The sequence below is a fragment of the Homo sapiens genome, chromosome 2, assembly GCF_000001405.40.
Source record: "Homo sapiens chromosome 2, GRCh38.p14 Primary Assembly".
NCBI classification, from domain to species: domain Eukaryota; kingdom Metazoa; phylum Chordata; class Mammalia; order Primates; family Hominidae; genus Homo; species Homo sapiens.
The window spans coordinates 185,128,042-185,272,220 of NC_000002.12; the positions used below are offsets into that span (position 1 = coordinate 185,128,042).

The 144,179-nt window shown below is 34.0% G+C and overlaps 2 long non-coding RNA genes across 4 annotated transcripts, besides 1 other annotated feature; one reads left to right on the top strand and one right to left on the bottom strand.

Moving 5' to 3' along the window:
- Positions 1-36,912: 36,912 nt before the first annotated feature.
- LOC105373782 (uncharacterized) lies at positions 36,913-39,031 on the bottom strand. The gene is made up of 3 exons (NR_136319.1): positions 39,008-39,031; positions 38,810-38,895; positions 36,913-37,417 (listed from the first exon to the last, which is right to left on the bottom strand). It is a non-coding gene; the product is annotated as an uncharacterized LOC105373782 (long non-coding RNA).
- LOC105373781 (uncharacterized) lies at positions 38,694-92,351 on the top strand. Of its 3 annotated transcripts, none has more exons than XR_923661.1 (5): positions 38,694-38,785; positions 39,021-39,142; positions 68,576-68,724; positions 91,613-91,690; positions 92,012-92,351. It is a non-coding gene; the product is annotated as an uncharacterized LOC105373781 (long non-coding RNA). The 3 variants fall into 3 exon arrangements; XR_923662.1 differs by having other exon boundaries at positions 38,761-38,822; XR_923663.1 differs by lacking the exon at positions 68,576-68,724.
- Positions 120,788-120,966: a silencer, noted in NCBI's record as "fragment chr2:186113556-186113734 (GRCh37/hg19 assembly coordinates)". NCBI's record gives its function as "represses an EF-1alpha promoter that drives an FKBP-Casp9 reporter gene in an ReSE screen in phorbol 12-myristate 13-acetate-treated (for megakaryocytic differentiation) K562 erythroleukemia cells {active_cell/tissue: K562(+PMA)}" and the evidence as "EXISTENCE:reporter gene assay evidence [ECO:0000049][PMID:32094911]".

The window sequence follows — 144,179 nt, forward strand, 5'->3', positions numbered from 1 at the left end:
AACAGGAACCACACCTGTGGCAAGAGTCCCAATAACAGATAATAAAGAAGCAAAATACCTCAATGAGTTACACAGGAGAATAGCAGAAATACCTAGTAAAAAAGACATTTATTTTTTCTTTTCGGTGTGCACAAGTTCACCTGGGCATTCCTAGATTTTTTTTTTTTTTTTTTTTTTTTATGGCTGGGGTAGAGTTGTGGTGAATTTAGTGGAAACCATAGATTTTATATCAGCATGTTTTGGCTACAGTGAATTTGAGTGATTAAAATTACTCATATTCAAATTGTACACATAGGTGCAAACAGGTTCAGTGTGAGCTGCTTACCAACTTGTCTGAGTTCAGTGAAACAGAACACCTACATACAAGTTACAGGAAACAGATTCATTACTTACAGATGGGCATCAAGGGATACAAGAGGCCTAGGATTTGTGAACAGTTGGTCTCCATGACTCAGAAAAGCCACTCAGGAGAGGAACAGAGCCCCACATGTGCCCCACTTGCACAGCAGCTGAGGGACCCTGGAAACCAGCTGCTCTGGGTTTTATAACCTGGAAAACTTTCCCACTAGGCTAAAGCATTGAAGGACATCCTGTTTCTAGGAGGAAATAGAATAGTTCCAGCCAGTCTCTCCTTGTCTCAGGATGTTGCATTCCCACCACAATCTACAGTTATTCTTGAGAACTACAAAGCAAGAAAGAGGAAAAAACTGGGTTGGTCTAAGGCCACACAGAGAATTTTCCCATGACGGGAAATAAAGTTCTGAGAAGCATGAATTATACTTCATTCCTGAAGAAAAATAATACGCATTCTCTATCATTGAATATGGAATTGGGGCTCTGTGAAATAGGAGAATTGGCATAAACTAAGATTATTTATAAAAGCTCCAAAATGATTGTCTTAAAAAGGACCTAAATGATTGTGGTAATAGTTGGTCTATAGGCAGTTGTCAGCAAAGACCCCAAATAGCATTTTCTCTAATAGTGTACTGAACAAAATACAAATTTATGGTCACAATAGTTTCTTGTATTATTCTGGTTCTATATTTATGTATTACCCAGAAAAGCTCATTTACAAAGATAGTCATATTTTTGGCATAGAAAGTATGTATGAGTTTCATAAGATACTTTGAAATGGCTCCAAGTTGGCTAAAAAGCATCCCAAATTATAAATTATTCTCTCATGCATTTTGAGTTAAAATTACAAAAAAAAAGTAAAAATAACATATGGTGAAATGACTTGCTTTCACAATTAAGCGAAAATGCTATGCTTCATTCTAAATCCATCCATAAAATTATAAGATACTTGCAAGCAATACACATATTTTTTTCATCTTTGTGTTGCTCACAACGCCTAGCATGGTAACTTACTTGAATTAGAGGTTCCTTAAATGTGAGTAAGTTCTTTTTGCTGTCATTGATTTATGTCTTTCTCTCTCTCCATATATATATATGAACATAAGACACTATCAGAGACTTATATATATATATGCAGAAACATATATATCCAGATATTCATATACATATATGTGTATGTATATATAATCATCACACATGTTTATATAATCACCACACATATGTGTATATATATCTCCACACATATATGTATATGAGATATATTACATATATATGTCTATATGTATATATACACACATATGTATAATTACATATATATGCATAATTACATATAGACATATATATGTAACATGTGTATGTATATACATACACATATATGTGTATATATCTCTCTCCACACATGTATATGTATATGTGTATGTATATGTGTGTGTGTATATATATGTGTGTGTGTATAGCCAAAATGCAAATAATATAGAGACCAGAAAGGTGTGGCTTATAATCTATATATTTAAAAATTAAAAATTAAAAAAAACAACTGAGTGAAAAAAATTCTAAAATAACATGAACATTAGCATTGAGACTCAAATGATTTGAATGATTACAAAGCTACAGGTCTGTATCCTGTGTTTTCTTGTCTTCACAAAACATTCATCTGTGATTTTCTTGATAAACCAAGTGCTACATTGTTAAGAAAATAAATGATAAAAGACTGCGATGCTTTCTTATGTTCAAATCAATAATTCCCAAGAAGTGCACCACTGAAAACTAAAGCATCTGGAGCTACTTTTGTATATAGGCTAAAGAAAGGATATACATAGAGGCAAATGTAGAACCCAAGAGAATAGGGATCACTTATTTCCAGTGTTACAGTAAATCAAACTATGTGGGCCAAGCCACTCCCCACAGAGTGTGTTTTAATTGGAATCATGTTAAAAGTGTACTTTGGGGATATTTAACGTCTTAAAGATATGTAGTCTTCCTATTCATGAACAAAAATGTGTCTGGTTTTAATGAAGCCCCTTTATCCCAACTCAATAATATTTTATACATTTTTAATACATACTTTTGGACTTAGTATATTTAATGTAATTTTAAGCATGCTGTCTGTTTCAATAGCACACCTAGCATATTTGACACTTTTCTAGAACCATTTTTAGCACTCCCTTCTATGTTAGAGAAATAATATATTTTAGTAATTTACTATGTTAAAATAATTTTCACGTTTTCCAAATTTAAATAAAAATGTTTTCAAATAAGGATATACTTACAATGTTAAATCTATATTTTAGAAAATTTCATGATGTGGGGAAGATAAAGCTGAGAAATAATTTTAAAACTCTCGTCCAAACATTTAAAGACACTACGAATATTTGAGTTATCCATTTAATTGAACTTGCCTTTATGTATGTGAATCCTGTTTGGAATAAATCATTTTCACCACTCAGTCTCACCACTTAAGAACTATGGAGCTGATACTAAAGCGGAGGAAGTGAAACTGTCATGGGTTTATTTACTTAAGCAGAAATATCTGAGTTGATAGTCTCACATCTCAAAACAAGAGGTCTTTTTAAATAGATCTATATCATAAATGCCCAGGAAGAAAATACACCAGCCCAGATTTTAAGAAAATGATACAAATAATTCCCAGATTAATTTAGAGCTTTATCGCTTGATGAGGTAATTGATGAATCTAGCAAAATAAAGTAGTGTGATATTAATCCTACTGGAAGAAGGCACAATAATGTTAGAATAAATATTTTGAAAAGCACAACAAAAAAAATTTAAACAAACATATTTGAAGCATACGTTTTAATAAAACTCTAGAAGTTCTAATAAAAATTGAAAGCGGCCACGGAGATGTTGGATTATCATCTGAGAGGATGAATCAAATGACATACATAGACTGAGTATTCAGTATCTTATTCTTTTTACTTTTGTATATTTTTGAAAATTTCTAAGCAATAAAAATAAATGCCTATCCCTCTCCATTTGAAAGAAATATAGTTACATTAAATAATGCAACCCCCTCTTAGATTTACCCCTTAAAAGTAAACGTGCAAAATAACTTTTTAGATGTATAAGAGTCATCTGATTGAACTGGAAACTTTTCCAGCATAGAAAGCCCGTGTTTATATATGTAGCTGCTAACTCTTAGCACACATTATTAAAGGAAACTCACCCTCTATGAAACATCTTCTAAAATATGAAGTTACTCGGCCAGGCTTGGTGGCTCACGCCTGTAATTCCAGCACTTTGGGAGCCCCAGGCGGTTGGATCACTTGAGGTCAAGAGTTCCAGACCAGCCTGGCCAACATGGTAAAACCCCGTCTCTACTAAAAAATCAAAAATTAGCTGGGCATGGTGGCACACCTCTGTAATCCCAGCTACTTGGGAGGCTAAAACACGAGAATCGCTTGAACCCAGGAAGCAGAGGTTGCAGTGAGCTGAGATCACACCAGTGTACTCCAGCCTGGGCAACAGAGCAAGACTCCACCTCAAAAAAAAAAAAGGCAAAATGAAATGTGAAGTTACTCTATTGGCATCATAGGAGATTATAAAATGACATCATGAATACAGGGGCTTTATTAAAACAGACATAATTCAAATATTTTTGTTCAAATGTTTTCAGTTGTGTTTTTCCAAAATATTTAATTCATGCAATGTTTTACGAAAAATATGTTGAAATATTCAACATGTACTTGAATGTTGTTATTGTAACAGATTTAAATTTTCTGACTCTTTAAATATTTCTTAACCCTTAGAATTACTTATTAACAATTATTTGTTGCATCATGAGATACTCTTCATTATTGTCATTATGGTTGTCTATATCTGGCTTAATTTGTCTACAATGAAAGTGTTTCATAGTATCAATTTTCTTTAATTTCAGTAGAGAAGTAATTTTTTTCTTATTATTACAGCATTAGTAGTAATTTCTTGAGAATAAAAAGGAAAATGTTTCTTTATAAATAATTTGTATACATAAAAGGTGGGTTTGAAGATAGGACTGAATTTCATTATCCTACCTCTCCTCTTCATAACAGGTGACAGCCTGCTGGCAGCCCTCGCTGGCTCTCGGTGCCTCCTCGGCCTTGGCACCCACTCTGGCCGCGCCTGAGGAGCCCTTCAGCCCACCGCTGCACTGTGGGAGCCCGTTTCTGGGCTGGCTGAGGCCGGAGCCAGCTCCCTCAGCTTGCGGGGAGGTGTGGAGGAAGAGGCGCGGGTGGGAACCGGGGCTGCGTGCGGCCCTTGCAGGTTCCGGGTGGGTGTGGACTCGACGGGCCCCGGACTCGGAGCAGCCGGCCTGCGCCGCTGGCCTCGGGCAGTGAGGGGCTTAGCACCGGCGCCAGCAGCTGCGGAGAGTGCGCCGGGTCCCCCAGCAGTGCCGGCCCCCCCAGCAGTGCCGGCCCGACAGTGCTTGAATTCTCGCGGGGCCTCAGCTGCCTCCCACGGGGCAGGGCTCAGGACCTGCAGCCCGCCATGCCTGAGCCCCCCTCCCCGACCCTGCACCGCCAGAGCCTCCCTGAGCAGCGCCGCCCCTGCTCCACAGCACTAGTCCCATCCACCGCCCAAGGGCTGAGGAGCGCAGGCATAAGGCACAGGACTGGCAGGTAGCTCCACCTGCGGCCCCTGATGTGGGAGCCACTGGATGAAGCCAGCTGGGTTCCTGAGTCTAATGGGGACTTGGAGAACCTTTATGTCTAGCTAAGGGATTGTAAATACACCAATCAGCACTCTGTATCTAGCTCAAGGTTTGTAAACACACCAATCAGCACTCTGTGTCTAGCTCAGGGTTAGTGGATGCACCAATCAGCACTCTGTGTCTAGCTCAGGGTTTGTAAATACACCAATCAGCACTCTATATCTAGCTAATCTAGTGGGGACCTGGAGAACTTTTGTGTCTAGCTCAGGGATAGTAAACGCACCAATCAGCACCCTGTCAAAATGGATCAGTCAGCTCTCTGTAAAATGGACCAATCAGCAGGATGTGGGTGGGGCCAGATAAGGGAATAAAAGCAGGCTGCCCAAGCCAGCAGTGGTAACCCGTTTGGGCGTGCTTCCACCGTGTGGAAGTGTTGTTCTTTCGTTCTTTGCAATAAATTTTGCTGCTGCTCAGTCTTTGGGTCTGCACTGCCTTTATGAGCTGTAACACTCACTGTGAAGGTCTGCAGCTTCACTCCTGAGGCCAGCAAGAGCACGAACCCACCGGGACGAATGAACAACTCTGAACGGGAGGAACGAACAACTCTAGACGCACCGCCTTAAGAGCTGTAACACTCACCGCGAAGGTCTACGGCTTCACTCCTGAAGCCGGCGAGACCATGAACCTACCAGAAGGAAGAAACTCCGAACACATCCGAATATCAGAAGGAACAGACTCTGGACACACCGTCTTTAAGAACTATAACACTCACTGCGAGGGTCCGCAGCTTCATTCTTGAAGTCAGTGACACCAAGAACCCACCAATTCCAGACACATTTACTTCTAAGGCTCAGAATAAAATATAAACACAAATTTATTGATGGCTGGGTAGCACTCTAACACATTTTGAAGGAATGCAGAGCTCAGCTCACGATGCATAAGCAAGACCTCCAGTAGCCTTTCCCTGGAAATCAAGATTGAGAGCTTTGTAGAACAAACTGTAAGTTGAAGTAACCAATCAGCCACACACAGAGATGCTGGAAGAGAGTGACAGAATGTCTGAACTTTCCTCAGATGGCAAATCTTGTTAGTATTTATCACAGAAGGTGGAACAAAAGAGTGTGTTACACACACACACAAAGCAGCATGGAAAAGTCTGGAACATGGATTTCTGCCTTCAAGGCACAGTTAAAGCCACTTCATAAAATGTGCTGCCATTGAAATAACTTAGTTGCAAAATTTCTGTTTCTCTTTGGTAATTTTAATCTTTGATTCTCTATGCAATACCTTTAATTTGCATATACATGCCCATGGAGTTCAAAATCATCTATCTCCCATTGCCTAACCACCCCCCCCATCATAACAGTATTCCACAAGCTTCTCTTGAGCCCTAGTTTCCTGATTAATAATTCAAGTCACACAACAGCATCCTTTCCAAAACACTTTCCCTTCACATGTGCCCTTGTCAACAACAGCAAATCAACAATTCATTGAATGGCTATCAGACCCAGACAAATGTTCTAGGTACCTTGAAGAAGACGCTTAAAAACAAACAACAGCAACAACAAACCAAAACAAACGAAAAAATCAAACATTTGGCCCTCATGGAGTTTATGTCATTGTAGGAGGAGATAAGGAAAAGAGTCACTTTAGCAAAAAAATTAAAGGAAGTGATAAAAGAAATCACTGGAATAGCTAATGATGGGCACCCCAGGCAATTGTTCAAAGTTGTGGCATTACCACAGCAGCAGGGACAATGATGGCTGGGACAAAATGAAGGAGATGGAGAATAGTTGGAGAGAGATAATTAGTAATGTCTACTCAATTGCCATACCCTGTTCTACCTATCTAAATATTTGTTATACATGTCCCCTTTCCTAAATCTGTACAATCGTTCTACATAAACCTTCATCATCTTTTGGTTATTATTACCATTGTGTCTTTGTTCTGAACCCAAGCCTTACTGCAATAAATCTTCCATTGGAAACTTGCTAGAGCCTTTTAAATTTAAAAATTTTAAATCAACATCCATACTTGCTTCTATGGTTCTAGTGTTATTCTCCTAATTGATCTACAAAGATGAAGGTAGAAGACACTTTCAAATAACTATATCTGACTAATAGAAATGTCAGCTCAGAGAAAAACTTCAAGATTGCGTGTTATGGCCTCACCCTCTCTCTGCAGCCCTCTTCTGCTGTTACTCAAGCTGCTCCACCTTTTTCTCAGTATGCTTCAGCCACTCTTTTTTTCAGGGCCTTAGACTTCCTCATCTCTTCTTCCATTCTCAAGCATGAGACATTCTTTTGCATCATTCCCTCTATTGAATGGCTTCTTTGCACTGTATTCTATTTTTTTTTCAAAGCACTGTTTAAAAGGCCACCTACTAAAGATATTTTTTCTGATTTCTTCTTCCTCTGTAATCTAAATTAGGTATATCCTATTTCTTTTCAGAACACATTGTGTTTCTGTCACACAACTCAGCAGAATTTGTAATTTTGCATTCATTTTTATTTGTAGGGTAACTGGCCACTAAAATATATGTATTGAGGACACATCTTGTATATTTTCCTTACCCCTTTTTCTCCTAGCACCTAATATAGTATATACATAAAGTGCTCAATAAAAATTTGTTCAAGAATTACTGAATACTATATCACTAATAACACTTATTTCCTGATTACCTAATATGAGTAAGCAATGACTCACATACGTAGATACAGATATAGAAAACAATTGCACAAATCATATATTACAGTGCCAATTGTTAAATTCGTAAATTGTAAAATTCTGATTTAGAATCTTAAAAATTACCCTAAATCATAAAATTAATAAGATTCAGGTACTATTTGGCCGGGCATGGTGGCTCACGCCTGTGATGCCAGCACTTTGGGAGGCTGAGGCAAGTGGATCATGAGGTCAGGAGTTCGAGACCAGCCTGGCTGAGATGGTGAAACCTCGTCTCTACTAAAACATACAAAAATTATCCAGGCTTGGTGGCAGGTGCCTGTAATCCCATCTACGCAGGAGGCTGAGGCAGGAGAATCCCTTGAACACGAGAGGTGGAGTTTGCAGTGAGCCGAGATCGCGCCACTGCACTCTAGCCTGGGCCCTGGGCGACAGAGCAAGACTCCGTCTCAAAAAAAAAAAAAAAAGATTTAGGTACTATTTGAAAGTAGTAAGTCACACTTCTATACCGTTTCCTCACATTTCTCTCATTTCTCTGTCATTCTCTAAAATCACAATCTTTTTTCTTTTCATGGGATTGTAAGGATTTGTATTGATACCAAAATTAATAGAAAAATTTAAAAACACACCTGTACTGTTTTTAGTATTGTTCATATTTGATTTCATGCTAGTGTATTGTCTTCTTAGTTCTGTTCAAAATTTAAAGTGAGTGAGGTCTCCTGGTTTCTCCCAAGAGACACATGTCACAGAAAACACCAGGAATCTCATGTAAATAATTAAGTTGTCATTAAGATTTATTGGTTTCTTTAGTATCCTACCTATTGCTGACACTGACAACCTAGAGACAGGCTGCTTCTCCTAAAAATAATGACATATTTCTTTGCTTTCAAAACCCTTTTGGCTTATTTGACTGCAAAACTTTCCAAGACTCACTGGATATTGACAGTCCACACTACAGTATCTTCCTAAAATATACACTTTACTTAGTCCATCTTGTTTCCTCTAAGAGATCACTGTGCTTCCTTTTCCAAAAAATAAATAAAAATATTTACATTTATTAAAATTGAAAGTTTATTTTTATGTAATTCTGTTCTTTAAGCACTCTATCTTGTCTGAAAAGCCAATAATAGGCACTTTTGTTCCTTGTAGATTGATATATCCTTGATATTAATGGCGTGGTTTTTTTTTATAGAAAACAAAAGACATTTTAAACCTCCACTTTACGGCCTTCTTTTCTTGAATTTTCAGCTATACCACTACATTAACCTCTTTTACTCTTTATTTATTGAAGCTTTTATCATTTTTAACATTTTACTCATTAATCTTTTAACTATAAAATGATTAGCATTATCAATGAAACCAGTTTATTATCACTTTTTATGTTAGCTGTATTAAATGCCACAGCTTAAAATGTTTTAATATATATGCAGCTTCATAAGTAATATCCAGGTCTGACTTGTATATTTAGGCATCTTTATTAAATTGAGGTGTAGCCTTTGTCCTCATCATGTTTCAGTGGGTTCTGTTTGATGGAAATATACTTACTCTGGGGAAACGGTTTTTCTAAAGAAGTTCCCTGAGAGAAAGCATAATGATAAAAGAGTCATAAAATATGATGTCATTCTACATTACATACTTCTTTTTGCTTGAAATGATTTGTCAGTCTTCAGATGTGGACCAATACTGACTTAGCTCCCAACATTCTTCAGGTATTCAAACCCATCTTCTTCATGTTCGGATGCTTTGCCATGGTGGCAGAGTACCTGGCATAGATTCTTCCATGTGTGTTTAGCACAGACCTAAGAAAAGAATAAGATTAAGGATGGCTAGGAATCAGAAAACACCATTGTATTGTGAACTAAGTATAGGGAACAGAGGCTTTAATCTATGACAGTCACTGTCATCTCTACTTATCCTAGAATGTGCCTTAAGCTGACTGCAAGGAAAGGAGTGAGATATTAATGTTATCTCCCCCCCCAAAAATGTTGATAAAACTTCTTATCTGATTGTCCATCTTGACCACTATAATCTTTAATGCAGTAGTTAGGCAGAATCCAACTAGTTGAAATAGCTATTTGTAAGAAGGCCAAGAATTTAAAGCCAAATATAGCAGTTCTCAAGAGATGCTTAATTACTCACAGGTGATGTTTCTAGGCAACCACTTCACCTTCTGATTCCACTGCTTCACCTAAGTGTGGTGCTCAGTTTGCTCTATTGTTACTGAATGTTAAAAGAGATGGAAAAGTGCAGTATACAAAATTTATTTTAAACCAGTCAAAAATAGAGATTTAGAAAAAGAGACTTTAAAATTCAATTCTGAATTGGAAGATATGCAAGCACATTTTAAAAATCTTTTTCCCCATGGTTTAGGAAATTATTTTTAGTGAACAGAAATTTAGGATAAAATTTTAATAAGAATAGAAAGATTATTTGAAGGAAAGTGTTATGTTTGAAATCATAAATGCTTTAGAGCTGATGCTCCAGAGAGCAGGATCAAAAGGCTGTGCCACTGGACAGACACAGCAGTTCCCACAGTTGCAGGCCTCTGCTATTTCAATAGAATTGTCAAGGACAACGTCTCCTAAAAAATATTACTCAAACTTTCTGAAACAGAATTACTATTCCTACATTGCCTTTAATTTGCAATCATCAGTTCTTGACCTTAGATTTAGAACCTGGAAGTTTTCCTGCTAATAACTTGTTATCTTTTGCTCGAACTATGAATAATTTACCAATGCCCATGCTCCTGATTTGAATTTTATAGGCTACCTAATGTTTCAATACAATCTCTGGGCCGTTTCAGCATGCCCTTTCACACACTAGCTTTCTATATTCTCATATCTGTAAAGGAATTAAAATCCATATTGATACTGTTCTTTGAAGTGGCCTAGATGTAATGGGCTTCCCCACTATTTGATACCAAGGGGAAGGTCCATCCTCATGCTTTGCTGGATTGATAACTGCACTTGAATCCACCTCTAAAGCCCTTCCCTTAGGATAGCTAGCTCAGAGAATATAAAAGTCAGTTTGTTGTTGTTGTTCTTGTTGCTGGGTTTTTTTGTTTTTTGTTTTTTTTTTGGAATGAAGTACTTTAAAAATCTAATTTTTTTTTGAACGAAGTACTTTAAAAATCTAATTTATTTTTTATTTATTTATTTATTTTTTTTGAGACAGAGTCTCGCTCTGTCGCCCAGGCTGGAGTGCAGTAGCACGATCTCGGCTCACTGCACGCTCTGCCTCCCGGGTTCACGCCATTCTCCTGCCTCAGCCTCCCGAGTAGCTGGGACTACAGGCGCCCGCCACCACGCCCAGCTAATTCTGTTTTTGCATTTTTAGTAGAGACAGGGTTTCACCATGTTAGCCAGGATGGTCTCAATCTCCTGATAAAGGTCAGTTTTATACATGATGGGCATCTATCCTTTGTGCTAATAATATTCATATATTGCCAATATTAGTTGATTCATTCACTCATTAAGCCACTCAACAAATACTAATTATCTAGAGAGTGCCAATGGCCATCAGCATTCCACTCAGAGTTTATTATCCTACAAAGGGTACATCTGCCTTTATGTATTATATCCTGGAAGAGAATGTGCCTACTCCTTTATTGTTGATCTTTACATTCTTAGTCTTTAACCATGATGTAACAATATTTTTCTGTGCTAACTAAAGCAACATTGAATTAATGTAAAGGAGACTCTCTTTGAATTTCCAGCTAACTGGCTTGCCAGATATCTAGTGTTTCTATTTTATTGTAAGATATTCCATGCTATGTCCATCTCACACCAAAGGCTTACAGTTATTATTTTACTAGATGTATTCTGTATTTGACAATTCTCACGCAGCTATGAAGAAATACCTAAGACTGGGTAATTGCTAAAGGAAAGAGGTTTAATTGACTCACAGTTCTGTATGGCTGGGAAGGCCTCAGGAAACATACAATTATGGCAAAAGGGTAAACAAACACATCCTTCACATCCAGGTCATGCTTATGCAAAAGGCAGGCTCCCATGGCCTGGGAAAGCTCTGCCCCTGTGGCTTTGCAGGGTACAGCCCCACTCCTGGCTGCTTTCATGGGCTGGCATTGAGTGTCTGTGGCTTTTCCAGGAACATGGTATAAGCTGTCAGTTGATCTACCATTCTAGGGTCTGGAGGACAATGGTCCTCTTCTCACAGCTCTACCAGGCAGTGCTCCAGTGGGGACTCTGTGTGGGGGCTCTGACTCCGTATTTTCCTTCCACACTGCCCTAGCAAAAGTTCTCCATGTGGGCTCAGCCCCTGCAGCAAACTTCTGCCTGGACTTCAGGAGTTTCCATACATCCTTTGAAATCTAGGTAGAGGTTCCCAAACCTCAATTCTTGACTTCTGTGCTCCTGTAGGCCCAACACCAGTTGTAAACCATCAAGGCTTGTGACATGCACACTCTGAAGCAATGGCCTGAGCTGTCCATTGGCCTGTTTTAGCCACAGGTAGAGCTGAAGCAGCTGGGACACAGGGCACCATGTTCCAAAGCTGCATAGAACAGGGGGTGCCTGGCCCAAAATATTATTTTTTCCTTCAAGGCTTCCAGCCCTGTGATGAGAGGTGCTGCCATGAAAGTCTCTGACATGCCCTAGAGACAATTTCGCCATTGTTTTGGTGATTTACTTTGTACTCCTTGTTTCTTATGCAAATATCTGCATCTGGCTTGAATTTCACCCCATAAAATGGGGATTTCTTTTCTATCACATCAGGCTGCAAATTTTCAAAACTTTTATGCTTTGCCTCCTCTTGAATGTTTTACCACTTAGAAATTTCTTCTGCCACATACCCTACATCACCTCTCTCAAGTTCAAACTTCCACAGATCTCTAGGGCATGTGCAAAATGCTGCCAGTCTCTTTGCTAAAGCATAACAAGAGTCACCTTTGCTCCAGTTTCCAACAAGTTCCTCATCTTTATCCGAGACCACGTCAACCTGGACTTCATTGCCCACATCACTATCGGCTTTTTGGTCAAAGCCATTCAACAATTCTCTAGGATGCTCCTAACTTTCCCACCGCTTCCTGTCTTCTGAGCTCTCCAAGTCTCTAGGAAGTTCCAAACTTTCCCACATTTTCCTGTTTTCATCTGAGCCCTACAAACTATTCCAACCTCTGCCTGTTACCCAGTTCCACATTTTTGGGTGTCTTTATAGAAGCATCCCGCTCTCTGCAGTACCAATTTACTGTATTAGTCCATTCTCAAACTTCTGTGGAGAAATACCCAAGACTGGGTAATTTATAAAGAACAGAAGTTTAATTGACTCACAGTTCCACATGGCTGGGAAGGCCTCAGGAAACTTAATCATGGCAGAAGGTGAAGCAAACACATTATTCTTCACAAGGTGGCAGGAGAGAGGAGTGCTGAGCAAAGGTGGAAAGCCCCTTAAAAAACCATCAGAGCTTGTGAGTGCTCACTCACTATCATGAGAACAGCTTGAGGGTAACCGCCCCCATGATCTAATCACCTCTGACTAGGTCCCTCTCATAACATCTGGGGATTATGGGAACTACAGTTCAAGATGAGATTTGGGTGGGGACACATTCAAATCATATGATATATTTACACACATCTACAGCTACTCATTGAGATGTATGTTTACTAAAAATCTGTTTTTATTCATAATCTATTTATATCATTTTGATTTGATATTGAAATTACAGAATAGGATCAAATTTATTTAAAAATAAGAATAAAAAGCATAAAAGCAAGAATATCCTTACCTATGGAAGAAATTTATGATTACGATGTCATGATTTAAGATAAGCCCTATAAATAATTTCACATCTATAAAAGACTAAAACAAATTATCAACATCTTTAAAAAATTATCTTCAGAATTGTTTCTCAAATATTTCTGAATTTAAAACCCACAGTAAAGAAAAACATGCTGCTAATTTAAGACAATAAAATCTTTGTCATTTGTGTGTTTCCTGCAAGTCTTATATTACTGTAATTGAAAGTATAATATTAATTTTTAAATTAGTACATTAAACGTTGAAGTTCAATATCAAGAAAAACTATTTCTACATAATTTTTAATTCATCTCGACTATAAAAATAACATCCCTGGAAGGTACAATAGGTGGAGGAGTATATTTCAGACAATTTTAAGTAGACTTCTTGATCTGGTTAGAAAAGAAGGAAAAATAATGGTCAAATACATTTGAAAAATCTCACATGGGGCATTCTTCTCTTAGCTTTGCACCATACATATTAATTTTAGGAATAGTTCTAAAATAAAAAAACTGTTTAACTGACTTTGTTTATAACTCCGCATTCTCCATTATCTTTGACCATGGTTCCTGGTTCTACTTAGAAACTAATGTCCCATGAACCAGTGACTGTGAAACATAGTTTTAGAAATGCTGAGCTACAAAATACTTTATATAAATCTATAGATTTTAGTAGGCTGCATGAAACTCATCACTGCAGATTTCCATGCCAGTTGCAGATAAAAAATGTGTTACTAAAGTAATAATGTGAGAGTGGACCATATGCAATTTAGAATACTCTTCACAAAATGAGAATTTCCAAACTTCCCAGATTTCTCTATTTATGTTCACAAGTATAGTGCACAGGACACATATTTTATTAAAGCTTGATTTAAAATATTTGGTCTTATTTTTTATTTCTCAATTTTTGGTTTAAAACATATGGTAAATATACAGGTAAGAATAGAGAAAAAAAGATATATATATATATATAAATTCAAAGTATATATACTTTGAATTAATCTTACAAAGTGTAAATTTGGAAAGATTTTATTGTAAAAGGGCATGAAAATGAGTTAGGTTTTTTTCCTCCAGTGGCATAGAATGCCTTAGACAGGATTTAGAATGGAGAGAGTAAAGGTAGATGAGGCTTTAGTGTATAAAGCACTAAGAGAAGTATGTGGTGTAGTGTGTTCAGACAGGGATCAGCCACGTACATCAATCTTTGCACCCTTCTCTGCATGCAAATGTAATTAATAAATGTAATATGCACCAGAATAAAGGCATGTCTTTCACAACTATAAATATTATATTATCAGTATTCAACAAAAAGAATATAAATATGCCAACTCTTATGTCAGGCAGATCCAGGTTGATGTAAAGTGCTTGCCAGAATATGCATCCACATGAACATAACTACAGCTGTTGTCACATAATTCATATTCTTAATGCAGGACTTGGCACAGGTAGAAGTTTTTTTGATGGGAGGGCATATCAGAGCTTGCATTCTAGGCAATAGTTTTTTGATGGGTAGTATAAAATGGAACTACGTTTTGCATTATGGTGAACCATTTACATGTCCAGGAATGGACAGTCACTATCATCAGTATATAGACCACACTGTAGATGTTTTTTACTTATTCGGCAGCAAGCCCAAATAATATGATTAATCATATTGTTACATATATTTTAGGATAAAGCTAATTTTAAATGGAAAATATACACTCCCCTATCTTATTTTATATTATATTATGGTATAACATTAATATACATTCACCATCTTAAATTCTACCTTAAAAATTGGTAAAATAAGTATGCATATATTTATACATATATATGTGCATACATATATACATATATACACGTACGTATACCCACACACATATTCATATGACTCATGCCTTTTGCCTCACATTTAAGACCAATGTTTGAGTAGATATTTTACAAACAATATTCACAATCGCCTACCATAAACTATTAACACAGCTAAATTTAAGTTAAAAGTGATCTATATTGTAAAATCATCTATGTATAGGAAGCAACGGAAAGTCAAAGAACCACAGAGACTCTGAAACAGGAGAGGTGACTTGGATGTAAGGCAGTTGTAGAGGTCTTAGCAGAATGAGTCCATTGATTAAGCTTCAGTTTTGCATCACTGATATTAGTAATGTACTCTACATGTGTACATTTATCCAGTCTTCCTATCAATGATATATTCTCTTCTATGTTTATACACTTTTATTATTCATAGGCTGATATGGTTTGGCTCTGTGTCCTCATCCAAATCTATTCTTGAATTGTAATCTCTATAATCCCTACTTATAAAGGACTGGACCTGGCAGGAGGTGATTGGATCATGTGGGTGGTTTCCCCCGTGCTGTTATCATGATAGTAAGTGAGTTCTCATGAGATCTCATGGTTTAATAAAGGGCTCTTCCCCCTTCCCTCATTTGTTCTCTCTCATCTGCCACCAGGTAAGGCGTGTGTTTGCTTCTCTCTTGCCTTCCACCATGATATTAAGTTTCCTGAGGCCTCCCTAGTTATGCAGAACTGTGAGTCAATTAAACCTCTTTCCTTTATAAATTATCTGGCCTCAGGTATGTCCTTACAGCAGTGTGAGAATGAACTAATACAGTAGGCACTTACTGTTTTACTTAGTTTCTGTTTCTTCATAACTTCAGTTAAAATTGCCACACCATAGCATCTTCTAGCTTATGCATGTTTTAGTTTCAACTTCTGTTAATGCCTGATTAACTTCGTATTTCTCCATTCTTTTTCCTGAGAATAAAAAAGCTATTATATTTCTGTTTATGTGTTCACAAAATACAATACCCTAATGATGGTGGCAGTGACCTGTCTGGAGCAGCTGCTGTGGGGATGCCAGCTCAGCAGGGGAGGCACAGCTGGGGTTGTGCACTCCACTGAGCTGGTAGGAGCCAGCAGGACCTAGGAACACATGGGATCCCTGCCCCCTACAGAGTTGGCAGGGTGGGGGTCCCATGCTCCCAGGCATACCTGCAGCTGCCTAGCTGTGGCTCTGGATCCAGGCATCCCTGAACTCTCAGGGGCCCAGGAAGCCCCTGCCCTCATAGCCCCAGACGTCCCTGCTCCCACTCCTTGGACTCTCCCTGCTCCTAGTGCCTGCTCCGATTTCAGAGCAAAGTTGTGGCCAATCCTGGGCGCTGTTGTGACCCAGCCAGGTGTGCATGTACTCGGTGCAGTACTCACACACCAGCCCCCTGCTGTCTTGGCCGCTTCTGGATTTTGTGTGCCAATGAGCATGAGGGGGAGGCCAGGGGGCCCTGAGGCAGCTTGGCATCGGCCTGCAGGCACCTCTCAACACAAACAGCCTGGATGCCATGGACAGCATGTTGATGGCAGGGGGGAAGACAGGTTCCTGGGTGGAAAGGGCCAGGTCCCCAGTAAAACCTCACATTGAAGCCAGGGATAGCCTGAAGACTGGGGGCTGGGCTGCCAGTTCCAGGTGGATTCTTTAGCCCAAAGTGAGAACTTACGGTGCTTTTTCCAGGGCCACCCATGGCCACCCATGGACCAATCAGCACACACTTTCTCCCTTCTGAAACCATAAAAACCCCAGACTCAGCCAGACTCAGACAGATGTTGGGTTGACCTGCCTGTGGAAGGTCTTGTAGTGGTCTTGTCCCTGCTGAGAGATGGACACCCACTGAGACAACCTGTCTGTGGAAAGGAATTATCCACTTGGGTCTCCTCTCCTGAGAGCTGTTCTGTTGCTCAATGAAGCTCCTCTTCATCTTGCTTACCCTCCAGTTGTCCACATACCTCATGCTTTAGGATGCAAGACAAGAACTTGGGACCTGCCAAATGGCAGGACTGAAACATCTGAAACACAAACAGGGCTGAAACATGCCCCCAAACATGCCCCCAGCTCACTGTGTCATGAGTGACAAAAGGGAGAGAAGAGCTGTGGCCATTCTGGGAGCCTAGACCTCGGGATTCTCTGAGCTAAGGCTGTGACATGCTGTAACACCCTCTTTGGGGCTCTGTGGTTCCTGGCATCACTGAGCTTTTGGACAGTATCATGTTTCCCTAGTCCAGCTGCTGGTGCCTGCAGCAAAAGCCTCTCGTTGTAAGTCTGGTTTAGCTGCAGCATCACACGGAGCCAGCACCTGTGCCAGTGCATGGCGCTATCCACCCCACTGGAGCTGGCACACCTAACTGTGCACAGTGGCTGGACTCCACTATTACTCACTCACACGCCCCTTGCAGCTCTGCACCTGGATCACTTTTGGTAGGCATGGGATCCCAGCCAGTAGCACTGCCTGAACGCAGCCTGCCGGGCCGAGTGGGTAAAACGAGACCAGCAGATGCAAGCAAAACTCAAGAGGAGGCACTGCCTGCCACAGAGGTTTCTAGCAGGTGAAGCAACACTGTCAGGATCCCGTGACACTAATGCAGCTTGGGTCACCTGCATTCCCAATGTTCAGTCATCTTTGATTGTGAAATGGGGTCATGTGGCCTGTACACAATTACTCTAGACGAGGATCAACAATTGCACTGGTATCTCTGAGAAATCTTCATGATGTGTCAGCCTCCATAATTAGCAGGTGAACTATAAAATATAATTATTTTCTGCTATAATTATATTTTGAGTTAAGGTATCTATACAGTATTTACTATCTAAAATGTGATGACTCTGTGTAACTACATATTAGATACTACCTCTGTGAAATACGCATTTCAGTTAAACATTTAAGTCCTTGTAGCACAGACAAAAGAATTTAAGTCTCTGCACATATTTTCTTCTGAGATATTATTTTGCTATTACTACTATAATATTTAAAATTATTCATAGTAAATATGTTCTAGATGGAACAGAATTTTTATAAAATCTGTGTAGATTAAAGGGATTATAAATAAGTGGTACCTGTATATCCACCAACTTTATTTGTGTAAAGAAGGTATATCAATTATATTTGTAAGCTCTTTTGAGCTTTCCCTGCTTTCATTTCCCCTCTCTTACCTATAGAGCGATCAATATTCTGAGTTTTTTATATATAACAAGTATTTTTTCTCGCTTATCTTCACAGCTTTATCACATATTTAATGTACAAATACAATACAAAGTATTTTAGGTTTTTGTTCTTTGTAAAATTGTAACCATATTACACAAATATTTTTAAGCTTGGCTTTTTGCACATAGCATTAGGTGTCTGAAATATATTTATGTTGTTAAATGTAGTTGTAGTTAAATTTCTATTGCTGGTATTCCATGGAACAAATGCACCAAAAATTTATTCATCTATTCTGATGTTGATAGACATTTTAGTAAATTTCTGTACTTTGCTATCACAAAAAGTGCTGCTATAAATAATTTTGTATATATCTTTTCATGGATTTTTTGTAAGTTTTTCTCTAGGGCGTATATCTGTATATATATAACCTGAACTCTTTCAGATTACTTAAGACTTTCACTAGGAGTGGAATTGCTGTCTTAAGATATGAACATTGTGAACTTTACTATATAATGTGAATTTCTTTCCCAAAATGCTATGCTAATTTTTACTCATGCTATAGCCATAAGGCTTCCCATTTTCTACTTTATTGTAAACACTTGATCCTGTTGGGTTTTTATTTATGTATGTATTTATTTTTATGTATGTACATATGTATTTATTTATATTATGTATGTATGTATTTATTTATACTATGTATTTAGTCACCACTAAAATTGGTAAAAATAGTATTTTGTTTATTTTGTTTATGTTATTGTTGCATTTATCTGATTGCCAGCGTGACTGATAACCTTTATTTTTAGTGATTTTGCTGCTAGGTTTTTCTCAGAACTTTTGTTTATTTTTCCAATTTATTTGCCTTTGTTAATATTTGTTTAAAATATTTTCTAACATTTACTTATACCAATCTATTCTCAGCTCTATAACTAATTACTCCTTAGCATCTGTGGTTTGTCCTTTCATGTTTTATGTAATACTTTAATAAACATAATTTCTTAATTTTAGTGAATTAACATGCATCAGCCTTTTTTTGTGATTTGCTCTCTCTGCTTCTTGCTTAACACATGCTTTTTGAGATATCCTCTTACACCTGTCAGAATGGCTGCTATTAGAGTCAGAAAACCACAGACACTGGTGTGGACAGGGAAAAAAGGAAACACTTAGAGACTGTTGATGGGTATGTAAATTAATTCCTTGAGGAACTACAATTTTAAAATATCTCAAAGCTAAAGGGAAATTTCTTATTTCCAATTTTGTTTTTTCTTTCGCTTTTTTGGTAAGAAAATGCATCTTTAGTTGGACATTTAGCCTTGTAATACGAGTACAGTTTAAATTCTGAGCTTTTTAACTACAGAGAAGAATTATTTATAATCAGAAGTTATTAAAATTTGATACTTAAACCTCTGACTAGCTTTAAAATATCTAATATTTTATTTATTAATTAAATCATTCATTACTCTTTGTCAGTTTTTTAATAAATATTTATTAGTATCTACTGTATGCACAAGTTATGTATTTACCAGGGAATCAATAGTAAAACAGATAGATATGTGTCTTTTCTTGTGTAGTTTATATTTCATCAAAAAGGTAGAATTTGAACAACATTTTATTATGAGAATTGTGAAGGAAAAAATACATGGTATTAGTATATAATTTTTTATTTACAAATTGTAAATATGGTCAATTTTTTCTTTTCCCTTATGACTAGGAGAATATTTTGTACATAGTAGTATTTATGTAATTATTTACTTAGACTAGGTTGGACTTACATCTCCCCATTTTATTTTTCTGCAGTAAGGGGTTTGAATATATTTATGGACATTTGATTGAAGACATATATGAGAATCTTATTTTTCTAAATGTTCATTTTTAGTAATTCTTAAGTGATTATCTTAAGGATACATCTTAATGGTTATTTTCACCTGTATTATCAAATGCAAATTTTGTAAATGTGGATGAAATCTTAGTATAAAGTATTATAGTAGATCTACTAAGCTTTAATAGTTTTTCATAAAAACAATTATAAAATTAAAATAATTTGGAAGTTCTACTAACCTGCTAATATTTCATCAACCTTCATTTTGCCCCCCTCCTTATTATATTTTAATATTCTATTTCAATCTCATTTGAGAGAAGATAGGCTAAAATGATAGATGAATAGATTGAGAAATGTAAGTGTTGGGCTGGGCGCGGTGGCTCACGCCTGTAATACCAGCACTTTGGGAGGCTGAGGCGGTTGGATCACGAGGTCAGGAGTTCAAGACCAGCCTGGTCAAGACGGTGAAACCCCGTCTCTACTAAAAATACAAAAATTAGCTGGGTGCAGTGGCAGGCGCCTGCAATCCCAGCTACTTGGGAGGCTGAGGCAGGAGAATTGCTTGAACCCAGGTGACAGAGGTTGCAGTGAGCCGAGATCGTACCACTACACTCCACCCTGGGCGACAGACTGAGACTCCATCTCAAAAAAAAAAAGGTATTTGCTACTCATCATCTTCATCATCTTTATCATCATCCTGTCATCTAGTTTGTATTCAGACACTACCTATTTTGTTTTTCATCTTAAATGTCATCATGGCAGGGACAGAAAAGACCATTGATTGTATAACACACACTAGCTCATATTTATTGATGGATTACTCTGTTCTAAGAGAACATTTCTAGGAACTTTCTCTATATTTATTTTATAATTTTATCTTCTGAGCATTAATATGTCTATGAAGGAACTGAGTTACTAAGACATTATGTAAACTCTCAAGGACACACAAGTAATGAGAAGTGAAACTAGGATGCAAAACCGGACAATATTACCAGGAAGCAATTTTATCCACGTTCCTCTAGCCCATTGATTATTGGAGACATAGATACATTTAGACATAGAAAAACGTTTTGATGTTAGTTTATTTGCGGTCATGTCACACTATAGGCCTATTCCTGGGGAAGAAAATAATCACCTCAATGATGAGATTGCATTTAATAGCAGATTATAAATTATTTCTCAATTAAGAAGATAAAATAAATCTAATGAGCACTGCATAACTACTCTCTGTGTGCCTCATAAATTATTGCCTATTGATTTCCTTAAAAATGTAAAAGCTCACAATCCACTGTCTAATTCTTTACTACAGAAAAGGGATTCATAAAGGTAGGGAAGGCAATGGGTTCACACATATCTAAAATAGAAGACAAAAGTTGTTGCAGAACTAAAGCTGAATAAATAAGGACCCTTAGGTAGCCATTTCCCCCCTTCCTCTAGTTTTCCACCACCACCAATAACCACAAAAAGAACTCAACAGTGACATTAGTAGCTTAAATGTTGAAATAATTCCTGTCCTTTGAGGTTACATCAGTGGTAGAAAATTCAAGAATATCTTTTCAAACCTGTCAGTTAAAAGATAATTTTTCCTTCTTTGATGCCATGCCACTATTGTGACTATTTTTTTAATTGAAAATTATTATATCCTGCCTTGTCCTTTAGTTATCTATGCACATAACTGCCTATTCTAATAGACTTTAAAATGGCTGATATCTGAATGTAACTTGTGAATTTTGGGACCTAAAATTATACACAGAATCTTTAGAAATCCTTAATGAAATGCACTAAATATCATTAAACATTGGGATAATATAGTACAGCTATGTATTACACAAAGATATAATTTCCCTGGAAACTAGGTCAGAAAGGAAGTCTTTACAGGGCTTTTTCATGAAGCCAGCCATTTAAAAATTTCCCTTATAGCAACTACAAAATAGATAACTAAACAGCATGACTTTAAAACGTGAAAAAACAATCTTAGCAAGATTTCCAGAAAATATATGTAATATATACTTCAGAAATGGTAATACATAAGTATGTTGTTTTTTTGTTTGTTTGTTTTATTTTTTCAGTCCTAGGTTTTTAATGCTAAATGGAAAAGATTAAAACAAATGAAAATAGGCACTCTGTTTTTCTTCACTCATTTTTTTTACTGTTGTTTGGTTGATTGATTAAACCATTTTTAACTTCAGCAAATAACACATTCCATACATTTTCATACTTTTAAAATTACTGTGAAATTCTTCCAAATGATTGATGGTAATATGGCTGAGAAAACGGTTTATGTGTATATTTTTAAGTAGGCATTTTTACTTGTTTTTGTTTTCATGAAAAATAAAAGATATAAATGTATGGCAAATTTTAATTTTAGAAATAGTTGTACAAACTATACAAGTATGAGAACATTTACAATGAAATGTAGTATGTATCTTTTTTTTTCTATTGTACTACATAAAGAATCAAAAGTCTGGTTCTACCACTTATTACCTATATTACCCTGCCCCTCAATCTTAATTTATACAATGAAGAAAATAAGAAGATAACAATTTCTTTACATTCTTATACAAACTTAAATGAAAGTGTATCTGACTTTGATGATTCATTTAGGAACAAAATGCACATATAATTATTTAACTTTCATGTTTTCACCGCATTAAACATATATACTCTCCAGGCACCTAACAGGCTAAATTCTACAGTAGCAATACCATCGCTAAGATTTTTGTGAACTCTACATGTATTTAAGTACATCATCTTGCATAAATATTTCACTTTTATTTTCTCAGGGTTTATTATACTTAAAATTATTTTATAAATACTGTATTTATGAACCCTATATCACAATGGCTTGCCAATGGTCTGCCGTTACAACTAAGATACTACTTATTATTCTCCTTTGAAGAATACCTGTTCATCATCTGCAAAAACCTACTTTAAAACTTGTATTCAAACTGTGAGTTCAGGCATCTTATCCATTTAGTAGTCATGCTATTACTGAGTCATCCAGAAAGAATGGGAAATAAATAAGATACAAATATTTTTCTGCTTGCCAGTTTACTGTAGCTATGTATTACAGTACATATATTTATATGTATATTATAATAGTATGAAAAGTACTGTTATAAGAAGGATATATAATAAGCTCTACTTAGTCTCTTTACAAAGCTATAAGGTGTGTTAGTCTGCCTGGGTGTCATAACATATTACCACACACTGAGAAGCTTATACAACAGATATTTATTTGCTCATGGTCCTGGAATCAAGAAGTCCATGAGCAAAGTGTAGCAAATTTGGTTTCTGATACGGTTTGGCTGTGTCCCCACGCAAATTTCATCTTGAATTGTAGCTCCCATAATTCCCACGTATTGCAGGAGGGACCCAGCGGAAGGTAATTGAATCACGTTGGTGGATCTTTCCCGTGTTCTTCTCCTGGTAATGAAAAAGTCTCACAAGATCTGATGGTTTTATAAATGGGAGTTCCCTTGCACAAGCTTTCTTTCCTGCTTCCACGTAAGACACAACTTTGCTCCTCATTCACCTTCTGCCATAATTGTGAGGCCTCCCCAGCCATATGGAACTGTGAGTCAATTAAACCTCTTTCCTTTATAGATTGCCCAATTCGAGTATGCCTTTGTTCGCAACATGAGAACAGACTGATACAATATCCATTGATCTCGGGTAGTAACTGTTTAAGGCAATTGTACTTTTGCTTTTGTATACTGACTTGGTGGATCAAAAAGACACAATTCCCTGGATCTCAAAAAGAGTCAGTAAACATGATAATATTTGATTATTTGTCATTTAGAAAGTCATTAGATGATTCCAATGCATCTAAATGTTACAACCTTGGCATTTTGGCTCAATAGTTCCCATACAAACAATTTGTAGCTTTTTGAAGAAAATGAATCCTGGCAACTGACTATAATAAATTTAGCTTCTAAAGGATTAAATGTAATGGTTACATTCTTGATGTATAAACTGTTTGTATAATTTCTTTTTCTTTTACTTTACTTTTTTTTTTAATTGTTTATACCAGGGAAAACCTAATACGTTATTGTGAATTGTATTATCAGAGGATGATTTGGGCCATCCGGTTTTGTAGCAGATGGTAAATATTTAATAAGGGAATGCCCCACACAGTCTCTAGTTATTAAATATAAGCCATTACATGTTTTCAATATCCTCCATGCTTATTCTCAGTGTTAGTGTCTAGGTAGTGTGCTGTGACACAGACAAAAAAATTCTAATACTGTTATTTTCATGTAAAAGTCAGGAAGACGTATTCCAGGATAAGAAAATTTCATTAGCTAAACAAGATATTAAATTCAGAGTGACTTGACTTAGAAATTGGATTTTTTTTTGCATGTTAAAAACTTGTTCAAATCTGATCCACTATTTAAAATGAATATGGCTGAGTTCCAAATTATTTTTTTCTTTACTGTCAGCTTATCTGGAACATCCTGACAGTGGAGTGACCCAATTTATGAAAGCTCTATCAGTCTGAATAATAACTTAAATTATGATAAAACTTTTCTTAAGAAAAAAGTATATTTTAGCATTTAAATCTTCAGTACAATTAAGGGACACAATGGTTTATCTTGCTTTAAAGTTTTATTCTAATAATGAATTGACAAATGCTGATTAAACAAAACTTGGCCATGCTCCCAGCTGTGCTTGATCACTGGAAATAAGATTTTCCCATGAACAAATATCCATGAAGGGGGCTGACTTCTGTCTACTGTCAAAAGATTTAGCATATACATACATACATATATATATATATATATATATATATATATATATATATATATATATAATTTGGATGCTTTTATACTGCAATCAATACTATTAAAATGTTATTAAAATGTTCTTAACTATCAGAAGCACTACAAGAAATAAACAATGTTTAATAAAAATGATAAGGTGACAAATTGGCTATTTCATAGTATATTGGGCAGAATATTAGAGGATATATGAAGATATCGAGTTAGGGCTTGACCTTACTGAAGACTAGCCTTAGCGTCTCGGTTAATCACTGTATGTGAGTGAATGTTTCCTTAGGTGGAAAATTATGGAGAAGACAAGATGAAATTTTATAATTCCTTTCATTTATTCTATAAGCATTTTTAAACTGATTGTTTCTATCAGGAAGAAGTTATGTGTTTCTAGTACAAACTTATTTAATAAAATGCTATAAAATTGCTTCACTGTGGCCAAAATTAAGGATTTTTTGTTTTTGTTTTTGCTTGAGGAATAATGTGTTTTATGTTAATGTCACTCGCAATATTTCTAACCTCAAAAAATGTGTATCTCTGACTTATTAAAAAATAAGTTTTATTGAAAGTTGCATTCCTGATGTTTAACTGTGGTGCTATGGAAACTGTGGAGTTTTTAAGCACAGCACCTGCAGATTCTCACTTTCATGAATAAAACCTAAAGGAAACTGTGTTCATTCTCGCATAAAGTGTCACTTCTGGGAGTATATACATCACTCTAATTTCACTCCTTAACCTAATAAATAGTACTCAAGAAAATATGTGTCCAGTGAAAGTGTTTACTTTTCATATAATTACAGATTATTCTAAGTAATTTTATTTATTAATAATATAGAGGTAATATTTTATGACTTTCATTAGTATTTCAGAAGTTACCACTTCACATGAATTAAACTCCTCTTTGAGAATAAGGCATACTCATTCTAAAGTCTGAGAATGACGGGTTGTTTGACATATCACAAATTGATCATTCAAACCAACTTTTTAGGTCTTAGGAACTTGATAGTTATAACTTTGTTTTATTATGTATTCATAATTTATTTGCTATAGAAACAAATTAGGTTGGCATCAAAATGTTGTACGAAATGATGGAGATTCTATGTGAATAATACTGTGGAATAAACAATTCTGAGATGTTTACTTAATTACTTTTGCATATCTGCTCATTAAAAAATAAATCTCTTTACATGGTGTTCTTAAATTTTTCACATACCACAACAGGTGAATTCGCACTTTTCTTCCTTTATTTTCTTTGTATGATATGTTGAATATGACTCTAGAGTAACATGTGATAATAGATAAAATGTAATCTGTAGATAACCTGCCTTGAAAAATTTAGCAAGTTTGGCATCAACTCCCAAATCTTAATCATATCAATTAATTGCAATTAAAACTTTCTTTTATTGAGTTTTATTTAAAATACAATAAATCACGGTGGAAATCTCAACACAGTATAATCTGACATAGATACCTTGCAAATTAAAGCAACATAAAACTGGCCTAAAAATTATGATATTTCTCTTGGTCGCTGTGATTGACTATGACTTGGGGACAGTCTGTGGCAAAAGCAATAGAAACATCTCCAAGTGTCTGGTATTTAAATTTGTCCTTGAGATCAACCCTGTTATTTTTTGTAAACAAAAAACAAAATAGAAAATCTAGTCAGTCATGTAAGTAGTTAGTTGTTTTTAGTTCTGTGAAGAAAGATGGTAGTTTGATAGGAGTAACATTAAATCTGTAAATTGCTTTGGGCTGTATGGTCATTTTAATGGTACTAATTTTTCCAATCCATGAGCATGGAATGTTTTTCCATTGATTTGTGTCTCTGATTTCTTGTAGCAGAGTTTTGTAGTTCTCCTTGTAGAGGTATTTTACCTCCTTGGTTAGTTGTATTCCTAGGTATTTTATTTTCTTTGTGGCTGTTGTAAATGGGACTGTGTTCTTCATTTGACTCTCAGCCTGATCATTATTGGCATATAGAAATACTACAGATTTCTGTATATGATTTTGTATCCTGAAACCTTCCTAAAATGGTTTATCAGCTCTGTTAGCATTTTGGCAGTCTTTGGGGCTTTCTAGGTATAGAATCATATCATCAGTTAAGAGAGATATTTTGACTTCTTTTTTTCCTCTTTGGATGCTTTTTATTTTTTCTCTTGACTGATTCCTCTGGTTAGGACTTCCAGGACTATGTTTAATAGGAGTGGTAGACAGGACATCCTAAGTCATACAAGCAGCCATCAAACATATGAAAAATGCTCAACATCATTAATCATCAGACAAATGCAAATCAAATTCACAATGAGATACCATCTCACAACCAGTCAGAATGGCTATTATTAAAAAGTCAAAAAACAACGTGTACTGGAGAGGCTGCATATACACTAGAAATACTAGACAGCCATAAACAAGAATAAAATCATATCCTTTGAAGTAACATGGATGGAGCAAGAGGCCATAATCCTAAGCAAATTATCACAGGAACAGAAAACCAAATACCACATATTCTCACTTATAAGTAAGAGCTAAGCATTGAAGATACATGGACATATAGAAGCAATAGACACTCTGGAATACTAGACAAGGAGGTAGGAAGCGGGGAATGGGTTGAAAGATTATCTATGGTGTACTGTACTCACTATCTGGGTGGAATATACCCATGTAACAAACCTGCATATGTATCCCACTGAATCTAAAATAAAAGTTCAAATTAAAAAAAATAAACAAATAGAAATAAAACACATGCCAATCATTTTAAGACTATGAGTTCTGAAATCTATTGCAAAAAATAAAATTCCAGTGGAATTATTTCCATCATCATAAAAATTGTGAATATATTGCAGTTAGAGTATAAAGTGACGGTAAAAATTGTAAAAACAAAATGAAAATAGGTAGTTAATTAGGTATGTAGCTTCCCATAGCTCATTGTTCTATATTAATTTTCATTCTATCCTGGAGGAAGACCTCATCAATTTTTAATGTTATATGAGACATCCTATTTTTGTGTCTCTCTCTGACTTTTATATATTTAAATTAGATTTTTTTAAAGTTTCAGATATTTAATTTAAAATATTGTCTTTATACAAATTACACTTATAATAAGAAAAGTTGTTTAATTTTACAATATGTTAAAATATTAAACATTTTGAATTTATGCCAAAATTGGTGACCTGATTTCAGTGTGTTGTTTATTAGAACCAAATAGATTTAACCTCTCCTAAAGCATAATATAAAACTTTTGATATTTTATATGCTCAAAATAAGTACAATAGTTTTTTTTTAAGATCTAAAAATACAGAATTAACAAGACAACGGGCCAGAATATCGTGTAAAGTAGCAGTAAGTTTCAGCTTGTTAAAACTCTAATTACAACTTTTTGAGGCAGCAGTAGGTCTTATTTCATTCAGTACATTCAAAGGTGAGTGCTGGATATGCCAAAAAAGAAGACTTATTGTAAAAAGTATAAGCAAAATGTGGGAAACATAATTTTTAAATTTGGAAATAATATAGAAAAGTGATATTCACCTATTCATACATATCTTGCTAATTGTGCTGAGAAAAATAGTAAAGGAAATAACACAATACTGAAAAAAGAAACATGCAAACTGAATTTATTATCTCTTAATCTCTGGTTGGTTTAACTTTGGAATGTTAAAGGGTGGTTGGCATCTAAGAGAGTGTTAGAAAAATGAAAAAATAAGAGTGTAAGATATTTCTAACAAATATATATTGGAAGTAGAGCAGAAAATTCATTTTTTCTTCAGAAATTTAGTCTTCATTTACATGCATGAGTTTCACCATGGGACACATAATGTATTATACAGAATAATAGGGAACTGTAAAGCATGTAGAGAAGAGTTGAACTAAAGGCTACTAAATATAAGTATCTTGAATTATAAATAAAGGAGGAGGAAAAAATAAGAAATTAAAAACTAAAATAGTTCTGTGAAAAAAATCATTTTGCAAAAATCCTGCTAATTGTAAAGGAAAAGAATTAGAAATTTGATTAGGACTGGAAAGAAGATGTAGAGGAAAAAAAAAGAGCTTTAAAATGTTTAATAGTGAGCCTCCCAAGTTTAAAAAGAGAGGTGACATAGTACTCATGGAGTAGACCACTGATTTTAGAACAGAATAATCAAATATGTTTTGCATAGAATTGTATTGACAAGCTAGGAAATAAGTAATGACATGAAGATCTAGCATTAGAAGATTTAATACTAGATCTTCATGTCATTACTTATTTTCTAGCTTGATAGTGGTATCACATGGTAGTGGTATCATGCTGTTGTTTTAATTTTCTCTGATGACATATGATGTGAAACACTTTTCCGTATGCTTATTTTCCCTCTGTGTATCTTCCTTTGTGAAGTGTCTGTTAAGATCTTTGGTCCATTTACCTATTTGGAGTGTTTGTTATCTTATTGTTGAGTTTTAAGAGCTTTTGTATATTTTAAACAACAGTCTTTAAACAGATGTGTCTTTTGTAAATATTTTCTCTCAGCCTATGGCTTTTCTTCTCATTTTCTTAACATTGTCTTATATATTTATTAAATTTGTACCTAGATATTTCATTTTTGGGAGGTGTTAATGCAAATGATACTTTTTTATTTCAAATTACAATATTCTTTGGCGGTGTATAGGGAAGTGATTGACTTTTATATATTAATTTTGTATATTGCAACCTTGTTATAACTGCTTATTTAACCAAGGACTTTTTTGACTCTTGAATTTTCTATACAGACCATTGTAACCTCTACAAACAAAGACAGTTTTTCTTTCTTTCTTTCCAATGTGTATGCCCTTTATTTACTTTTCCTGTCTTATTGCATTAACTTGGAATTCCATTATGATGAAAAGGAATGGTGAGAGGGGACATCCTAGTCTTGTTCCTGATCTTAGTAGGAAAAGTTCAAGTTTATCGCCATTAAGTATGATATTAACTGTAGGTTTGTTGTTGATATTCTTTATCAAGCTGATGAGGTTATCTTCTAGTTTTAGTTTTCTGAGAGGTTTTTTTAGTCATTAATTAATGTTAGATTTTGTGAAATGCTTTTTCTGTATCTATTGATATTGATTTTCACTGTAATGTATCTGTTTGATATTTTTCGTTTTGTATTTTTCTTGCTTGAGATTTGCTGATCTTAAATTTGTGAGTTTATATTTTCATCATCTGTGAAAACTCTTAGCTATTATATTCCAATTTTTTTTTTCTGCTCCATTCTCTCTAACTTCTCCTGGAACTCCAATTGTACGTATGTTATGAGTAATATTTTATTGGTTATATAAATATATAAATTCGATATATATATATGTACACTAAAGGGCTTACTCCAAAACATAATGTGAACTTTTGTACTCAATGATAAGCAAAAGCAATCTAATCAAAAATTGACAAAATATTTGAAACAATATTTCACAAAATGATTAATAAATATTACATAGTATTACATAATTACCAATATAATTATCCTTCAGAAAATGCATATTAAAATTCCATGAGATACTTAGTTCATTAACAAAAACAATTCTGTGTTTTGAGTTGGATATGGAGTTACTAGAACACTCAGATATTGCTGATGGAAATAAAAAATGTACAAGTTTGGGGAGCAATTTAACAGTTTTTCATACAGTTAGACACAAATATATTATAGGACTGAGTTATTCAAGTTCTAGATACTTGCCCAAGGAAAACAGAACATCTACATACACAAAGATCTATACACTAAAGTTCCTAGTAGCTTTATTCATACTAACCCCTAAAACTAGAAACAGCCATAATTTTCAACGCTCAATGGATTACAAATTGTATATGTATAAAATGAAATACACCTCAGAAATAAAAATGTATAAACTACATGAATTAATCTCAAAAACATTATGCTTAACAAAAAAAAACCAGATTCAAAAGAATATATGATTTACATAAAATTATAGATTAAACACAACTTATCTACAGTTAACAGAAACTATATTTGTGGTTTTCATGAGCGGGGGATAGAAGAATGACAGCAAAGAGAAACTTTTATGGTGATGGAAATGGTTGTGGTGGTATTTGTATGGATATTTATATTTTTCAAAACACTCTTGTACAAATAAGGTAGTTGCATTGTCGATGTAAATTTTACATCGATAGATATGAACAATAGGAGAATATATTTCTCTGTCACCTGTACAGCTACACAAATCAGTCACAGCAGGGTTAGAAGGTTAGAGGGACTGAAATATTTCAATACAGGAATATAGAAATGTGGTTCTAGACTTTTTATGCTTATGACACTGAACACACACACACACACACACACACACACACACACACACACACGTTAAAGCTCTTAGTGGTTTCTATTTACCCCCAGGCACAAAGGGCTTATCTCTTGTTAGCGTTAATATTTTGATTTTTTTTCCTTTAATTGGGTAAATTATCTTTCTTTGCATTCTTAGGTAGATTGCTTTTTAAGAATATATGATTTTTAGCAGGGCACAGTGGCTCACTCCTGTAATCCCAGCACTTTGGGAAGCCGAGGTGGGCAGATCGCGAGGTCAGGAGTTCGAGACCAGCTTGACCAACATGGTGAAACCCCATCTCTACTAAAAATACAAAAATTAGCCGGGTGTGGTAGCGCGTGCCTGTAATCCCAGCTACTCAGGAGGCTGAGGCTGGAGAATCCTTGAACCCAGGAGGTGGAGGGTGCAGTGAGTCGAGATTGTGCCATGGGCCACAGAGCGAGACTCCGTCTCAAAAAAAAAAAAAAAAAGAAGAAGAAGAAAGAAGAAGAATATATGATTTTTGTAGTGTGCCCAACCAGTCCTATTTGTTACATGTTGACCAACAGTCTCTTAAAGCTTTTTAGTTAGTGGAAGGATCCTCACAAATATTGCCTGTGCTATGTTCCCTTCTACCTCATAAGCATTTGTTCTTATGTTTGAAACAGAACATTAAACATGCATGTATCTTAGCAGTAGTGTTTCGTACACTTCAGCTTTAATTTACATAAATAATATTGTGTAATAAATATTATTCTAATTTTTCACATAAACTTATGTTTTTCTAATTTGTCCTTTCTTTCTTTTTTCACTATTCTCACAAAGCCAGGATTTCACAATTTGTTTTCTATAGAATAATAATTTCATGAATCTCTTTTAAAAATTGGTTCTTATAATAGTTTAGGAAACTCTATATACTATAGTATTTAGTATTTAGCATTTCTATATTGAGGGTTTAGCCACAATACTAAATTATTAATTTAATGAAGTATTTCAAAAATCTAATTTACTTAGGAATGTCCATGTGTACATGAATAAAAAATTTTTTCCTCCCACATTTATAAAGTTTCCATAGAACAAAAATTAGAAAATACATTGTATCTTACTTTGAAAATATTGCCTCAGTAAACTGTTTTTGAAATTTTATCAACTCTTCCTGTGCACAACCCATATCTCCTCTTTCCAAAGTAATCCAGATTTTAATATGTTGAAGTATTACCCTCTTCTTGTACTCCCACTCCACTTGATATCTATCCAATAATATGGAGGTTGTTTTGCTAACTAGAAGCTCATAAACCACACATAGGACTCATCAAATGAAAGGCTTAGCAGTTTTGTGGTTAGATAAGGACACATTTATTTAGGGGGGATTCCCACATGCCAGTATCTCAAGGTTATTTGGGTACTTTCCCAAGGTAGTTCTCCAAATTATTACCTTTGGGATATCTACTTTGCTTCATCTTTCAGGTCTAGAGATATCAAGATCTATCAAACATCTTTTTATTCTTATTTCCGTTTGTAACTGATATTTATAAATGTAACTAGTCACACTCACAAATTTTGCAAAAGATTAAGCTCCTTGCATCTGACAGAGTTGAAGAAGGATTAATTCACTAGAGAATTCAAATCCATTCATGTTTATTAGGCTTTGAGTAATGTTTTTCTTTCTTACTCTTAAATATAAAATTAAATAGACAAGCCAATGATCATCAGCTATTTGTGAAAAGTTCCAGTCACAAAGGACATAAAAACAAAAATAAACAAATAAACCAACAAAGAAAACAAGTTGAGTAGGATAAATTTTAAAAAGTAAAAAATAGCATAAGCATCAAGAGAAAGCGTTAAAACTAAACAAATTACTTAAAGTGATAAGGGAATATATTGTATTCATGAAGCAACAGAGGTGAATGTTTAAAAAGAATCAATTAAAACACTCTAAAAAGTTAAATATAATAACCAAAAAAGAAAAAAATAACCATCAGTAGAAATGATTGGGAAGAATTAAAATCGAAAAAGACAAAATGTAAGAAATTCACTGGATCAGTCCTAAAGTTGCTGGAACAGAAAATTGGAAACAAACATGGAAAATATTAAACAAATGAAACTTCTTTTTTATCTGTTAAAGAAGCCTTCCTTGTGCTCAGAGCAATGACTGGAAATTAGTATGAATGGAGACATCCATGTGCTCAGAACAATTACTATATAAAACCCTCATAAATATGCAATATCTTGAAATTTCAAAGGATGAACAGAAAAAGTCCAGTAGCTTAATGTGTGTGGATGAGAGGGAGGGTGCTCTTAATCGGGAAGAATTAAAATCTGATTTTAAAAATCAATTCCTGGTGCTAGAAGACAATGGAGAAACTATTTTCAAGTTTCTGAGGACAAATTTGCTCTACATTATAATTCAATTATCAACCAGATTGCTAATCATTTTTGAGAATAGGATAAACATATTTTCACCCATAGAAGGAAAATAGAACTTCCACGCCTTCTTTGAGAAGCTCATACAAATGTACTTCAGCAACAGTAACATCAACACCCCCACAGCCATCACCACTACCACCACCAACTATAGGGCACACAAAGAGAATAGAAGCCAGGAAATTGTGCAACCATCTTATGTTGAAATTGGAGGTCATTTGAAAATCATTCCTAAAATGCTAAGAGATTTAAAGGAAAGGGTGAGTATGAAATTGAAATGTCCAGGAAGAAAAGAAACTACGAAGCAAGAAGAGGGTTTTGAAAAGTAGTAAAGCTAAGTGGTTACTAAGAAATGCAAGTAAAAATTAACATTGTATGTGAAACAATAACAGTATGGAATTTAAATCATGGGATAATGTTTGGCATGACATTGACTAATAAATTCTAAGTCAGTGATATAAGCTCTAATTATTGACTCAAACTTTTGATACAGTTTTGTTACACATTGTTGTCATAGATTTCTTGTATTTAATATCTTTACTGACGTATAACTGTTATACAAAAACTGCACATATTTAATGTATAAAACTAATGAAGGTAGATATTACACATAAACCCATGAAACCATCACCACAATCAAGGTAATATACATATTCGTCACTTTCAAAAGTTTCTGTGTGCCTCTCCCTTTTTATCGTGGTAAGAACACATCATGAAATCTGCCCTCTTAAAAATATTTAAAGTTAACAATACAGTATTGCTAACTATAGGCACCATGTTGTACAGCAGAGCTCTAGAATTTATTCATCTGGCATAACTGAAACTTTGTGCCCCTTGACCAACATCTCTTCATCTCTCCCTTTCTCCAGCCCCTGGAAACCATGATTCTATTTTCTCCTTCAATGAGTTTGGCTATTTTAGATACCTGACATAAATGGAATAATTTAGAATTTGTTCCTATGTGACTGACTTATTTCACTTAGCATAATGTCTTCCAGGTTAATCGTGTTGTCACTAATGGCAAGATTTCTTTTTTTTTTTTTTAATGGCTGAATACCATTCCATTGCATGTACAAAGCACATTTATTTATCGATTCATCTGCTGATGGACAGATACAGGACAGATAATCTTGTTTCTACACCTGGTCTATTGTGAATAGTACTGCAATGAACATGAACATTATATCTCTTCGAAACACTGATTTTATAGATTTTGGATATATGCTTAGAAGTGAGATTGCTGAGTCACATAGTTCTATTTTAAATTTTTTTGAGGAATCTCTATACTATTTTCCTTAGCAGCTGCACCATTTTACATTTGTATCAACATTGTTGCAAGGGTTCCAGTTTCTCCACATCCTAGCCAATACTTGTTATCTTCTTTTAAAATTTGTTTTTTTATAATAGCCATTATGACAGGTGTGAGGTGATAGTTTATCAAGATTTTGATTTGTGTTTCCTTGATCATTAGTAACAATGAACACCTTTTCATATACCTGTTGGTCATTTGTATGTCTTTTTCAGAGAAATGTCTATTCAAGTCTTCTGTTCATTTTTTAATAAGGTTATTTTTAAAATTAAATTAGTTTTGATTTTGCGATTGCATTTTAGATGTCCTTATATATGTTTTTTATATCAACCACTTGTCAGATACATGGTTTGTAAATAATTTTCTCCCATTCCATAGGTTACCTTTTTATTGTTTATTATTTTCCTTTTTGTACTGAAGATTATTAGGATTTTACTTATTTTACTTGGCTTGGTTAATGAGACTCAAATTGAGACTCAAAGCCAGCAACAGAGTGCTTTCAAGTAACAAACATTTTTTTGTCCAGACATTTCCAGGATTAGTAAGAATAAATCAGTCCAAACCAGTTTTAATATCCAGAAACATCAACACAGCTGTCCATGTTTGAAAACATAAGGCTCAAGAAAAAGTGAATCCTCACGGTCTGGAATTATTCATTAAGGAGGTAATGCAGCCGCTTTTTACGTTCTATGGCCCAAGAAGAGGGCGTGGGCTTCCTCTCCCTCAAAACCAAGGAATATGGGAGCGGTATAAGAGTGTCAAATCGTAGAGGAAATGAAAACATCATATCTCAAGTTGATAAAATACTGCTCAGCACGATATTTAAAAACTGGGGCAGAACTAATTGTAGAGTGATTCAAAAGATATAAGTAGTTGCCTGGTGTTAGGGATGTAGAACTGAGGAGTAGGACTGTGGGGAGGTAGATTTATATACTTGTTTTTCATTTATGTCTTTCAATATTGCTTATATTGTTTACCTATATGTATGCATATATATGCATTGTTTTGACAAAACATGAGTTTTACATGTATATCTTTAAAAGAGTTGTATTTATGGAGCTTATGATAGAAGAATGAACTACTGATTAATGAAACAGAATCGTAGAGGTAAGCACATCTCTGAGAACGATTTTTTAGATTATGTTGACCTAGATTATTAGCTTTACAAAGTATAACTTCTGTTCCGAAGCTTTGCAGTGGCAGAAAGTAGAACTTCTTGGAATATCCATATGTAATCTGACTGTAGAGGACTCATTTTGACCAAGTTTGTAAAACAGTATGGTGCCTAAAGCAAATAATAATGTAGTGTATATTTCAAGATAGCTAGAAGAAAATATTCTGAATGTTGTCACCACAAAGAAATGATACATGTTTAAATGGGTATGATAATTACACCAATTTGATCATTATACAATGCATACATGCATTGAAAAGTCACACTATATCCCATAATATGTACAATTATAGTGTGTCCAATATAAATTTAAAAATTATTATTATTATTATTTTTTGAGACGGAGTCTCGCTCTGTCGCCCAGGCTGGAGTGCAGTGGCGCCATCTCAGCTCACTGCAAGCTCCGCCTCCCAGGTTCATGCCATTCTCCTGCCTCAGCCTCCCGTGTAGCTAGGACTATAGACGCCCGCCACCACGCCCTGCTAATTTTCTGTATTTTTTAGTAGAGACGGGTTTCACGGTGTTAGCCAGGATGGTCTCGATTTCCTGACCTCGTCATCCGCCCGCCTCGGCCTCCCGAAGTGCTGGGATTACAGGCGTGAGCCACCATGCTCAGCCAAAAATTAATTTAAAAAACACAGTAGTTCATAGAGACAATTGTCACATTGCACATTTTCTCATTGACAATTTAACAATATAATCAATCACCGTGTTTTTCTGTACATGTATAAACACAATATAGCCACATTCAGTTAGTATTTAATTTGAAATAATTGTATATTCACAAAATTCACAAGCATAGCCAAGAGCCGTATTTGAAGAGGAGACTGCAGAGAACGTTCTGTAGAAATAAAAGACCTCAAAAATGTCAGTGTTAGTCAACCAAGAAAGGAAAAGATGAACAAAACTCTATTAAATTGCTGTCTCATCTTCTATCAATCCAATTCAATGGATGAATCCTTCCCACTGTACTAAAATTTAGTTTCTGATTGGTACTTTGTTATTTTTTCATCATTTTAAACAATGCCAATTTAAATTATATGACACTGCAATGTAAGTACCTGATGTGTCTAAATGATGAAACACCAATCCTTGCCAAAAATGATAGAACAGCACATACTCAGTATTAATTGTGACAGCTATTGCGGTCCCTAGATTACAAACAGCTTTTCCTTAGTTAATCGAGTAGAGGTACATTTGGAGACCTGAATTTTCTTCATGATAATTTTTAAAAAGATTTTTCACAACCTGAAAACATAAAAAATGTAATTTTCGTTGTCATTTTAAAACAATATTTTTCTTTTATCTTGGAATTTTTGTATTTTTGCACAATGGCTTTCATGAATACTTTAAATCTCATCTCTAAAAGAACCGACAATTGCACAATCTGAAAAAATACTATAATTTATGAACAAACAGTTATTTAATCACTGAATATCTGATAGATATTCCAGTGCCAAGCCATAAGCTGACAAAGTACACGTATGTGACGATGTGGTAGTTTGATCTAACATGTAGCACTGTTAGATGCTAGATGATAGATAGATGCTATATTCATATGTTTTGTGACTACAATGAACAGAATTTGGTTTCAGTTAATATACTTTATAGTAGATAATTTAAGTTTCAATATTTCAAGCTAACATAGTATTATTAAATTTATCTATTATATTACAGCATACTTAAAAATATTTTGAATAAGGAATAGAAAAAAAAGGAATTGCTATTTAACCCAGTAGTATTGAGTGAATAAATATGGCCTGAAAAACGGGAGTCTTATTTTAAGGACTGGATAAAAGTAATTCTTAATATCTATTAATAGTAAGGGAATGTCCATGGAAATATAGTAAGATATGTTTTAATACAAATGGCATTAACAAATGAGAAAAATAAATGCTAAATTTTCTGGCCTGATTTAATGTAGAAAAATAAAATCTTGTAAATGACTATAATACTTGCCAATGTCATATCTATCTATCTATCTATCTATCTATCATCTATATATATATACATATATATATATATATATATATATATATATATATATATATATATATATATATGGGTCTCTGATGTTATTATCTGGTGCCCATTTTTCTGGTTTAAATTTTGGCTGGGCTAGGTGGCTCACACCTGTAATCCCAGCACTTTGGGAGGCCGAGGAGGGCGGATCACGAGATCAGGAGTTTGAGACCAACCTGGCCAATATGGTGAAACCCCGTCTGTACTAAAAATACAAAAATTAGCCAGGCGTGGTGGTGTGCGCCTGTAATCCCCGCTCCTCGGGAGGCTGAGGCAGGAGAATTCCTTGAACCTGGGAGGTGGAGGTTGCAGTGAGCCGAGATCACGCCACTGCACTGGAGCCTGGGCGACAGAGTGAGACTCTGTTTTAAGCAAACAAAACCCTAAAGTTTTTTGTGCCCATATTTCTGGTTATAAAAATGATACATTTGTTATTTGAAAAGCGATATATGAAAACTATGTATTTGAAAGTTTTCCAGTTTTTGGTAGGATGAAGTGTACCCTTTGTTCTCTCACAGAACGCAAGTATAGAACCTTGACAGAATATGTGGCACAGCTATTTGAGGACTCTGAAATGTAGACAGAAACAAACAGGTAGAACATTGTAAATTAATGTACCTCCAGAACAGCAGTGAGTCTGCCATTTTTGTATCCTTTAGTATCTCCTGGCCCAAACTTAATTCATTGGGGAACTTTACAGTGATCTGAGGAGCAAAACAAAACAAAACAAAAAAAACAAAACGTAAGGAAAAACTTAAAGCTCAGAGAGAGAAGGAAAATAATATTTTTGTCCTTTATTTTTATTTTCTCTCATACCATCGGCTTCTAGGCAACCCTGCAGTGGTAGTAGTGGTGACAGCAGCAGCGGCAATGATGGAAGCCTGCAGGAGCCAAGAGTGTAAGAAATGGAAACCGCTTTCTCTATTTTCTCTGGAGCTATAGATTCAGACGGTGAGGCGAAAGTCCTGTTGTCTTTCTCTCTCTCTCATTCATATCATATCTATATCTATATGTCTATCTATATCTAATCTATATGAATGTCTATATATCTATATTTACATATATCCTTATTCCTTTTGGAAGCAGACATGGCTCAATTACAGAAGTGGTTGCATTCTGCCTGTAGGATAAAAAAAAAAAAAAAAAGAGAACAGTGGGGAAAATTGTAGAAAGGTGGCAGAGCTAGAAAAACCAATCCCATTGAGTAGTTTGTGAACTACTGGGCTCACCTTTGGCCTATGCATGTAAAAATCTAATTCTAATTAGCATGCAAAAGACATTAAGAACTGAGCTAACAGACCTCTTCCCAAGTTCTTCACTAAGCTTTACTGCATACATGGCACATAGTTGTATAGCAAAGCAATGGGTTTGAAAAATGAACCAACATTGGAACCATAGACCAGAGAATGAGGGTTAGATCTTGCAGCCTGAACCTACCCAGGTAAATTTCATAATAAAACATGAATTTTAACATTCTTCACAGGACTTTGACAAGACCCAGTGTCTCATAATGTAAAATTCAGAATGTCAAGATATAATCCAAACTTACTCAATGTATGATGAATTATGATAATATCAACTTGTCAGAAGAAAATGATCAAAAGATGATAGAGATGTAGGAATTATCTGACAAATACATTCAAATAAGCAAATAAAAACACTTTTGAAACAAATGTTATAATACAAAGTGTAAAAAGCCTCTAAAATATGAAGAAGAAAGAAAGGGTAATTTTAGAACTGAAAACCCCACTGAACAAACTCAATGGAAGAATACAGATAAGATAGGAAAAAGTGAGAAAACTTGAAGATAGATCAATAGCTTTTACTCAGTCTGAACATGAGCCATAAAGAGACACAGAGAGAGAACAAACATTGAATAAATATAACAAACAGAGCTGTAGAGACTCGTGGAAAAAGGTCAAAAATTTTGAATTCCATAAGAACAGGGAAAAAGTATGATGCTGAAACAATAATAAAAGAAATAATAGATTGAAAGTCCTGCATTTGGTGAAAGACATAGATCTATAGACTTATGAGGCTGAATGAACTCCAAGCAGAATGAACACAAAGAAATATATGTTCAGATATATCATAAACAAACTGCTATAAACTTAAAACAAATATATATCTTGAAAGGAGCCAGAAAAAAACAGTTCATTATTTATAGGGGAGCAATGATTTGAATGACCACAGGCTCATCATTGAAAATCTTGGAGGCCAGAATAAAGGGGCCCAGCATTTTCTGAGTACTGAAAGAAAAGAGCTATCCATTCAGAACGTTAGTGAGTAAAAATATCCTTTATGTCAATGATGCAATAAAGACATTTTCATATGAAAGAAAACTAAAATAATTTTTAGGCTGCGAAATGCTCTAAAATAATTGCCCAAGAAAATTCTTCAGACAGAAGAAAAATTATACTGGAAGGAAACTTGCAAAATCCAGAATAAATTAGGAGAACCTAAAGTGTAAATATATGGTAAATATAATAGATATTTCCTCTCCTTTTGAGTTCTTTAAAATATGCTTGCAAGTTGAAAACAAAAAAATATAGCACTGCCTAATGGGGGTTTCAATATATACAGATGCAAAATATAAGACAACCAGGGTATAAAAGGAGGAAAGTAAAGTGGACTGTGTATGGTGGAAATACTTCTACATTCCAATGGAAGTGATAAAAATTTTAAATAAGCTGTGCAAAGCTATGAATTTATTTTATAATTTCTAAACAAAAAGATCATCAGTAGGTGAATAGGTGGAATGGGAGGACATTCATATGATGAAATACTAGTCATCAATACATGCAACAACTTGGCTAGATCTCAGAGATATTCTGCTGAATGAAAGAAGACATTCTCAGATTACATGCTATGTGATTCGATACCGGTGATGTTCTTGGGAAAAAAATTATAATAAGGAGAACTGATTGGTTGTTACCAGATATCACAGGAGGGTATGACTACAAAAGGATAGCATAAGGGAGTTTTTTGGGTGAAGGCAATGTTTTTTTATCAATATGATATTGACATGTGTTAAAATTCATATAATTATATGCCAAAAGTTCATCTTATTTAAAAAATAAGCCAAAAAATAAAACAATTTATTTTAATTTAAACTTTTATTTTAGAGTGGGGGGTACATGTACAGGTTTATTAAATGGGTATATGGTGTGAGACTGAGGTTTAGGGTATTAATAATCCCATCATCCAGGTAAGTCAGCATAATACCCAATAGGTAGCTTGTCAACCCTCACACCACTCCCCACCTCCCTGCTGTAGTAGTCCCCAGTGTCAATTGTTCCCATCTTTATATCCATGTGTATGTAATGTTTAGCTCCCACTTATAAATGAGAACATGTGGTACTTGGTTTTCTGTTCCATGTTAATCGGCTTAGGATAATGGCCTCCAGCCCCATCCATGCTGTTGCAAAGGACATGATTTTGTTCTTGTTTATGCCTACTTAATATTCCATGATGTATAGGTAGCACATTTGCTTTATCCAGTCCACCGTGGATGGGATCATAGGTTGATTGCATGTCTTTGCTATTGTGACTAGTGCTGCAATGAACATAGGAGTGCATGGATCTTTTTGGTAGAACGATTTATTTTCCTTCAGGTATATACCCAGTAATGGGATTGCTGGGTCAAATAGCAGTTCTGTGTTAAGCTCCTTGAGAAATCTCCAAACTGTTTTCCACAGTGGCTGAACTAATTTCCATTCCCACCAATAGTGCATAAGTGTTCCCTTTTCTCTGCAACCTAGCAGACATCTGTTATTTTTTGACTTTTTAGTAATATCTCGCTCCATCGCCCTGGCTGGTGTGCAGTGGCACCATCTCAGCTCACTGCAACCTCTGCTTCCTGGGTTCAAAGGATTCTCATGCCTCAGCATCCCAAGTAGCTGAGATTACAGGTGTGCGCCACCAAGCCCGGCTAACTTTTTATATTTTTAGTAGATACCAGGTTTTGCCATGTAGGCTAGGCTGATATCGAGCTCCTTGCCTCAAGTGATCTACCAGCCTCAGCCTCCCAAATTGCTGGGATTGCAGGCATGAGCCATTGCACTCCAAGTATCCTGTGGTTTTGTTCTGCATTTGTCTGATGATTAGTGATGTTGAGCATTTTTTCATATTTTTTTGGCTACTTGTATGGCTTCTTTTGAGAACTGTCTGTCCACGTCTTTTGCCCACTTTTTAATGGGATTATTTGTGTTTTGCTTCTTAAGTTCCTTATAGATTCTGGATATTAGAACTTTGTCAGATGCATAGTTTGTGAACATCTTCTCTCATCCGTAGCTTGTCTGTTTATTCTTTTGATAGTTTCTTTTGCTGTGCAGAAGCTCTTTAGTTTAATTAGGTCCCACTTGTTCAATTTTTGTTTTTGTTGCAATTTCTTTTGGGAATTTAGATTTTTCACATTGCTCTCTCTGTACTTTGAGTTAGCAAAAATATAGTAGTATTTTCAATCAGCCATATGTTATTGATGTAATTTCAATATAAAAATCAATCACATCAAAGGTCCTATTTTATTAAAAAATATTTTTTCCTTTTATTTACTAAAATACATAAATATATAATTTCAATTTATTTCACTGTTGATCACATGCATTTTTCCCTTTCACATTATTCCAAGAATAACTAGAACTATGCAGAAAATGAAAATGCCATTTCTAATATCTCTAAATTACACTAAAAATTTTTTTGCCTATTGACCAAACTTGTCTATTTTCATGTACAAAATATTGCAATTTGATCCAGTTTATTCTAAACAAATGGATCACATTAATGTATAATCTGATGTTATTACAGGAAACTTGAATTTTAATGAGCCCTGCTTGATTTGGATGAGTGAAGACAGGCATAACACAATTGAGTCAATTAGCAAGAATTTTGTAATCAATGTTGATTAAGAAAATGGGATGATGGTATGTGCAGAATTTGGAGGCATTCCCTGGCTTGAACATTAATATAATGGGATAAACATTGGCATTTTAATGGCAGCGCGTTGCTCTGAAATGAAATGATAGATGTTATGATACATGCAAATATTAATCTGTATGTATTTTATTACACATGACTGGAAATCCATTGAAAGCAGATCTAAGAATGAAGAATAAGTTGTTCTGGTTTCATCTTCCAGTAAATCATAATTATTAAATCTGCTATTGCTAAATATGTAATAAAATAAATTTAGAATACAGATATATAATTATCCTTATTATACTTTTGTCCTATACATCACTAATGAGTATATATCCTGGCTTTGGAGTTTTGTTTATTTCATGTCATTCGCACATTATGTACAGTTGCTGTTCTGTCACTGTTGCAGGCCTTTTTTCCCATGGAGAAACCAATGCACTTAACTGACTTATGTTTATAGATAAAATATATGCACATGTTTTCTATCAGTTCTTTATAGCATCAATTGTTTTCTCCTTCGTATGTTCACTTTCACTTTATAGGCTATATTGGAAATAATTGTATTTTGCTTTCTTTTAATGTTCTTTTAAATTATAGTTTCGTTAACCCATTATCCTATATCACTTAATATCCTTTTATTAATGATTTTGAAACACATGATCTCATGACATAGAGCTTAATATTGAATATAAATTTTCTTCAATAATAAAGACTTTGAAATAATAAAAGCATTGTCTTTATAATTGACTCATGCCAGACCTGAGAGCAACAATTCATATTAATTAACATGACATAAAGACTTAAGAAATTAAAATATGTCAGGATTATGTTACTGAGAATGATGTAACAATTAAATATGTAAAATTAAAAATATGTATACAGACCAGAATAGTAAACTTATTTTGAAGGAAGAATGAACTTCTATTAAATTTTGTATCTGAATAAACAACCTTCTCTTGAGTGATTGTGCCTGATCTGATTCCCTTTTTGCACGTAATTTAGAGTTCATCAACCAAAGGAACTGAAAATCAATTAAAATATTATCTCAAATAATAATTAGAAATAATATTATAATATTAAAATGTTATTTCTACTCATTATTTGAAATAACAATTTCTTTCTCAAGTATTATAAAATATTATAAATACAATTTTGAATATAATTATGGGCATTCTTCACATTAATTTCCAGAGTGACACTAGTATTATTTTGTTGTACAAAATGAAAAACATTACATTTTCTCAGATGTTTATTGATATGATTATAATTTTTTCTACTTATTTAATTATTCATTAAGTGAAGAATTTTTGTGTCCATTGTTAAATTTAAATAATTATTTTTGCAAAATAAATCAGAGTATCTAAATGCGACTTTAGTTCACATTTTTCCTAAGCTATTCTTGGAAAATCTCACCATATTATCGATGTTTATATGAATGTTGGGTAGAATTATGATTTGTTTAAAAACACTGAGAGTTTATAATAGACCATCTCGTCCAGCAATGTGATAGACACTGGAATTATTTTAGGAAAAAGGAGAACAATATTTCTAACATAGAGTAGAACATAGTCTCTCAGTAATTTGCATCATGCTGAGTATGACAAAAATGGAAGTACGGTGCTATTATGAAAATATATAAAAAAGAAGTTGAATACTATTCAGTGAAAGCCTCTCTGAAGGATGTTGTATAGGCAGCATAAAGCTAGGTCTTGTTTTCTTATCCTGACTATAAATCTGACAATTTATATGTTTAAACAGGTGTAGAGCATTCATATTTAAAATGATAGCTCATGTGGCTGGATTAAAATATATCACTTCCTTATCTGTTTTTGCTTTATTTGTTCTTTCCTTTTTTTCCTGCTTCCCTTGAGTTTAACAGGCATGTTTTATGATTTGCATTATATCCAAATTAGCCATAGCACCTTTAAAAAATGTTGTCCTTAGTTTTCTTATATATGTTAAAATAATATGAGTTTACCGTCAGAGAATTTTTTTTTTTTTTTTGAGGCAGGGTCTTGCTCTTTCTCAGGCTATAGTGCAGTGGTGCTATCATGGTTCACTGCAGCCTCCAATTCCCTGGCTCAAATGATCCTCCCACCTCAACCTCCTGAGTAGCTGGGACTACAGGCATGTACCACCTCGCCTGGCTAATTTTTGTACTTTTTGTAGAGACGGGGTTTTGCTATGTTGGCTAGGCTACCTTCAGAGAATATTATACCACTTCACGTACGTAAACATGTTATAACTATTATAATTTCCAATTATTCCTCTCTAGGCCCTTACCATCATTGTCATGTATTTTATTTTACATATATTATAAAGACAATAACTGTTACCATTCTGCTGTAAACATTCAATTATCTTTTAGAGTAATTAAAATCATAAAAATGGTTGTATTTCACCTTTATTTATTCCATTTTGCATACCTTTTAATTCTCAGTTTTGATCTCAGTTTCTGTGACCTATATCATATTTATTCTACTTGAAGAGCTTCCTTTAACATTTCTTGTAGAGTAGGTCAGCTGATAGCTCCTTCCCTCAGTTTTTGTTTATCTAAGTTTTATTTCTGTTTGACTTTTAAATATATTTTTGTAGAATATTCTTCAAATTTCTGCTTGACTCCATTCCTTTGTAGATAGGAGTCTTTTTCTCTTATTATCTTTAAGATTTCCTCTTTTACTTTGATTTTCAGAAATTTGAATATGATAGTTATGATTTCCTTTTTGATATTTATTCTGCTTTTTTGTTCTTTGAGTTTTGTGGGTTTGCAGTTTAATGTCTATCACAATTTTGAAAAATTTCCTGCCACTAATTCTTCAAATATTTCTTGTTTCCATTCTTCTTTCTTCTACTGTGGCTATACTGATTGCATTTATCTCAGACGATTTGATACTGTCATACATTTTTGTATATTATCTTCTGTTTTTTTCTTTTTTTTCTCTTTGCATTTCTATCTGGGTAATCTCTATTGACCTGCCTTCAAGTTTAATAATTTTTTTCTCTCTGCTCCATCAAGTCTACTGGTGAGCCTATTGAAGGCTTTATTTCTATTATGGTGTTTTGGTTTCTAACATTTCTACTTTCTTAATTTTTAATAATTTCCATTTCTCTGCTGGAAGTATCTATCTGATTGTGTATGATGCCACACTATTCGATTAGAGCGTTTAACGTATTTATCATTGTTGTTTTAAATTCTCTGTCTCATCATGCCAATATGTCTTTCATATCTGACTCTGGTCATTATGATAATTTTGTCTTTTCAGCCAATGTTTATTCTTACCTTTTTACATACCTCATAAATGTTTGTTTTAAGCAAGGCATGTTGTAAAATATACAGAGGTAAGTAAGTTTGAAAGTGAGTACACCTTTTCTTCTGTTAGGTCTTAGTGTAAGGGTATTGCACAACTCCTTAGTCAGAGGTTGGACTTGGTATAAAGTTTTTATTGTAATGATTACTCTCAGTGTACTAGAAGATTCAAATTCTGCTAGTCATTTCTGGTGTTTAAAGTTTGGGCAAATTTGCGATTTCTCCTCTCTGGTTTATTTAGTTATCCTCATTTTTTACTTTAGGTGTTCCTTTTATGTTGTTTCCAAGAGACAATCCGTTTCTTGCTCCTTCCCCAGTTGTATTCCACTGTTACTTTTATTCAATGCTTGCTTGAGTGATGGTGTGTGTGTGCACGTGTATGTGTGTGTGTGACATGGTGGCAGGCATGTTATCTGATGTTTTGATTAACCTTCAATCTTAGTTAGGATTATAAAAGTGGGTATCAGTGGTACAGCTCACAAAGTTGTTTCTTTCCCTTGATCAGAGGTAATGCTGAGCCTGACATCTATTATTATTCTTCACCTAAAAGTAGAGATTTTTGTTTGTTTGTTTTTGTTTTGTTTTTCTATCCACACCTCCCTCATTTGTACTCCTTTACTACCTTTGCTATCAGGCTACAAATTTTGTTACCCTTCCCTCTGTAGGGTAAGACTTTTAATTATTAGTAGAGACAGGTGAGATGGGTCTGGGTAGTTTTGGCAGGAGCTACTGCTCCCATCATCCAGCCAACACGATGGTGGAAGCTTTTACTTAATTCTTTCTGAGAGTGAATGGTGAGATATCTTGAGGAAAGTCTGTAAGATACTGCAAACCACCTATGTTAGTGGCCCTCAGGGCATCTTTACACTTTCACATAACCTACATCTAACATTTGGCCATTTGGTAACAAAGTCTAGCTGGATCTTCCTATTGGCTTATATGGCATTAAATGGCATATGTTTCAGGTAAGCACATGTTTGAGTAGTGTTTCTCCCTGTAAGCACTTACCTATTTCCAAGTTTTCAATTAGCTCTTTGAATTACAACTACAGATCTCTGATGGGCTGGAGAAACACCATTAACTGGCAGTTTTTCCAATGTTTTCTTCTGGTGGTATGAGCAAGAACAATGTTCTTTCTAGCTTTTCATTTTGAGCTGAAGCAAAATATGTATATTGTGGGAATTTTATTTCCTAATGTAATCATTTCCAACTGGATGTCAACTGTTCCCAAAAAACTTTTGAAGTGATAGAGAGGTTGTAAAAAAAAGTTCAATAACCTATAGTAATATTTACACTAGATGCACAGTGGTCCTTTCTAAACTTCATATGCAACTATTTAACTACATTTCCAATATATTGTCCTCAGTAGGTATTGTTTACTAAAAAAAGAATGTAATTACCATTCATCAGAAAAACATATAATATGCTTTAGTTGTTATAATGAATAATGTAACATTTTTGTTATTTGTTTTTAATCTTGTTTCACATATTCAGTCTTAGAGAAATAATTGCATACAGGAAAATTGTATCTGCTGTAGGTTAGATTTTATTAACATACCTTTAAACCTTTTAATCCATTTATATTTCATTTGAAAAAGTCAATAAATTAACTATAATCTATGGCTAATTTGCTTTTATTGAAATGCATATAACAATTATTGCAGCAAATATCAGTCACATTTTTAGAATCATAATGAAGAGATTTCAAATTACTTAGAATTCTTATTAGATTGAATGTGAGACCATATGAGAATATGCTATAAACTAAGATGATTCATTTTTAATTTAGCTTAATATGTTGCTAAACTTAAAGCACCAGGGCTTAACAATTAGTTTCAAAATTTTAAATATGCCTAAAAAGTTAAATTATATATAAAATCCTAGGAGATATTTATTTTATACTAAGATACTCACTTATTTATAATTGTACTTAATTTAACATTGAGAAGCAAAGGAACTTATTAGCAATGCCGTGGTAAATTGTGCAGTTTCCAAAGCTCAAGTGGTTTGGGTTCACATATTATATTTACCTCTCTATCTCTACCCCTATTCTTAACTATATCTATCTCTATACCTATGCCTATACCTATGGTATATCTAGCACTTAGCTACCCAAACATAGACAGGTTTCTTAAATATCCCTATCTCCATAAGGATAGTTAAATATCCCTCTCTCTATAGCTGTTTAATCTCTTTAGGGATATTTAAGAATCTTTTTCATGTTGGAGCAGTTATTAAGTGCTAGATATCTACTTTACAGTTTTGTGAGATTAAATAATTTAATTCATAATAAGCACTTATAAATGTCTTTGTTAGACAACTATCATACTATTTTTTATTAGTCACAATTTCTCAACTCCTTAGTATATGCGAAGTTCTATGGGAAAGTATTCAGTATCAAAAACAAGAATTAGAATTAATTGTGTTTTGTTGATATGCAAAACATATGATAAACACTTCATAAATTTTACCTTCTCTTTTCACAACCCTGATAGGCACCTTTGAGATGCCTAGTTGGAAGTAAGTGGTAGTGATTTGATTCAAACCTAGGTTCTCAAGAATTCAAAGATTTTTTTTAACATATCAGGTGGCTATGGGTGAAATGGTTGGCACTGAACATCACTATTTTTTACCTTTTCTTCCTCAAATAACTCAGCTACTGGAGTTCTATTAGTCTGGACATCTTACTGCAGGAGATTTGGCTGGTCTTTTATAGGGCTTCACCATATTTCCAAGATTCAATGACTATAATCTTGCTGTTTTCTCTCTACAAAGTAAATTAAGTGGGCAGTTTTAGTTTCCAAAAAAATTACTGCTGTGAATTACCTATCTATCTTGATTAAATACCCTAAGTATGCATGCTTAGTAAAGTATGCAAATAATTATTTTGGCCCATGATTCTTTGTTTATGTAACACCAGAATAGTTCTCTAAGTAATTAGCTAATGTATATTTGTTCATCCAAAGAAATTAATTGAGCAGTCACAATGCTGAGTGAGTTACACATTGTTGATTATGGAGAGAAACTGATAAAAGAGAAAAAGAATGATGCATCAACATTTTAATTTTGTAGAGTTCAATGAGTGGAGCTTTCTTTTTATTTTAAAATGCAAAAAAAGCACAGAAAAAATATCAAGCATGCACACAAACACAAATAAGGTTGAATATCTCATCTTGTTTTTTCTAATTACCAACACATTTGAAGAACCCCTTATTCCATAACTAGTCCCAATAGATAGGTATTGTTTCCTTTTATTATTTCAAAATTTTAAATGTTTTTATATATTACTTATATACCATCCTAAACCTTGTTTAACTTTATGTTTTTGAGAACTACCTTGATTGATATCCAGCCTTTGTTAATCTGTTGACGAGTATCTAAACCCCCAATTACTAAAACTTCTACTCTGGTTCCTTGAGATTGTATAGATTCAGCATCTTTCTCCTTTCTCCAACTTGGGCCCAGTCTCTGTACTATGGATTTTATTTATTTGTTTGTTTACTTTTTCAGCTATAAATTTAAATTTAAACATAGCACATTTATTGTTTCTATATACTTAGAACGGTTTGCATGTGGGAGGAGGAATTTTATCTATAATAATTCCCCCTTACTGCTTGGAATTGGGCATCATTTAAAAATATTTACTGTAGCACTATTGGGGGATACTGAATAAATGCATGGTCTCTGAACACAAGAGGTAAAATTGGTAGCTACGAAGATAAGAATTATCTACATATATTTTCCTTTCCAAATAAATCCATTTCATGATTCTTAGAAATCAATATAGTATTAGTAGGAGAAAATATAGGGGAAATCAGAGGCATTCTTAGGAAAAAGTATTGACTCAAACTCTGGAAGTGAAAGAAATTTGTTTTTCTTATATATGTATATATTATACACCAAAATGGAACCTTAGCTTACTTTGTAATTTTCATATAGCAGAAAATATTAAGCTCAACATAGCATATTAAAAAAATGTAAAAAGCATAAAACCTCAACTAATGTGCTTAATGTTAGACTCAATGACAAATATTTTTATAAAAATGTTTAAATTGTAAAATGGGTTATATATTTACATCTTTTAGAAAATGCTGGCTATATAAGGTAAGACAATATTAATTTTATACCTCAAGACACATTCTCTTCATAATATGATAGATTCGTAATTTAGAAATTGATTCGTAAAATAGAAGACACAGCTTTTATTTTGCACTTGGAATAATTTGCCATCTTGGAGTCCATATTTTTAGCTTGGGCAATATATAAATATACTAAGTTTGATATATTATACATGCATATTTAAATTATGAAGCTGAAGTATGCATTCACCATAAAATATCCATTAACAAGAATAAGAGGAAAGTATGTAATTCATTCTGCTTCACACTGAGCAATCTTTATCTTCATAATATTGACACTTTTTTATTTGTAATGCATAAAACACTTTTATCCTGAATTTTATTTGTTATTACACAGTTTTCATATATATAATTTTGGTTTTTATATTTATTTTATTTTTTGATAAAAATTCACAGAAATAAAATTACTGGCTGAAATTTTATTATTTTATATGTGGAAGAACTTGAATGACTGAAATACTTTTCTGAAAATCCTTTAGCAACTTATACTTTGACCAGCACTATAAAAGAAACAAATTTTGTTGCAGACTACATAAGTAAAATTTTATTTCATATTTCTTTGATTACTAGTAAGGTTGAACACTCTCACTATTTCTCTCCTATACTATTTCCTTTCTTAGAAACACAATGAGCTTCTAATTCATGTGATTATATAGGAAAACTCTTTTCTCACAGCTAGTTTATATTCCTCAAGATGATCTTTACCTGTGAATTTGGTAATTTTGCTGTGTAACGAATTGTATGGTTATAAAATTTAGATGTCAATCAAATGTACTAATTAAGAATGATATTCTCATATTTTGAAAAGAGTTCTCATGGGTCAACTAAGAATTTGCTTTAGCAGTTATTAATAATAAATATTCCCCTACAACACTGAAGATATCAAAATATTACACAATTTGTATATGGTATATATATATACACAACTGAAATAAAAGCTAACTTCATAGCTAGTTGTTCTTTATTGTAGGCTTTTAATACCTATTTCTTTATCTTGATATCGTTAGTTTGTTCTATAGTCTCATATTATTATTATTGCTTTAAGCTAATGACCAGACAACTATAATTTTGATAATGGAAAATAAAAGGCAAAAATAAAAGAAAAGCACGGGCCTGTACATTAGTTCAAATTGTATTACTTCACCATTCTGCAAATCGTATGACAATCTATCTTCTCTAAGAAATTGCTACTAGGTGTTTACTAATTATTAGCATAAAAGTCACTATAATTTTTCAGGTTATAATTAGTTATGGTGACTGATTCAGTTCAAGGACTCAGCCATCAGCTGTCTTAGATTATAAACGCAAGATATTATTTGCTCTCTTCCAGTCAAGGCAATTCATTAGTTATGCTGTTTGACAGCAGCTGTACCCTTTGAGATGTGATTTATTCAGATTCCCTCAATATTACTGCGGAAGCATGGGGAGATAAGTGATTTGATGAGGCTGTGTATTTACTGTCAAATGCCATTATGTTTTGAATGTGCATTAACATTGATAGGGAGTTTGTGTTTTAAAAGCAAAGGATTAAGTCAAATGAAGAAAATTCCAGAAAATCCAAGTGTACACAATCATGTCGTCTATAAGCATACATTTTTAAAGGATATTATGAAAATTATCAATTCCACTTTGCTAATTTGTTCATTTATTGTGAATAGTAGATACATTGTTTAAAATATAAACATAGAAGACACAGTCGTTACAAATATAAGTTGTCAAATCTTTATCCACTGAAAGTAACTGTAATTGTCCTATTTATATTGTAATGATTTAATTTATATTTATTTTATAAAAGAATATATAAAAAAGAAATTTGACTTGGAATAAACTATGTATACAGTAACTTGAATTTAAAATATTCTCTTGAAGTTTGAATGAACAAATCACATGCTTACAGTGTTTTTCCAACATTTATCTATAAAGTAACTGAAGAAAAATATTACCAGAATATATATCCTACTAATATATGTGTATATATATGTGTGTGTGTATATAGATATAGATATAGATATAGATATTCCAGTGGCTAGAGGCTTGAAACAAATGTATTGCAGTGATTTTCCAAATGTTTTGTCATTGTACTCTTTTTCATCAATTTAGATTTTTAATAATATATATAGTTTATACATAATATATACGTATACTTCTAAATATATGTATATGTATATATATACACGCATACATATACATATATACATATACATATACATATAAAGCTTACTTTGTTTAAGAGTGCTTCTGAGGTCCTCTTCTGCTTTTCTTCTTTCAACCCCTCCCACCTGTGAGGTCCCTCTGAGCCTCTAATGCCTAAATATCTATGTGACTACGTTTTTTCAAAAAAAAAAATTAAACACAATTTTATCGTCGTAAGAACACTTTACATAAGCTCTATCTTTTTCATAAACTTTAAGTGTACATTATTGCTGATTATGAGTACAATATTGTACAGCAGATCTTTTTTTAAACCATTGATCTAGCCTAGTGCTTATGTAACAGAAATGGAAATTTAGTGTTGGCTATTGCAGTCACATAGAACATGAAGCAGCCAGTGCTCAAATCTGAGCCTTTGGAGTCTATGCTCAAGGCTCATGACATTTTTACAGGCTCCTTCAAAAAGAAAAGAAATGTTCCAATGACCATATATTCAGTGTCCTATTAAGGTGTGCAAACTGAGGATTCAGCCATGGCTATAACTAAAAAATATTGCAGTTCTATGTAGAATAGTTATGAAAGTATATTTCCCTTATATTTATTAAGTTTATTTACAAATGATTTTCCTAGCATAATTCAGATTTTTTTTCTTTTCACAAGATAGACCACTGTCAGTTTCAAAAGATCTGGAGAAATGAGCCAAATGACAAAAGGTGAGGGGCAGAGGAAGCAGGAAGAAGCAAAGAGAGATAAAGAGAATTGCTTAGGCTAGGACTTAGAGTTTGGCAATACCAACAGCAACCACCACAAGACCGAAATCTAAAGTAAACTTCTACAAACATTAGTTATAGGCCTTTCTACATTCAAAGTGCTGAACTAAGAAATTTGAATGCAATATGGTCTTAAATGTGTACTTTCTGGAGGAGGAAACATACATAAATATTTACAATACAGTAATATGAGAACCTAAAATTTGGTAAGAGATATAGAAAACGGCAATTAATTCACCCGGAGGTTGGAAAGTAGGGCTATTTTTGAACTAGGCCTTGAAGAAGGAATAAACATTCCATAAAGAGAATAAGGATCATTCTCAATTAAATATTAAATATTTATCTTTCTAGAAGTCATAATTATAATAAAAGCTAACATGTAAATATTTAGTATGTGCCAAGCACATGTATAATATAACTTACAATTTTAATCATTTGCGAAGGACTGTTTTTTTATTGACTAACTCATACAAATTTTATTAACTCACTTAACCTCTCAACAACTCATGAGTTTGGAGTGGTTATTACACCATTTTATAGACAAGGAAACTGACACAGAGTTGCTAAGTAATTTCCCCACTACACCCATGACTAAGCAAATGGTAGAGCCAGTGAACACGTCCAATCAAAGTTACTTCAGAGCTAACATTTTTAACAGTATTTTACTCCGCCTCCTTTAGGGTCATACATAAAACTATGACTGTTAGTGAATATATATCATCTACACCTATCAATAGTAAGCAAAGAAAAATTTAAAACAGAGGTTTCTTAAGCCATCAACATGCTGTTATTCACAATTAGAAACTCAAGAATGTCAAATAAACTTTATGAAAAAAGTGGAACAAAATATTTTATAATCAAATTGCTTTCAAATCCAAACACAGTATTTTGCAAGTTCACTCACTTAAGAAGTAGAGGGTTTTTAGCAGTTGCTTATGTAAGATTAGTAAATCATTGTAAGAAGAAGAGTAGAAAATGCAGCTTGGTTATTATGCACAATTTTCTTTGATTGTATAGTTGAGGGAAAAACTTCCAAGTGAGTGATACATATATCATGTAAATATATGTATATTTTAAAACATAAACTTGAAAATTTGGAGTAACAACATTGAAAATAACACAAAAGTATTTTAGTGACGTGACAAAATATTTCCCATCTGTGGATTAAATCTAAGAATTCTGGTAATCCTATTTTAAATTGATAATTTTAATTATCTCATGATAGTTCTACATTCTAGAAGAGGAAAGGATCTTACAATAAACTGAGACCAATGCTTTTTCCTCATAATTTGTTTGAGAAAGCATAGATACCATTCTTTGATTAGTACAAAATCCATGAGTCTTTGTTGGGTATGGGCATAGAAGGTCGTTTCTCCCAAATTGTACCTAGTATCCTTCACTTCATTCATGGCGTATTTTAACAAACAAAAGGTCTTGATTTCAGCTGAATTACATGTATTTTAGTTTTCTCTTTGATTTATGCTCTTTGTGTCTTATTTAAAATATTTTTTCTAACCAAGATCACAAAGATATTTTCCTAATGTATATCATAAGTACTATATGATTTTATATTTCTATTTAGATTTATGACCCATCTGGAATAAATTTTTGTATATATAGTGAATTAATTGGAACAATACTAATACATTTTTCCAAATGGATATCCAACTGATATAGCACATTTTATTTTTATAGATATTATTTAAATAATTCATGGTACTGCATAGGGATCTTTTTATAAATCAGATGACTGCATATGAGTGGTCTTCTATGGGACAATCTATTTTGTTCCTCAAATCTATTTACTTACTATTGTGATGATACTACACTTTAAAAATTTGTATAAACTTAAATTTTAATTCCTCCAAACTTGTTCTGCTTAAAGTTTATAATTTTCTGTGCTGAAATGTTGCTTAATGTTATAAATCAATTTATTGGTATTATGTATTATTTTTAATGTTACTGTAAGCAATGTAAAATATTTACTATATTTATTGCTAATATATATATGTTTAATTAAATTTATTTAATAATGACATTGAACTCAACAAAACTTCTGGGTTGTTAATTCTAACAGTGTATCTTTTAATTTCAGACATCTTCAACATATATAATCTTGTCATTTGCAAATAATGATAATCACATTTCTTATTTTTTTTCCTGCTTGATTGCACTCTAAAGATCTTACAAAAAATGTTTAAAATAATGAATGATTATGGCAATCTTTTCTTGTTCTGGCACTCAGAGAACAAATCTTTATTATTTCACAATGAATCATAATATTGTGGTATTATTTTAAGATACCCTTATCACACTAAGGAATTATTATTCTATTCCTAGATTGCTCAGATTATTATTTTGTTTCATTTGATCATAAATATGTATTGATTGTATCAAATTCTCTTTATGCATTTATAGCAATGATTATATATATTATTTTAAATTTAAAAAATTTTAAATGTTGTGGGTACATAGTAGATGCATATATTTATAGGGGAACATGAGATGTTTTGATATAAGTATGTAATGTGTGGTAACTACATCATGGAGAATGGGGTATCTATCCCCTCAAGCATTTATCCTTTGTGTTACAAACAATCCAATTACACTTTTGTAGTTATTTTAAAATGCACAATTAAGTTATTATTAACTATAGTCATCCTGTTGTGCTATCACATAGTTGGCCTTATTCATTCTTTCTTACTTTTTTTGTGTGTGTATCCTCATTAACTATCCCCACCTTCCTCCATCTCCTACCCTCAATACTTTTCTTAGCCTCTAGTAACCATCCTTTTACTCTCTATGTCCATGTGTTCAATTTTGTTGATTTTTAGAGCCCACAAATGTGTGAGAATATGCAATATTTGCCTTTCTGTGCCTGGCTTATTTCACTAACATAATTATTTCCAGTTCCATTCATGTTGCTGCAAATGACAGGATCTCATCCTTTTTTATGACTGAATAGTAATCCATTATGTGTATGTACCACATTTGCTTTATCCATTTATCTGTTGATGGATGCCTAGGTAGCTTCTAAACCTTAGCTATTGTGAATAGTACTGCAATAAGCATGGGAGTGCAGATATGTCTTCAACACTGGTTTCTTTTCTTTGGGCTACATAACCAGCAGTGGGATTGTTGGATCATGTGATAGCTCTATTTCTAGTTTTTGAGGAAACTCCAAATTGTTTTCCACAGTGTTTGTATGAATTTACGTTTCCACCAACAGTGTATGAGGATTCCATTTACTCCACAACCTCACCAGCATTTGCCATTGATGGCAGCAGCAGCCCATCTGGAGTGGCTGCTGTGTAGACACCAGCTGCAATGAAAGAGGTGTGACTGGGGCTGTGGGCTCCATGGAGCCAGCAGGAACTGGGAACAGGTAGGGGGTGCTGGGTTCCCTTCTGAGTTGGTGGGGCAGGAGCCCCACCCTCCTGGGCACAGCTTCAGCTGCCCAGTTGCAGCTCTGGACCCAGGCATTGCTGTGGTCTTGGGGTCCAGGGAAACCCTCCTCCCACCGCAGACTCAGAAGTGCCTGCTCCCACTTCCTGGCCTCTCCCTGATCCTGGCACCCACTCCAATTTCAGAGCAAAGTTGTGGCTGAGCCCAGGTGCTGACACAACCTGGCCGGGTATGCATGTGCTTGGGGCAGTGCTGATATGCCAGCCCCTCGCCACCTCAGCCTGCTGTTGACTTTGGGCACGGATGAGCATGTAAGGGAGGCCAAAACGGGCCTGAGAGCAGCTCAGTGTGGGCCTGCAGGCAACCCTCAGCACAAACAGCCTGGGTGCTGTGGATGACATGTTGATGGTGGCAGGCAGTAGACAGGCTCCTGGGCAGAAAGGGACAGGTCCCCAGTGAAGCCCCTTCTTCAAGCCAGGTACAGTCTGAAGCATGGAGGCCAGGCTGTCAGTTCTTTTGGAGTCCACTGCCAGGAGTGAGAACTTATGGTGCTTTTTCTGGGCCCACCCATGGCCACCCATGGTTCAATCAGCATGGACTTCCTCCCTTCTAAAGCTCATAAAAACCCTGGACTCACACAGGCTCAGGCAGACATTGCGATGAACTGCCTGGAGATAGGAGCTACCCACTCTGGGTCCCCTCTCCACTGAGGGCTCCACATCCTGCCAGGCTGCATGGGCAAAATAAGCCCAGCGGGCATGAGCAATACTCAGGCAGAAGGTGCCACTGGTCACAGAGGATTCAGGCTGGCAAAGTGACACCTCTAAGATCCCATGATATTATTGCCTGTCTTTTGCATATAAACCATTTTAACTGGGGTGAAAGATATCTCATTGTAGTTTTGTTTCACATTTCTCTGACGATCAATGATATTGAGCACCTTATTATATGCCTCTTTGCTATTTGTATCCCTTCTTCTGAGAGTTGTCTATTCAAATATTTTGCCCACTTTTTGATTGGATTATTAGATTTTTCCTATAGAGTTGTTTGAGCTCTTTATATATTCTGGTTATGAATCCCTTGTCAGATGGGTAATTTGCAAATATTTTCTCCCATTCTGTGGCTTGTCTTTTCATTTTGTTGATTGCTTCCTTTGCTATGCAGAAACTTTTGAACTTGATGTAATCTGATTTGTTCATTTTTGCTTTGGTTGCCTGTGCTTGTATGGTATTGCTCAAGAAATTTTTGCCCAGACCAGTATCCTGGAGATTTTCCCCGGTGTTTTCTTATAGTACGTTCACAGTTTGAACCTTAGATTTAAGTCTTTAATCTATTTGAATTTTATTTTTGTATATGGCAAGAGATAAAGGGCTAGTTTCATTCTTCTTTAAATGGATATCCGGTTTTCCCAGAACCATTAATTGAAGAAACTGTCTTTTCCTCAGTGTATATTCTTTACACCTTTGTCAAAAATGAGTTCACTGGAGGTGTGCGGATTTGTTTCTGGGTTCTCTCTATTCAGTTACATTGTTCTACGTGTCTATTTTCATGCCAGTACCATCCTTGCTTCTCAGTTATTTTCCATTTGAATAAGCTTTCTACTCCTATCTCTTTCTTCACCTCCACATTAAGGCCAATATCTCTTCAATTTGCCCTATTGGGCTATTTTTTTGACCTCATAGGCCTGCTGCATTTTTAAAATTATTTTTTTCTTTTGTCTCCTCTGACTGTATATTTTCAAATAACCTAACCAAAGAATAAGCTTACTCATTCTTACTTCTGCATGATTAGTTCTGCTGTTAAAAGACTCTGATCCATTCTTCAGTATGCCAATTGCAATTTTCAGTTCCAGAATTTCTTTCAATTCTTTTAAAATAAATTTTAAATTTCAATTATTCTTTATTTTTTAAATTATGTAATTTCTTCATTAAATTCATCTGATATAATTCAGAATTCCTTCTCTTTGTTATACTGAATTTCTTCAACACAGCTAGTTTGAATTCTCTGTCTGAAAGGTCACATATCTTTGTCTCTCCGTGATTGGTCACAGGTGCCTTATTTGGTTTGTTTGGTAAGGTCATGTTTCTCTGGATGGTCTTGTAGCTATCGGTTGTTCATCTGTCTCTGGGCATTGAAGAGTTAGGTATTTATTGTAGTCTTCACAGTCTGGGCTTGTTTGTACCCATCCTTCTTGGGAAATCTTTCCAGATATTCAAAAGGACTTGGGTGTTGTGATCTAAGCTGTATCTGTTTTAGGGTTCACCCCAATCTCAGTAATGCTATGGTTCTTGCAGACTTGTAGAGATACTGCCTTGATTGTTTTGGACAAGATCTAGGAGACTTGTCTGGATTACCAGGAAGAAACTTTTCTTCTCTTCCCTTACTTTCTCCCAAACAGTCTCTCCTCTCTCTCTCTCTCTCTCTCTGTGTGTGTGTTTTGTGTGTGTGTGTGTGTGTGTGTGTGTGTGTGTGTGTTTTCTGAGCTACCTAAAGCTGAGGTTGGAGTGACACAAGCACCCCTGTGATCACAACCACTATGACTGTGCTGGGTCAGACCTGAGGCTAACATAGCACTGGGTCTTGCCCAAGGCTTACTATAAACACTACCTTGCTACTACTGTCTATGTTTGCTCAAGGCCCTGGGGCTCTACGATCATCAGATGGCAAAGCCAGCCAGGCCTTGTTCCTCCCTTCAGGGTGGTGAGTTACCCTAGTCCCTGCATGAGTTGAGTCATCCAGAAGTCAGGGACTAGAGTCAAAAATCTTAGAAGTCTACTCCGTGTTCTATTGTATGTGGCTGAACTGACGGTGAAACCACAAGACACAGTCCTTCCCACTCTTCCCTCCACTTTTCAAAAGCAGAGGAGCCTCATCCTGCATCCTCTGCCACCACAGGCTGTGAGGAGCACAGCCAGACTACTGCTGATGTTGCCTTAAGGCCCAGAGGTGTTTATGTCAGCTTGTGATGATGCTGTCTGGCCTGGGAGTCACCCTTTAGGGCAGTGGGCTCCCCTCTGACCCACAGCATGTCCATAAATTCTGTCCAAGAGTCAAGTCCTGGAATTGGGGATTTTAAGAGCCTACTTGTTGCTCTTCCCCTCTATGGCTGTACTGGTACCTAAGGTGCAAGACAAAGTCTCCTTTACTTATCTCTCTGCTTTTCTCAAGCAAAAAGAGTTTTGCCCCATAGTCACCACAGCTGTTAATGCACAGAGTCTCACCTGAAACCAGTAAGCCTCAGAGTCTCATCCAAGGCCCTCAATGTATTACCTAGGTATCATTGCTGGTTATTCGGGGCCCAAGACCTCTTCAATTAACAGGTGATGAATGCCTCCAGGACTAGTTCCTTCCCTTCAAGACAGCATGTTCCCTTCTCACCCAGGGTATGTCTAGAAATGTCATCCAGGAGCTAGGGCCTAGGAGGGGGCCTCATTACTCTGACCAGTGCCTTGTCTTGCTGTGGATTAGCTGGTATACAAGATGCAAAACAAAGTTCTCCCCACTCTTCCCTCTCTCTCCTCAAATGGAAGGAAGGGGTATTTTGAGTGTGATCTGTGTAGACTGAAGTTAGAGAAGGAGTGATTCCAGCACTGCCTTAGCTGCCCCAGCTGGTGTCTCAGTAGGTTGTGTACCTTCTCTCCACCCCCAAGTCCACCGTCTCTCAGCCTGGTTCAGCACTAAGACACATCAAGAGTTGCAGTCCTTATGGCCAAGACTGCCTTTAAAGTTAACTTAGAGACCCAGAGCACTGTAGCCCCCAGTAGTGAGGTTTGTAGGAACTCAAGTTTCAACTGCTAAGATTGGCAGTGATTCCCATCTGGCTAGGGCTAATTTTAAGTGTTCCTCTGTGGGCAGGCATCAGCTGAGTTTGGTCCAGTTTCCTTTTTGCTCTAACATGACAGCACTTAATTTAGTGCTTCACAATCTCTGTGTTCTTTCTGCTTCACTGCCCAGAGGAATTCTCCACACCATGCCCCTGCTGCCAGGAGGGTAGAGAAGGATAGCATCTGTGAATCCAGACTGTTATTCATTTATTTATTTATTTTACTACTTCAGTACCTCTTACAATTATATGGAATTTCCACAAGGTACAATGAGGGCTCACCTGATTTTTGGTTCTTATAAAAGTGTTTTGTGTGTGTGTCTGTGTAGATAGTTGTTAACTTGGTGTCCTTGGGTGGGGTGGGATGGGAGTTGGTGGAGCTTTCTCTTTCACCATCTTGCTCTGCCTCTCGATTATATAGCTTTAAACATTATTTTAATGTCTAGAATTTGGTTGATTTTTGTATTGTTAAGGAAATGTTTCACTGGTGAAATGAACTCCATTTTGTAATTATGTAGAATACTTTAAAAATCTTTCTCTGTTAATTTTTTTTTTTGTATTTTGCTTGAGATTTATTTCTTTTCCATTTGTAAGATAGAGTGGCTTAGAATTTTCCTTTCTTGTAATGTCCTTTTCGAGTTTGCTATTTAGTGAATTCTGGCCATATATGATAAGTTTGAAAGTGTTCCTCTATTTATTTGTTTTCTGATAATTTGTGTAAGATCTGTGTTTCATTTTCACAGAGATTAATCAATAAAGACTGGTGAGTCTGGTGTTTATGGGTAGATTTCAAATACTGATTCTCTTTCTTTAATGGCTACCGCATTACCCATTACTAGTACTTTTATTTTGTGTTAATCATACTCAATTTGCTGTATTTCCTTTTGTCTTTCTTTCTCTTTATGCCTGTCTAGGTATTTTCTACCAACTAATAATAGTAATCAGTTATAATACTTACTATAATAATTAGTAATTACTAATTATTAAGTATATTTTATAGTTTTGGAGTTTCTATTTGATTCTTCTGTATACTTTCTAGTTCGCTTGTGAAATGCTCCTTTTTATTTCTTTTCCTGAACACATTTATTCAGGTCACTTTAAAGTCATTGTAAACCACCTTCAGCAATTGGAGCACTGTTGATTGATTTCCATTTTTCCCTTGGTTCTGAATTTTGTATGATTATTGACTGGTGTACATTATGTGTGAAAATATGAAGGCTTTGAATGAGTTTATAATTCCTTTCTGCCCAACAGTTCAGAACAGAGATCAATCCCTGGCTTTAATCAGAGATTGAGTGGGTTCTAGGGAATTTCCAGGTTTGTAAAAGTTATTCTATATCTGGTTTTCCATATTTCTATATCCTGAGCTGCATTCTTAGGAAACAGCTCATTTTCAGAGTGAAAAAAAAAAAAAAAACTGAGAAAGTCCAGCTCACCTTACTTTGGTTTTCTGCTGTCTGTGATCTTGGCTTCCTAAGCTATGGCTGCCTTTCTGGCTCTCTGATGCTTTTAAATAGACCTTTTGCTCACTCATTTACTTACTACACAGCTTTTATATCCCATCAAAATCAAAACTTATTATTTTTTAAAAAGGTTTAGATTCAGGGGGTAAATGTGCAGGTTTGTTATATAGATATATTGAGTGACAGTGAGGTTTAGGCTTCTAGTGTGCCTATCAATGACATATTAAAAATTGCACCTAACTGTTGATTTTTTAATCCTCATCCCCTTCCCTCATCCCCGTTTTAGTCCCCAGTAGGTATCATTTCCATCTTTATGTCCATGTGTACACATTGTCTAGCTTCCACTTTTAACTGAGAAGGTGGGGTGTTTAAATTTTTGTTTTTGAGTTATTTCATTTAGCTTAATGGCTCCAACTCTACCCACATTGCTGCAAAATATATAAGTTTATTCCTCTTTAGCACTGCTTTGTATTCCATTGTGTATATATACAACATTTTCTTTATCCAATTTTCCATTGATGAAAACTTAAGTTAATTTCATGACTTTGCTAATGTAAACAGTGCTGAGATACACATACCAGTGCAGGCAGATATTTTTTGATATGATGATTTCTGTTTCTTGGGTAAATACATTGTGTTGGGATTGCTGGGTTAAATGGTAGTTCAATTTTTAGTTCTCGAGAAATCTCCATAATGTTTTCCAAAGAAGTTGTACTAATTTACATTCTTACCAATGTTCCCTTTCCTCCACATACTCCCTCACCAATATCTGTCATTTTTTGACTTCTTAAACAATAGCCATTCTAACCGGTGTAAGATAATATCTCATTGTGGTTTTAATTTGCATTTCTCTGATAATTAGTGACTTAGGCAGATTTTTATGTTTGTTGGCTGTTTGTGTGTCTTTTTTAAGCTTTGTTTTATATATGTATATATATATATTTGGCTTTGTAATACATTTTTATTTATATTTATTAATTTTATTATACTTTAAGTTCAGGGATACATGTACAGAACGTGCAGGATTGTCACATAGGTATACATGTGCCATGGTGGTTTGCTGCGCCCATCAGCCCATCATCTACATTAGGTATTTCTCCTAATGCTATTCCTCCCCTTGTCCCCCACCCACCGACAGGCCCCAGTGTGTGATGTTCCCCTCCCTGTGCCCATATGTTCTCATTTTTCAACTCCTGCTTATGAGTGAGAACATGGGGTGTTTGGTTTTCTGTTTCTGTATTAGTTTGCTGAGAATGATGGTTTTCAGCTTCATCCATGTCCCTGCAAAGGACATGAACTCATTCTTTTTTATGGCTGCCTGGTATTCCATGGTGTGTATGTGACACATTTACTTTATCCAGTCTAACATTGATGGGCATTTGGGTCAGGTCCAAGCCTTTGCTATTGTAAATAGTGTTGCAGTAAACATACGTGTGCATGTGTCTTTACAGTAGAATGATTTATAATCCTTTAGGTATATGCCCAGTAATGGGATTGCTGGGTCAAATGGTATTTCTGGTTCTAGATCCATGAGGAATCGCCACACTGTCTTCCACAATGGTTGAACTAATTTACACTCCCACCAACACTGTAAAAGCATTCCTATTTCTTCACATCCTCTCCAACATCTGTTGTTTCCTGACTTTTTAATGATAGCCATTCTAACTGGCATGAGATGGTGTCACATTGTGGTTTTGATTTGCATTTCTCTAATGAGCAGTGATAATGAGCTTTTTTTCATATGTTTGTTGGCCATATAAATGTCTCCTTTTGAGAAGTGTCTGTTCATGTCCTTCGCCCACTTTTTGATGGGGTTGTTTTTTTTTCTTGTAAATTTGTTTAAGTTCTTTGTAGATTCTGGATGTTAGCCCTTTGTCAGATGGATATATTGCAAAAATTTTCTTCCATTCTGTAGGTTGCATGTTCACTCTGATGATAGTTTCTTCTGCTGTGCAGGAGCTCTTTAGTTTAATTAGATTCCGTTTGTCAATTTTAGCTTTTGTTGCAATTGCTTTTGGTGTTTTAGTCATGAAGACTTTGCCCATGCCTATGTCCTGAAAGGTATTGCCTAGGTTTTCTTCTAAGGTTTTTATGGTTTCAGGTCTTATGCTGAAGTATTTAATCCATCTTGAATTAATTTTTGTATAAGGTGTAAGGAAGGGATCCAGTTTCAGTTTTCTGCATAGGGCTAGCCAGTTTTCACACCACCATTTATTAAATACGGAATCCTTTCCCCATTGCTTGTTTTTGTCAGGTTTGTAAAAGATCAGATGGTTGTAGATGTGTAGTGTTATTTCTGAGGGCTCTGTTCTGTTCCATTGGTCTATACATCTGTTTTGGTACCAGTACCATGCTGTTTTGGTTACTGTAGCCTTGTAGTACAGTTTGAAGTCAGGTAGCACGATACCTCCAGCTTTGTTCTTTTTGCTTAGGAATGTCTTGGCTGTATGGGCTCTTTTTTGGTTCTATATTAAATTTAAAGTATTTTTTTTAATTCTGTGAAGAAAGTCAATTGTAGCTTTATGGGAATAGCATTGAATCTATAAATTACTTTGGGCAATATGGTCATTTTTATGATATTGATTCTTTCTATCCATGAGCATGGAATGTTTTTCCATTTGTTTGTGTGCTCTCTGATTTCCTTGAGCAGTGGTTTGTAGTTCTACTTGAAGAGGTCCTTCACATTCCTTGTAAATTGTATTCCTAGGTATTTTATTATCTTCGTAGCAATTGTGAATGGGAGTTTGCTCATGATTTGGCCCTCTGTTTGTCTATTATTGGAGTATAGGAATGCTTGTGATTTTTGCACATTGATTTTACTCCCACACAATAACACTGGGAGACTTTAACAACCCACTGTCAATATTAGACAGATCAATGAGACAGAAAATTAACAAGTATATTCAGGACTTGAACTCAGCTCTGGACCAAGCAGACCTAATAGAAATATACAGAACTCTCCACCCCAAATCAATAGAATATACATTCTACTCAGTACCACGTAGCACTTATTCTAAAATTGACCACGTCATTGGAAGTAAAACACTCCTCAGCAAATTCAAAAGAAGGGAAATCATAACAAACAGCTTTTCAGACCACAGTGCAATCAAATTAGAACTCAGGATTAAGACACTTGCTCAAAAACTGCACAACTACATGGAAACTGAACAACCTGCTCATTCATGACTACTGGGTAAATAGCAAAATTAAGGCAGAAATAAATAAGTTCTTTGAAACCAGTGAGAACAAAGACACAATGTACCAGAATCTCTGGGACACATCTAAAGCAGGATTAAGAGGGAAACTCTTAGCACTAAATGCCCACAGGAGAAAGCAGGAAAGATCTAAAATTGACACCCTAACATCACAGTTAAAACAAGTAGAGCAGCAACAGCAAACAAATTCAAAAACTAGCAGAAGACAAGAAATAACTAAGATCAGAGCAGAACTGAAGGAAATAGAGACAATCAAAAATCAATGAATCCAGGAGCTGTTTTTTTTGAAAAGAATAACAAAATAGATAGACTTGTAGCAAGACTAATAAAGAAGAAAAGAGAGAATAAAAAATGTTAAAGGTGAAATAACCACTGATCCCATAGAAATACAAACTACTATCAGAGAATACTATAAACACATCTACACAAATGAACTAGAAAATATAGAAAAAATGGATAAATTTCTGGACACATACACCCTCCCAAGACTAAACCAGGAAGAAGTCGAATCCCTGAATAGACCACTAACAAGCTCTGAATTTGAGGCAATAATTAACAGCCTACCAACCAAAAAGCCCAGGACCAGATGGATTCACAGCTGAATTCTACCAGAGGTACAAAGAGGAGCTGGTACCATTCCTTCTGAAACTATTCCAAACAATAGAAAAAGAGGGACTCCTCTCTAACTCATTTTATGAGGCCAGCTTCATCCTGGTACCAGAATCTGGCAGAGACACAACAAAAAAAGAAAATTTCAGGCCAATAGCCCTGATGAATATCCATGCAAAAATCCTCAATAAAATACTGGCAAATGAATTCAGCAGCACATTAAAAAGCTTATCCACCACAATCAAGTTGGCTTCATCCCTGGGATGCAAGGCTGGCTCAACATATGCAAATCAATAAATGTCATCCATCATATAAATAAAACTAATGACAAAAAACACATGATTATCTTAATAGATGCAGAAAAGGCCTTCGATGAAATTCAACACCCCTTCATGCTAAAAACACTCAATAAGCAAGGTATTGATGAAACATACCTCAAAATAATAAGAATTATTTATGACAAACCCACGGCCAATATCATACTGAATGGGCAAAAGCTGGAAACATTCCTTTTGAAAACCAGCACAAGACAAGGATGCCCTCTCTCATCACTCCTATTCAACATAGTATTGAAGTTCTGGCCAGCGCCATCAGGCAAGAGAGAGAAATAAATGGTATTCAAATAGGAAGAGAGAAAATCAAATTGTTTCTGTTAGCAGATGACATGATTGTATATTTAGAAAACCCCATTGTCTCAGCCCCTAAACCCTATAAGCTGATAAGCAACTTCAGCAAAGTCTCAGTATGTCTTCTTTTGAGAAATGTCTGTTCATGAGTTAACTTCTCTCTGTCAGGTATAAAGGATAAAAATTATTAATATTTAAATATGCTTTTTCTACAATATATAGTTATATTTGTTCCCCAAAATTGTACATAAATCTTTCTTATCAAGCCCTTTGATCCAATTTATTTTTATTATTTATATATGTTTGCGAGTGTAAATATTTTCAGAATGACATTAAATTTCATTCTTAAGTATTATGTAAGTAAATGTTCTACTTACTAATTACATTTTAAATCGCTCATATTAAATTTTAGGATTATGAAGTCATTTGTCAATATTTGTGTCAGAAAGTTTTGGAATCAATCACATAAAGCAAGAAGCTTAGATATAAAACCATCTGAAATATGCTAAAATAATTACATACAATCATATACCACATAATGACATTTTGGCCAGTGAGGGACCACATATCTGACAGTGGTTATATAAAATTATAATGGAACTAAAAAATTCATTTTTGCCTGTAGACTTTGTAGCCATCATAACCATATCGCAATTACTTTTTTTTCCTAAATGTAGGACAGTTTAAGTTTTTAGTGTTTATAAAGTGTATAGTAGTATATAATAATGTCCTAGGACTTCATATTCACTCAACACTCACTCACTGACTGATCCAGAGCCGCTTCCATTCCTGCAAGCTTCATTCACAGTAAATGCCCTATAGGTGTAAAATATTTTACATTTTATACCATATTTGCTCTTTCTCTGTTTAAATATGTTTAGATACACCAATATATACTATTGTGTTATAATTGTCTGTAGTATTCAGTACAGTAACATGCTGTACAGATTTGTAGACTAGGAGCAATAGGCTAGACCATATAGCCGAGGTGTGTAGTAGGCTATACCACCTAGATTGTGTAAGTACACTCTACAATGTTTGCATAATAACAAAATCGCTTAACAATGGATTTCTCAGAATGTGTCCCCATTGTTAAGTGACATATGAGTGTATGTGCACAGAAGTCTCAAAGTAATGGGTATGGTGTAAATTGGTTAAATGAGTAATGTATATTATCATTGCCATTAGCTATACCTGTATTACTGGAATAGGCCATTATATGGTAATCATATTACCTTTTAAAAACACAAATTATTTTCTTTGTAATTAAATTTGAGAGACAGAATGGACACATTCATAGCGAGTAAGATAAAGTTCTCTCAATCCTCAATAACTGATAGCATTTTTTAGTGTTTTCCATGTTCCAGGTATTGTTTTCAGAGCTTTATGCAGGTTTATTAATTAATTCTTATAACAACACTAGGGGTTAGATAATATAATTGCTTCATCTATTTCGCAGGTGGTGCAATATAGGCATAAACAGCTTAAATAGCCTGTCTGAAACCCAGCAGTAGCAAATTCAAAAGACAAAATTTTAACCTTGGCTTTCCCATGAAACAGACAATCTACTTTCATGTTGCCTTCATTAAGGAGTTTAAAGATACATGTGACTATGGAGTAGGGAGTGACCAGGTAGATATCAGTGATAATAAAGGAAATAAAAAGAGGGGAATCATCATTGTTGAAGCCACAAATTAAGTCATAAATTACATTCAACTGAGAGCAAACAGGGAACTCTAAACTAAGGAAATTCAATAAACGTGAATGTTATATCTCTAATAAGCAAATTAACCTGTGATTTTATCTTTTCATAACTTATGTTCTATCTTGGTCTAGTTTGTGTAATTAAAATACTAGTGATTTTTGCAGTTAGTTTAATGTGAAGATAAAATGTATAAATCCTGTTATGGGTGTGTGGCACGTAGTAAGCACTGAATAAATAATTATTTGATTTCCTAGGTTATCTTAACAGTCTGCAACAATATACTGAGAGAAGCACTAACGAAACTGCATTTCTCTGTCATGCTGTGCCAGCTGTAGTATGTGGGAAACCTTGTCTCTCCCAAGTACCTTCTGTCTCTGGCAGCTCCATGTAAACTTCAGGAATGGTCAGTGCTGAGCTTTTAGTTGCTGTATCCACCATCTCCACAGACCAAGACCCAGTGACTTGCATTTCTTGCCTCCATGTCCATGGCTTATTTTCTCCCTACTCAGTTATGTTATCCTACTTCATTCACCGATGTTGTAGACACTGTTCTGAATACTTTTGTTCTGAGCTGTGAGCTTAATCATTCCCATAGGGGTTCTCTTTTCTAAAAATGGTCATAATTGTCACAATAGTATCACCTGTGGATTGACTGAGGTATTATTAGAAACAACAAAAACTTTACCTGGCTTACTTACATAAAGCATGGGAGTAAACAAACTAAATTTATTAGAAGTGCATTGGAAATATTACAGAATCAAAAGAAACCTAGAGAAGCAGCATTTGTAGAACATCAGCAGAAAATACAATGGTGATAGCACCACAGAAATAGTCTGTTGGTATGCCCTGCTGCCACGACTGCATACTCATCATGCTCTTGCTGGACAATACACTTTACCCCTGCTCTAAATTACATCTGGCTTTCCTGGTTTTTTTGAGTCACTCCTTCCATGCTCTTAAGGTGAAAAGTCCTAACCTGCCAAGATTATCAATAATGTCTAAGCCTTGACTTTTAGGATAAAAGATGAAATGCTATAGTTTACTTTAGTACCAAAATTTGAGAAGGATTCTACATCTAACAAAGACTTATTCATGAAGTTTAATTGCTGCATTACTAAAATACCACAAATATGCTCTATACCTTCTCATTAAGCATAAATGCATACTGCATCAGAGGCCAGATTATAACATCTCCATTTACTCTGACAGGACCGTGTATTTTTCTTTCTGTTAGAGTTTGAGACATATATTCATGCCTCAACAACTACACCACTATAAAGGCAAACTAGCAGGTATTATTAGAGCCACCCCATTCAGACTAAAGAAAAATACCAAAATGTCTAAGAACAAGTTCTTATCTACAGGGCTGAACGTGTCTTTAGAGGCATATTAAGTGGTAGCAAACATAATGCAGAAAATCATGAGCACTACCTTATAACTAACTGTATCTGCTCTAATGTACTCAAGATACTTATTTTTAAAAGACTAATTTTCTTTTATTTTTTAACTCCTTTCTCTATAAGTTTTCTAATAGGTTATTCTACCTAAAATATTTATGCTAATATGATAGTATTTATTGAATAGTCAGTATATGCCAGATATTGTTCTAAATCTTTCATTGGTATTAAACTTAATACCAAAAATAATCATCAATTCTTATTATCTCCATTTTACAGATTAGGGAACTGAGCTAAAGAGAACTTAATTTACACATGCATGGACATGTGTGTATAGATATATATAGAGAGAGGAACAGAGACACAAAAAGAGATTAAGAGAAACTCAAACACATCTGTGTTTGTGATACAGTAAGGTTATAAAAGATTCTTGAGCTAAAATGACAGTTTGATATTGTCAAAGCCAAATTTGCTTTATAAAATACCAAATCATCTCTCTTAAGAAACCACTGTGAAAAGGTAGACAGGAAATATCTGCATGTGACAGCACATCAATGTTCAATTGTCTCAACCATAAAAAATTTAATAAACACAACCAAAAAATGGCAGTCTGACACTTTTTGAGTTTTACAACACAGAAGTAATTTTGTACAGAATGAATTAGATTCAGGGAAACTGTTGTTGTAGGAAATCATTGATCAATGGATTTTATACTAAGATGATTGGTTTCTCTGGCTTTTCTCAGGATGATTCATCGGTTGGCTGCCCACATTAGGTATTTTGGAGCACAGTGTTCTCTCGTTGGAAATCATTCTTTTTGTGAAAGCAGAAATGACAGACACTTAGCAAACAGTTTAAAATTTGCCTCTGTGCTTGCCACTGAAGTTGTGCTTGGTAGCAAGTTAAAAAAAAATGGATGCAGCTGTCTCACTGGGGTATTTGTCATTTCCTTGGAGTACATATTCCATGTATCTAGAGATCTCTCAGTAGAATGGCTGGATGATATACAGTTTACATATTGATAAGAAACTTATTTAATTTTTAATGTCTGTCATTCAAATACTAAAATACAAGTTTGCTTAATTCAGTTTGTCTTAGTTTTTCAAAGAACAGGGAATATCTTGCTAAATAGTGTTTTGAAATATAAAAAACAGAAGCAAATAGACAGCCAATACAAATTTAAAATATTATGATATATATTAAAAATTTTATTTGGTAGAAATATGTTAAAATAAAATATTCAATAAAAATAAAAATATTTCAATAAAAATATTTGATGATGTCTGATTTACACTAGAGATAACGGTTATCATATGTTTCTATAAAAGAAATTGTAAACTTATTTGTAAAGAAAATATTTGTAAATTATTGTATTTTAGTTGAACTGTTAACTAATATATTTAAATAATTTATTGTAAACCACCAAATGGTATAATTTTTATTACATATCTAGAAAGATATGACTAAATGATAGTAAGTTTTACTCTAAGAGCTGTCCATGCCAATTATGTAATTTAGCTTTTATGTTGAATCTAAGCTCTAGCATTTTTAAGAAGCTACAAACCAAAAAATTACATGTATAATACTTACAGGAATCATTTATTACTTTCCAGATATTAAAATATTTTTAAAACAGTAGACAGATTTCAAATACATCATTGAGGCATTTGTTGTCATCATAAACTCTGAAAAACTTTGTAATTTTGAGTTGGTCTGGTGATAATTTCCAGGCCTTCTCCCAGTAACTGTTTACGGAAATAAAAACTTTCTTCATCTCCCTGTATTTTGTTTTTGTTTTTGTTTTTAAATTTCTTTATTTGAATTTCTGCATTTTTATTAAAACGTGTTATTTATAATGGAAAAAATTAAATGATTTAAAAATTTCTGTAATGTAATATTATAGCAATTACTATTAGGAATAACTACAAATCAGATATGATACTCCGAAGAGATTGCAAAAAAAATAAAAAAATTAAAAAATAGGTTTGATGATAATAATATTAGCTATTATGTATGCTGAGAAGTTACTATGTATACTAATTCAATATTTTATGCTATTAACTGAATGGTGATACCCATTAATGCATTAGAGTTCCAAAAACCTTATTTACTCCAGATACAAATAACAAATAAATGCCGGTTATTCAGATAACTATGATTTGTACTTTTCTAGAGATTATTATTACTGTACTTTAAGTAAAAATGAAAATTCTTAAATAAAAGTTGGTCTGAAATTATACAACATTGTAATAGAAGGAATCAAACATACAGAAATATCCTGAGTAGCTTAATTCTAGCTTTAATAATACCATACAACTTCCTTGTTAATAAATTATAAAGATAGCACTTAAAAATACCTATATATCTATCATAATTTTGAACATATATGGAAATAGTTCAAGAAAAATACTAACCTATGGACTCTACTGGAATAAAAACAATAATACAGTGTGATAAGTAGAGAGATTCTAGTATTGAAAGTTGAAAGTTGTCCAGTTATAGAAAACAAGTTAATATAATTCATCTCAACAATTAAATGCAAAATATACCTTTGAAAAGCAATCCTCAAAAAGTATTCCATGTTAAATCTTAATAAATTTTTTTCAAAAATCTAAATGTATTAGTCAGTGTATAAATTTTACTAAACAATTAATCCCCAAATGTCATTTACCTAAGACCAAAATGAATTACTCCACATTTAACATTCTCATTGAGGTTAGTAATGGAGGTAGGGTAGGACCAAGTCAGATTTCGACTTCACAAGATCAATTTCTGCATTCCTGGTGAAAAAAAAGTTTATTATCACAACATATTTCAAGAAAAATGTTAAGAAATTGAGAGGAAATAAAGAATAATAAGTATTTTAATAAAATTATCATCATTTGTGCATAATACAATTATTTCAAAATCTCCAGAAAAACAGAAACTAGTAAAATTAACTTTAAAAAATTTATCAATTAAAACTGCTTACTTATTTAAATGGCAATACTTCTGAAAAGGCGATCTCCAAAAGATCCATATGAAAAAAGACATAAAGTAAAAAAAAATCTGCTCTATAGATGTACTGATTTATTATATTATATAATTTGAGTACAACATAATACTTTGATATACATATACATAGTGAAATAATTATTCCTGTTAAGCAAATTAACATATACCTCTCCTCACACATTTTCTCCATAATAAAAGCACTTGAAATTTGCTCTCTTAACAAATTCCCAGTGTATAAGATAGTATTTTATTAACTATAGCCCTCATGCTATACATTAGATCTCCAGACTTCTTCATTCTACATAACTGCAACTTTGTATTACAACTTTAACCCTACATCATTTATGGCCTGGTAACCACTCTCCTACTCTCTACTTCTTTGTATTAGACCTTTGTAGATTCCACATATAAGTGAGATTGTGAAGTATTTTTCTGTGTCTGGCTTATGTCACTTAGCAAATTGGTAGAGCCATTATAGAAAATAGTACAGCGGTTCCTCAAAAAATTAAAAGTAATCCTTTTTCTGGGCATATATCCAAAGAAAACAAAATAATTATTGTACTTTCAAGAGGCAATTTATGCACTCATGTTTATTGCAGCATTATTCAAAATTGCCAAGACATAAAAATAACTTGTTTTCATCCATCAATGAATGGATAAAGGAACTGTGGTGTGTGTATGTGTATGTGTGTGTATTTAAAAACTGTATATTATCCAGCCTTAGAGAAAAGGAAATTCTGCCATTTGCAACAAAATGGATGAAACTAGAAGACACTGTTGACTTTAGATTTGATGGAAAAAACATTGACTAAATGAGCAAAATGAGCAATGTGCCTTGTTCTTGAATAGCAAATCTTAATAGTTCCATAAGTTCAACAATATTTTATAAATTCTATACAGGCTTAAACACAACACAAGAACAATAAAAAATTTTAGGTGGAGTGATAAGAATTTGACAATATTGGTTCAAAGATTATCTAGAAAAAAATAACAGGTAACTGTGAAACTGAATAATCCTGATGCAGCATTTACCCTGAAAATATAAAATTAGCAGAAGAAAATATAATTATACCAAAATATTGGTCTCATCTTATGGGATAAATGTCATCAAAATGTTACAAAAGGCAGAAACTATAAACAAAGAAGGGGATAGTATTGACTTTTTTTTTTGTTTCGCTATTTTGCTAATATATTTAAAAACACTTGGTATTTTATTGACAACATGTTTGTATCTGTATTTTTGTGTGTATATATATTATATACATTTATGTATATGTGTATAGTCACAGTATCTGTATTTTATACACATGTTTTACAAGTCAATAAGAATATATGAAAACTTGGTTTAAATTAGGCAAGAAACAAAAATGCCTATTTGCTGTTCATGTATCTTTCATAGTAGGTAATAAATTTCCTTTTTGAAGTATCTTAATGTCATCTAGATCTGCGATCTCTCTATTCTTACAGAAAAAATAGTTTACAATACCTGAGAATTGCATTTTAAAGAAAAAAATCAAATCATATTGATTTGTAAGCTATAATTTTCTAATTAACACAATTTTGGAGATTTTGGAGCCTAAAAATTTTTGCCATTCAATATTTTAAAGAGTATTCCAAAGATACCCTCTATGTGTCAACTCATTTTTCAAAAACTTTAATGTTGGCTGCAATTCCAGCAGAGTTATTTTGAGTTGCTCAAGCTCAGCATTTTCATACCCTCTGTCTTTCAGACAACATACGTAATTTGTGTTTTAAATACCACAGGAGAAAAAATTATGAAAACTAGAACGAACTAATATATACAGAAATGCATTGTTAATTTTATCTACAAACAGGCCACTCCATCTGTTCAAACATAATGCTCCAAACCAAGGAATATGTTCCAAACCAAAGAGCATGATATTTGACAGATGGAGAGGTCTGTAAGCCTGTCTGGAGCATGGAATACTATAGAGTTTGTCAGAGGGTCCAATTTTCCACACTAAATGAAATCTAATAGAAATTTCTCCCTAATAAACATCAAAATCAACACCAATTTTACCAATTGCTATGCACCATAGACCAAATCATTTTATCTATTTTCTTCCCCATACAAAAGAAACTTGTGTCTACTTTCTGAGTTGATTTTCTACTTTCATGGCTGTTTTCCTACATAAATAATTACAAATGTCAAAAATATTTCATATATAACAAAAGGCAAGAATGTGTCAACCCTAGGATGCTTACTCTAGCATAAAAATATCATATGAGTCCTATTTTTGGAACAATTAATTATTTAAAGATTGTGTCAACAGTATAAAAGATCTGGAAAAAGCCTAAGATAGGTTTTGATAAATATCTTCACTTTATTGAATTAAACCAAAACAAGATGTCTAATTGCCTTCCCTAAAAGCATGCAGCCAGTGTGAGGCTAAATAAGATTTCTATGCTCTTGTCTAGGGATCAGTTCTAAAATCCATCATTCTGTTGTGTGATGAAGGACATGGGAGATTGTCTCATTATTAAAATTTCAATGCAATTAAATTAGACAAAAACTTCGCTGAAAATGTCTGTGTTATACGGGTTGCTAGGAACTGGGAATACTATTTCAATTTCTACAAATTAGTTGTAGTCTTACCAAATAGAGCATGAGGTCATCCAGTGAGAAATGTGTAGACAAAATATATTAACATTGATGGGTGTGACATTAAATCTCAGTAATTAAAGCGAGGACATAGTTCAGTATCTAATTTCAGTATTTCAAAACTCAGAGCCACTTAAGACTTTGCCTGTCAGTAAACTGGGCATAATTTAAACCTTGCTTCTAGCCCTGCTCAGTTCAAAACCTGGATAGTAATGACTTATGTCCTACCACCTAGGAGGATTTTTAGGGCGGCCAAGAGCAACCTTATAAGGAATTCAGAAATTTAGTCAAAATTTCCAGTGGGAAACCTTAGGGGGAGCCAACTTGTAGCTTCTTCAGAAGAACTTCATCATATATGAACTGCTGTTCTAAAGATACATCCTTTTACTCCACTTGAAAGAAATGGAATATTCAAGCAACTAGACTACAAATTTAAAGACTGAAGGACTTACTCTTCATTTCTTGGATATGAGAACCTTCATATTATGTAAAATTCATGTAAAACCAGTACTTCATAGCCATACTTGAACTTGAGCTAACCAAATGGGCCTTCTTTCTCTAGCCATGAAATAAATATTTCTAGATTTTTAAGTTGAATATTTCAGCCTTCAGTTGCTATATTATCATTTTGATGGTCATTTATTTCACCATATTATTCCTACATAAAATGCTCTAAATATTCTATCTCTCAAATTTACATGACTCTATTTGATAGTATTTTGTGTTAACATATACATTCTAATGATATACTTCCAAAATGCGGTTCTAAACTTATTTCCCGATTATAGTAAGTGTTACTGACCCTGCATCTCTTCATACCAATAAAATTAATTGGGAGGGTGTTTTCAGTACCCGAGCAGCAGTTCAGATACTTCTTTGAATATCAGGGTAATTTCATCCCCTCTTTTTAGTACTTGCCTATTAATATGTCTCCACACCTTTTATCCCCATTTCCTTTTATTTTTCTTTTGATTTCTAACCTAGCATATGACTTGTAACACTGATAACTGCTGATGGCAGATAGTGTGTGTGTATGTGTGTGTGCACACGTGCATGTGTATTGAACTTTACCCATGAGTTTGAGAAAATAAAACATACTTAGAAAAAGAAGTTAAACCTCTCTAAGCATTAGAAAGTTCTTATTTTCATCTGTGACACCAGATTGCCCCTACGCATTGCTCTTCTTCTAATTCCTACTTAACATATTCACTTTTCAATCTAATTAGCATTTTAGTGTTAATATATCCAAAATAAATTTTTGATTCCTCCATGCGAATAAAAAACTTAATGATGTTTTTCATTATTTCCCACCTCAAAAATCATGGCAAAACCAATTTAATTTTATTTTAAAATAAAGAACCATCATTATTTATACTCTTATACTGTCCTTCACATTTGATTCATTGACAAATTCTCTCAGTTTCATTTTTGAAATACATTTCTAATCACTCCAAAATTATGTATCACCAAGGTCTAGATACAGGCAATGATTTTCTCTTTTGGGAGCTAATGTAACATAATTTTTCCATTGCTGAAACTACAGTCTATTTTCCATACTGTCCTCAGAATATTAGTTTATTGTATATCTTCTTTATTGCTTCTTTCAGCTTTTTCCTTCCTTTCCTTGTTTATTCATTACTTTTTCCTCCCTCCCTCCCTTTGTTCCTTCCTTTCTTCCCTCTTTCCTTCCTTCTTCCTTTCTTCTTTCCCTCCTTCTCCTCTCAAATGAATCACATTGCAAGTCTCCTCTTCTTTAATCTTTTATATTAAGTTCCGTTATATGTACAGTAAAATCAAAATTCTACCATGGCCAACAATTTGACCCTACCTCACTCTCCAAGCTTAATCATGCACCAGTCTGTTCTTTCTCAATATATTCCAGGTATAGCTCAGTTACATCTCAGAGTCTCTGCATTTACTCTTTACCTTGTAAAAATCTTCCTCAGGTTCTGAGCATGACACTCCCAATTATCATTCAGTTTTTCAAATGTTACCATCTCTAGAGAAAGTGCTTGCCTGGCCACTCTATTTACAATTCTGTACTGCTCCACACACCCACAATTACCCTCAGTGATTGCTAATTTTATTGTCAACGTGACAACCACGGTGATATTTTCTGGTTGTGTTGCCACCCAAATCTCATCTTGCATTGTTGCTCCCATAATCCCCACATGTCATGGGAGAAACCCAGTGGGAGGTAACTGAATCATGGGGGCGGGTTTTTCCCATGCTGTTCTCATGATAGTAAGTCTCGAGATATGGTGGGTTTATAAAGGGCATTCCCCTGCACATCTCTTTTGTCTGCCGCCATGTAAGACATGCCTATGTTCCTCCTTTGCCTTCTGCCATGATCGTGAGGCTTCCCCAGAGTCCATTAAACCTCTTTCCTTTATGAATTGCCCAGTCTTGGGTATGTCTTTATTAGCAGTGTGAGAACAGACGAATACACATGGGGGTACCCAGATATTTGGTTAAATGTGATTCCTGGATGTGTTTATGAGGTTGTGTCTGGTTGAGATTAACATTTAAATTGATAAAGCAGATTGTCTTCCTTAATAGGGGTGGGCTTCATTCATTCCATTGAAGGCCTGGAGAGAATAAAAGGCTGAGAAAGAAAGAATTCACTCTCTCTGCTTGTCTTTGAGTTGGGACATTGTTACTCTCTCCTTCAGACTCAGACTCTGACTGGAACTTGCATCATCAGCTCCTGCTTTTCAGGCCTTTGGATTCAAACAGGAACTATATCACTGGCTCTCCTCCGCCTAGACTTCTCAGTCTACATAATCACATGAGCCATCCCTTCACGTCAATCTCAGCTTTCCAGCATGCACCTCAAAACCCTCTTGGTCCCTACCCATTACTCAGTTTCAAAGCCACTTCCACAATTTAGGTATTTGTTACAGTAGTGCCCCACCTCTCATTACCATAATCTTTATTAGTCTGCTTGAGCTACCAAAACAAAATAATATAGACTGGGTGGCCAAATAATAGACATTTATTTCTCACAGTTCCGGGGGCCATAAATCCAAGACAAAGTTGTCTGCAGTTTTGGTTCTTATTAAAAGCCCTCTTCCTGGCTCACTCTAATCGCCACCTTATCACTCTGTGGCATTTTTTTATGACAGCTAAAGTAGATGAATACACTCTTTATCCCCTTTAAATAATGAAACATCTGAATATTAATGGCATATATATATATATATAATTTGTCAGGAAACTTCTCCGTTTATATTCAAGCTAGTATTCACAGGTTCATTTATAGTTTCTGGCAGGTAGTCTTTTTCCAACCCAATGTTTTAATACAGTTCTAATATTAATCCTGCCCTCTTATTGTGGAGCCTATGACAAAAGTACAAATAAAAGCCTTCTTAATAAATGCCCAAATATTTTAAAAGTATAAATCAAGAAAATCAAGCATTACATAAAATATGTTCTATATCCTGTTTCAAGAAATATAACTATATTATTCAGGCTTCTCCAAAGAAATAGAACAAATGGAATCTCTCCCCAGCAAGCTGGAAATTCAGGTAAAAGTTGATGTCTCAGTTTTAAGTCTGAAGGTTGAAAACTCAGGCCAAATTTCTATGTAGACATCTGGAGGCAGAATTCCTTCTTCTGCAGGAAACCTCGATATTTGCTCTTAAGGCTTTCAACTGATTGGATGAAGCCTATTTGAAGTCTGATCAAGAAAGTAGGTACCATATTTTAGCAATTAATATGCAAAACTAACCATTACAATAAACATTATTATTAACTACAGCATTAAAATATATAAAGTTTGTCTTCAATAAAACTACATAAAGGCAACACATCAAGGATGAATGAATTGAATTATTATCCTACACACCTGGATGTTATGTTGATGGGACAATGAGATTTGGATGAGTATAGAAGACATGTAATTCATAAATATATTTTTGTAACAAAATATATTTGTATTGCCTTCTTTTTACAAAGTCATTATTTCTTATAAGAAATAATTTCACATAATGTGTATTTTATTCAGTTATGATCTTAAATCATAAATGATAAATAATTGTATTTAAAGTATCCAAAATTTGGATATCAAATTTTAAAATTAAAGTATATATATTTTCTAAGCAGTTATTTTTCTTTAAATATTAAATGTTATTTATTAAATTTAAATTAATAAAATGTAAAATGTATTCAAATAAATTTTATTTGTAAATTTAATTTAAAATTATGAAATATCTAAAAATGAATTTATTTACAATTCTACCATTAAATATTTTTCTATTTGGCAACATAATAATTGGTATCAGGCTTCATGTGTTACTTATAAATGTATGAATAAAATTTTAAGTTATATAAATAAATGTTTATCAATAGCCATGTAAAATGTTTATGAGTACTGTACTAAGTGATTGCCTTGAAAATTAGCAGTGGGACTTATGGCATTCAGATACAGTCAACTTTTGTTTTGAGGACATTGCTCAAAGGACACAGAGAAGCATGTTCCTGGGTCCTGGCATGTGCGAGGTAGGCATGAGAGTAGATGTTTAAGGTCACAGGGTGCACTGTATCAGTATCATGCAGCAGATTCCAAGTGACAAAAGTGCACATGTGTATTTTTTAGATTATGTTTTGTGTGGTTTCAGTATTAGAGACTTACTGAAGGGCAGGGCCCAGAGAAGAATCCCTTCTTGTCATGTTCTAAGGCTAGCACATTCTAACTTCAATACTTATTGTATCTATCTTCTACAGAAAGTCACCTGAGTTCTCTGAACCTCTTTATCTGTGAAAGCATTATAAAAATATGGGTCTTTCCTAACTACGAAGTTTGAGAGAATCAATGTTTGTGTACAATCTCTATGACACAAAAATGTTAGACATCGTTATTGATATTTCTTCATTTTTGCTGGATATTTTTCTCATGTTGTTGTCTGTAATAGGCATGATGGTGCTGCACAGGCTACACTTTAAGAAGGACTTTGTGTAGCAGTTGATAGAAGTACTGTCAGTAGATAACCTTCAGCTGTCAGCCTCTTCAGGGTTATCTCATCTTCAGAGTGGCCTCACCTTTCCTGAGGCAGCCCACTTGATGAGCCCTGTTAGTAGCAGGATTCCTCATGGGGGCAGCAGAGGATCATGTAGGGACTCGTTTCAACTTGACTTCTCCCTATTTCCTTCCTCTATCCAAACTCCACTGAAGGATTTGCTTCAGTGGAGTTTAATACCACAGTTGATGCTAAGAGAAGTCAGGTATATAGGTTAATAAGGTAATATTTGGCAGTAAGATCATGAACTATCATCTGGTGACATAGATTCTGTTTTACTGCTCAAAGCTCCTAGCAGAAAGGGATGGTGCAATTGGTTAACTTTCATGGGTGGAGCTTTAGGATGGTACACCAGTGGAAAGATAGTCAAGGTGGTACAATATATTAGGTATCTGAGAAACATAAAGTAAATAGTAACTTCAAGGACAATAAAATGCAGTGGCTACTACTAAGATCAACAGATGCTAAAAAGTAAATAGGGAAACGCTGAGATCAATTAACAGGCAATCAAAAGTTAAGTGTGAAAGCCAGTGGTTTCATTAGTAGTAAATAAAGAGGCTCACATCTGATTTGAGTTGGGTGGGGGACTATGTTGAGAAGACTAGTTGAGAAAACTCATCCAAATAATAGCATCAATTACAACCATTCATGTGTCAGACATTTTAGTCTTGCTACATAGGTCCTTTCCAAATGAAAGAGCTAGAAATGTGTTCTTGTAATAGGCATGTATTCCAGGTATGAATTTTCCTCTTCTGTTTGAAAGGCAGCAATTTCACAACTAGATGGCTTATGAAATGTCATAGGATCCAACATAACATTATGTCAGACCATGGAATCTCTATTAGAGAAGAGGAACTACAGATGTGTGCTCATGTCTGTTAGTTCTATTGATTGATTGTATCACATTCTCCATCAACTAGGAGCTACTAACCAGCTAAAACAATGCAACAATCTGCTGTGGGCACAGCTGAAGCGCCACCTGGAAGAAGATACCTTGAGAGGATAACAAGGATGAGCCACAAGACACTATATTGTATATAAAGCATATAATTTTAATCAAATATTCCTACTTCCCCAGGAGTCTTGGGAATAGGAAATTTAACTACACTTACTATCACTCCCAGTGACCTTCTCAGGGGATCTGTGCTTCCTATTCCTACAACTTTGGGCTCTACAATGTTAGAGGCCTGGGTCACTAAAGGCAGACCACCTTTTCCAGGAGACACAACAAGAACACTATTGAGCTACAGCCTATGCCTGCTGCAGGGGCACTTTGGGATCCTTCTGTCTGTGGTGCAGAAGATTAAAAAAGAGGAATCACCACATCGGTAAGAATAATTGAACCTGATTATCAGAAGGAGGAAGGGCTGCTTTCACAATGGAGGCGGGGAGAAATATGTTTTGAACCCAGGTGATCTGCTTGGATGTCTCTTGGTACTTATTTCCTTGAGCAAATGTAACTACAAATGAACAGGTACAGTACTCCTGGCCTGAGAAGAGGATGTTGACAAGGGACTTGGATCACTGATGGATAAGGATTTAGCTATGACAAGTAGAAGTGGTTGCCAAGGCTAAAGGTGATTTAGAACAAATAGTAAAGAGATGATGAGTATCAGTTATGTTCCCAAGACCATCTCCAGTGGTTCTTCCCAATAATCTTATTGCTACTTGCCAATAATCTAACTCTTCTAACATTCTCCCAGAAAGACAGGTCTGCCAGAATTTTGTAAGAACCCTGAAAAAGCTGCTTTATAAAGGTATAAAAGGAGTTGAATCCATGAGGCACAAGGGATGGCAGTGATGGGCATGGAGCTCTGACACCCAGATCATCCGGGTAGGAAAGAAGAGTTTCTCCAGCCCTTGGGCATACTGTCAGCAGAGAAGTTTCGGCTGTCAGTTCTTGGGACTGCCTCAACTGCAGAGTGGCCTCACCCAAGGGTATGCCTGTCTTAGTGTAGCTCAAATCCAATGACCAAAGAAGGTAAGGATATCAAAGTCTGGCCATTTAGCTCAACACAGGATAATGCTGGGCCCATATTTAGCTCCAGAGTTTTCTGTCAGATCAGTGAACTTTTCCCACCACCCATCTTGCCTTTTGTACCCTCCCTTCCACATTGGTTCGTTCTAAGAACACCCCAATAAACATCCCTACACTAAACTGTGTCTGTGTCTCAGAACCTACTTCCTGAATAACCCAATCTGCCACTCTGTATTGATCTTAACATTGGCTTGAGTTTGCCTTTACCTATGCCCGAGGGCATGCGTAATCACTTTGTACTCTAACAGAAAAACAGTGTAGTTCTAAAGTCTCTTTGTTTCTTGATTGTACCCTTTCTGTATGCCTAACATTAGAATTAATTCATCACACTTGTGTGAGCTGTGTCTGTTTTGAAGTCTTAGCCCTCTTTGCTTTTAATATCTAGCTTTGTTTGGAATTCATACTGCTTAATTTGCCTATTTCTAGCCTACTATGGTGCTAATTTATTTTTGTCACTACAAAGCATAAGCCAGATGAATAGAGAGAACAACATCACCTAAAGGGAACACAACTCCAAGAAAAGTTTGGTAACAACTGTAATCACAGTCTATTGATTTAAATATCTCCAAAATAATTTTGACAGTTATTCAAGTAAATCCATTCTCCAGTAAACATTGAATTTCTGCTACAACTATTTTTATACATCTGAAAATAAGGTGTCATATATCCATGGTGAAAGGGGACTATATTGAGATATTTCTAACATTTAAAATTCTCATTCATTCGCAAGTAGTAAAACTCAAGACTCTGTCCCCTCTATGCTTATAACTAAGAACTTTGTTTAGATTTGCTGAAAACCTGGAGGTATGGTAAATTTTTTTTTATTAGAAATTCAGTTTAATGTGTCCTCAATGTGCCAAAGTTGCTATAGTTACTCTATATTTTTTAAATTTTTGAACAGTATGTGCCTAATTTGTAATCCAGTACTAGCCTGTTTTACTTAAAGTAACTAATTTAGAATTTGCTTAACTGGATTATTTTGCACAGTAGAGTTATTGATTTTAGCTTGAGAGTTTTAGCCTCAACGTCTCACTCCCAAATTTTATATTTATTTTAAACATGTGCTTAGAATCCTCATCAACAATGTCTTCTATATCTACTTCACAAGCTTAGAAAGGTTTAAAAAAGTTAAAAAATTGAAAATACTTTGAAATCATAAATCTTTTTTACAGAATATTAATACTATTTGGCGATTGCCAAACAATTATTTAGTCAATGTTGAAAGTTTTACATTAAATACCTATCTATTAATAATTTGAATAATTTGTACTGAGCTCTTTTGAGATATATTCTATTCTGTGCAAACATATTAGTATTACAGTTCTCCAGGAGAACAGAATAAATAAGATGTCTATCTATCTATCTATCTATCTATCTATCTATCTATCTATCTACCTACCTGCCTGTCTATCTATGATCTATCTATCTGTATCTATCTATCTATCTTCTGAGAGAGAAAGAGAGAATGAGGTTTATGTTAAAGAAGTAGTTCACAGTAATTGTGGAGGCTGGCAAATTCAAAGTCTGCAGGATAGGCCAGCAGGCCGGAGACCTAGGGAAGAGCTGGTAATGTTGAAGTCTGAAAACAGTCTACTGGAAGAATTTTCTCTTCGTTATGGGGGGTCAGCCTTTTTCTTAAGGCCTTCAGCTGATTGGATGAGGTCCACCCACATTATGGAAGGTAATCTCTTCGTTTATAGTCTATTAATTTAAATACCAATCTCATCTAAGAAATACCTTTACAGCAGAATCCAGATGTGTTTGATCAAATATAAGGATACCGTGACCTAGCTAAATTGACATATGTAAGATTGACCATCAATACATACACACACAAATACATGGTGTCAGAAAATGATAAATGTATATGTCAAGGCTTACAGTTTAAATCAGGCAAGAAGTAGAATCTTACTTATGCAATATTACTCTCAGTAGCACAAGGCACATTATCCATGTTAATGGTAGGAATGTGGAAGAAAAGGAATTTGACATTTTTCCTATGTTATACATTTCAGCGTAGATATCAGTATCTGTCTACTTGTAATTGGATCTGCCTTTTTAAATCTAATTAATTACAAAATAAGATTAATGCAATTAGCTAAAACCTCAAAAATCTAAATTGCAGGCTTAGTAGCATGCAATAACTATTGGTATCAGTTATGTTGTTTGGAGCAAAACTAGTCACTCATAATGGTGTAAACAAAAAAGAACATTAGAATTACTTATGGAATATAAAATAGAGACTTTCCATAGACCTCACTCACATATTCTGATTTTGTAGGTTTGGAGGAAAGCCTTTCATATGCATTATTAAAATATTCAATAGATTGTTATATTTCACTACTGAATGAGAATCACCGGTACAGAGCATGCTGTAGAAGACAAACAATAACTAGCCTATAGAATTTAGAATAATCTGGAAAGTAAAAACACTTAGTGCTCATTTGGCAGGCCAATGAATCGGAATTTAAAAGGACATGGATTCCAGACACTACTACTAATGTAGTAGAGACAGAGCTTCAGGAAATGAGAAGTTATCCAGACAGACAACAACAGCATAATAGTTGGAAATACGATCAGCTAGGCACCAGGTTGGTAGATAAAACAGAAAATCTGTGTCCAGCAAAATTGGCAATTGATATTTATGAGAATATCTGACAAAAATAAATCCTAGTCAACCCACTGGTTATCTAGATAATTTCCAAAGAATAAGGCTTGAGAGAAGAGCTTCTGAACTTGAGAGATCAGGTGGAGATAGAGTAAAATTATAGTTTGGGACAAATGTAGGGGCCATGAGCAATTATAAGAAAGAAAGGAGGCATGTGTACTGAATTTTTGTTTCTTACTATTTCATGCTCTCCTCTATTCTTTGCTGTTATTGTTGCTTGGTTTTTGGTTTGTTGAGGTATAATTTATATAAAGTAAAATTCATTTTTTAGGAGTGCTGTTCTATGAGTTTTGACAAATTTACACAGTAAGTGTCAACATCACCATGATTAAGATATAAAATATTTCTTATTTTCTTCCCAAACTTCCCTAATACCCCTTTGTAGGAAATTACCTTGCATTACCCCCAGCCCTTAGCAAGAGTTGATCTGATTCCTGTCCCTGTATTTTCTGTCATTATAGTTTCAAAGTGTCATTTAAGTGGAACCCTTCCGTATATAGCCTTGGTTCATGGCTCATTCTGTTTCTGAGTTAATTGGCATTGTTTGCATGCATGACAATTTTCTCATCCATTCACCTGTCGATGAATATTTGGGTTGTTTCTAGCTTTTGATGATTTTGAATAAATCTGCTATAAATATTCACAAACATATGTTATTTAGCTATATCTTCATTTCTCTTTGGTAAATAACTACGAGTAGAAGTGTTAGGCCATATGGTAAGACTGTTATCTTTATATAAAACTGTCTTATTCTTTTCCAAAATGCCTGGGTCATTTGCAACCACAGCAAGAATATATGAACATTCCAGTTGCTCTGTATTATCAAGTCTTTTATTTGAAATAATCTGATAGGTGTATAAGAATATCTTATTGTGGTTTTCATTTCCATTTCCCACTTTGCGTCTTGTCTTTCCATTTTCTTCAAAGTAGATTTGAAAGAGCAGAAAATTTTAATTTTAATGAAGTACAATTTATCAATATTTTATTTATTTGTATTATTTAATTTGTCCTACATACTGATAATTGTTTGTGTCCTACATAATCTCTGCATAACCAAAGGATGCAATGTCCAAAAGATTTCCCTATGCTTTTTTCCTAGAAATTCCCTAGCTTTATGTCTATGATCCATTTTAAGCTAATTTTTGTATGTGATGCCATTAGGAGTAGAGAAACACATTTTTGTACATGGTTGTTCTATTGTTACCTATTTATTCATTAAAAAGACTATCCATTATTAACCCTTGACCACCTTACGAAGCAGGAAATAATCATTTACATAGATCTTTTTCTGCATTTTCTTTTCTGTTCCATTGATCTGTGGGTTTATACTTTTGGCAATGCCACACTATCTTGATTATTGTAGCTTTATAGTTATTGTTACAATGAAGCAGTGTAGATCTGCAAAATTTGCTCTTCATTTTCAAAATTATCTTTGCTATTCTATATGCCTTGTTTTCTATATAAATTATAGAATCAGCTTGTGAACACAAAATTGCTGATGAAGTTTGATTGAGATTACCCTGCATCTATACAGCATTTAGAGGTTAATTGATATTTGGACATTTTTTTCCAACCCAAGAACACATATATCTACCCATAATTTTAGGTCTTATTTGGTTTTTCTTACCAAATGTTTTATGATTTTCAGTATAAAAATCTTACAAATATTTTGGTGTACTTATTCATACATATTTCAAATTTATTGGTATTTATATATGTTTCTTTCCAAAATTTCAATTCTCAACTATGTAGAAATGCAATTGGCTTTTAAATAATGACCTTTCATCCTGTGAATTTACTAAATATGCTTATTCTGTTGAGCAGCTCTTTTTTGGATTCCTTGAGACTTTCCACATAGAGAGGACATCTGTGAAAAGAGACTGTTTCTTTCCAACATATATTCATTTCATTTTACTCTCTTTCCTGATTTGTTAACTAGAATCTTCATTACAACTTTGAAAAGGAATGGTGAGATCAGACTTTTTTCTTGTTTATTATCTTACAGGGAACACATTCAATCTTTGAGCATTTAGTATGATGTTAGTCATAGGTTTTCATGAGGTCTTTATCAAGTTGAGAAAGTGATCTTTCATTTGTGAGAAATTTTTATAACATATTATAGTGAATGCTTATAATTTTACGTTGCCTTGACATCCATTTTTGATGAAAGTTTAGCTTTCTCATGCCAGAGGCAGAGTTCAATCACCCTTGACATAGTTTCTCATTCTACATCACACTCAAATGTCTCAAGCCACAGACCAGAGATAGAACTTAGAGGCGTCTCTCTGGCCTAGTCTCTCAGAATAGCCTCCCCTCTTTCCTACTGCTTCCCTTTAATAAACCATTCCGGCATATGCACATAAGTGACCCACACCCTATTTCCTTATGTTTACCACTTCTGGCAATAGTCTCTTCTCCCTCCCTGCCTCAGTTTCTTGACCTCCAGGTGTGCCATGTACTCCTCAGTGTCTGTGGGTACTAAAAACTCTTAAGCTTTCACATTTCGTTGTGTCCTTGAAGCTGTGCCTGCAGTCTGAACCCTGATGGCAAGGCCATCCAAAGAGATGCAGTGGATCCCCTGGTGCTGTGCTTTCGTTCAGGCCTCTAGTGGCTGTTTGGGACAATAGCTAACGAATTGATAATGAAACTTGAAGAGTTTCATTCAAAACAAACATAGACCCTGGACTTTGCCAAATGCATGCTGCATCTCTCAAGAGGATCTTGTGTTATGGTTATTTATTATTATTTTTAGGTTACATTACATTCATTGATTTTTGAATGCTGAACAAACCTCTTAAAATAAATTCTACTCTGACATGACATTTATTTGAGAGAGAGAGAGGGAATGATTATGATAATGATGATAATAATGATGCTGATGCTTTTTTCCATTTCCATGAAGAATATTACTCTAGTTTTTCTTTTCATGTAAAAAGAGTTTTGGTTTTGGTATCAGTGTAATGTATGCCTCATAAAACAAATTGGAATGTGCCTCTTATTTTCTAGAAACATTTTTGTAAATTTAGTATTATTTATTACTAATTTTTGTAAAATTTGTATTATTTATTTTGATAAATCTTTCCGATGAAAACATCTGGCCTGGGGCTTAGGTTGTTGAAAGATGTTTAACAATGAATTCAATATCTTCAGTAGTTTTAGTACTAATTAGAGAGAGAGAGAGAGAAAGAAAGAAAAGGTAAAGAAAGAAAGAAAGAAAGAAAGGAAGAAAAAGAAAAAGAAAAGGAAAGAAAGAAAAAGAAAGAAAGAAAGAAAGAAAGAAAGAAAGAAAGAAAGAAAGAAAGAAAGAAAGAAAGAAAGAAAAAGAAAAAGAAAGAGAGAGAAAAGAAAGAAAGAAAGAAAGAGAAAGAAGGCAGGCAGGCAGGCAGGCAGGCATTTCTATAAACTCTATTGGTTCTGTTTTTTTTTGAAGAACCCTGACAAATACATACACTGTCAGATGTACGTATTTGGGATTTTTTTTTGAGCCATTTACACTTTATACCTAAAGGCATATAATCAATTTTTGTCAGTAAGTCAGTAGAAATATAGCTTTATTCTGGCCGGGCGCGGTGGCTCATGCCTGTAATCCCAGCACTTTGGGAAGCCGCGAGACAGGCGGATCACGCGGTCAGCAGATCGAGACCATCCTGGCTAACACGGTGAAACCCCGTCTCCACTAAAAATGCAAAAAATTAGCCAGGCATGGTGGCGGGTGCCTGTAGTCCCAGCTACTCGGGAGTACTCGGGAGGCTGAGGCAGGAGAATGGCGTGAACCCGGGAGGCGGAGCTTGCAGTGAGCTGAGATGGCGCCACTGCACTCCAGCCTGAGCGACAGAGCGAGACTCCGTCTCAAAAAAAAAAAAAAAAAAAAAAAAAAAGAAATATAGCTTTATTCTGAGGCAAAAATTAGGTGTTTCTGCATTTGTTAATTGACTCACGTGAAATAATACTGATCATTTTGCCATGATGTATAAATAAATAGCAGTAGTTGAGGAAGTCAGGAGCCAAACTGACTGCATCATATTTCTAAAAGCAAGTGAAAGGTAGACTAAAATAGTGTCTCACTTTGCAATTGCTAATTGAGAAGAACATGTAAAATAATCCTAGAAATTATTTCTTAAAAAGTAAATTTTAAGTACGATGGATTTTAAACTTGCAGTAACCATCCATGAAAAAACAAAATTCAGATAGATGAAATAGCATTTAAAAAATATAAATGTTTTTGAAATTTGAAAATTCATGAAGGAAATATTGACCTACTTGAAATAAGTACTTTTGAATAGTTAAAATAAGAAAATAAAGACATTTTATTCATTTTATTGATATTAAAAGCAAGTTATAATAACATGTAGTTTGAATTCTAAAATAATGTATCAGTTACTCCTTCCCAAAACCACTGAGACCAGATCATTAAGATTTTGCTTTTTTAATGTAAAATAAAAATGATGTAATGACTCTGGAGATGCTAAATAATAGAAGCTTAGAGAGGGAATAGATAACTGGTCTGTCCTGAAATTACAAATTATATTAGTTCTGAGCCTTACATTTTTTCTCAAATATGCACCCTAATTTAGATAAATAATATCTTATAATTTGATATTGTATTTTTAATACAAATACTTAGGCCAATTATCACATTATGGCAGGAATTGAAAAATATTATTTAAAGAATTAGGTTTGACTTTTAACATATAAGTTGAAAACATAAAAAGATGGTTTCAATAAGTCTACAACTTTACTCATGATGTTTACTAGATATCATTCAGTTTACATTTAGATATTTCTACACATAAAACTATCCATTGTATTTTCTGACCTCTCATTAATATTAGAGTATCATCTTTTTGCAATGCTTGTCATGAATTTTTTGACGTTTTCTTTAGGAAAAGAAGAAGCATTTCTATATGAGTAAATTTTTTCAGTTAAAGTTGAATGAGTGTTTGTGCATACACAGAAACTTTTTCTAAAGTGTCTCTTAAAAGTAAGTATAAACTAAAAAGATTACTATAAATGCCTTAATGAACATTTCTGCAAAACTTGAATCGCAAATTTCTGATTCAAGCTCAGTATTTCTCTATTGTTCAGACAAATTTGGTAAATACTTCTTAATATATTTCTGAAGGTGCATCTATCAGCTAAAATCATTAAAATTATATTCATTTAATCTAGTTTAATGTAATTCATTAGAACAATATAACATTAATATAATAAGGAATAAACAATAAAATATGAATTAACAATTCCACTACAAAATAATAATCAACATTACTTATTTTTTATTAACATGCTTAACTATTATATAAAACGACTCCATCCAAATTTAGCAAAAATAAACTTTATTGCATAATCAGAAAGGGATTAGGCACAAACCAGGAACTAGAATGCAACTTGGTGTCAGGTAAGTGCAACAATGAGATTGGAAATAGATCTGGATTCACTTTCTCATCTCTTTTTCTTTTTGCTTTCAGCTTCTTGTTTTTGCTCATTTTTCTTGCTCCTACCATCATCCTCATTTCTCAGTCTGCATAGCAGGATATGGTCACTCAGAGCTACCTTACAGTTCATCCACATATAGAAATATAAGAGGCTCTGTTACACAGTTGAGAATTCCAAATAAAAAAAAAATCAGATTGGCGCAGTCTAGATAAGGTTTCCACAACAGCATGAATCAATTCCGTCACAACATCAGTTGCAGAGGTGTGAAATTTGTCAAATCATTTATACTTGACAGTCTTCTTTCTGATTGATAAAATGGGTATCGTAATACATCTCACACAATTGTTGAGAAGACCTAATGAGATTATGCTTGTAGATGATCTAGCACAGTGCTTGCCACAGAATAAGCACTATTAACCCTTATTATTAATTTCACTGTGTCAATTACTATTGTTTTTAAAACTCTACATCCTGAAATTAGACAATATAAATTCACATTCCTCCATTATAATTTATACTTGCTAAAAATCACAGCATGATCTCGGGAAAGTTATGCACAATATCTAGTCTTTCACATTTATATCTACCAGCTGAGGGCAATAATAGTATTTTTTCATTGGTTAATTTACTATTATTTCTCTGATTATACTTTCTTGTCTTTTTTCTGATTAAATAAGATTTTTTATACTCCACACCTTAAATGCAAAGAACCATGTACCTATATAGATTGTGAGGGTTTCTGGTATTGTCAATTCCTAACTAACCTGGATTTATGAGGGTAGCAAACAAGGCAAATGGTGATGACACTCATCACAAAGTACCATCTGAGAGGTGGAATGGACAGTTGCTGTTTCTCTCTGTAGCATGTTCTGATTTGTTGAGTCAAAGTGCACAACTGGAAAAGGAAAAACGAAATTAACTCTCTTTATTCAGCCTATCTTTCTCATGATGTGAGCCCATAATTTGTTAACCGTGGTTAAGCTTTTCTCAAGTCCAGTTATGACTGCTTTAAAATTACCGTGAATTTTGGCATAATACTTTCTGCCAGTCTTAATTTACAGTACTATGAGTCTTTTGTTTGTGTTTCATTTTGTTTTTTTCTGTTTTTTCACTTTAGAAAGAAGTTGGAAGAGGAAACATTAGGAATTTCCTTTCAAACTCCAATCAAAACAGCCCATTTGAATATTTTTTTAAAGTCAGTATTACTTCATTCATGGGTTAAAAATAGACCAATACTACTGATAACCAAAATTTTAAAACTGTACCTAAAAATAATTCTATCTTATTGTGAATATATTTGAAATTCAACTGGGCTTGCATTTCTGCCATCAAACATATAGCCCAAATGTCTTAGTACAACCAATTTTTTAAGTAATAATATTTAAAGAAAAAATGATCATCAGTATTAAATAAAAAAATGACTAACGTTTATGCGGAAAAAATGTTTTTTGTTCATGATAAAGGAAGATGAAAAAAATCACTATAGTTCGTGATCTAGGCTTATTTTTATTCATAGAAAATTCCAAAAATTCTTCCTGTGAGGATGCATTGGCTAAAGCAGGTCAAAGTTGCTGAAGAGGACTAAGCGAGCCTCTTGGGGAAGATGATATCATCTGATCTGTACACATGTCACATTCAGAACATTCTGCATGGCTGCTGCTGAGCTCCCATCTGTCAGATCTCAACAGAGAGAACAAAGACTAGAGATGTGAGTAATTCAAGAAACATCCATTTACTAGCTGAAAAAACAAATAAAATTAGGAGGAGCCACTTTCTTCTTGTTACATGTTACTGATACGTGTTCTACCTGGCCATACCACACATTACATAAAATGTATTCAACTACTTTACTGTCATTTGCTTAAATTGTCTTATTTTTAGAAACTTGTTCATAATAACTACAATCTCTATAAGCATAGTACAAAATAACTACAAGCATAATCAATACAATTGTATTTAGACAATAAGAGATATTTTTATTTGGTACAGATCTTGGGAAATGCGGTATTGGTCTTCTACACTGCTTCAAATACAGAATAGGCTTTTCTTAATACATGAGTTAAATTTAATGTTTGCATATACATCACATAAAAATAAAATGTTTCACCCTGAAAATGCTATTAGAAAGAATTCAGCAAAGTAGATATCTGGGAAAATAAGCTGAAAAGAAATTTATTCATTTCCAAGAAGATTAATGATAATGTGCCACAGGTATTCATATTCCACATTTTATCTTCTAGTGTCAACTCATCTAACAGTGGGCCAATAAGTAATATATAAATCTTCTGCCTTTAATATATTTTTGCTTACTGAGAGCTAAAGTAACATCGATTTACTCCTATATATTATATGAGCACTTGAAATGTTTATACAATGCATACTTTATTTTAAGATTGAATATAGAAGAGATATTTTGACATAAATGGGAATAAAACCATAAAAATTTTTTACACTGAAAATTAATATACCTTTGAGTTACGGCTCATTGTGCTCTAAAAAGTGACTTTCTTAGATTGAATTACTCCTCTACATATGAGACACCAAGAAGTTAATGTTTTATTCAGTAAGAATGAACAATTTGCTATCTGTCAGATGCTTAGCCATGTGCTAGGACTACAAAAATAAATTAATAAATAAGATAGATACAGACTTTTTTCCCATCAAGGAGCTCAAAGTTAAGAAGAGGTAAAAGACACTTTGGGAGGCCGAGACGGGCGGATCACGAAGTCAGGAGATCGAGACCATCCTGGCTAACACGGTGAAACCCCGTCTCTACTAAAAATACAAAAATTAGCCGGGCATGGTGGCGCGCGCCTGTAGTCCCAGCTACTTGGGAGGCTGAGGCAGGAGAATGGCGTGAACCCGGGAGGCGGAGCTTGCAGTGAGCCGAGATCGCGCCACTGCACTCCAGCCTGGGCGACAGAGCGAAACTCCGTCTCAAAAAAAAAAAAAAAAAAGAAGAGGTAAAAGAAACAAGCACAAATAAATGTACTATAATAGATATATGGGAAAAATATATCACAATAGTAATAATATTGGAAAATAAAAAGAAGTATGTACCTCAGCCTGGGGGTTTCCAGCTTGGCTTCCTGGAAGAAGCAATTCTTCACTTGCATTATCAACAATGATTATTAGTCATTATTTTTATTATTGTAACACTTATAATTTATAATTACTAAAAGCTGAGACAACAGGATACTTCTGCTGAAAAAAAATGCTATTTATCTGAACCTCAAGTTTAACTAGGTATTCTGTATTTTAATTAATACTGGCAACCCATATATTTTACCTACCAGGGAGATAGTACCACAGAATATCATTTTAACAATTTATCTGTTCTGCAGCAGTTGAAGTAGTTAAGACTGAACTGTGTATTAAAATCAATACAGAATTAGTCTCCATGTCTAGGATGGCATATGTAGCATTTGAGAAGTGCGATAAAATGAAATGAATATTTTTAAAAATAGTCTAAGGAGAAGTAATTTGGGGGTATGCTTCTGAAGAACTGAAAAGACACCAACTTTATCTCCCAGTCTGCAAGAAAATGGTAGCTGAAGGATTTAGCATCCTCCATTATTCTGATAAAGAAATTCAAGATTGATTTGTTGTCAGATTTCCTTTGACTGGTTTGATATTCTACATGACTATTGAACCAAGGAATACAGTTTACAGAGAACCCAGTGGAAAAATATTGAAGGAAGCTAGTGGGAAAATTTGATGAGCAAAATAGTCTCAGAATAACATGCATATAACAGTAGAAATCAATGGGGCTTTTATTTATTTGGGCTGTTACAAAAAAAATGACAGGAACATTAAACAAGAGATGTTGTATGGACTTAAATTCCAAACAGAACCTGATAGAGTATCCCTGTTGGTGATGATGTAAACTGAGATCAGAACAGTTAGTATCTGCAATCTGGTGAAACTAGAAATTTTTGTTCTGTTCTCCTGTTACTATAAATTAGTCACAGAACCACATGATTGCAGACTTTGTCTGAAGGTGCTGAGGTAAGTGCATGGAAAGTTCCCAAATTTGCAGAAGCCATATCTGCATGTACTGTAATCTAGCCAGACTCCAACTTCATTACTCTGTTGGCAAAATCAGTGTGCCACGTACTAAAATATTTACTGAATTATTTCCAGCATTCTCTTAATGAATCATTAAAACTATTATTCTGTTTGTATATAAGCTTCTTTGACACTCATTTTCTCTTGTTTAGTGAATATACAAATCTGTGTATTTTGGTGACCCACTATATAAACCATTCCCTGATCCTATAGTGTCCCGATATCCTAGAATCATAAAAATGGAAAAATCTGAGAAACTTAGAGAATATCTAAGTTTAATATATTTAAACCTATATCTGAGTTTAAATATATTTAAAGAATATGCAATATCCTTTAAATTTCCAGATTAAAAAAAAAACAGAAACCCAAAACGTTAAGTAATTTGTTCAAAGTCCAACAAAGCTCCTAGATAATCTGATCTCCTAAATGCTAGTTCACTGAATCTCCAAAATATGCTTCCTTTTCTACCTATTGAATTCTATTCCTCCATCCCTACTTAGTAGTAAATGGCAGACAGATATGTGACTAAAACACACACTCTGGTGCAAGACTCTTGGGCTCTAATCCCAACCACACTTCATAGACTAAGAACCTTAGATGAATTACTTCAGTCTTCTGAGGGGAAAAAGCATTGCCACACAAATTAATCTCAATAAAGTACCTTGTAGGTGTACATGAATTCTGAAGCACAGGAAGAAGAATAATAAATCTAATAGAAAAGTTAGAGAAGATTTACACAGTAACAATTTAAGTGATGATTAGAAAATTGCTTAAGTCAGGAGTTAGCAAACTACTTTTTTAATGGCTCACAAGCTAAGAATACCTTTTACATATTTAAATGGTTGGGGAAAAATCAAAACAGTATTTTGTGACACGTGATCATTTATGATATTCAAATGCTAGTATTCATCAATAAAGTTTTAGTAGAACATAGTCATGTACATCCACTTACATAGGTGTTTTCATGCTAAATAGCAAACTATTGCAAAGAGAATCTACAATATTTAATATCTGGTCCTTTAAAGAAAATGTTTGCAGAACCCTGGTTTAGAGGAATGCTACTCAAAGTGCCAATGTGCAATGAGTTTATGAGCTTGTATCAGTATGTTAATTGATGTAAAACTTCTTACATCAAAAAGTCTTGCTATAAAAAGAAGTAGGGAGTTAGGGGAGCAAATTAACCCATGTGCTTTGTCATATGGTAGATGTACATTCTCTCTAAAGCTCCTTATCTTTTCACAGAGAGCTAACAGTTTGAGTGCCTCTTAGCAGTCCACAGGTGACTTATTGAATACCACTGTTTCAAAGCTTACCAATATAACAGCAGTGGATATCTGCCCCAGACAGATAGGATTGTATATAATAAAGATGTACATCTTAACATTAGTTGAGAAATGATGATAATTTTGTTCTTTGGTTTTACATGTAAATGGTTTTGGGTTTAAAATGTAGGAACAAACTAGAATATTTGAAAAATATCATATGGAAATATTAAGGTTTATAAGAAGCAGACTTATATAGAGGAAAATTTGGTAATATAATAAGTAAAAAAATCACCAAATGTCTATACACAGTTTCCTACAGGGTGTCAGTTGAAGAAAAAGCTAACTTTGGAGGGAGAAAAAGCAAACACACTGTGGGTTTCAAAATTAGCATAAAGGACTTGGTATAATCAATTATCTTCAGAGATTTAGCAGTTATGACCAGTAGCTTCAGCTTATTTTAACATGTCTTTTTAAATCATCTTTACAAGCTTTTGAAAATCAAAGATTGGCCCAGTTTGAAATAAGATACTGAATCTGTAAAATTTTGAATCTTTTGGCTTCAAAATTTCAGCAGCATTAATTCTATAAACACAATGATCTCTTTTTCTTTTGTTGATAGTACTTCTATTAACTCCTTATTTATTGAAAAGAGAAATAGAGTCAGCAAACGTTTAATTTTAGCTAGATATATTGCTAGGAACAGTTTGATGAAATTGGAAAGCAATTTCTTCAAAAATTACCCTTACTGTCTATAGGGTTCTCTAATTTTGAACCCCAAAGTCAGCAACATTAAATACCAATTTTTATATACTTAATTATGATTCTCCAACCTTGCTATTTTTTGAAAAGTCTTCATTAATTTCAATAAGTCTTTAAATTAAATTATCGTGTTTCTCCTTTAAATATTAAAAAGCCTTTTTCATTGTTGTTATTTTATTCTATCCTCTTGTAGACAAAATATGCAAAATGAATTCATTTATTTTCATGGTTTTTAATTGCCTGTCATTTTTGGGGGAATAAGATCCATATTATTTGCATCTTTTAAAGTAAAACATTCCCTGAAATGCACATTTTGAAATAATATTAGATACATTTCCATTATATTGTTGCCTGCTATTTCAGTATATCTGTTACTATTTTTTAAACAAAATACTTTAATCTTCTGTAGCAATAAGATGTCCTTAGAGCACAGAGGTCGTGTCATGAGTAAGACAAATAGTCTGGGGTCAGGTTAACAAATGTATGTATAAATATAGGATAGATATCAAAGATGATAAGGTATTGCTCTTCTGTAAGATACTGCTGTTCTGTCTGAAAGACTGTTGTAGACCTAATTCAAAGGTGAAAGAGGGGGAGTGAGTCAGTAGAAGCACTGTCTGCCTCAGGAGATACTTCTATAATGTAACTCCTGAAAGATAGTTAAAAAACATGACCTTTCACTAATATATTTTTGCATATATTTTGTTAATAATGCAACTTTTAAAATTGCATGTTAAAATATATGTCTGAGTGACAGAATACAGATACAGAAGAACACATACAGCATGATTCCACTTATCTGTGGTTCTAGAACAGAAAAAAATGAATCTACCATGAAATATATATACATAGATTTTTAATGGTTGCCTCTTGGGGGAATTGACTAGGGAACATGAGGAGATTTCTAAGGAGATAGAAATGGTCTATATATTAATGATTATATGGGTAAAAGGATGTATACATTTGTCAAAACACAACAAATTTGATTTTTAAGATCTGTTCATTTCACCACATGCACATTTTAGTTCAAAAATCAAACTGGAAATCAATATTGAACTCTAGTTAGAAGCTTTGCTTTCTTTGTTGTGATGTAATTTCATAACTCTTAAACTAGTATGTGCACATTGTAGACTTGAACAAATGAATCAATATATTAAGGAGAGTAAGAAACTGATTTCTCACTATGGTATAAGGTAGTTGCAAATATGGAAAGTGAAAAGTATAGGCTGTAGCACATGGTATTGGATCAGAATTGGATTAGAAGCAGTGACATACTGGTAGCAATGAGCACAAATAACACCAAGCTATTGGTTTCTAAGTACCATTCTCTAACAGAGACATTAGCTTTTGTGGTCAGGAAAAGACTCATTCCAGAGCTACAACAAAGAGTATATTCTTAAATTGAGTACCAAAGAGCACAGTTAGGAGGGGACATTTAATCTGAGAAATTAAAGATGAAAAAGAATTAGTCATATAAATATATAATAAGAATAACATGTGCCAAGGCCATAGGCAGTGGCATTCAAGGAATTTTTTTCCTGGATACTTACTTCCTATGAAATGAAGACTTCTGCTCTGGGATCCAGCTCTACTGAGTTAGAAGAGTGAGGTGGCAACCACTTTGTATCTAGAATACACTAAGATCGGAGTCTGATCCTTCTATCTTTTGAGTGGGTCATTTTATCATGTCTGTCTAAAGAAAAGTTTCAGCTGTTTACAGGTGTGTATTTCAATAAAACAAATATAATATTATTTATATTTATATAGTATTAACAATATACGAAGCACTGTTCTTAGCACGTTTTTTCTGTTAACGAATACTTGATTTTTACAATAACCCATAACTTAGGTACTATTATCCCCAATTTATTAATGAAAATTAGAGCACAGATAAATTAAATAGCTCATTCATAGTCACACAGTAAATGCTTTATTTAGGATTTGGATCCAGATGTTTAACAGAGAGGCTGTATTCTTAACCAATTCACTATATACTGCATCTATGTGCCATGTGAATTTACTCCACAGTATGGTCTTTGTTGCTATTGATTGGCAATTATAGAAAGACGTTGGTAGGTCATTAGTCCTCCTTTCTACTCTTATCTGCATTTCTCTACATATTCTGTACCTCCCAACTAGTTGAAACCCTCAATCAGCAGTGGTATCAACCAGTACCACTGTTGTGATTGCTGCCACTAGAAAAAAAGTAAAAAGTGTGAGATTACATGGCACAACTTCTTTTCTCGTCACAAAACTCTGTCTTTGTAGTACTATGAATGTGTAATTACTATTTTTGAAATATCAATAGACAAAAAAATCCCAAATGTAAATATTTATCAATTTTTTTTTCTTGTAAAAATGGAGCCACTTCCTGAATTATCTTTCTCTCCCTCTGCATGGCTCTTAATGATAAGTAAGATGCTACACATTTTCTTAATCTCTCTAGCACTGGTTTTAGAAATTGTTTTAAAAATATGGTCCAAAAAATACTCATTCCAAAGATATATAATTGTTATTTTTCCTTTATATGAATTATATGTACATATATATCAAAGATTGGCCCAGTTTGAAATAAGATACTCAGTCTATAAAATTTTGAATCTTTTGGCTTCAAAATTTCAGCAGCATTAATTCTGTAAATGCAATGATCTCTTTTTCTTTTGTTGATAGTACTTCTATTAACTCCTTTTTTATATACATATATGTGTGTGTGTGTGTATATATATGTGTGTACATATATATGTGTGTGTGTATATATATATATACATATATATACATACTGTTTATTTTGAGAAGAATGTTTTTTAGGTCTTTCCGTGAGTGTAATACTGCAGCAACATGTCAATGTTAAGAAACTAATTTTTCAGCCTATTTCCCATATGCGGTTTTTTGAGGGTGGTTAACTGATCACTTCTCAGCTGTAATTTTGAGCTCCACTGAACTGTTATGATGTTCCATTTTAAAACAGAACATATGTGAACAAAACTGTTCCCATTATGCTTGACTGATGCTCCTGATTGTGTTCTAAATTCACAACTATGCCTCTAGTTATGAACTAATAACTTTGATTATTTAGATAAAGTCCAATCTCCAAAACCAGTCCTGTTTGTTTGTAGAAATGCAAGCAAAAATGCATTTGCCACGATACAATGTAGTTTTCTTCCCCCTTCAGTTTAAAGAGATGCTATAGTTGAAGTTGAATGAAGTTTTTTACATTAACTCAAACTGCATTATACCCAGCTTTCTTATGAACACAAACACATTTAACTAATTCTGTCATATTTTAATGTATTTCATTGCTCCTGTTAAAGTAATGATTTGTATATATTATACAGAGGGATAATATAGTGTACATAATAAATACCTTAAATTCACCTTTTATCTTTATCAAAATATATATCCTGGCACAAACTAAAACTTTTTTCTTTAAATAAAAAATGTTTCCTCAATGAACAGAAACATATTTATGATACTGCATAAACATCCTTGTACTATTACACACATGGTTTTACTTTTTATTTTTTTTGCAAGGGAACACTGGTGTTAATGTAAGGTAAACGTATTTATACATCCTTCTTTAAACGTTTAATTGATGCCTACTCTATAATTTAAATCAGCAGAGAGATATTAAAATTATGTTGTCCAGATATATAAATATTAACTTATCAACAAATTTGAATAATACTTTAAAAATTGTTAAGCTACTCAAAGATCTGAAAATGACAGTTTAAAGCTGACCTGTTACCTCTTTATGATTTGTAAGGTAGAAAGAATTTCAAAAGATTAAACTCCTATAAAACATTTCCACTATTATAAATGTATTTGACTAAACATAATTTTATGTTTTTATATGTCTAAGCAATTTGTGTAATCAGTTACAACTTACCTACTCCTAAACTAATGTAAGAAATTTAGAAAGTTGATTGACAAAAAACAAACCTTAGCAAACTAAGATATTATACTGCTATTATTTTTAGGCTCTGGTAAAATCGAGGAAGAGATATAAATGTTTCCTAAAAGCTAACTAAGACACTATAAGATGTACAAATATTCATTTTGACAGATATTTTACATTTGCAAGCCTCTATAATTAAAATCAAATTTTAAAGCATCTTTAAATAATATTTCAAAACTCTTGAGTGCCTTGCTTTCCCCCTAACCATGTAATATAGGAAACAAGGTCAATGACATAGCAGCTTAATAATTTTTATTTTATAGAACTGTCTTCTTACAAAAAACAACAAATATAAGAATAAAAATCTATGTTTTTTTTTCTGTTGGAATTTCTTGATATCTCTAATTTCAAATACATGTGAACCTTTAACATATAAAATTGTTTGTTAAAAAAAAAACCTATTGAAGCAGTGGCTTATACTTAGGTAATAGGAAATGTTATTCTATAGTTTGTCCCCCTTTTGTGTTAGATCTATTTGTCTACAGTCAATAATCTTAGAATGTGTACATTTTTATGATGGACTGTTTACCAAAATGAAGGGAAAGAGAGAGGGAGAGGAAGAAAAGAAGTAGAAATTTGAGTGAGCCAGTTAGAGACAGACATGAAGATAATTAAAGTTCAATATTTGAGATTGATTTTTTCTTTCTTTGCATGATGACAAGAAGGCACATGGAAAGCAAAATTAATTTTGATGAGAGAGAAACAGAGAGAGAAGGAGAGAGAGACTGTAGCTGATTTAAACAATAATTTGGATCCTTCACAATTATGCAAAGGTTTCATGTTAAAAGTTGGTGCTTATTCATCTTCCCAGTAAAGAAAAAGAAAGAGGGAGGTCTTCCCTATTAAATCAAGTAATTTTTATTTTATGTTAACCAGACACATATGTCCCTATGGGTTTATTTTCTTCACATTTTGTTTTAAAGTATGTTTCAAATAAACAATTTTGGTTATATCAAAAAGTTCTAAGAAGTGGCTACTGCAAATTTAAATGTTCTTGGTGCAGTCATGCTGATTAGAAAGAAAAGTTCAAGAGTAATAACACAAAAGCAAGTGCTGGAAGGTAACACAAATTTATTAGCAGGTTATCCATTAGAGACTGGCTGACGACCAGTCAAAAGCAAAAGTATCTCTTGTGCCCATCTTTGATTCTCAATGTAAGGTCAAGCTGCCCCTGTCTGCTGACCTGAGAAATCGATGGTTCCCATGGCAAGTAGAATTTGTGGACAGAAAATATCTTTAAAAGCCAATCTTGCATACATAAACCAAACCAAGATAAGTGTTGATAACATGTTGATGAATAATACAACAAAATTTATCCTGAAAAGACAATGTGTAAGGAGAGCTTTCATTCTTCAGGCTCAGCTGGAAAGACATTTATTATAACTACATTTGTCTTGAACTTCCTCTAGTAAACAGGTCAGTACCAAAAAACAGAAACAAAAACAAAATACAGAGAGGATATTTAATGGCCAATCAATGATTTGTCAGTCAGGGAAAATTAATATAAACATATCATGTGGCTGAAGAGTCTTAGGACCTCTATTCATAAGGCAGAAATAGAAGAATTTTGAAGGGCTCAATAAGATATTTGGAGCACAGATTTGTATTAACTTGCCTTATTATCATTGTTGAGTTTGCCTCTAGTATGTGTACACACAAGTGAAAGTATTACTTCTGTATTAAGAATATTAGTCTGTGGCAGCAAAAAAATGTCTCAACAGTATCTCAATGGAAGCTCCAGGATTGTTAAAGTCCACCAGCAGAGACCAAGAACACACTTATATTTAGATAAAGAAAAAAGTTTGCATTTATTTAGCTTGCTGAACTAAGAAAGCACCCAAGGGGAACATCAGTGGCAGACGAGTCTGAGAGGTCTTCTCAAAAGTTTTGGGTGTGTACTAGAAGAATCTGAAAAGGGATTAGGAAAGTAGGGGCAAGTTCTGGATTGATTGCTATCAAGAAATGGTGGGAAATTTGGTGACTGAATATATCAATAATGTGATAGAGCTCCAATGCCCCTGGTATATCCCCATGTTTACCCTGTGTTTCATTATATCAGCATACCCCCCATGTTTTTATTTCAGTAACCTCCATAATATAAAGAAGCATCATATTACTTCTCTTTATTAACAAAGTAAATGAGCCTAACACTGAAATCAAATCATATAATTTGGTATTCACTTTCAAAATAAATGACTGAAAATAGAAATAAAAGTTCTTTATATTGTTGTTGCTTTTTTACAAGTTGCTTTTAATATGGACACAGCCACATCTTTGGGCCAAACCTTGCAGTTAGCAAGCCAGTGGTGGCCAACAAGTTGGGAAGTTTTATCCCTGCAGGAATGGGGTTTGCTTCTGGAAAGTATTGCCCTCCATCAATGTATCACATGAAGTCAAAGACCCATCTGAAGCAGGCATAGACGGGTAGAGAAAGGCCAGAAAAGTAACACAGTGGAGAAACACTTATAGAAGTCATTCTAAATTAGAAGGAAAAGCAAAAAGCATGGAGTGTTTTTCCCTCACCAATATCAAACTGAGTTTCTTGAAAAATATGACTGTAAAGAATAACATATATATATTTATATATATATATGACTTCTATAACTGAAGATGAAAATTCATCTACATGTTAACACAATATATTCCATCCTTTGAAAATCAGATTTTATATGATATAGCAATGTGGTATGTTTGTAACACATGAAATTTATATTAGACTGTTATGACTTCTAAAAAACTTCAGTAAATGTATACTGTGTAGATATGTTTGAAATATCTTATTTGAAGTTTATGTATTTAGGAACAGTCAAAATGTAAAATGGAGAAAAATAATCTGTTGAATTATGCTATTACAACCTTCTAATGTGGTTCCAGTGCTGATGTGAGAGAAAAAATAAAATTACCTACTGCATATGCTCAGCAATAAATTTTGATGTTTAAAAATATGAACAGATTTTAGAGGCACTTTTGCTTCAATATACCAACATTAAAAACTAAATACATACAAAATTGTGTTTTCCACAAACCAGGTCTTACCAAGAGGATACTAAAAAATCAACTAAAACCGTAAGATTTCACTTTACTGATCTTTAAATCAAAGTCAGATGTGTGAATTTAAATAATTTATAAATAAAATATGCATAAAAACTTAAGCCCCTGAGCCAAGTTTTACTCCGAAGCCATCTGAAACAAGCAAGATTACAGCCTCAAGGTTTCCTGTAAACAAAGTGTGGAAGAATATGTTACTTTAAACCCAAGATAACAATAGTGTACTATTGGTCTTAATAAAGATTTCCAAGTGATTTTGCATTAGCAGTTAATGGAATATATACACAATAAGAAATATTTACCTATCAGGAATATAACAGTTTTGAAATAAAATAATAAGATAATCTAATTTTCTCTTTATTTACTATCTTGGTCCAAAAGGTTTAAACACATTTTCTCTACATTAAGATGGTTATTTTCCATCACTTTGCTATGTGATGTTAAATAGAAAATATTAGAAATAAGTATATAATGATTTATATGTAATCTCTCCCATATAGATAATGTCACCTCCATATTACAAGAGTATATATGGTCAACCTAAATATGTAATGTGTCAATTGCTAAATCGAAAATAACCCTTATATTTAGGTTTATAATGCAATGCAACATGTGTTTACATCACAGTATTCGACATTACTGGATATATAAACAGTTGTAAATATATGTTGTTTTATCACAGACAAATAAATATGTGTACATATTAACATATATGTGTTAATATGTACATATACATGTTAATTTGTACATATAATATAAGTACATATTACAAATAAATGTATGTACATATTAACACATACATGTTATGTATAATATATATACATATGGTATGTACCTATAATATATAATATGTGTGCATGTACATACTAGCATATATATTTGCATATCTATTTGGTGATATATGTACTATATATGTAGATATTAACATATATATTTGTATACCTATATGAAGACAAACATATTTTATACAATCTAAAACACATTAAGAGATTCCCAAAGCATGTGTGATCAAACTTTTTGTTAGAGACAAAAAGGTGGAATATAGAAAGCATGTAGTATACTCTGAGGGACCATTAGAGGCAGATCTCAGCAAAGGCAGCAGGAGTTTAAAAACAATACAAATACCTTTTGTTCCCAAAAAGGGGTTTGGAAGTGATCTTAGAAGGGGTGGCAGGTATGTTTTCCCTAGATCTTGCCTAATTCAAAAAAGATGAACTATATTTGCATATTTGCATGAAGAAGTATACCTTTAAGTCAGTGGAGAGAAAGCTATTGGATGGGGAAATCAGGTGGTCTGGAAAACTATGATGTCCCTCATGACTACCAGAAATTTTCTTTAAACGTTAGGTCCTGAAAAATCCAGTTTATTTAAAAATAAATAAAAAGAAAAATGGGCATGGATCAAAAAAATAAGAAAAAATGTTGCCACAGAATAAGGAAGAATGGGTTCAAGCATTTTGTCATGAATTGAAATACTTAAAAAGATGATTGCCATCTTATAGAAAACACACACACAGAAACTGTAAGAATTCAGAAGAAACACATAAAAACTAAACATGAGATGATATCGTAAATAAATACAAGAATAAAAGAAAACAAAATTTAAAATCTGGGATTTCTATGGAGAACTAATTCTGTAGCATGTTATATATATATATAAATATATATAACATAATATATAAATATATATATGCATATATATAAACCTAAATTAATTTATTTTATATCACAAAATGCTATTTTCAAAAGTTAGCTACCCAAATAACATACTTCTAAATAAGCCTGGGATCAAAAAAGAAATCGAAAAGAAAATTAGGCCAGGAGTGATGGATCATGCTTGTAATCTCAGCACTTTGAGTTGCCCAAGTAGCAGGATTGCTTGAGGTCAGGAGTTTGAGACCAGCCTGGGTAACACAGCAAGACCATGTCTCTACAAAAACTCTGTAAAAGTTAGCTGGATGTGGTTGCATGCACTTGCATTCCTAGCCAATTGGGAGGCTTAGGCCTGAGGATAGCTTTTGCCCAGGAGGTCAAGACAGCAGTGAGCTATGGCAGAGCCATTGCACTCCAACCTGGGTGACACACTGAGACCCTGTCTCTAAAAAAAATAAGTAAATATAGCTGGGCATGGTGGCTCATGTGTGTACTCCTAAAAATTTGGGAGGCCAAGGTAGAATAATTGCTTGAGGCCATGAGTTTGGGACCAGCATGGGCAACATAGTGAGACCTTGCCTCTACAATTTTTTTTTTAATTAGTAGAGTATGGTGGTATGTGCCTGCAGTGCCAGCTACTCAGAAGGCAGAGGCAAGAGAATGACTTGAGCCTAGAAGTTCCAGGCTGCAGTGAGTTATGATCACACCACTGCACCACTACAGCAAGGGCGACAGAGAGAGAACATGTCTCTAGAAAACAAACAGCAAATGAAACCTAAACTAAGTATAAGTAAAAAAAAAAATAAAGTTCAGGATAGAAACAAATGATGTATAAAACAGAAAACCTACAAAAAAAAATCAGTGAAACAAAAGATGTCTTTGCAAAGAATAATAAAATTGATAAACCACTAGTTAGCATTCAGAAAAAAAATTAGAGAATGTAAATTACATATGTCAGGTAAAAGGTGACATCTCTGAAGATTCTATGGATATTAAAATAATAATATAGAAATATCATGAACAACCTCCTACCTATTTATTGGACAACTTAGATGAAATGAACATATTTCTTTAATTACCAAACTATCAATGTTCACTCAAGAAATAGATTACCTGATTAAAACTGTATCTATTAAAGAATTTGTATTTGTACTGAAAAACCTGCCCACAAAGAAGATTCCAGGACTAGACTGGTAGGCTACCAAATGTTTGAAAAAGAAATAATACTAATAATCAAACCTTCAGTAAATGGAAAACGAGGGAATGGTTCCCAACTCATTGATGGAGCCAACATGATCTTGATAACAAAACAAAATACTGCTTATAGTGATGTCAGAACGATGGCAGAATAGGAGTTTTCATCAGGGACACCCTCCTCAGCCAGTGACTTCTCCCATGTGAGAGCTTATTAAGCACCAGCTTTCCCAAGCACGCAAAGTGCTGCCCAAGAACCACTTTTCTTTGCACCACACTCAGAAGACTGAGGAAATCTGCAAGGCTGAATAGTCTGGGGACAACTAAGAAAAGGTAAAATGGGTTCATAACATGGAATTCAACAAAGAGCAATTGTTTCTAATAACTGCCTTTCAAATTCAACCAACAGGCCAGGCGCGGTGGCTCATGCCTGTAATCTCAGCACTTTGGGAGGCCGAGTTGGGTGGATCACCTGAGGTTAAGAGTTAGAGAACAGCCTGGCCAGCATAGTGAAACTCCGTCTCTACTGAAAATACAAAAACAACAACAACAACACCAACAAAAATTAGCCGACCCTGTAGTCCCAGCTACTTGGGAGGCTGAGGCAGGATAATAGCTTGAACCTGGGATGCAGAGGTTACAGTGAGCCTAGATCACACCACTGTACTCCAGCTGGGGCAACAGAGCAAGACTCTGTTTCAAAAAAGTAAATAAATAAAATAAAAAACAAATTTTACCAATAAAGCTGCACATGAACCTCATAGACCACATCACCTGCTGACCCGTCTTCACCCAATTTGCCCATGAGTGTCCCTAGCCCTCTGGCTACCATTCCCATGCACCACGAAAATAGGAGAACTTCTGAAAAATACAAAAATAAGTAGGAATTAAACAAAACATTTCTAAACAAACAATGGATCAAAATATAAATCAAAAGTAAAATAAAAAATACTTTGAGACAAATAAAAATGGAAACACATCATAACAAATCTTACGGGAGGCAGAAAAAGCCACTGTAAAAGGAAATTTATAGTGATAAGCATCTGCATTAAAATGAAAGAGTCCAAATAAACTTTCTGACTTTACACTTCAAGGAACTAGGCGAAAAAATTAACTAAACCTGAATTTAGCAGAAAAAGGAAATAATAAATATTAGAGCATAAATAAATAAAATAGAGATGATAACAATAAATAAGATAATCAAAATTGAGTGAGGTTTTTTGAAAGGATGATCAAAATTGACAGATCTTTAGAGAAGACTCAAATAAATAAAATTATAGATGAAAGATTATTACACCTAATACTACAGAAATACAAAGTATCATAAGAGACTACTATAAACAGCTATGCATCAACAAACTGGATAACCCAGAAGAAATAATTAAATTCCTTGAAATGGAAACTACCAAGATTGAATCATAAAAAATAGAAAATATGACATATCAATAAGGATATGTCAGAGATGACTGAATCATTTATCCAAAACTTCCCAATTAACAGGACTTGACAGCTTCACTAGAGAATTCTGCCAAACACTTTAAGAAGAATCAATGCCAATCCTCAAAGTCTTCTGAAAAATTGAAAAGGAAGGAACACTTTGAAACTAATTTTGAAGGGCAGTATTACTCTGATAACAAAGGCAGACAGAGAAACTACAAGAAAAGTAAATGCAGGACAATATCCCTGGTGAACATAGATGCAAAACTTCTCAGTAAAATACAAGCAAATTGAATTTAATAGCGCATTAAAAAGACCATATGCCATGATTTATTCCTAGGATGCAAGCATAGAACAACATAAGCAAATTAATAAATGTGACACACCACCTTAACAGAATGAAACATAAAATTTATATGATTATCTCAATAGATGCAGAAAAAGCATTTGACACAATTCAACATTCTTTCATGTTTAAAAGCTCTCAAAAATTAGGTGTATAAAGAATGTGTCTTAACATAATAAAAGCCATATATGACAAGCCCACATCATCAAAAGCCTATATGTGACAAGCTAACATCATACTCAATCATGAAAAGCTGAAGCCCTATGATCAGAGACGAGACCAAGATGGCCACTCTGACTACTTCTATTCAAATGATATTGAAAGTAGTAGCCATAGCAATTAGGCAAGAAAAAAAAAGGCATACAAATTATAAAGAAAGAAGTAAAATTGTTGTTTTAAGATGACATAATTTTATATATAGAAAGTTCTAAAAACTCAACAAAAAACTATTAGAACTAATAAACAAATGTAGTAAAGTTGCAAGATACAAAACCAATATACAAAAAGTCAGTTACACATCTATATACTAATAACAAACTATGGAAAAAATTAGGAAAACAATTCCATTTACAATAGCATGAAAAAGAATAAAATATTTAAGAGTAAATTTAACCAAGGAAGTGAAAAATCACTACACTGAAAACTGCAAAACATTGCTGAAAGAAAATGAAAAATAAATGAAAAGATATCCTGTTCTCATGGGTTGGAAGAATTAATATTGTTAAAATATCCATGTTTCCTAAAGCAATCTACAAACTCAATGCAATTTCTATCAATATTCCAGTGGTACTTTTCACAGAGATAGAAAAAAACAATCCTAACGTTTATGTGGAACTATAAAAGACTCTGAATTGTGAAAGCATCTTGATCAAGAGAACAAAGCTGGAGACATACATCTGTTGATTTCAAAAAATATTACAAAGCCACAGTAATAAAAACAGTATGGTACTTAAAAAAACAGACTAGTAGACAAATGGAACAGAATAGAGACCCTTGAAATAAACCCATGCATTTAAGGGCAGTTGGTTTTAATCGGGGTGCCAGGAACATACAGCAGGGAAAGAGTCTCTTCAATAAATGGTGTTGGTAAAACTCAGTATCCATATATCAAAGAGTCCAATTAGACTTTATCTCACACAATATAGAAAAGTCAACACAAATGGATTAAAGACCTAAATGTAACACCTGAAACTATTAAATTCCTAAAAAGAAGAATAAAAACCTTATTGACATTGGTATGGGAAATTATTATTTTGCTTATAATCCCAAAAGTACAGTCAAAAAAAGCAAAAATAGACAAGTAGGGGTATGTCAAATGTAAGGGCTCCTGCACTGCAAAGAAAATAATCAACAGAATAAAAAGACAACCTACAAAATGGGAAAAAACATTTTCAAACCATTTGTCTGATAAGGGGTTAATATCCAAGATACATGAAGAACTCAAAAACTTAAGAGCAAAAAACCAAATTACCCAATTAAAAAATGGGCAGTGGACCTAAACAGACATTTCTACAAAGCAGAAATACAGATGGTCAATAGGTGTATGAAAAGGTGCTCAACATTACTAATTATCACAGAAATGCAAATCAAAACAATGACATATCACTTCATGCCTTTTATATTGTCTATTATCATAAAAGACAAGATAATATGTTGATAAAGATGTGGAAAAAAGAGAGCCCTTGTACACTGTTAGTGGAAATGTAAATTAGTATAGCCATTATGGAAAACAGTATGAAGATTTTCAAACAATTAAAAATATCATATAACTCAGCAATCCTATCTCTAGGTACATAATCAAAGGAAACAAAATCAGTATCTCAAAACGGCATCTCTACTATGTTAATTTCAACATATGGAAACAAATGTCCATCAATACATGAATGTATGAAGAAAATCTGGTATATAAATACAATGGAATATTATTCAGCCTTAAGAAAGGAGAAAAATTCTTTCATTTGCACACGTGGGTGTACTTAAAGTTCATTTTTCTAAGTGAAATAAGCCAAAGAAAGACAAATACTGCAAGATCTCACTTATACGTGGAATCTAAAAAATTCAAACTCATAAAAACAAAGAATAGAACGGTAGTTTCTGGGGCTTAGGAGGTCAGGGAAATGGAGAGAGATGTTGATCAAAAGGTACAGAGTTTTAGTTATACAAGATTAGTAAGTTCTGGAGATTTAGTGTATAGCATGATTACTATAGCTAACAATACCAAATTGTATATAAAATTTTGCTAAGGGGGTAGAGCTTAAGTGTTCTACACACATACACACACACACACAGATGCACACACACAGAAATGGTAACTATGTGAGGTGATGGATATGTATATTAACTTGATCATAATAATAATTTTACAATGTACATGCATATCAAAAAATCATTTTGTACAACATAAGTAAATCCCTTATTTATTTGTCAAGTATACTTCAATAAAGTTAGAGAATTTCTTTTTTAAGTGGGTATTTTCAGAAGTGCTGGAAATGGTCTGTATCTGGGGTCCACAAGTTGCAGCCCATGATACAAGTTAGAAACACCACCCACTGTTTTATTGGAACACAGAAATGCCCATTCATTTACATATTGCCCATGGATACTTTTACACTACAACAGTGTTGAGTAGTTGCAACACGGATTGGTTGAACTAAAGAACAAACATATTTGGCCTTTGATAGAAAAAGTTTGTCAGTGCTTCATCAACATTTTTATCTGTGTTGTGAATATATGCATATGTGTATAGGGGTAAAAATTTATTGAGCTATACACATTTCTGCACCATATTGTGTGTAAGTTATAACCTGAAAAGGAGCAAATTAAAAAAATTCAAAAAGTAGGTAAATAAAACCAAATACTTCACAAGAAGATTAAACTATTGACCAATATCCTGCTTGAAGAGAGAAGCAAAATTTTTTTAAATATTGGCAAACTGAATCCCAAAATATATCCAAATGATCGTATATTGTGACCAATGATATTTCTACCAAGAGTGCAATTTGGTTTTATATTTGAAAATAAAGTAATGTAATTTACCACATTAACCAATAAAAAGAAAAACATAATTATCACAATAGATTTTTTTAAAAACCTTTTGTCAAACTTTAGCATACATCCTAGGGAAAAAAAAAGAAAAAAGTGCTCAGCAAACCACAGTTACTTTTGCGCCAATCTAATAGTGAAAAAGGAGAATCTTCAGCTTAATTATGATCATTTATGGAAAATCTACAGCTAAAATTATACTTAATTGTGAAAGACTGAATAATTTTTCCTAAATTCAAGAATAGACAAAGGCTTTGTGCTCTTTCCACTTAAATTTGACAATATGGTGAAGGTTCTAGAAAGTTCAATGAAAAAGGAAAACAAAACAAAACAAAAATGCCTAGTGTTTAAAAGGGAAAACTGTTCACTGATGACATCATTATGTACAAAATCAATACAATTTACTAAAAGCTACTAGAATGATACAAGATCAATGTACAAAAACAATTTTATTAGTATTTACAAGCAAAGAACAAATGTAACATGAATTTTACAAAATAATGTTGTATTATTATCAATATATTTTTTAAATTAGAGGTAAATCTGGCTAAGTATGCAAAAGACCTGTGCATTGAAAACGATGAAACATTACTGAGTGTAATTAAATAAGACCTAATAAAGTGATGAGCTATATCATGCTCCTGGGTTGAGATATTCAATATTGTTAAAATGCCAATTCTTCCCAATAGATTTATAGTTTTAACATGATCTCTATCAAAATCCCATCAGGCTTCATTATAGAAGTAGAAAAATTGATTGTAAAACTCACATGGAAATGCAAAGGATCTAGACCAGCCAAAACAACTTTGAAAAATAGCAGACTTGGAGGAGTATCACTGGTTTCTAGAATCACTCTCAAGCTACAATAATCAAGAAAAAGAGATGGTAGCATAACGATATACACTTTGATCAATCAATACAGCAGAGAATCCAGGAATAGGTCAACAAAGAAATGAAAAAATGCATGTTTTAGCACCTTTGTTGAAGAAGATCCTCTCTTCCCAGATCCTTCGCATCTTTAGAAAGGTTATTCTACAACAAAGGATGATAAAACAATTGGATACCCATATGTGAAAAAAAATTTGTTGTATACCTTACAACATTAAACAATCTTCTGAAACTGGCTTGTGGACCGAAATGTAAGATATAACACTATTTAACTTCTAAAAGAAAACACAGGAGAAAAACTTTGTGACCTTGGTCAGGTAGATATCTTAAATATTGTGCAAATATGCACCAAAAATATAGTCTATAAAAGACTAAGTTGTTAAATTAAATGTTAGCAGAATTAAAACCTTCTGCTCTTCAAAAGACACTCCTAAAAGAACAAAAAGATCAGCCACAGACTTGGAGAAAACACTTGAAAATAACATATCTGATAAAAGTCTTTTGTCCAGAACATATAAAAATATAATTTTCAAACTGAATAATTAAAAAAAAAGAAGTGGGAAAGGTTTTGAGCACTCACTTTACCAAAAAAGATATAAAGATGACAAATAGACACGATAATTCATTAGAAATACAAATTAAAACCACAATGCTATACTGCAACACATTTTAAGAATGGCTGAAATGAAAAAGACTAACTGTACCAAATGTTACAAGGATACGGAGGAAATGGATTTTTCAAATATTGTTGGTATGAATATAACATGGTATGACTGGAAGTGTTTGGCAGTTATTACAAAGTTAAACATGCACTTACCATATGGCCCAGCAATCCCATTTCTAGCAAAGTGTTAATTTATATTCACGCAAAGGCCTATATATGAATGCTAGATAGCAGTTTTGTTGATGATCACCAAAGTATGTAAATAAGCAAGATGAATATAATTGTGACATATCTATTTAATGGAATACTTGTCAGTAACAAAAAAAACGACATTTTGATACATACTACCACATGAATGAATCATTAAAAATTATGCTGAATAAAAGAAGCCAGACAAAAGTGAATATTTACTTTGTGATTTCATTTATATAAAATGTGATAAATTCCAAACCAATCTGTACCGGCATAATGCTGATCAGTGGTTGTGTAGGTTAGGAGGTAAGTGGGCAGGGGTGAAAGGAAGGATTTACAAAGAAACATGAAATCACTTTTGAGGGGGATTGATATGGCCGTTACGTTGATTGTACATGGGTTTCACAGATTGTATGTATATCAACATGTTTCACACTGTATACTTTAAATATATGTGATCTAGAATATATAAATTATACCCCATTAGAGTTTTTAAGCTTTTAGAAAAGATTTACAAAATGCTATTGCTTCAGTGACAAAATATAACTTTTGATTTAATTGTTCAGATGATTTTAAAAGTGTCTACAGCCAGGATACATACAGAGATTATTGAATTCTTTTTTTTTTAACCAAAACTGCCTGATGCAGTCCTTGAATATATTCTCTTAAAAGACAATTGCGGCCGGGCGCCGTGGCTCACGCCTGTCATCCTAGCAATTTGGGAGGCCGAGACGAGCGGATCACAAGTTCAAGAGATCGAGACTATCCTAGCCAGCAGGGTGAAACCCTGTCTCTACTAAAATACAAAAAATTAGCTGAGCGTGGTGGCGAGCACCTGTAGTCCCAGCTACTTGGGAGACTGAGGCAGGGGAACAGCTTGAACCCGGGATGGGGAATGGGAGGCGGAGCTTGCAGTGAGCCAAGATTGCGCCACTGCACTCCAGCCTGGCAACAGAGTGAGAATCCATCACAAAAAAAAAAAAAAAAAAGACAATTGCTAGGTTCTTACTGTGTGTTACTGGAGACTGACTACAGACATATGTCAGGTAAGCTCAGCCTAGAAATGACTATCATGTATTTGGTAATGCTAGAGAAACATACACATATAAAAGGGGCTGCTAGGTAGCTAACTAAATAAACATAAATGATATAAACTGGAGGGAGCAGTGTGAGACGTTCAGATGAGTTCAGGGAGTTCAACCCATACATATGCAGTATATTTCTCTGCCTGTAGGTTTGATGATAGATCCCTCCAATGGTCTTCCATGGCCATTGCCATATGCTTTGAATTACATAATTCTCTCCAAGCCAAAGAAAAACAAGAAGCATTTTTTAAAATTTTTGTTTCTTTGTTGTTGTTATTGTTTAAATTGAGGGTAGCTTTGTTGTTCAGAAATAGGATGTAGAATACCCTTCAGATTATAAAACCCTAGGGAAAGAAGGCATGTTTCCTGATGGGAGAGGATGATGGTAAATCTATGCCATCAAAAGAGCTGAGACCACCACTAAGTGGTACAGTAGAAATTAGGCTTGTGATCTCAGAGGAAAGTTTGGATAATTGCAGATTCTTGTGCCATCACCAAGATGGTGATATGGTCATGTGAATGAGCCCTAGATGATTGTGCAATAAATGCATCCCCATGTGTCTATGCTCAATTCTGGACATAGCTGTGGGAATTCAGAGTGAAAATTAAGGTTAATGGTGAAGATTCACATGAGCAAAACTGGGTAGCTAGCTTGGAAATAGAATGGAATAACCGTTGCCTAAGTCAGATCCCCAGAATACGTTACCCAGGTTCTTGAAACAAGTGAATTTAAGCAATGCAAAAATGGGTCACATTATCACATATTTGCTTCTACATGTTGAAGTAACAAATGTAATAAGTGACTGTACTTCTTTGCTAGTAGGAAAGAAGTTGCCTGAAAATGGTATAAGGTATAATTCCCAGAGGAAATGTTTGTTAATAGTTGGCAGGTAAATTATATTGGATCTGTCAGTAGCCAGGGGGTGGCGGCAGGAGTAGGCACAAATGGGTATTGAATAAAATTGACAATTATTCCATTCTAGGCTTTTTATATTTTGTAGCAGAACCAGACATAATGAACATAAATAAAGGATTGAAGGTAGAAAAATAACTTTTCAATTTGCTCACATGGATTTATTTCCTGTGATCAAAGTATTCACTAGTGCACAAAGACAAGTAGTGTGCACAGGAAAGGTAACATACTATTACATAAACATATCACAGACCTTATCACCCTTGGAACATTGGTCCCATTGTTTTTGTTGAATATACAATTGACAATTAAACGTTTTGATTTAAAATATGAGGTATGAAAAGGCTTGAAGGAATACTTAAATGGACTAAATATTTTCACAAAAGAAATTCAGTATAGGAGGGATTTAACTGTAAATATTTTTAAAATAAGAATTTGGAAACGAGGGGGTGGGGAATGTGAGATATGACATAACTACATAACTTTATAACTTTTCCACCTCCCACAATTTTTCTTTTATTTCACATATCAGGAGAGAGAGAGAGAGAGAGAGAGAGAGAGAGAGAGAGAGAGAGATAGAGAGAGAGAGAGAGATGCACAAGATATGGTATCCATACTAGAGAATTTGACTGAATGCATGTATTTCTGGAATATCATCAGGGTGGATTATAACTTCCTCATAGTAGTTAAATTAGGACTAAATGTGAATATCGTCTTGTTACCAAGTGACAGGATCAGACCTGTAGTTATTTTCCAATCACATGCTGTAACATTTTCCTGAAGTCAGGCTGAGGAAGAAACCCTGATGAAACAGATGCAGCTGTCGGTTCTCTGGAAAATCAGTATAATACTTCCAACAGCCAATACTACCAGGGCAGAATAGGTATGAGTTGTAAAAAGTAATAAGTAGTCATAAGAAAATATTGTGGTGAGTGAGAAGAGGGCACAAAAAGTGAGTAAGGACCACCAGGCACATGGAAAGGATGTTTAAGTTATTAAAGTGAGAGTATTTTAGGACATGAAAAAAATAGTCTTGGCTATTTCTCCCAGTCTGCTGCTATGGCCAGCTGATGCAGGTAGAAGGGAAATAGGGCTCCTGAAGATTGATGGGCTCTGCCTAAAGACTGTATCTGTTTAATTTGGACAAAAGGCTTGCAGAATCCCCTGAACACTGAACTAACAGGTAGCAACTTTAACCTACTATTTGGTTCATAATTTCTGGGGTATATTTACTAATTTATTTCTTTTTCTGGTAACCAGAGAGAGAGAAAAAAATGATCACCTTTTATTTGCAAGGGTGGAAATTCCTAAACAGCCAGGCATCTACAGTTTGTGTGACTATGAATCAAGATGACACATTGCTAAGACAGGTGTCTGAGTGTGATGGGAAGTGGATTTCCACCACATATCTGAAATATAATTTGTTTTACCCTTTCATCTACACTGAATATAAATCAGATAAAATGTTTTTATGGCAAGTGGCAATGAAATCTGAATAGCTGAGGAGAGTAAACATAGTAGTGATATGGTTACCTCATTCTTGCAATGTCTGTCCTTTGACACATCAGAGAAAACACTTTGAGAGGACTTATGGCACACTTAAACTGAGCTGAATTTAGAATAGAAAATGCCCAACCAATAGTCTCATAGAGCACACAATTTTTGGTGCCTATTGGATACCTAACCTGTACACGTGTGACAAATGCCCAATGGCAACAATATATAAAGTGGTTTGAATAGCACTGACACCACCATCTCAGATGTAAATTGGGAATTTTCTGAGCCAGTCTACAATTGCTCAGTTAAAAGAAATGACCATTTATATGGTTTGGATGTTTGTCCCTCTAAATCTCATGTTGAAATGTAACCCCGTGTTTGGAGGTGGGTCCTGCTGGGAGGTGTTTGGATCATGGTGTTGGGGGCCTCATGGATGGCTTAGCACCATCCCCTTGGTGATAAGTGAATTCTCATTCCGGTATTAGTTGTTTAAAAGAGTCTGAGCCCTCCCATTTTTCTCTCTCTTGCTCCTTCTCTCACCACGTGATGTCACTGCACCTGCTTCAACTTCTGCCAAGAGTAAAAGCTCCCTGAGGCCTCACCAGAAGCCAAGCAGATGCCAGCACCACACTTCCTGTACAGCCTGCAGGACTGTGAGCCAATAAAACCTCTCTTCTTTATAAATTACTCAGCCTCAGTTATCCCTTTATAGTAATGCAAGAATGGCCTTATACAACTATCATGATTTAAAAAAGATACTTGCTAACACTTATTTATGATACCATGGGAGAGACAATACCCTGAAAGATTAGCGTGCCAATTTAGCGTGCAGGCCATGGTGACTCATGCCTGTAATCCCAGCACTTTGAGAGGCTGGGGCAAGAGGATTGCCTGAGGCCTGGATTTCAAGACCGGCCTGACCAACATGGCATGACCCCTTCTCTAAAAAAAATAAACCTTTTACAATTAGCTGGGTGTGAAAAGATAAACAAATAAATTAGCCGAGCATGTTGGCTCCTCAGGAGGTTGAAGCAGGAGGATCACTTGAGCCCAGGAGTTTGAGGCTGCAGTGAGCTATGATTTTGCAATTGCACTCCAACCTGTGCAACAGAGCAAGACCCCATTTCTTTAAAAAACTTATAAATAAATAAATAATGTCCTATGCTTTGAACCAGTGACTACTATATATGGGCCTCATTTTCCTATAGTCATTGTAAATGGGCCTAGGAATCAAGGCATGGAAATGGTCCTTCTAACTAATACACCTAAAGATCACTGAAATACATGTTTTATTTCTCTTCCAGAAACTTTGGGTCTGACTGAGAAGAAAGTTTCCATCAAAGGACAGAATACTCACATTGAATTGGAAAGTGAAATTTACCTCTTGGCTATTTTGAGTGTCTCGTACTAGTGAAACAGGAAAGAGAAAGGGGTTATGGTAATAGCTGTGGTGATTGATTCCAAGCACCAAGTGGAAATTGGCTTGCTGCCTGCTACACAATGGGAACAGAGAATGCTATGCCTGGAACTCAGAGGATTTACTGGATGGTTTCAAATATCTAGCTCCCAGTTATCTCCAGTTTGGATAGAGGTGAGCTACTGATAAAAGGAGACTGAGAATCTTGCAACACTGGATGTTGGCATAGTAAATAAAAAGAAAAAAGAAACATTTTACTTCTATTTTTATCCCAAGGATAAGGATGGTTAAATGGGAGAAAACACATTCCTCATACTTAAATTTAAATTCTGAAGTACAATATGTCTTTAGAACAGAAGTAATGATTTCAGTACAGGGTAGTGTTTAAAGTCCTCGTCTTGAAATCAAACACAGATCTTTCAGATCTTGTACTTTTTATCTTATTGAACTCATTTCTTAAATTTTCATTCCAAAATTATCCAATTTGTATAATAGCTGATATAGTTGTTAAAAAGGTTGCATAGAATAATACCAAGTGTCTGGCAACTAAGTACTTAGTAAATAATAGCTTTTATGTATATTACTATAAAATATGATCAGGTGAGCATTAATTCGAATATGGAATCTGGAATGATAGATATGAAAGCTGACTTACTGACAATTCATTTCTACTCCTCAATTTTATAGGAGAGGAAATTGAGCAAGAAAAAGAAAAATAAAGAAATTTGTCTAAGATCAGAGTATTGAATAGAGATACAAAAGTATGTAAAATCAATTACTGTATAAAAGAATAAATATCAGCTTTATAAAATTTGTAATGTGGAAACTAGTAGTCAGAAACTTTTAGGCCAAAAACAAATATGCTAAGACCACAGTAATAATTTTAATTCCTAGCCACAAGTTTAACAATTTGGTAAATGCACATACTACAGTACATCATAAACCAGCTTAGTATGCAAAAATTAAGAATGAGATTATCTCTTGAACTAGAATCTATGAGTCTGAAGAATAGTCATTGGCTTGTTAGTTTACATTATTATCATACTTTCCATTAATGGGATCCTTAGGCAATAGTTGTTATGTGTACAGAAGTTTTGATACAGTATTTATCAAGAATTATTTATTTTAAATTGTGTTTTTATAAGCTTTTAAAGGTTTATAAATAACAGTGTGTGTGTGTGCTGGAGGGGGTGAAGGGTTTGTATTCTTCCTGAAAATGAGATGGAAAACTGTTTAGATATTTTTAAAGAATACAAGCAAATAATCCTGAAATGTAAATCAGAAAAAGGGATTGTATTTCTTTCTTGAAACAGCTTGAATCACTGACATTTTATTGATTTCCATTGAGCCCCTATATCCTACACAATCCTATGGTAATCCCTAGCTGATTAGAATGTTTTATCATTTTATTTAGAAACTAATGTAAGATTTGGGGAGAAATATAATTGGAACTGAACAAGAGAAACAGTCCCTGGCTTTAGATCTAAAAAAGAAATTTCAGACTCAGAAAATACTGAAACAACATAATATTCTGTGAGAATAATATTAGAATAAATTAATTAAAATTAACATGAAAATAAGGTAGCACTTATAGGTATAGGATTCAGTGCTTATAGTTAAAATAATTCCAAATACAGTACGAAATTCACATAATCTTGATCCAGGTTAAGATTGAGACTTATTAAAGCTCAAGATAGATTTTTGTTTGATTTTTCTTGCCTCAAGGACTGTTTTATCCAGGAAGTTATTCAAGCTTTTTGGCGTATGAGTATTGTCTGTTATTCCTTTTAAAGGAAAATTGACTTCCTTCTCTTCTTCCTCTGGAAACATCTTCATAATAGGCTGTAAGACCCACATTTTAATTGAGTCTTTGTAATAGGACTATTATTATCACATGGGGAAAGTCACAGGGTGATTTACTAAAGACTGTGGACTCTCTCTTTTCTCTCAAAAATTTTTAGCCCTTCAGTTTGAGTTTGAAAGTTTAAATATAATAGAACTGCTAATCTATGATTTTTGGTATTGGACTTCTGGAAATAGACTCTGCTTCTCATTACCAGTTGAGTTATTGATCCATTAAAGGGCATGTCTACAAGCCCTCTCTACTGAATTCAAAAGCCCGGTGCTGTTGCTTCTCTTTTGAAGTCAGACAAATCTTTGTTCAAGGAAGAGTCAATAAGGAGTCTTATACTTCTTTTGACTTGAATAAAATTTCTTTTACATTCACACTGAGAGCTCTTTCCTACAGAATGGTGACATACATTTATTTTTGAAAGCTTCTTTTCTCCAACTTCCATATGTAGATTTTTGTTGCCTCTATTGCACACAGATGAAGTCCTGATTTAGCTCTAGGTAGAAGTAATTTCATGTGATAAAATGTCTAGAATTCTTCTGTGAAGGCTTAAATTTTAAAATGTTAATCTCTGATCTTTTCTATTGGCTCTAAATGGGATGCCCTTCCTATTGCCTGTAGAAAGAGGCAAAACAAAAGTCTTAATACTAAATTCACTGAAAACTTAATAAATTCTACAGTTAAAAACAGTAGTAAAAAATCAAATGTCATTGATAAGTGACATAGTAACAATAATCAATGCTTATTAAATGTAAAGATTTCACATTAAATTGTATATTTCTGAAGGCCACTGCAGTAAGGCAAGAGAGAAATGAATAAATCTTGATCAAACATCAAAGTAATGGACAATGAGTATAGAGTTGTGAGAAATATTTAGAAGGTGGTAAAGACAGCAGGACTTGCCCAGCATTTTGGAAGTCCAAGGTGGTGCATCTCTTGAGTCCAGGAGTTTGAGATCAGCCTGGGCAACATGACAAAACCCCATCTCTACCAAAAAAAAAAAAAAAAAAAAAAAGAAAAGAAAAGAGAGAGAAAACATTGAGCCATGAATGGTGGTGTGCATCTGTGGTGTCAGCTACTCAGGAGGCTGAGGTGGGAGGATAATCTGAGCCTGGGGAGGTAGAGGTTACAGGGAGCCATGATCACACCACTGCACTCCAGCCTGGGTGACAGAGTGAGACCCTATCTCAAATAAATAAATAAATAAATAATATAATAAAATAAAATGATGCCATGCAAAGAGGTCACAGAGACACAGTCAGCACTAAGAAATGCTGATATAAAGTAGAGGTTATTAGAAAAACTTGCAATCAGATAACAGTAGAACATATGCAACCCTATAAACACTAATTATCCTACAGCATAGGTGGGTAGTTTGCATATAACATGGCCTAATTTTTTTTCTCTATTTCTGAAATTGCTAAGATTTGGTATTGGACACCTGAAGTGTTTTTAAAATTTAATTATATTATCTGTTTTATTTCCTGTATTTGTCTTCCCTTAATCAGGAATATTTTCAACTTCACAAAAAATTATTAAGTAAAAATATCTACTCTTATATGTATAACTTAAACAACTTCTGTTTTGTTCTCTGAGTGGTTTTTCATAGCACTATATCTTTTCTCATGTCTCTGAGGAAATTGTCTTTGGTCATCCAAGTTTGTTTTTCCTGCAGGCTTGTGTCAATATATGCCTTTCTTTTTCAGGGCTTTCTTCAAATATTTGGTAATCAATGCTTATGCACTCTTGTTTAAGAAGGCACCAAGAAATTGAGCAGAAGCTCAGAAGGCTTAACAGGTGAAGTTTTCACATGGATAATCTGAAAACATCTTTAGGGATTTAGTTTAGGCTGCTTATACTACTAAGATAAAAAATCTTTTTATTTTCTGCCCAGAGGACATCAGCCTGGCTGCCAATAATAAGCGATGAGGGCAGGAAGGGGCCTGGGTATTTTGTCGGTCACCATGTGGATTTTCAAGCCATCCTCTTGTTTTTAGTATTGCACTCCTACAGCTAGATGTTCCTGTTGGGCTCCATATATATGTCTCTGGATCACCTTTTAGGGAGACCAATTTTTAATTTTCTAATAGTATTAAAGTAGGACTCTAAATAATCTACCCATTTGGAAAAAAGGATTCAACAAATCCTTCTGTCTTCAAGCCAATATGCCACAGAATTTAGAGTCATCAATTTTTTTAAGGATTTTATGGTTTCTGCAGAGGAATCATGTTACTTTTGTGTTTCTCCTGCTGTATAGCTCAAATATGTTTCTCAAATTTGCTGAAGTGGTTTCCACTAATCCATAAGCTTCTAAACTTCCAAAATTGTGTTGCCATGTATTTTTCAAGATTGTATCACTTATGTCAATATTTTACTGTCATTTTAGTAAAATTTTAGAAGAAAGTTGGAGAAAACACATGTGCTTAACTTGCCATTTTTAACAGAAAGTCAATCCAATCATTTACTGGATTTTCAACCTCAACTTCAAAAAGTGACATTTGTACAAAATGAATATCTTCATGTCACCAAAACTTTGTCATGTTGCTTTTCTTTACCTGGTGAAATCCAGTGAATCATCTCTCAGAAGACATCTTAATAAATTACAGAAGTTATATGTTTGATGTTAGGCAGAATTTAATTTCAACATTTATTATTAGTACATGATAGCTGTATGACATTGGAGGGAATGGTTTCCTATCTGATAACATTGTTTCACATCTCTGTAAAACAGGTATATTCTTAGAAACTTAATTATTCTCATATTTATTCTATATTCTTAGAAACTTAATTAGAGGTTTAAAAAATAACCCTTTAAACTGCACAGTTTCTTGGTGAGCTTCAGATGAGAAAATTTGTTTATGTAAATCAACTATTTAAAGCCATAATCTTTAATCTTATGTTACAGTGATATATCTCACCATGTGATATTCTTACCAATCAGCAAAATACCTTACAAGCTTTGAGAGCAATTCTTTGAATATATGTCTATACTTACAGATATCTTTCTTTATCAGTGAAGCTAGAAATAATTGAAACATTTTGACTAAGGCTCTCTTTTTCTTCAAGAGTTTTAAGAAAATTGTCAAATTTGATTCTTCATATTTATCCAAGACAGGTTGAAAGTTACTCTATTAATATTTGATATCAGATTTGAATACAAACGTATTTAAATTTTAATCCTCTGTTCTTTCCAAAATAAAATGTTTTCTCTTATTTTTAGTTTATTTTGAAAAATTCAGTATCATCCTTTTCCTTTTGGAAATAATTCCTGAATATTCTTGTTACCATGTAATTTTTTTCTATGTAATTTTTTCTATATAGTTTTTTCTATATAATTAAGAGTATATTTAAGTTATATATTAAAATGAACTCCATACACACTGATGTACTACCAAATAACTGTTTAGCTTAAGCATAGTAACTGGAATAATTTTGTGTAGCTATGTTTAGAAAAAATAGCACTCTTCACATCTACAAATAATGTTAGACAGATAAGTAATTCACTTAGGGTATGAAAGACTATTTTCAAATTCCAAGTGTATAAAAATCGGTGAAGAAGAAATTGTTACATTTAGTTAACTATTACTTATTTGCAAAGATCTTTAAATTTATTAATAATAACAGTATAACTTTAAACATATAATTATTATAGATTCCAAAATGCAAATTAGACAGTGCAGGCACACAAGAAAAATAAGACTAAAAAGTGATACACAAAAATATTATGGTTATTTATATTAATTATTATTTGAAATCCCTGCTCAAATAAGTGCTATCAAACTGAACTCTGCTAATTCTCCTTTTACTTTCCTGAAATATTTTCTCTTTTTCTTTTATGAGAACCTCTTATTCTATCTACCTAGTAAATACAGAAAATTGACCAAAGTCTGTTTTTAATGAGAACACATGATCTGATTTCTCATGCTTAAATTGAGTAAGTACTCAAGTTATTAATAACTTATGATTGAAAAATATTATACGCAGTTTGATAAACAAGTTATTATCCAATAGAAATTTTTTTAATGTTTACCAAGTTTTTTTGGTAACCAATGCCTGTATGTAGTGCTTAATGTATAGTATTGTATTCACATTTCCTTAGAATATGACCCACATACTAGATAATAAGTACCCAAACTAACTTATTTAAACTTGTAATCTGCCCTCACTACAATGATCAATACTCTCAATAGCTCCAGCCCTATGGGGCCATTTTTCCCACTCTCCACAATTCTCTGACCTGCCTTGTGCTCTGGAAGGCTAATCTTCATAGCGTCTTCTTCAGGCTCCTTGACTCTGTGGCTTTAATTTGAAGTTTGTCATCTCATGACACTCTCAGGAAATTAGAATATACAAGAGACAGGTCAGAATTTTTATTCCCATGGTTTATTCTTTGTTAAGCATTTAGTTTGGCCATGATGGATTTCTTTATTTAAGACTACAGCTTCTGTAGGCCAACTGTATTCCCATGGGTACAGTGCCCACCATGTGCTGCTTTACAGCTCCCTTCCCTTGGCACTTCACATCTAGATGCAGTAACGGCTTTCTAGTGTTGCTAGTCCTTACATGCTTCCATAGCCATGTCCACCTCTTTCAGTAGCAGTCCATTTACTAATTTGCATTTAGTCATTTTTTTCTGAGTGTGCCATTTTTTTTTCCTTTTTAGGGGGGGCTGGAACCCTGGTAATATATCCTCCTCTGTGTTTTTTTTATTTTTTTTTTTAATTTCCATTACTAGCTTCTTAGATTTACACATTTATTGTGTACAACATTTATTGTTTATTTTTCCCCACTACAGTATGAGTGGTACATAAACAGTACCCCTGCCACCTATAACAGTGTCTAGCATATAGACATCTAGACACCTAAAATATTTGTTAAATGGATAATTGGAAAATTGCATTCAGAATTCCAACTTGGTATGCTAAGAACACATCCTATTTCATAGCTGATTTGACAAAAAGACCAGTAAGTCTTGTACTCTTTGCTGTTAGACTGTTGAAGCAGATATTATTTTGTATTCAAAACAATACTACCTACTTTTTGGTCAACAGAAGCAGCTCCAGCAGAGCAGATTGTGTTCACTAAAGCCGTGAAAGAATCTACTGGAGTTGTGTTGAAGGGGAAAATAGAGGTTTAGGATCCTCAGCTAGGGTAAATTCCCAGGTTGTCTTAATGATACTTTGAAAAGGGAAAGGATTTACATTTTTAATTGCCATACCTTCAGTTTTTAACTGTAACAACTTCAGTTTTAACTTAGCCCTTCATGTTTTACATCATAAGTATACCTCTTATTTCTATCCCCACTACCACATACTTAATAAAGAAAAGAAAACTAAATTAATTCATCAATAAAACCTGTATTCCACTTAGAAAAAAAGTGATTTATTTGGAACAAATACTTTGATCAATTTATTAAGTTAGCAATATTCATCATATAATGTATTGATTGTAAAAGGGCGCACAGCTTTAATCCCAAACTCCACGGGGCAAAGAAAGACATATGTTGTCATAGTAAGAAGGAACTTAGTTGCCAAGTGCCAACTGGGACACAGCAAAGAAAGAAAACACAATTGAAAGGAAGATAGAGAAGGAAACAAAAAAGACAACCTAATCGGTAAGTTTTTCTTTATGATCTTCATTGGGCACATCTTTTATAAATGTATGTCAAAACCCTTTTAGTAATGACAGCTTGCTTTAACTAACATGAGGCTATTTAATCATCAAATTTAGTTTCAATATTTATAAATTTCCATGCTTAAATGTGTTTAAAATGTAATAAAATATGCAATCTATATATGCAACTTACTATGTCATGAACCACTCCTCAGACTGAATGCTTAAACCTGTATGTCTGAAGGATTTCAAATTTGATATTACCATGTTATAGTTGCTGTTTTTCATTACAAATTGTGATGGTTAATTTTATGTGTCAACTTGTCTAGGCTATGTTGCCGAGATGTTTAGCCAAGCACCAGTCTAGAACTTGCTGTGAAGTAGTTTTTAGACATGATTAACAATTAAATCAGTAAAGCAGGTTGTCCTCCATAATGGCAGTGGGTTCCATTTAACCAGTTGAAAGCTTTAAGAGAAAAAGACTGGTGTCAACCAAGGAAGAAGAAATTATGGTCCAGACTGCGTGTAGCCTTAGGACTGCAATACCTGCTCTTCCCTGCGTCTCTAGACTACCAGCCTACTCCGCAAAATTCAGAATTCCCAGCACCCTAAATCGTATGAACTAAGACCTTAAAATCTCTCTCTCTGTGTATCTCTTCCTGTATCTCTCTCTCTCTCTCTCTCTCTCCCTCTCTCTCTCTGTTTTCTCTGGAGAACTGTGACAAATATGCTAACTTTTAAAACATAACTTACAAGTTTCTTTTAAAACTGGTTTCTCTGTATTTCCTGCAATTTCTTCTATTGTGCCTCTTGTTTTACATGCTGCAGCCAAGTTGTTGTTTTTTTTTTTTTTCCTTTCCATTTTCTAAAATGCATTGTACTCAATTCTACCTACAGGCTTTCTTAAAGCTCCTTTCTCTCTCAGGAGCATGCTTCACCTTACTGAACCCTGTTCCTGCTGTATTCAATGTACCACATATTTTAGCCTAATGAAAATATTCTCAGTGAAGTCTCCCAATCCTCCATGAAGAAGACTCCTTCCTCTGTCACAGAGTTCCATGGATTCTTAATATTTTCTTTATTGTACATATCACAGATTGTAATTTTAACAGGTTCTTACCAAATTTGAAAAACTTACTTTAAAGAGTTCACTTACTGTGAAACCTTTAATGCAGAAACAAAATGTTATAGTGTTGGGACTCAGAAAGTGACACCCCAAAGACTGGCACTTTGATATGCTGAGAGGCATTTGAAGATGCCTCAGAATCAAGGTTCCTCTAAATTTGTCTTGTCTCCCTCTCCCCAAGCACAAGAAGGGACTCTCTCTGGAATTTCCTTATCTGAGAAGCCTTTCCAAAAGAAATGCAATTGTCTTAAGAATCTCATCAAATAACCAGGAAGGATCAATTACCTGAGAAGAGAAGACACTAGGAGTTATTACCACATCCATATCGACTTTTCACCTGTTCTTCTGAGGGCGAGTCCAATAAATTACCTGGAGGTAATTATCTGCGGAATAAGGCAAGTTTTGTTTCTGTGCACTTCTGCACCTCAGCTTCCCAAAGATAATCATTTATTTGCTACTAGCCCTATCCATATCCCAGTTTCCCTTTTCCCCATGAAGAGGGTATTTAAGCCTTGATAATCAAGTCCCTCTCTGAGTTCTGTCTGAGTTCTTATTTTGTGTGACTCCAATGCACACATGTGCTTGTAACAAATTTATTATGCTTTTTCCTTGTTTACCTCTTTGTTTTTATTTAATGGTGTCAGCTGTGACCCTTTACAATGGGGAGGAACAGAATCATCCCCTTTTTGCCGGTACAGTTCTGTGGGTGAAGATGGAAAGATTGAGACACCTATTCATTCTGGAGCGTACAGATGAGGTACTGGGACCACTGACAAAAAGCCAACAAAGAAAGATAGAAATTTTTGCCAAGGTCTCTTCTCCTAGATCTCTGCATCTAGAACCTTGTAGAAAATGAAAGATAAACATTTCTCCTTATCTCTTTCTTTCCAAATTCACGTTAGCAGGAGAAAATAATTTGTTTGGATTGTGACTCTGGTGTAAATTTGGTTTTAGGATGTCCACTTATTTTTGAAATGCTCCCTTCCATAAACAGCTATTATTTTTCTGTGTGTCTTGTTTTGTATCCAGAGAACATAGCTTAGCTTGCCACCTGTTGAGGGTGCAGAAGGCCAACTGAAAAAGTTGGAGATTCCCATAAAACAATATAGTATTCTGATTGTTGCTAGCTCTTAAGCTGTTGTCTAAATCTTTCTTTCTTTTAGCTGTTTCTGAGTGCAGCTCTGGATCTTGTGAGTAGCACGTGTTTGCACCTTTTTGGAGATGACTCATGCATTCTTGGTTAATCAATAAACAGCATATGGATTCTGAGTCACTTAGTAGCTGCCTTTGGTTTTTTAAAAAGAAAGGAGGAAAAAAGTTCAAAAGCCAGAAGTATTGTCTGCTTGTCTCTGTTGACATTTGATAATAAGAGGTTTGAAAATGCCTTTTAATTTTAAGAGCTCTATGGTCAATAGTCAGTTTAATGTAGGCTGATATTCAGACTATATATATATATATATATATATATGTTTTTCTGTTCTATTTTCGATCATATTCCTCCAACGAGAACTTTTCATTTGCTGAATCTCTTTTTCTTGAACCCCTGCTAACTAGAACTTCATCGATCTTTTTGGGAAACTTAAGATCTTCCCAAAATGGCTCCTCTAAATTTGTCCTTCCATTTATTTCTGCCCCTCCTTGTGCCACATTCAATCTTCTACTCAGTTCCCTTCCGTCTTTGATCTCTTCCCCTTCGAGTCTCTACCTCCTCCATTTTGTGATCAATGGATAAAAATTTACTGAGAGAAAAACATCAGAGTTCTGGTTATACATAAAGGGATCTAAAAGACACTTTATGCGACTTTCTGAGGAACACAGCTAAGAGACCACTGACCCCCTTTTGGGTTCCCTGTCTTCCTTAAAGAGCCCCAGGAGTTCTAAGTGAATTTAAGCTATTTCTTGAGGGTCTTTGGTCTGAACTCAGTAATTCAGTTAAGAAATAGAAACAAAGTTAAAAAGCCACCTATCAAACTAAATTGGTTTCCAAAGTATAACTTTCTGATATTTAGCTGGCTATTTTTAAAGTCCTTGTAAAAGAAATTTACATCTATAAAGGAAATCTCCATTTGTAAGGACATATGTATGCACATATGTGTGCATATACATATTTTTATTTTGTATATATGTGTGCATATATATATATATACACACACACAGTCGTGTGCATATATATATATACACACACACAGTCGTGTGCTGTATAATGATGTTCCAGTCAATGATGAACCACATATACAACAGTAGTCCCATAAGATTATAATACTATATTTTACTGTACCTTTTTAATGTTTAAGTGTTTAAATACACAAATACCATTGTGTTACAATTGCCTGCAGTATTTAGTATGGCAACATGCTGTACAGATTTGTAGTCTTTAACTTATGTTTAGATGTGTAGTAGGCTATACCATCTATATTTGTGTAAATACACTGTATGTTGTTCACACAATGATGAAATCACCTGATACATTTCTCAGAATGTATGCCCATCTTTAAGCAAGGCATGAGTATATATTTGATTGCACACACCTATATCCTAAGAGTGAATTATGACAAAGGCATTGTAATAAAAAAATTATTTTCAGTAAGTAGAAAAGTGTCCTGATTCAACATATTTGTCTGGAACCTAATTTTCTAGTTTGAATACTGGGAAAATTTGAATGCAGTAAACCTGCTTATAAATACGGCGATTGGCCAGGTGCAGTGGCTCACACCTGTAATCCCAGCACTTCGGGAGGCCGAGGTGGGTGGATCACCTGAGGTCAGGAGTTTGAGACCAGCCTGGCCAACATGGTGAAACCCCGTATCTATCAAACATACAAAAAATTAGCTGGGCATGGTTGCAGGCACCTGCAATCCGAGCTACTCGGAGCTGAGGCAGGAGAATTGCTTGATCCCGGGAGGCGGAGGTTGCAGCGAGCCGAGATTGTGCCATTGCACTCCAGCTTGGAAAACAAGAGCGAAACTTCATGTTAAAATAAATAAATAAAGCGATTAACAATGAAACTTTTTAAAGTTTTACTTTTATTGTTGAGGACAATAATTTTTAAGGAATAAAATAATTTTAATAGAAGAACTAAAAGAAAGACATAAATTATGTTACTCTGAAGGTAGATTTGTATAGTAATTTCTATTTCAGAGTTGTGGGAATATATGAATTAGAAGCCAATAACACTTGCTCTTGTTTGAATGTGTCATCTCAAAAGCACGTGTTGGAAATTTAATCCGCAATGCGATAGTGTTGGAAAATGAGGTCTAATGGAACGTGTTTAGCCCATGAGAGTTCCACTTTTATGAACGGATAGGTGCTGATATCAAAAGGCTTGAGGCTGCCCGTCAATCCCTCATGTTTTCTCTCACCCTCTCACATTTCACTGTAGGATGACACAGTGAGAAGCCAGCACCTCAATATTGGACTTACCAGCCTCCAGAACTGTGAGAAATACATCTCTTTATAAATTATCCAGTCTGTGTTATTTTATATAGTAACATAAAATGGACTAAGACAACACTATTCACTTGTTGATCTTTGCATCAGGCCCTCATTGTATTCCTTTCAGGGGAAAAGAGTTAACAATGGAGAATGAATTGATTCACACGATTCAAAGATCAAAAACAGAAAGAGAAAGAACAACAGTTTTGAAGACAGGAGATTATGAAAAATATAAACTTGATTACCAAGCTTAATAGGTATACACCTATCTTAAAAAATATCCTCATAATAATGCAAGTGATTTTAACAAAATTTTTTACACAATATTTTTTAAATAGGAAGAGCCCGGTGTATCTGTTTAGCCATTGTCCCTTCTTATATTTAAACATGTTTACATTCTGTATTCTTTAAGAGAATATTCTGACACTAGTAAAGGAAAAATAAAAGTAAGTTTCTACTTTTGAGTATCAAATGGCTACATCTGAAGTGACATTTCAGGCTATTATCCTGAATCTGAGCAATGACTGGAAGCAAGTACCTGATGAGAGAAAACAATGCTTCCTTCGCTGCCCATCCTAAACCCAAAATTAAATAATACTGCTTTGGTGGGCTGGTGTAGGAAGACATTTTATGAGAGTTCAAATGTAAATACTTTCATGTTTGTTTTTTTTTTGTTTGTTTTTTGTTTTTTTTTAGAAAACAGCAAATCCCCTGTTTCCGGAATATTAAGCTCTGAGGTGTTTAGAAATGATAAAGAATTTGGAATTCTGAACACACGGGAAATGTGTGTCTTATTACCTAGGCAGAATCCAGCAAGTTGGTATAGCTATGGTTTAGAAAAAAATAACACTATATTGGCCGGGCACGGTGGCTCATGCCTGTAATCCCAGCACTTTGGAAGGCCAAGGCGGGCAGATCACAAGGTTAGGAGTTCAAGACCAGACTGGCCAAGATGGTGAAACCCCGTCTCTGTTAAAAATATAAAAAAATTAGCCCGGTGTGGTGGCAGGCACCTGTAGTCCCAGCCGCTCAGGAGGCTGAGGCAGAGAATTGCTTGAACCCGGGAGGCAGAGGTTGCAGTGAGCAGTGAGCTGAGATGGCATCACAGCATTCCAGCCTGGATGACAGTGTGAGACTCCGTCTCAAAAAAAAAAAAAAAAAAAAAAGAAGAAGAAAACTATGTCTATAAAGATTAGAAAATGATATAAATCCATGAGAAGAAAAACAATTAGAAAGGTAATGTATTGTTTCCTATTGCTGTTTTATAATCACCACCACAAACAACACAAACTTAGTGGCTTAAAATAATGCATTTATTATCTTATAATTCTCCAGATAAGAATCTAAAGTGGGTCTCACAGGGCTGAAATAAAGATGTTAACAAGGCTACATTGCTTTCTGGAGCCTGTAGTGGAAAACCCATCTTCTTGCCTCTTCCAGCATCTAGAGGCTCCCTTTATTCATTGGCTTTATAGCTCCTTTCCATTTTCAAAGCCAGCAGTGGCCACACAAGTATTTGTTAGATTCCATCACTCTGATTCTGACTCTTGTTTCCTCTTTCACATATAAGGAAAGAGTGACTAAATTGGCCACACACAGATAATGCATGAGAATCCTCCCACCTGGAGACTTCTAACTTGATCACAGTTGTAAAGTCTCTTTTACCATGTAAGGTAGCACATTTACAGGTTCCAGGGATTCGTATGTGGACACCTTGTGTGTTTGAGGGAGGGGGCATTTTCCTGTGAACCACATGCAAAGATGAAATTTTGATTATCTTCACATATAATAATTTGAATTTTAGAAAAAAAATTTAAAAACTCCATCTATGTCTCCAGCAACATTTCCAGTGGAAAAAAAAGCATTATAAAATAAATAGCATTGCTTTTCTCTGAAAGTTAATAAATAGATGATCAGAAGGCACTTCACCATTTTTTCACACAAGAAAAAAAGTCAAAATAGAGAGATTGCTTATCATGCACAGAATCTCATTAAAGCACGTCAGGAGAAGGAAAACCACCTCAGATGGATGAGTGATCTGAAATGCAGATGAGCAAATAAATTTATAAATATATGTGCAAATGTATTTGAACACTGCAGAACTACATGTGTAGAATGATTAAATAAATCTGTAAAAAGGGACTTAAAATACTAAGGATAATATGTAATTGGGAAATAAAGGTAAATTGTATTTTAAAATTTCTTCTATTATCTGACAGGAAGATCAAAGATAATCAAATTTTAAACTTAGATGAGTTAATTTGATACATTTTGTAATTTCTAAGGTAACCATTAAGAATTTTAAAAGCGTATAATTTATAATATGGTAGAGAGAAATATAATTATAAAAATAGTCAATTTAAAAATAACAAAAAGGAAAAAGAGATCTGATTGGACAAATAGTTTAAAATAAAATGTTTAAATCAAAAATAACTATACATTAATAATTATATTAACTGCGAAATGATTAAGGTAAAAGAGTATCTTTTTCTGCATAAAAATAGAAAATCTAATCTTTGCTATTTTTAAGGGACATATTTTAAATACAAAACACATAATGTTTGACTTAACAGAGCAGAAAATAATATTCTAATAGACAATTAGAGAAAACTGAAGTTGCTCTCAGATTTAACAAACGAGAATAGAATGCACTACTACAGATAAAGAGGATTCAACATATTGATAATAGGTTCAATTAATTTTGATACTTGAATTTGACAGTACTATTAGGAGAATATTGACAAATACACAGCCAAGAGAGACCTGAACATGCATCTCTTGGTTATCTATAGAGAACTTGAACAAAAGGTGAGAAAAGTTGAAAAAAAAGATATAGTTAAAATATTTGAATGTGATTAACAAATATGATCCCTAGACATGCACAAAATATTGTTCTTAAAAGTTGCATAGTACAAATTATTTTAGCACTCAAAATATTTTCAAAAAGTGGTTGATATATTGGGTTATAACCAAAATCTACACATTTCAAAATATTTAAGTAACATTAGAATATTCCATTTCCTTAATGTAAATAAGAATCATTCATAAAAGGTAATTATAAAATTCTCACATAATTTAGAATTTAAAAGCACCCTTTTAAATATCTCATGTTGAAAATCTTAAGGAAAATTACGTAGCATTTTGGACATATATGGGGATTTTGAGACAATTGTGATAAAATTAATTGTTTAAAGTTATAGCTCACATGAAAACATTAGAAAAAAAGATTAAAAGTTAGTCAATTCAGTACTCTTTTCAAAAATGCAACCTATTCAGGTTTGCAGAGTAGGATATTACCCAAGATATAGCAACATAGATTATAAATAAACAGACAATTTCTGGAGCAAAATAACATATTAAAACATATAAGAAAAAAAAATCTCAATTGCTCTGAAATGACTAAAGAAATTAAGAGAATTTTCATATAAAAAATTAAGAATATTATGAATAAATAAACAATTCATGGAAAGGTATAATTTTACAAAACTTGCATAGGAAGAAACAAATCATAATTTTAGATGTGGCTGTAGGACATGTTGCCAGTCCTAAAGATTTTGATGTACCAGCCTGTCTTTATCTCAAAATCCCTTTAAGTCTGTCTCTTTCACACCCTGCATTGTCTATGAAGTAGTTATGAATGTCAAAGAGTGTGTGAAGTCTTACATTCCTCGAGAAACCCACACTCCAAAGGGAAATATGAAAACATTGAGAAACAGTAAGGACCTAGGTGTTGCTACTTAGAAAACTAGATTACCTGCCCCAGTCCCCAACAGGAGGGACATAACCTGGAATTTCTCCCCTCCTTTAATGCAGTCCCAATATCTTCAAGAAAATCTTCTTATTATTCTGTACTTCATTTTTCACTTTTTGAAAAATATCCTAGAGGAGCTGCTGCACTACTTACATTTCCACATTTTTTTTAACCTCCTTTATTCATATCCTAAATGTCTTAACTTCATCTGTTAGTGCTCCCTGGCTGAAGACACTGCAGCTTATGTTCAACAGTGCTTTTCCTCATAAATCAAAGGCAAAATACACAAAGAATAACAATTTCTTTTGATTATAATTGGACAAACACTTAATATTCATCTCTTTGCTTTTACCTAATACTTTTGTCACAACTGTCAGCGTTATTCTTTAACAAAATACTCAAAGAGAATTGGGATACTTCAAATTCTTATTAATTTTTAAATAAATTAATATAATGTTAATTTTTATTATCATTTATAGAACTTATAAAATTTGCATAACAAAATTAATACTAAATTAATAATGAAAATAATAAAATTTACTAGTAATTATGTTATTCTAATTTTATGCTCTAAATCTTCAAAGAACATATCAAATTCTATAGAACTGACAAAAAAGTGAATTTCTATTGATGTATCAACTACTTTATTAAATATGCAAACGCTGTAAACAGCATTGAAGAGTATATATTTATTTATTTGAATGTTAATACATTGTGTGAAGGCAAAAAAGAAAGTTGTGTTTCAATAATGATTAGGTGAACTGATGATACATGTTAAAATGTAAGTTAAAATGAACTCAACTATATAATCTTTTACTTAGGGAACTCACCATTGACTATCATATGCTTAATTTTAGCACTTTGTTTAAAAGAGCTTGTTATCAAAATTTGCAAGCCAATGGGTTCACAATATCCAAAATATTTTATTACAGAATGAGTTTATTTATATGTTTTATTCTAAAATATTTATTATTTTAGCTTTAATCTTCAGGTTTATAAAACACTTTTCATTAATTTGGGGTGTATTCTGGTAGGACTCAAGGTTAATTCTTCCTTATACTTAATCAGTTGTTTCAGAACAAATTGTAGACTTTGTTCTTAATGTTGAAATTTCTGTGAGGGGTCTTTGTAAAAAATCAATTTGCTTTATGTGGGTAGATATATTTCTGAATTATCTACTGAGCTCTATTTATCAGTTTGCCACTCCTCATGACAATTTTATAGTCAGTTTTGAAAACTTTTAGTGTGAATCTTGAATATTTTATTTCTTAACAATATTATTTTGTCTCATAGGTCTTCTGCATTTCCATATAAAATTTAAAATTTTGATTTATTTTAACAAAAGATCTATTAGAATTTTGACTGGGATTTTTCTGACTCAAAATTGGAGAAAATATTGAATCTCACTTTTGTTTAATATGTTGTTCTAAAATCAGTTCTTATATTGCACTATATTCATAACCCATTGTTCATATAAACACTTCCTTGTATGAAATGCATCATTTTTTTTTGGCTAAGGTTTTCCCTTTATCTTGTCTTTTGCATTGTTCTTTGCAATTAAGCCTCCTTGTAATTTACTAGGATCTTGTAAGTTGATATCTTTTATAGATTTGAAAAATTCTCAAGCATTATTTCTTCAAATATTTTTCTGCCCCATTATTTCTCTCCTATCCTTCTGAGGAACTCTAATCTTATGTGTATTAGGCCACTTGCTGTCTGTCTCACAGCCACTGAGACTCGTTTTATTATTTCCAATATCTTTTACCCTCTGTTGCTCAGTTAGGGTAATTTTTATTCATCTACCTTGAAGTTCACTGACTGTTCTGACATTTTTCCATCTTCTCTGAAGCGTATCGATCAAAGATGGTGTTTTTGTTGTTGGTTTGTTTTTATTTTTTCAACTTGGTCAAGGTATAATAAATTGTATCTATTTAACATTACAATGTGATAAGTTTGTACATAAGCATAAAATTGTGTAATCATCACCAAAATCAAGATAAGCAACATTTCCATCTTCCTCAGAAGTTTTCTTATGTCATTGTATTAGTCTGTTCTCATACTGCTATGAAGGAATACCTGAGTGTGAGTAATTTATAAAGAAAAGAGGTTTAAGTGACTTGCAGGTCCAGATGGCTGGGGAGGCCTCAGGAAATTACAATCATGGCAAAAGGCACCTCTTCACAGAGTGGCAGAGGAGAGAATGAGAGTAAGTAGAGGAAATGCCAGATTCTTATAAAACCATCAGATTTTGTGAGACTGACTCATTATTACCAGAACAGCGTATGAGAAACTGCAGCTATGATTCAATTACCTCCACTTGGTCCCACCCTTGACACTTGGGGATTATGGGGATTACAATTCAGGGTGAGATTTGGGTGGAGACACAGAATCAAATCATATCATTCTGCCCCTAGCCCCTCTAAAATCTCATGTCCTCAAATTTTAAAACATAATCATGCCCTTCCAACAGTTCCCCAAGTCTTGTATCATTCTAGTATTAACCCAAAAGTCCAAGTCCAAAGTCTTATCTGAGACAAGGCAAATCCCTTCCATCTATGAGCCTGTAAAATCAAAAGTAAGTTAATTACTTCCTAGATACAATGGGGTACAGGCATTGGGTAAATACACCCATTCCAAGTGGAAGAAATTGGCTAAAACAAAGGGACTACAGGCCCCATGCAAGTCCAAAATCCAATAGGGCAGTCATTAAACCTTAAAGTTTCAAAATGATCTCCTTTGATTCCATGTCTCACATCCATATCACACTGATGCAAGAGGTGGGTTCCCGCAGACTTATGCACCTCCACCCCTGTGGCTTTGCAGAACAAAGACTCACTTCCAGCTACTTTCACAGGCTGGAAATGAGACTCTGCAGCTTTTCCAGAACACATGGTGCAAGCTGTCAGAGGATCTACAATTCTGGGGTCTGGAGAGTGGTGCCCCTCTTCACACAGCTCCACTAGGCAGTGCCCAGTGGGGACTCTTTGTTGAGGCTCCAACACCACATTTCCCTTCCACACTGCCCTAGCAGATGGTCTCCATGAGGGCTCCTCCCCTCTGCCTGGACATCCAGGCATTTCCATACATCCTCTGAAATCTAGGCAGATGTTCCCCAACCACAATTTTTGAATTCTCTGTACCTGCAGGCCCAACACCACGTAGAAGCTTCCAAGGCTTGGGGCTGGAGTTGCACCCTCTGAAGCAATGGCCTGAGCTGTACCTTGGCCCAATTTAGCTTCAGCTGGGATGCAGGACACCAAGCCCTGATACTGCACAAAGCAGCAAGGCCCAGGGGCCCACCCACAAAACCATTTTTTCCTCCTAGGTCTCTGTGCCTGTGATGGGAGGGGCTCCTGTGAAGACTTCTGACATGCCCTGGAGACATTTTCCCCATATTCTTGGTGATCAGCATTTGGCTCCTTGTTGCTTATGCAAATTTCTGCAGCCAGATTGAATTTCTCCTCAGAAAACTTTTTTCTATAGAATCATTAGACTGCAAATTTTCCAAACTTTTATGCTCTGCTTCCTTTTTAAACATAAGTTTCAATTCCAAATCATCTATTTGTGAATGAATAAAACTGAACACTTTTAAGAGCACCCAAGTAACCTCTTGAAAGCTTTACTGCTTAGAAATTTCTTCCACCAGATATGCTAAATCATCTCTCTCAAGTTCAAAGTTCCACAGATTGCTAGAGCAGGTGCAAAATGCCACCAGTCTCTTTGTGAAAGCATAGCAAGAGTCACTTTTATTCCAGCTTCCAACAAGTTTCTCATCTCCATCTGCGACCACATCAGTCTGGACTTCATTGTTCATATCACTAGTAGCATTTTGGGCAAAGACATTCAAGTCTCTAGGAAATTCCAAACTTTCCCACATCTTTCTGTCTTTTTCTGAGCCGTTCAAACTGTTCCAACCTCTGCCTCTTACCCAGTTCTAAAGTTGCTTGCACATTTTGGGGTACCTTTATAGTAGCAGCCCACTCCTGGCACCAATTTACTGTATTAATCTGTTCTCACACTGCTATGAAGAAATAGCCAATACTGGGTAATTTATAAAGAAAAGATGTTTAATTGAATCAAAGTTTCATATGGTTGGGGAAGCCTCAGGAAACTTACAATCATAGTGGAAGGCACCTTGTCACAGGATGTTAGGAGAGAGAATTAGCATAACCACGGGAAATGCCAGACACTTATAAAACCATCAGATCTCCTGAGACTCACTCATTACCATGAGAACAGCATGGAGGAAACTACTCCCATGATTCAATTACCTCCACCTGGTCCTGCCCTTGACACATGGGGATTATGGGGATGACAAATCAAGGTGGGATTTCAATGGGGACACAGAGCCAAAACATTTCAGTCATGTTGTAACCCATTCTTCTCTCCACTCTTATTCAGGAAAACACTGATGTGATTTTGGTCACTCTGAATTAGTTTTCATTTCCATGAGTTTTATATGAATGGAATCATGCAGTATGTATTTTTTTGGGGGAGGTCTGATTTATTTTACTCAACACAGTGATTTTTGAGAATCATACATTCTGTTGTCTGTATCAACAGATAATTCCTTTTAATTGCTGAAAATATTGCATCTTAATGATATAGCACAATTTGCTTATTCACTCACCTGCTAACGGATTTTAAAATTTTTTCCAATTTAGGACTCTTTCAGATAAAGCATCTCTGAAGATTTGTTTACAAATCTGTATGTAAATGAACTTTAATTTCTCTTTATTGTATATCTAGGAGTGGAAATGCTGAGTTGTATTTAACTTTTCAAAGAAAAACCTGACAAATTATTTTCTAAAAGTTGTACCAATTATTAACTTCTTATGAATATTAAATAAGAGTTTTAATTATTTCAAAACCTTGCTAACACTTAGCAGGATTAGTCTCTTTAATTTTCATTTCAGCTTTACAGTTTTTTTGTTTTAGGATTTGTATTTTATTTCTTTTCATAATTTTCATTTCTTTGCAAATATTACCATTTGTTCCACTCATTGTGTCAATATTTTTAGGTTCTTGAGCACATTTGAAATAGTTGTTTTAAAGTATTTATCTGCTAATCCCATCTAGTTCATTGCTAGTAACTTTTATTGTATAATCGATATTGTGAATGATTGCAAGGTGTCTGATACTGAGTTTTCTTCTGACAAACAGTCACATCGCTACTTTAACTTCTTGATCCCCCCCACCAAGAAGCTTGAATTCTTTGTTAAAGCTTTTGCCCTTTGTTGTAGATAATGGCAAAGTTTAGGAAGCACCTCAAATCGTGATCTGAGATATTAATTGAATGACTAAGTTGCTTAGTGAGAGATCTGTCCACGCTGACTGGACTACAATTCCGATGTCTTTCAACCTTGCACAACCTATGGAATCTCTGCTCAACTACTAGCCTCAAAGAAAACACTCTTTTCTAGGATTCTTGGAGCTTTTCTATGTGCATTTTCTTCCCAGGCCTTGGCCCAGGATATGCAGGACCCAACATGAAGACTCCTGGAAACTTTTTGCTTTACATCTATCTCCTTTCTAGTATCCTGAGCAGCCGCTTCAACCTGAAGTTCTGGTTTGTGCTCGCCCATATCAGTGAGTCTGCCAAACACTGCTTGGGCTCCAACTCCCTGCTCTGTTTCTGGAAAGTGCGCAGAAACCTGAGGTGAATATGGAGCTCATTTTTCTCTTTCTTTTTCTCAAGTATCACCTTCTTAACCTGCCTGAATACAAATGCTTAAAAATACTTGCTTCATATATGTTGTCCTGTGTTAAACTTGGTTATTTTGAGAGAACACATCCAAATACAGTTATTAATTACAGTTATTTCATTATGGCAGGACACAGAAATCCCTGAGCCATTGTCTTTCAAAGATTTCTCTACTGAGTTATTTCTATTTTCTCTCTGTGGAACTCCCATTACATATGTGATAGATGTTTACACTCTATCCTCTATGTCACAAAGGCCTGCATATGTACGCATACACATATATAAAAATTCAGGTATATATTCATATATGTATTCAATATTTGATGCCTCTGTTGCATTCTGCACAATTTCATCAAATCTATTTTCAAATCTTTGATACTATTTTTATCTACTCCTTAATTAATTTATTAGAATTTTACTCCTTATATTTCCATGAGTATATCTTCTATTTCTAAAATTACTATTTGACTCTTGTTTAAATAGGTTATAATTCTGTTCACTCACCTTAAAATACTAACTTTCCTTTTATATTTTTGAGAATTTAAAATTATTTGTTGTTTATACCTTTCAAATTTCTCAGTTATCTATAGTTCCATGTTGCAAAAATTGAAATAGATGTTTACATTTTTTGTCGTATGATGCTGCACAACATCCACTTACAGATTTCCAGTAAAAAATAAGATAAGTCTTTACTCTTAGTAATTCATGGACTATAGTTGTGTATTTGGAAATCATTACCCCATAAATAACAGTTTAAATTATCAATTAGATGAGTTTGTCAGGAGTGACTTTAAAAATGTTTAGCTTTCATTTTATTCTTTTTTACTGTGAAGCAAAAATGGGGCTAAAATCAAACCCTAAAAGATAATGATCATTCCAGGGATAGACTAATAATAAACAGCTTACAAAGAAGTTGAACAAAAAACGTTCAGAAGGAAAGAATAGATTTAAGTTGAATGAAATATGAAGGGCAATAAATTTAGATATTTCATTAAAGAAATTTGGCTATGAAATAGAGATATTGAGTTGTGGTATCAGGATAATAAAAATAACCCTGAAAAAATTAAATTAAGATTATAATTTTAATGCATATTTTCCAGTTATATTATCACAAAACTACATGAATAGCTACATTTGTATTCCCTTTTCAGCAAAAGTATCAGAGTCATGAAAATATTTGTGTTGTTCTTGAGTTGACACTCTCTAAAAAAAAAAACAGTTTTCTTTCTTCAAACCACATTATATTTCTTGTTCTAGGTTTCTTTCTTTTGTTTTTTCTTTCCATCCTTCCTCACTTCCTCCTACAGCTCCTGTTTTTCTCTCGCCTTCCTTCTTCCCTTACTTCCTTCTTTCCTTCCTTTTCTTTCTTTCCTTCTTTCTCTTTTTTCCTTCATTCCTTCTTCCTTCCTTTTCTTTTTTCTTTCTCCTCTCTCCCTCCTTCCCTCCCTCCCTCCTTCCTTCCTTCTTTCTTCCTTCCTTCCTTCCTTGCTTCCTTCCTTCCTTCTCTCTCTCTCTTTCTTTTGACGTCTTCATTACTTCACATAGTTACCTTTGCTTGTGTGTGCGATGAGAATATGTAAGATTTACTTTAAGTCTTTTTTTGAAAAAAAAAAAAAAAGCCTATGGAAGTCCTTTGCTCATTTAATAATCAAGTTGTTTTCTTGCTATTGAGTTGAATTCCCTATACATTTTGAATTTTAACTCTATCGGACATATGGTTTACAATATTTTTTTCTATTTTTGTAGGTTGCCTCTTTATTCAGTTGTTTCCTTGTTGTGTAGAAGTTTTGTGTCTTTTTTTTTAAGTGTAATTCAATTTGTCTATTTTTGCTTTTGTTGCTTATGCTTTTTGGACTATACCCCAAAACAATGATGAGACCGATGTCACAGAGATATTGCCTATATATTTCTAGTCATTTTATAATTTCAGATATTATGTCTTACATTTAAGGCATTAATCTACTTTGAGTTGATCTTTGTAAATTATATGATGTATTTGTCCAATGTTATTCTTCTGTATGTGCATATCCAGTTTGCCCAACATTATTTATTAAAGAAATTATTCTTTTCCTATTATGTACAAGTAAATATTGTATTCTATCAGAGAATGAGAATTTAACAACTTAACAACTTAATACAGTAGATGCATTGAACTTTCAGAATAATATACTGAATTTGATTTAAAAGGAGAGTTGATAGTCCGTTTCTCTTATCTGTTGGAATTATATTTTAAAGTTGAAAAAGCATGGGTTTATAAAATACTCCACATGATCTTTTTAACTTGATAGTAAAATGTTAAAATTTTCTCAGATAGGGCAAATACTGCAAATTAAGCACAAGAAATGTGTTTAAAAGTGGCTAGATGAGTATATTTTCTACTCCAGAGAATAAATAAATTCATATAGAGCTATATTATTTCTGTAAATATATATTACCATAACATTTAATTATTTTACATAAATTAAGAAGGAAATGTAATAAGCCTAATGTGCAAAATTTGCATTATGTCTCATTTTTCAAAATCAATTTTTGGTTTTGATTTCCTATGTTAATCATACATTGTCTGAGTTAAGATTTCTTCTTTTATTATTTTGATGAATTACCTTGGTTAGATTATCCATTCAAAGTTATATAGGATATTATTTGACAATGAAATTTATTGATTGGTAAAGTACTGAATGGCCTTTCAAAAATTATATTTTCTATTGTTTAACTAAATTATAAAAATATGAATGAATGTATAATGATAAAAATGTGTATATATACCATTTGGAGGGCAAATAATATTTTGTGAAATCATATTCTATATCTTTATTATAAGTAATAAAGAAGTGAAATTTTAATTCCCAATTTTATTTCCCTCCTATGGCTGAAAGGCATTTTATTTTACTTTTTTATTTATTAAATTTTATTCCCCTGTATGTGATTTTTAATATGAATTATACAGTGCAATATCACTTTTTGTTTTCCTTTTCCTTTTATTTTTTTTAAGATAGAATCTCACTGTGTCACCCAGGCTGTAGGGCAGTGGCATGATCTCAGCTGACCTGAGTTTATACCAAAACAAAGCAAAAGAAAATTAAAAAGTACTATTTGCTAAGTGAATAAAAGGTAAGTTTATCACATTAGAAAACTAGAACAACATAACAATAAAATGTTTTAAGGAACCTTACTATATTTCATATTTATTTGCCAGAACTTTATTAAAGTATATCATATAACAGGTATGATAGAGTGTAGATCTATGAACAAATTAACACATTGGATTTAAAATCTAGTAAAGATTACTTCTGTGCAGTCTGATCCTGCTGTGTTCAACAGGATATTGATTTCTTATTTCTATCCCAAGTTCAGCTGGGGCTGTTCACTGGCGAAATTTATAAAGAAACAACTGAAGAACATTTAACAGGTCTTTTATCAGAAGTATAATTGCTGTACAGAAGCGCTTTAGTTTAATTAGATCCCAATTAACAATTTTGGCTTTTGTTGCAGTTGCTTTTGGCAATTTCATCATGAAGTCTTTGCCCAGGCTTATGCCCTGAATGGTGTGTGATGGTTAATACTGAGTATTGATTGGATTGAGGGATACATAGTATTAATCCTGGGTGTGTCTGTGTGAGTGTTGCCAAAAGAGATTAACATTTGAGTCAGTGGGCAGGGAAAGGCAGATCCACCCTCAGTCTGGTGGGCACAATCTAATCAGCTTCCTGTGAATATAAAGCAGGCAGAAAAACATGAAAAAGGGAGGCGGACCTAGCCTCCCAGCCTACATCTTTCTCCCATGCTGGATGCTTCCTGCCCTCAACATCAGACTCCAAGTTCTTCAATTTTGCAACTCATGTTGGCTCCCCTTGCTCCTCAGCTTGCAGACAGCATATTGTGAGACCTTGAGATCATGTAAGTTAATACTTAATAAACTAATAGGATATATATATATATATATATATATATATATATATATATATATATAAACTAATAGGTCTCTCCTTCTAAGAGAACCCTGACTAATACACCCATGTTTCCTTCTAGTTTTTTATGGTTTTGGATTTTACATTTAGGTCTTTAATCCATATTGAGTTAATTTTTGTATAAGGTGTAAGGAAGGGGTCCAGTTTCAGTTTTCTTCATATGACTAGCCAGTTTTTCCAGCACCATTTATTGAATAGGAGATCCTTTCCCCATTGCTTGTTTTGTCAGGTTTGTTGATCAGAAACTATCGTCAGAGTGAGCAAGCAACCTACAGAATTGGAGAAAATTTTTGCAATCTACCCATCTGACAAAGGTCTAATATGCAGAATTTACAAGGACCTTAAACAAATTTACAAGAAAAAAACAAACAGCCCCATCAAAAAACGCGCAAATGATATAAACAGACACTTCTCTAAAGAAGACATTTACATGGCCAACAAACATATAAAAAAAAAGCTCCACATCATTAATCATTAGAGAAATGCAAATCAAAACCATCTCATTCCAGTCAGGATGATGATTATTAAAAAGTCAAGAAACAACAGATGCTGGCAAGGCTGTGGAAAAATAGGAAGGCTTTTACACTGTTGGTATGAATGTAAATTAGTTCAACCATTGTGGAAGACAGTGTGGCAATTCCTCATGGATCTAGAACCAGAACTACCATTTGACCCAGCAATCCCATTACTGGGTATATACCCAAAGGAATATTAATCATTCCACTATAAAGACACATGCCCACATATGTTTATTGCAGCAGTATTTACAATAACAAAGTCATGGAACCAACCTAAATGCTTATCAATGATAGACT